At 45.2% G+C, this 144,179-nt stretch overlaps 1 protein-coding gene across 1 annotated transcript; it reads left to right on the forward strand.

Annotated features, from left to right (window-relative positions):
• Positions 1-15,647: 15,647 nt before the first annotated feature.
• On the forward strand, positions 15,648-102,530 carry IRF2 (interferon regulatory factor 2; the record flags this gene model as incomplete). The annotated part of the gene is made up of 11 exons (XM_079726537.1): positions 15,648-15,702; positions 27,369-27,456; positions 27,547-27,634; positions 62,234-62,329; positions 70,980-71,079; positions 72,349-72,525; positions 72,843-72,889; positions 82,296-82,413; positions 93,342-93,506; positions 100,872-100,918; positions 102,222-102,530. Exons 4-11 carry the CDS (start codon positions 62,243-62,245, stop codon positions 102,528-102,530), a joined length of 1,050 nt encoding a protein of 349 aa, XP_079582663.1. The 5' UTR covers positions 15,648-15,702; positions 27,369-27,456; positions 27,547-27,634; positions 62,234-62,242.
• Between the last annotated feature and the right edge of the window lie 41,649 nt (positions 102,531-144,179).

The following is a 144,179-nucleotide window of genomic DNA, read 5'->3' on the forward strand; positions in this document are numbered from 1 at the left end:
GCACGGTGCAAGTTGCTTTACATGCAGTATCTCTACTCCTCACAAGAGAGCACATTGGGGCTTCCCTGGTGGCGCAGTGGTTGAGAGTCCGCCTGCCGATGCAGGGGACACGGGTTCGTGCCCCGGTCCAGGAGGATCCCACATGCCGCGGAGCGGCTGGTCCCGTGAGCCATGGCCACTGAGCCTGCGCGTCCGGAGCCTGTGCTCCGCAACGGGAGAGGCCACAGCAGTGAGAGGCCCGTGTACCGCAAAAAAAAAAAAAAAAAAGAGCACGTTGTCCCAATTTTACAGAGAAAATGGGCTCCCAGAGAGCAGCTTCTCATGGCTAGAGCGTGTCAGAGCATCAGCTTGGGCCCCCGCCTCCCGACTCCAGGGCCAGGGCCCTCACACGAGCCTTCCCAGACATACTGGTTCATGTTAAAACAGCCCGTAGCACAGCGCTGTCCTCACTCTATGGAATGACTGCATTTCCCTCGAAAGCCCAGTTCAGAGTGAGCGCCCCTCCTCCCCCGGCCATAGCCTCTGTCACAATGCTCCCCCTGGAACTCAGTGCACTCAGTTCTGTGAAAACCATTCGTACCCCGAGCCCGGTTCGCTGAGTTGCTTTGGGAAATATACTGTTTCCGAATTAAAACTGCCACATAAATGTGAGGGGAGGTATTGGTGCATTTCTCTCCCCGGCTGGCTGCGATCTGTTATGTCTGTGCCTTTTCTTTTTCAGAATCTCCCTTTCTCATCGCTGCACCCAGCAACGCCCGCCCTCCATCTCACAGAATGGAGTTGCATTTTAAGCCGACATCCCTTAAAATCTTACACACATCTTTTCTGTTTATATTTTAAGAACAAAATAATACACTTAAGAACACACCAATTTAACCAAATAGGCTCAATTGTGGGGCTGTCACAGCGGTGTGTGTTTGGTAGAATTTCGTGTTCTCGTTTCACGGTATTAAGAGAGGGTGAGTGAGAGACTTTATATTCCTTTAAGTCATAATTTACAAGGCAGTTTTACAAATGTTTTCTCACTGGCCCCTTAAGAATCTCTCAGAGGCTTAGACAAGTTGGTATTTCACAGAAGAGGGAGAGTGACTGTCCGTGATCCTGCAGCTGATGTGGAGAGAAGGCCTTCTGGTCTAAGAGCTGTGCACTTTGACTCCACCTCACACTAAATTCAGGTCCTTTTTTCTTTTTTTTAATGAACATATATCCCCATATCTCCTCCCTCTTGCGTCTCCCTCCCACCCTCCCTATTCCACCCATCTAGGTGGTCACAAAGCACCGAGCTGATCTCCCTGTGCTATGCAGCTGCTTCCCATTAGCTATCTATTTTACATTTGGTAGTGTATATATGTCTATGCCACTCTCTCACTTCGTCCCAGCTGACCCTTCCCCCTCCCCGTGTTCTCAAGTCCATTCTCTACGTCTGCATCTTTATTCCTGTCCTGCCCCTAGTTTCCTTTTTATCCACAGGGCGACTGACTTCTCCTGTGGACCAGGGCGCTGTGATGAAAGAACACCTCACCCTCCTTCCCCTGTTCACACAGTATGCCAAGAGTTCTGGGCAGTGCGCACCGCTTCGCTGGCTATCGTCTGACAGGGCTGTGGCTGAAATGGCCCCCGGGGAGGGTCTCTGAAGGCTCCTCTGTTGCCTGGAGCCTGGGAGATGGAGCTCACCATCCCTTCCCACAGCTGCTTAGGCTCTGCTTTGCAGGTAAGGAGCAGGGATCACCAGGTCAGTGCACTTTGGAGCCTGGCCTCCAGAAAGCTTCTCCTTTCCTCGCTGCTGCCAGAAAGGAAGGAAGGAACCTTCAATCCAACCTCTCTAGCCGGGGATCCTCTTATAGGTAAGAGATGCAGTCTGATCATGGATGACCTTCCGCTGGTTTTGCCCATGTTAAGTGAGACCTCATGGAACAAAGCAGCCATGCAAAGAGCTGGAGAAGAACATTCTAGGAAGAGAGAACAGGAACTAGGAAGCCCTGAGGAGAGAATGAACAGGGTGAGTTTTAGAAACGGGAAGGAGACCAGTGTGACGAAAGCGGGGTTCGGCAAACTCTTCTTGCCAAGGGCCAACTAGTAAATATTTTAAGCTTTTAGGCCAGTCGGTCTTGGTTGCAAACTACTCTGCTATTGTAGCACAGGAGCTGCCCTGGACAATACATACACGGATGAGCATGGCTGTGTTCCAATAAAACCATATTTGTGGACACTGATAATTGAATTGCCTATGATTTTCACATGTCACAATATAGTGTTCTTCTTTTGATTTTTTTCCCAACCGTTTAAAAATGTAAAAACCATTCTCAGCTCAGGAGCTGTACAAAAACAGGCAGTCAGCTGGGTTTTGCCCGTGTGCTGTCATTTGCCGACCCCAGGGCTAAAGCATGGGGAGCGAGTGGGAGATACAGATGGAGTGAGAGAGAATGAGGTGGGCGCAGGCCAGACCCCATGCAGGGGTTTTGTAGGCCATGGAAGCAAGAGAGGATTTTATTCTAACTGCTATGGGGAATGCCTGAGGGGCTTTAGGCAGGAGTGTGACGTGATATATTTTAATAACACTCTGGTGCATCTGAGTCTAGAGTGGACAGACAGGAGACAGAAGTAGAAGCAGAGATACTGGTAAGGAGCCTTCTCCATCAGTCCAGGAAGAGATGACAAAATCCTGGACTGGGAACTAGATCCCCAACCTCACAGGGAGTGGCCTGTCAGGGGGATAGGTGTTTAAGCAGGGCACCTGCTACACAGCATGTTCTCAGTAAATGTACGTTCCCTACACTTTCCTTCCTTCTTTGGTGATAAAAAGGCTGGAATGTGGGTTTGGTCCAAATCTCTCACCACTCTCAGAAAAATGAGTCATTCTACTAAAAATAAGTCAGATAATATCATGAAAAGTGAGTGGACACACACTTAAGTTTTGTTAATGACTCTGTGATAGGTTATGTGTATGTGTGTGTGTGTGTGTGTGTGTGTGTATATTCATATTTTTGTTGAGCCACATGAAATAGCTAAAATTTTCTACTGATTAAGGTTTATCGAGATCACTGGCCTTATTGGTGCTCTGAAAATACATTTAGTTTTAATCTATTTAGTTGTCCTCATTAAAAGTATTAATATGTAAATCAAACCATCATGCTGTATGCCTTAAATTTATATAATGATGTATGTCAATTATTTCTCAATAAAACTAGAAAAAAGAATATATTGAAAAGGTTTTTAAAAATTATCCTTAAGTACCGAGAGAAAAAAACTAACTTGATCCTTTTGCCAGAATTAACAAAAACCAACCTTTATACACCATTCCATGTTCTCCCAATCTCTTAATCTCACCTGGCATTGAATCAGCATAAAAATGTAAGGAACACCAAAGTCACGAATTTGCCTGATATTGGCAAATTATCAACTTGGAAAAGGGGGATGAATCACCCTGGATCCCATATGGGACCACATAAGACCACGAGGTTGAGATGAGGTGTGATAAAAATCTAACCAACCCAGAATCTGGGCATGATGTACACAGTTGTAGGGTTAAAGATTTTAGACCTATTTGATTTTATGTACTTAGAAAGGTAGAGGTGGTTAATCAGTAGTTACTAATATTATATTTACAGCAAAGCATACATATGACCATAGTTCTTGGCCCAGGACGGCTCTGGGGAGAATCCTTCCTCGCCTCTTCCAGTTTCCCATGGTTCCGAGCATTCCTTGGCTCGCAGCTGTATCACTGTAGTCTCTGCCTTTGTCCTCACGTGGATTTGTCCTCTGTGGGTGTGTCTTCTTCTCTTCTTTTATAAGGACACTTGTCTTTGGATTGAGGGCCCACCAGGATGACCCAGAATGATCTCATTTCCAGATCCTTAACTGATGACAAGTCTGCTGTCATCTTTATTTTTGTTCCTTTTTATATAATACCTTTTTCTTCTCTGGCTGCTCTTAAGATTTTTCTCTTTATCATGTGTTTTCAGAAATTTGGTTATGATTTGCCTCACTGTGTTTTATTGTTTGTTTGGTTGATTGTCTTGCTTAAGGTTTGTTGAGCTTCTTGCGTCTATGGGATTCATCAAACTTGGAAAATTTTTGGTCATTATTTCCTCAAAGATTGTTTTCTGGCCTCCCCCCACTCCTCTCTTCTCTTTCTGGGATTTCAGCTAAATATATGTGTGTCAGATTGCTTCGCATTGCCCCAAAGGATCACTCAATCTTTGTTTATATTTTCATTTTCTTTCAGTCTTTTTTTTTTTTTATTTCTGTGCTTCATTGTGGATAGATTGTATTGCTATCACTTCATATTCCCTGACCTTTTGTGCCTAATCTGCTGCTATTCCTATCCAGTGAATTTTTTTGAAATAAACTTTTATTTGAGAAGAGTCTTAGATTTACAGAAAAACTGCAAAGATAGTACAGACAGAGTTCCTGTATACTCCTCACCCAGTGTCCCCTATTGCTAACATTTTACATTACTGTGACACATTTGTTACAGCTAAGGAACCAACGTTGGTATATTACTATTAACTAAAGTCCATACTTTATTCAGATTTCCTTAGTTTTTACCTAACGTCCTTTTTCACCTCTAGGATGCCACATTACATGTAGTTATCATGCCTCCTTAGGCTTCGCTAGGTTGTGACAGTTTCTCATACTTTTTTGTTTTGGATGCCTTTGAGAGTTTTGAGGAGGTATTTTGCAGAATGTCCCTCAGTTTGGGTTGGTCTGATGTTTTCCTCATGGTTAGACTGAGTGTATTAGTTTTTTTTTTTTTTTTTTTTTTTGCTGTGGTAATCAATTATTACAAACTTAGTGGCTTAAACAATACAACACAAATATATTACTTACAATTCTGTAGGTCAGAAGTCTGATGTGAGTCTCACTGGAAAGCTCAAGCTGGCATGAGAGCAACAGCCTTTATTCCCACAGTTTTACACTTTAGGAAACTCCTCCTTACCTTTCAGGTAGCAGATATACACAGAAAGGGCCACGATGGGCCTTTCTCATAGGGAGAGCAGGAGGATCTTATAGGGAAGTGAAATGCCAGCCTGCTTAAAAGTGTCTCCATCGTGGGTCTATTGGGTGGCTCTGGGTTAAAACACTCCTTTTTTTTTTTTTTTTTTTTTTTGCGGAATGCGGGCCTCTCACTGTTGTGGCCTCTACCGTTGCGGAGCACAGGCTCAGGACACGTAGGCCCAGCGGCCATGGCTCACGGGCCCAGCCGCTCCGCGGCATGTGGGATCTTCCCGGACTGGGGCACGAACCCGTGTCCCCTGCATCGGCAGGCGGACTCTCAACCACTGCGCCACCAGGGAAGCCCCCAAAGCACTCTTACCAGAAGGGCCCTAAAGTGACATAAACATAGTGGACACTCAAAAGTCTATTGATAATTATCAAGGGCAGTTTTTCTCTGTCTTTCTCTCCTTCTCTCTCTCTGACACACACATATAATACCAAGCAAAACAGAAATCAGAAATCAAAGTGATTTTAATCTTTCTCTTTAATCTGCTCTATTTCCAAATTTTCATTTTGTTTTAAAATTATCATCTTTTTCCTCAGTACAAAAATAAAGAAAGAAAAAAATTAGTAGCTCACCCGTCCTTAAGGTGACCAATATTAACAGCTTCATATCTACACCTTTATCCTTTTGAATTCAGATTTTTTGGGGGGTGTCCACTGTTGTCTTTGAAAAAAGGAGATCAAAATAGGAAACTTTCTTTGCATCTTCATCTTCATTCTTTATAATACATCCTGGGCCCCTGTCCAGAACAACAGATATTCTTAATTTGTTCTTTTTTATTGGTGCATAACATCCCACAGAATGGATCAACCCCAGTTGATTCAATCATTCAGTTATCAACATTCAAGTTCTTTCTGATTTTGTCACTACAGAGAAGTCTGTATTGCTCTAATATTCTTCTATAATCATGTATTATTTATATTAGAAAATATCATTTAGACTATAAAAATAGAGAGATAATTACTATAAAGTCAAGAAACAGATGCTGAATGAACAGATAAATGAATGTATTAAAATGTTACCTGGGAGTGGGGCCACATGCCATTTCTATCTTGAAATAATCATCTTTGCACTGTGGGCCCTGTCTCCCAACGTGGACTGCAAATGCGTCAAGATCAGGAAGCAGGCCTCCTTTTTCCTCGTCACCTCCAAACTGCTGAGCACGGTCCTGTGGAGGGTGGGCAGCCGCAGGCCCACACAACGCACTGAGCCCTCATAGTGTCTTTTGAAAACAGCTGTCTAGATTTCAGAATGCAAGTTTCCCACGTGTACAATGTTATAAAATGGTGTATTCCCGGGCCAGCCCACAAACTCTTATTTTAACCCATAATGAAGGAAAACTATATACTTTTACCATCATGGTTTCTTATTATTTCTGTGGGAAAAATGTTCTGAATTGAGTTTCTGCATGCAGAGAATCCTCCTCTACTGTGTGTGTGTGTGTGTGTGTGTGTGTGAGAGAGAGAGAGAGAGAGAGAGAGAGACACAGAGACAGAGACAGAGACATCCTACCCTTTACTGTGTTCAAATGAGTTGTTTTCTCTCCCTTCTGCTAATCCTGTTATATGTGGAAGTTGAGCAAGCAAAATAGGAAATATGATGACTAAATGTGAAAGTGCCAGAAAGAAGAAAGGCAAAAAAAAGAAAACATTTAACATAAAATTTTGATATTTTGCTTAGAGTCTTCATTCATGTTTGAGATCTAAGAATTTGAATTCGATTGCTAAGAATATAGTAATATTCTTGCATACAAATGAAATGAAACTTTATAAGTGGAAGAGATTCTTTAGTTGTTATAGATTTCTCCTAAGTCAAACTTTTTCAAACAGCATATTTAAAACATGATGTGAATCAAAGCAAAAGCTTATTTAAATATTAATAATGATTATGGAATGTATCACTTATTAATAGCCATTGATCTGGACACACGTTAGTTTGTTTTTATATGTTCCTTTGGAGAGTCCTGTTTGGAGAGTCATTAAAAATGAACATTTTGATAAAATTAAAGACTGGGAGAAACTATATAGCATCTGTAGGAAAAAATTATCTTCTACACAGAGATTTAAAAATTCTTACAAGAATGTACTGTAAAATATAAGATGTATTAGCCAGTGCTTTGTTTTTTGAAGTCCCATGGATAAAACTAGCTAAAACTTACAAGTCGGGGTTCCCTAGTGGTGCAGTAGTTAAGAATCTGCCTGCCAATGCAGGGGACACAGGTTCAAGCCCTGGTCCGGGAAGATCCCACGTGCCACGAGCAACTAAGCCCGTGTGCCACAACTACTGAGCCTGTGCTCTAGAACCCGCGAGCCACAACTACTGAAGCCCGCACGCCTAGGGGCTGTGCTCCGCAACAAAAGAAGCCACCGCGATGAGAAGCCCGTGCACTGCAACGAAGAGTAGCCCCCATTCGCCGCAGCTAGAGAAAAGCCCACGTGCAGCAAACGAAGACCCAACGCAGCCAAAAATTAAAAAAATTTTAAAAACCTTTACAAGTCCTTTACATAAAAATCATAAGCATATCAAGAAATAATTTTCTGAAATCACCTATAAAAATATATTAAAATGTTTACATTAATAAAAGGAAAATCTATTCTTAAAAATGTTAATTTTTCAAAAGAAGAAGAATCACCCATAGTTCCATCCCTCAAAGACAACCACTATTAATGTTTTGATGTAGCTCCTTTTCACCTTACTTATATGAACATCTTTAGCGTGACCTTACTGTACATATAAAACTTTGTTTTCCTTTTACCCTCAATGGAGCATAAATTTCCTACTATCTTACTTAAGTTCATCATAAGCAAAAATACCAGTAAGAGTGTATATGTGGTAAAATATTTGTAAGCATTGTGGAAGATGACAGGGCTAGGGTAGTGTTCCTCTAATTTCTCAATGAGGGAAAAGGCTTGGTCAAAAGTGTCATATAGGGCTTCCCTGGTGGCGCAGTGGTTGAGAGTCCGCCTGCCGATGCAGGGGACACGGGTTCGTGCCCCGGTCCGGGAGGATCCCACATGCCGCGGAGCGGCTGGGCCCGTGAGCCATGGCCGCTGAGCCTGTGCGTCCGGAGCCTGTGCTCCGCAACGGGAGAGGCCACAACAGTGAGAGGCCCGCATTCCGCAAAAAAAAAAAAGTGTCATATAAACAGGACATCAACCACATACATTGTGAAACGAGTCGTCATGAATCTGTTGGTTCTGCATCCCTGAAAAGATGAAAAGTACTCATCAAGGTAGGAAATAAAAACAAGGAAATATGGAGACAATCTGAGCAACTCAAGTGAGGGTGAACCTACAATGTTGGCCCCGCCCCCGAGGCTGGCTCCGCCCAGCCACCCAGCGTGAACTCACCCATCAACCCTCCCTCGGGCGTCTGTTCCTGGGTCTGCATTATTTCTTTCTCTCCTTCAGTCTTAAGGTTCTTCACTTATGGTTTGTCGTGTTTTCTTTATTATCTCCAGTTATAGGAAAATGAAGCAAAACTAACCGCCAGTAGTATTTGTGGCTTTGATCTTTTTTCCATTTTTTTTTTTAAAGCGACAGAACCTTTTCCCAAAATGAAATCTTACGCAGAACCTCAATATGTAAAACAGGAAAGAAAGTGATATTTTTTTTTGGTTGTCCGGAAAGAAGTGGTGCTAAAAACCCAGCATCCACAGCTGGACATTGAGAAAATATGTGGTGGGCTGTTTAAACCAACATTTGCTTTCAAATTACAAAACATCCAAGGCAAATCGTGAAGTTTTACTTACGCCGATTGTTCTGCCAACAAAAATTCAGTTTTGTGGAAACTATTTATTACACACAAGGGGTTTCTGATGGAAAAGAAATTTGAAAATTTTTAGAAATCAAAAAAAGAAATACATTTGAAACCATTAAATTTTGGAATGAATGTTGATTTTGTGGTGACACAATCTCTGAAAATTATCATCATTCACTCAAAACAGTCTGAGGAAAATAGCATGTGCCTGGAATCCACAGTTGAATATGTCTTCTTTTTTTTTTTTAAGGGAAGTTTTTATGGGGATAGGGTAAAAAGAATGAAGTAAAAATTTACTTCATTTATTTGTGGAGATGAAAATCAGAAAGAAAGTTAAAGAAATACCTTAGGAATACCAAAAAGAAATGAAAAAGAAGATTAAACTGTTTCAAAATATCCCCCATGCATTGTTTCCTCAACAAAGTCATCATGTGAACTGAGAGGTCAGTGCAAGAACACTTACAAATTCTTCTGAGAAATCCACAAATTAAGAAATCCTTGCATTTCATTGATGTTGAGGAGACAGTTGGGAAATTTATAGCGTGACCTTTTAAAACCACAGAACCCTTCAAAATCTTCCCATTGATCTTAGAATAAAATCCAAAGTTCTTGTTCTGGCCCCTGCCCACCTGCCTGTGTCCTTCTTACCCTCATTCAGAACTCTTAAGTCACATTCACCTTCTTTTGGTTTCCAGAATATGCCAGACCCTTTTGCTTTTCAGGGCCTTTGTCTTCAATCTTGCCCCTGGCTCTCGGGGCTTCATCACACAATTGATATCCATTACGTGTTGAAGTGTGTCCCCCTCAAAATTCATATATTGAAATCCTAATCCCCCAGTACCTCAGATTGTCTTTGCAGATGTAATGAATTAAGATGAGATCATATTGGAGTATGGTGGGCCCCTCATCCAATAAGACTAGTGTCCCTATAAAACGAGGAAATTTGGATACAGACACACATCCAGGGAGAACACCATGTGAAGATGAAGGCAGAGACGGAGTGATGCTGCTACAAGCCAAAGAATGCCCAGGATTGCTGGCCAACCACCAGAAACCAGGGGGCAAGGAACAGATCTTTCCCCCATAACCCTCAGAAGGAGTCAACCCTGTGGACACCTTGATCTTGGACTTCCAGCTTCCAGAACTGTGAGGCAATGCGTTGCTGTTACTTCCGCCACCTGGCTTGTGGTACTGTGTTATGGCAGCCCCAGGAAAGGAATACAGTCTCCTCTCCTCCAAGTTTTGGCTTAAATGTCATTTTCTCCTTGAGAAACCTTCCTTGACCACCTAGATCCCCCAGTATTTTCTATACAAAGTCGCGTTTGTTTCCCTCAGAACACGGATACAAATCTGTAACTATTTTCTTGGTTTGTCTGTCTGTTGACATCACCCCCACTAGAATGTAAGCTCCAGGAGAGCAGGGGTTGGTCTTGCCTTGTTCTTACCGGCTTGTCAGGAGCACGGCTAGGAAATGTCTTGGAGTTGCATCTCAGGAGAAGGAGGCAGCGCCGAGAGGTGTACGTGTGAATTGTCGTGCACCTTTTGGATGGAGTGGAGATGAAACTTTCTGAGGAAGTAGGAGTATTTAAAAATACTGTCAGTCCTTTGTTTTCTGACTCTTCTGTCTTTCTGATTGGCAAACTTCCAAACATTTTCTAATAGGATAAGGTGTGTTATTCAAAATGCTCAGAAGTTTGGGGACAAAGAGAACAGACTGAACATCATCAAGGTTCACATGCTGTGAATGAGGAACTTATAGGGAAATGGTGGAAGCTGTAACAAAAATTCTTCAAATATTCGGATTCAGTGAATTATGTGGTTTGCTGAATTTATGTTACAAACTGGAAATTTATTTAAAAATTTTTAAATTTTTTATTTATTTATTTTTGGCTGCTTTGGGTCTTCGTTGCTGTGCATGGACTTTCTCTAGTTGGGGCGAGCAGGGGCTACTCTTCATTGCGGTTCGCGGGCTTCTCATTGCAGTGGATTCCCTTGTTGTGGAGCACAGGCTCTAGGTGCACGGGCTTCAGTAGTTGTGGCATGCAGGCTCAGTAGTTGTGGCTCATGGGCTCTAGAGCGCAGGCTCAGTAGTTGTGGCGCACAGGCTTAGTTGCTCCGTGGCGTGTGGGATGTTCCTGGACCAGGGCTCGAATCTGTGTCCCCTGCATTGGCAGGCAGATTCTTAACCACTGCGCCACCAGCAAAGTCCCTAAAATATTTTTAATACTTGAAACTATTATAGTAATTTTTTCTAAAGAATCTCAAGGCAAGGCTATAGGCACTTTTTCCTTCTGACTTTAAAAGCACTACTTTATAGTTCATTACTTTAGAGAAATAATGAATATTTCAAATCCATTTGGGATGAGACAGAGAAATTATAGCAAAAAAAAAATTTTTGAAGTTTTCAAAGTTGAAAGCCTTCCTTTTGGACGAGAAAAATTCACTCATCTCTCTCTCCCTCTCTAACCCCATACACACACACACACATACACACACACACAAACATCCTGGCACTTTTAAAGAGTATTTCTTCCCTTACTTCATCAGAAGAACAGGACAAAATTAATATTTATTACTAAGGATTGGGCAATATATTACTCAATTTAAATTCATTATTTTCAGAGAATAATTGCAACAAAATGCACCTCATTTTAGAGTTTCTACTAAAATGGAAGAAACTGTTACATGAGGTAATAGATAAGAATTTCTCCAACTTGATGCCTATGGTCCCTGAACTTTGATTGATGGCTTTTTCAACATCTTTGCAGTTCTGTTTCAACTGCAATCTAATGTGGCTGTATATTTATTCAGTGTGGACTTCACAATGATATTCTTTGCTTTGTATTGGCCAACTGCTCTGGCAAGTGTGGAACACTCATTTTCCATGATTTTATAACCTCTGCTAAATTACAGCAGCATGGAAGAGAGCCTTGGTGGCCAGGACCGAAGTGGTACCATAGATACTGTGGGGAAAATTAGGGCATCAACTGACAGACTGATGAGGGGGGCACTGATTTAATCACAGCTATAAATACTTAACCCTTTAGTGAGCATGCCATCATATTCTACATTCATAACTTTAACGTACAGTTGTAAAGACTGCGATTATAGATGGAGGTGATGTCTGAGTCATTACTAGGATGATACAATGGAAATTAACATTCCAATTTACTAGACTGTAAGAAAACTTCTTGGAAGGCAGAGATTTTCATTTGTTTTGTTCACGAGAAAAGTTCTTGGGCATTCAATAAATGGTTATTACTTGACTCAATAAATGATTCAATAAATTATTATTACTTGACTCAATAAAGAATTATTGCTTGAATAATTATTTATCAAACTATTCTCATTTATTAGAAAAATAAATTAAAAACCCATTTGAGAGGGGCCAACCTTGAATGTATCTTTAAGTTTCAATCATGGAGAGGTCAATTGCTGCATGGCCAAGTAATCACTGTCCTTTCTCGACTCCCTTGAAAAGAAATGAGTTCTGATGCATCCAGGTAGATGGTCCTAGGATGTTCCATTTTGCAGGTGAAACATAAACATGCCTCACTCAGGAGCTCACTCTAGTTTCAATATACTACACTGCTCAAACAACATCTGTTGCTTTAGACCAGGTGTTTGGTCAGATTTCTTTGGTATGGCAAAGGCTATTTTTTCCAGAAACTTTCAAAAAGGTTATATTTTGCTATACTGACCCGTTTTCCACAGAGATTTATGACTGTATGCATCTCATCAAAGGGCTAAAATATTTCTTGATAATGTATATCAATACATAGTAGATTTTGGGGTCATATTTACATATCTTCAAGCACATAAGAACAGAATGAAATTCAGTCTATGTTTTATGAGTTTAGGGGCCTGGAAATTGGAAACGATACCCATGCCCAGGGAGCTCCAGGGGCTCAGGAAAGGTGGGAGTTGGTGATGCCTCCCAGTTTCCTGGCTGGTTAATGAAGTGACAAATACAAGGTGGTGGGGAAAGATGTTATGAGTTTAGTTTTTTGGACATAAATAATTTGTCGTACCCGAGGAACATCTAGAATAAATGCATCCAGAGCTTAGAAATTATAGATTATGGAGTTATCACCAAATAGTGATATCTGAAGCTTTGGATGTGGGTGACAGCACTCAAAGAGAAAGCTTGTAGAATGAGAAAATAGGAGGGGTGAGGACAGAGTATCTAGAAACACCATAATTTAGGAGGCTGGCAGCAGAAGAGGAGCCAGCCGAGAAATAAAACAGGAGAAGGATGTCACATAGGCATCAGGCAGTATGATGGGAATCATTAAGTGATACAGAGACGCTGAGCAGATCAGGACTGGAAATGGCCCTTTAGAAAAATTACTAGAGGGACTTCTCTGGTAGTCCAGTGGTTAAGACTCCGTGCTTCCACTGCATGGGGCACAGGTTCAATTCGTGGTCAGGGAACTAAGAGCCCTGCATACTGCGTGGTGGAGCCAAAAAAAAAAAAAAAAAAAACTACTAGAAGGAAATACATAAAAATACCACCAGGTCTATTCCTTACTGGTAAGATTGCAGGTGTCATATTTTCTTTTCAACTTTTCTGTACTTCCTGCATTCTTCACAATAAATATCGATTACATTTATATTAAAAATACTCTGATAAAGTCTAAAATATTTTTTGAGAACCCAGGGCAAGTAACTATTAATTAAAAGTAGTGGAGTGCCTCTGTGCTGGACACCATACTAAGGATAAAACAACGAACAAGAGGATGGCTCTGTTGTTTTACCAGAAGGAGTGGAAGCGGGGTTGACAAGGGAGGGGTGTAGAGCTTGTGAGGCAAAGTAGCAGGAGATGGGGCTGGAAAAGAAGTTTGGTGCCGGATTATAATGGGCTTTTTATGTCTTGTCAAATAACATGGACTTTATTCTGAAGGCTGTGGAGAGATTTTTGAGGGATGGAGTAAGGATTGGAATTGTGCTTCACCTGAAGTTGATTTTCTGCTTAACTTGGCTGTTAACCTGGATGAGCCCGAGTTAAGAAGCCCAGTTCTGAGGCCACTGCCATAGCTGAATAAAGGCGATGCAAAGGGGATGGAGGAGAGGCCAGGCCCAGAGAGATTCGGGATCCGCATCAACAGGTCAGTAGGATACTACTGACTGGATGTGTGTTGGGGGGAAGAAAAACACCGACTACTGGGTTTTTAACTTGGGCCCATGGGTGGTAAAGAGTGACAACTGTCCTACAGAGTTTGTATACAGTTACTGTAATCACCTATAATTGTCATTGCTTTATGAAATAAGAAAGTGGCTGGCTGGGTCAAATAGTATTCTATGAGGGGATAAGAAATAATGGTGCATGGGAAATCTATTTTTGAGACCACGGCCACAAAACAGAAGCCTAAACCCTCAGCTCTCCTCCCCAAAAGCACTGAGATACTTTTCTTTTTCCAGTCCATAGAACTCAATACTTCTGTGACAAAGAGGGTGTTGGAGCTATGTTTTTAGAAAAGTGTTTACATATATGTAGCCCTGGCCTCTCAGGAAGGGACTTTCTGTGTCGGGGAGAGAAGTTTGGGAGAAGGCCCATGAAACTGCATGTGGGGGAAGAAACAGGTATAACCCGGTGAGAATCTATACTTTAAAACAAGGGACCCCAAAAAGCGGCAGGTCCCAAGTGAACTGTATTAGTTTGAGCTAACACACCTTGAAGGTGACAGGTGCTGCCCCTGTATTCTTGCATTCTCTCACTCATCCCCATTTCAAGGCATTGAATACTGAGGCGTTAGGTTAATCAACTTGACTGGGGATGCCCAGCTAGTAAGTTAAAGAGGCCAGATTTGAACCTAGCTGCATGTACTACAGTATAAAACCCCTCTCCTGGAACAGCCACATTAAGACATCTTTCAGGAAAATTAGCTCTCACCCTTGCCCGTCTCATCCTGCAGGGAGGGAACTTCTGTTGCACACTCAAGTCTGGGAGGACGCTGCTGGTGACTTACTAGAGAAAGGCCTTCCTTTTCGCCCCCAGACGGAGCTCCAGGCGGTGTCCCCGATGACAGCTACCCTTCAAGTGGTTACACACTCAGCTACTGATGAGGGTTCAAATAAAGTTAAGGATGCGTTACTTGGCCCAGTTATTGCACTAATATCTGAGTAATGCTCTCTCGTCAGTTAATTGCTCCTTGTATTCCTTGGAAGTGGGCAGTGTTAGAAAGTGAATTTTTACTCCCTCAGAAAACAGGCTCTAAACACCGCTGACACCTGCCCCACCAACTGCATGGCAAGAGCTCTGCCTCCCCGACACGCCCTCCTCCTCCCTCCGTCCCTACCTTCAGGTGACCCTTAGGATGGAGAGTCAGGTAGGTACCTGCTGTCCCCTCCTACCGCCGCCAGCACACGGCCGGAACCCAAGCTCGCGCCCCGTACCCCACCCCCCGGACCCCCACTCGAGTGTGAGCGCCCGAGTGTGCGAGCAGCAGACTCACGCGCAGCCGCTTGTTGCTCCCGCTGCCGCGACGTGGGTAAGTGAAAATGAAATTGACTTTTCTGAGAAATGATGAAAGCGGCGCTGCCTGCCAATGAACAGCGGCGGCGAACTTCCGCACCTCCAGGCCGGGCAGCTCGCGCCCTCCCTCCGCCTCCACCTCCCAGTTGCACAAGCTTGAAACAAACACTGGGGAGGAAGGGCGGAGGGAGGAGGGCGGAGGGGGGAGCGAGCGAGGGACGGAGGGAGGGAGGGAGCGAGGCACCAGGAGGGCGGGGGGGTGGGGGGATTTCCAGCCTCAGCGCTTCGCAGTTTCCTCTCCTTGTTTTGCTTTCGATCTGGACTGTTCTCAGGCAAGCCGGGGAGTAACTTTTAGTTTTGTTCCTGCGATTATTCAACTGACGGGCTTTCATTTCCATTTCACACATCCTAGCAACACTTAAGCCTTGCGGAATTGTATTGATAGCGTGAAAAAGCACACTGAGAGGTAACATTTTTCAAATAATAGTTGCGACTGTGCGTGTGTGTTTTTCTCGAGGGCATGTTTATGAGGACTGGAGGGGATATGTGTGTGCGCGCGTCCTGATGGTTTGACACGATGTTTTGCAGACGGAAAATGCTGAGGTTCATAAATATTAATACTGATTTTTGGAGGAACAGTCGGCGCTGTTATGGATCATCTGATTTTAGGGGAAGCAGGTTCTGCTGCTGTTGCTGCTGCTACTGGGGCTGCTGAGGCTGCGAGGAGGAGGAGGAGGAGGAGGAGGAGGAGGAGGAGGAGGAGGAGGTTGGTGGAGGTTTAATTTCACTTTTGGATTTGCAGATGCGGAGAGGTGGCTCCATGGACACAGACCTACTCTGTGTGATTCTGCGCCCCAGGTGGTGTGTTGGGGGGTGCAGGTCCGCTGGAGTCGGGCCTCCTTTTCAAACAAAATTCTCGCGTGCATGTGTGTGCGTGTGTATGTTTACGGAGGCCGTCGCCACCAGGTCCGAAGGAGGGGAGCGGGTCCTTCTCCTTGCCCGGCGGCGGTGCCTCTCTCCAGGCAGCCTCTGGCGTAAATAGGCAGGAACCCGCAGTCCACCCTCAGCCTGCGCCCCGCGCCCGGGCCGGGAGAGGCGCCTCCCGCCGCGGCCAAAGGAAACTTGATGGGGCGCCCGGCGGCGGTCCCGGGGCTCGCCCGCCCGCCGGGCTCGGGGAAGAGTCGCGGGCGTCGGGTGCCAGCGGCCGGGGCCGGCGGGCGGGCTCGGAGCGGAGCTGCGCGCGGGGCCTGGCCGGCGCGCCCGGCTTCCTGGGGGCTGGGCCGCTGCCGCCACCGCCCGGGAGGCACGCCGCGTCCTCCTTCCCGCCGGCCAGCGCCCGGCCTTGCCCTGGGGCTTTGTCACTGCACTTGTCCCGGCGCGCGGGGGGCTCGGGCGGCGCGTCCCGGGAGGGCGCCGCGCCCAGGGGTCAGCGGCCCGGCCGCGGCCTAGCGCCGGGCGCCTCCGGGTCCCCGCGGGCGCCCCCGGGCCGTACTCGCGCGCTGGGCCTGACCCGCCTTGGCTACGGAGCGGGCGAGGTGGGGGCGGGGAGCCTCCGGGGACCGAGCGGCGCCCTGCTGGCAGGCCCGGGGCCGGCGTCCCCTGGGGGTCCCGGGGCGCCGGCGGCGGCGGGGTGGGGACGGGAGTGCCCGCCCCGCGCCCTCCGACCCCGCTCGGGGCGCCGAGTGGCATTCGCCCGCCGGCCGAACGTGGTTGGTGCAAAGCCGCGGCAGCCACTTCCTTTCCGCCTCGCGGGCCGGGCTCGCCCACCGAGCGATGCCAGTCGTGGCCGATCGTGGCGCCCGCCCGCTCGGGGTCCTACGGCCTGGAAGCCGGCCCCGAGAGGGCTCGGGCAGCCTTTCCAAGTTCAGAGGGTTTCAGGATGCAGCTCATCCCCCTCCTGGGACGCGCCGGCATCTCTGTTTGGGCCCCAGGTGTGGCTGCGTGGGCCGCCCTCACCCCCTTACCCCTTTAGAGGGGGAGAAGCGGAAAGGAGGCTGGCAGCCCGAGCCGGGCGCGGAAACAGCCTTCCGGGCACCAGGCGAGGCGCTGAGGTCAGTCGGTGTAAGCAGGACCGCTGGTCATCGCTGTGAATGTGACCCCTGGCACTAGCAGTCGAGGTTGCCACATGCGAGCGGCGTGCCTTTCAGTCGTTTTTGCCCCCAGAGTATAGTGTTTGGAACTTGGGGACATTTTACCTGCTCCCTCCCTCTTCAGCCTCCTCCCTGCAGTGTGGGCAACGGGTAGCGCGCCCTGTCCTTGGTTAAGAAAACGCAGAAGCTTCCTACTTGAGGAAAAGTGCTGGCATTTGCCTTCTGCCACTGGCCTCCCAGTTGCTGTGACTCGGTCTGCTCTTGATGAATGGCGAGGGAGGGTGAAGGATAGTTACATTTCCTGTTGTGGATTTTCAGGAATCACCAAGGTTGCTGTCAAGCCTGCATTCATTTATTAGTTTCAGACCGACTGCAGATAACATTGGGATTTAGCAGCCTACGCTTTTTGGTGCTTAGGGGCAGGTGCAGACAGGGGCCTGGTGACAGACTGAATGGGAAAGGTGGATGGTCTTGATGTTAGGCAGATGCACGCTCCTTGCCACGACCTGGAGGGGGACCCCTGTTTAACTTCATGCACACAGATTCAGGATTTTCTAGTTTTCTCACCCGCCCCCCCATTCATTCCTTCCTTGGAGAGGGAAAGGGTGAAATCCTGGAAAAGCTTGTGTTTTCTAAGGAAAGTTCAGCAGATGGAATATTTAGGACTTAACCTGGTAATTTTAAGGGGTAACCTTGAAAAATCTATTGATTGACGGGGCAGAGTCCAGAATTTCACTGTAATTAGTGAATGATTATAATTTATAACTTAGCCTGTTGTGTAAGAAGTTAGATTTTGGCCTCTTAGATCCGGGTTCTTGTCTGTTATGATTCGTAACTGATTCTTAATATTAAACATTTACATACTTTATTCTCAATGAGTCGGGTTTTTTCTTCTTTTGACCTTCAAAAGTTAGAGATAACTGCATATTTCAGACTTACCTACCTGTAAAAATGTCATCATAATCAAAAGTAAGCGTTTGTGGTTAAATTGGAAGGCAATTATGGCAAACAAAAGTCCTGACAGCTCAGTGAACCATGACCCAGCTTTTCTCTTCCTCTCCTTTCCTGCTTTATTAGGCAAATATTCCGTATACCAAAGCTAGTTAAACATGTTTAAACCTAGTAGTGGAAAATTTGAAACTTTGGATGTTTAACATTTGGATGTTTGACATGCATCGATTTTCTCATGTTTCCAAGGACACTGTACTTTTATTCTTAGTATTATGGCATATAAGCTTCCTTGTTTTTAGAGCATTTTTACACAGTTTCCTTTTGATAGAGAACAGACCACTGAACTCTAAATGGGGTATCTGGGACATGGTTCTATTATGTTCTTTATACCAAAAAAGGCTTAAAGCAGATAAGGGAGTTTATTCATTTAATAACTATTCCTAGAACATTCACTATGCCCCAGACACAGTGCTACGTTCTGTGGGTTCAACTGGGAACAGGAAGACAGTTTCTTTACCCTCTGGGGAGATTGCATTCTAGTTGGTGAGCTGACAATACCCAGCTAAAAAATAAAGACAGTAATTACCTTTAGGGGTGAGTGCTATGGAAGGTGATAATAATACTTAACTGTATATCTGATAGGGTTGCTTTGGGGAACAAATGAGATACTGTTATGAAAGAAGGTTGCGTAAGTTATAGCAATCTACAAATGTGTAAGGCATTCACTTTCAGAATTTTATCAGATTATTCTTAACTTTTGAAAAGCCAGGGAATCATGACTGTGGATTAAGCACTGACTTTCTCTTATAGAATTTTCAGCAAGAAGGGATTTTACTTGTTCTGAGAGAAAATAATAATGGTAAGGAATTAAACACAGCATAGCTGTTTTATGTAAAGCATTAAAGTATTTAACAGTGACATATGATATTGTCAGTGAGTTTTTTTTTCTGTCAGAAGAGAAGTTAGATGGTGTCCATGGAGACCAAATGATATGGAAATAAAAATGGTTGGACCAATGTATTTTCCCTCTTCATATCAAGAAAAAACCTTCCCAAGCTCACTTTGCTGTAGTCTGAATTTTCTTCATCATTGCTGAAGACTCTTCAATTCATTATCTGTTATTAATTGTATGCCCTTAACTGATTTTAGTTTTTGCTGTAACATCTTTAAAGGGACTCAGTGAACTTGCATTTATTGAATGCTTACTATGTACCTAACACTATATATGTGAAAATGATATGTGACAGCATATGTGAAAATAAATATAATAGATAGTATATATTTACCATAGATATAAAATACATAAAATGGTATATAAAAATAACATAAATTGCTGTGAAATAGTTATCGTTAACAATAAAATCAGTTCTTCTTTTGGTCTGTATGGGACACAGTGTTCCTTCTCACATAGGGGTAGGAAGTCAGGGCTTTCTGTCCCTGTTGGCCCCATTCGTGCCCTACTTTTGGCCTGAGTCTGATCAGTATTTGGTTGTAATGTCTGCCCAAGGCAGGGTCAAGCAGTGGCCCTCACGGTGGAGGGGTGCTGGTGGGCTTGGGAGTGACGAGATTTGATTAAGTGTTGATTTTTTTTCTGCAAAGAATGGTAAGTTATCTATAGGGTCCAGATTTAAACCTGAAGTCAGTATTTTATATAAAATACCAAGAGAAATACACAGGCAGGAAGTCACGTCTACAGGCACCTGAGGCTGGGCCCTGACCCGTCCAGAGAACCCACAGTCACCAGCATTTTGCCTTGAGAGAGCCTTTTAAAATGATTTCCCCTCTCCCTAGCTCCATCTTTTGACAAATGGTCTCTGAAACAGATTGTGTGTAGCTAGGAAGACTTCATATGCCCATTTTTATTACTCAGAAACACATTAGACTTGCAGTCAGAACTCCTGGTTGACTTGAGAGAACCAGCATCAGCAAATCTAGTTGATCTAATTCCAGCCCAAAGTAGAGAAACTCGATGTTGTAAGCAGCCTGGGCAGCCGTTTCTTAGATAAGCTGTTAGACCTATTGGGCCTTCTGAGGTCCTAAAACTAGTTACCACCTTCCCACTCCCATCAGTAACTTTGAGTTCTACTGGGGATCCAGGGACCCCATGATATGAACCATTGCAGTAACTCAGGCGATTATTTTGTCCAATGAACGCAAACACTGAGTCCTTATTTCATTTATTTATTAAATGTTTGTTGACAGACAGTTATGTACAAGGCTCTGGGTAGTGGGAGGTGCATGAACTCAAGAGTCCAGAGGCCCAGAGTTGACTCAGCTCTTTCATTAACTCTCCAATCACGTCTCCTTTCTGGACCTTAGTTTTCACATCTATAAAATGGGGCTGCATGGTTCTGGCATCTTCGAGGGACGGGACTCATGCGTGTATCGGCATCATGGAGAGGAGGGGGGGCTTTTAGAAACCACACAGAACCTTCAGACTTGAGACCGTCGGCAGCCCCTCTTCTCTTTGTCTCTCCCGACCTTAGAGCCCCTCCTCCGACTCCGTAGTAAGCCTCTCAGGTTCACCAGTGTGTCCTGGATCCCTGTCACTCAGGTATATGGGCCAGAGCAAAGGCAGAGAACCACTGAGGCAAGGATCTCTTCCCAGGGCCAGACCTTTTCATTGTTTCATTGAGGCCAGGCTATGCAGGAAAGCAAGCAGATGGAACTTGTTACCACCTTTTAGGCAGTGCTTTGAATAGGGAATCTGTGGTCCCTCCCTGTGCTCTGCCCATGTTGACCTTGCTTGTCGTACAAAAATGGGATTCGCGGTACAGTTGTGATACTCTGAATTTTCCATTCTGAACATGCAAGAAGGACTTTGTTTCACGAGTATGTCTCTCCCTAGGAAGGCCACAGAGTCACGTGTTTGTTTTTTGTTTGTTTCTGTTTTGGCTTATAGTCCCCTTTATCAATGTAGTATTCAGCTTCGATAAGCAAGAAACAACAAGAGGCAAAGCAAAAAATGTCGCCGTGTGTCCCGTGCCCTGTGTGCATGCCTTGTAGCCCCATGTTTTTGAGAAACAGAAGGCTGTGCTGTTCTTTCTGGTGATGGATTCTAAGCGTTTTTATATCAAGGGCAAGACCAATTTAGTTCAACAAAATATCTGACTTCAGGGTTTTGTGTGATAAAAGCCTATCCAGTTTTTTTTTTCACGTCTTTATTGGAGTATAATTGCTTTAAAACGTTGTGTTAGTTTTTGCTGTACAACAAAATGAATCAGCTATATGTATACATATATCCCCCTATCCCCTCCCTCTTGAGACTCCCTCCCACCCTCCCTATCCCATCCCTCTAGGTGGTCACAAAGCACCGAGCTGATCTCCCTGTGCTATGCAGCAGCTTCCCACTAGCCATCCATTTTACATTTGGTAGTGTATATATGTCCGTGCCACTCTCTCACTTTGTCCCAGCTTCCCCTTCGTCCCCTGTGTCCTCAAGTCCGTTCTCTACGTCTGTGTCTTAATTCCTGCCCAGCCACTAGGTTAATCGGTACCGTTTTTTTAGATTCCATATATATGCGTTAGCATATGGTATTGGTTTTTCTCTTTCTCACTTACTTCCCTCTGTATGACGGACTCTAGATCCATCCACCTCAGTACAGATAACTCAATTTCGTTTCTCTTTATGGCTGAGTAATATTCCATTGTATATATGTACCACATCTCCTTTATCCATTCATCTGTTGATGGACATTTAGGTTGCTTCCATGTCCTGGCTATTGTAAATAGAGCTGCAATGGACATTGGGGTGCATGGGTCTTTTTGAATTATGGTTTTCTCAGGGTATATGCCCAGTAGTGGGATTGCTGGGTCATATGGTAGTTCTCTTTTTAGTTTTTTAAGGAACCTCCATACTGTTCTCCATAGTGGCTGTATCAGTTTACATTCCCACCAACAGTGCAGGAGGGTTCCCTTTTCTCCACACCCTCTCCAGCATTTATTGTTTGTAGGTTTTTTGATGATGGCCATGCTGACTGGTGTGAGGTGATACCTCACTGTGGTTTTGATTTACATTTCTCTAATGATTAGTGATGTTGAGCATCTTTTCATGTGTTTGTTGGCAATCTGTATGTCTTCTTTGGAGAAATGTCTATTTAGGTCTTCTGCCCATTTGATTAAACATTTTTGAGAGTTAACTACTTGCTCTGTCATTTTCATAAATAGTTTCTTTTCCAGCGTCCTTAGCAATCTGTTACTATCTGTGTAAGAGCATTTGATACTCACACACCTAACGTGATCAAAGGAAAGATGAGCTTCCTATTTAATTTGTTCTTTTTGAGCTTATGGATGTCAGGTTTTTGTAGGAACCAAAGAAAAATACCTTCTAGATAGCTCCTAGCCCCGTAAGCTTAGAATCCAACTGATTTTCCCATCTCATGAGGTTGACATTTTGAATGAGAAGAAAGTGCATACAAATAACTTTGTTTCAAGTAATATCTAACGGGTTATTTTTGAAGAGAGCTTTTCCTGTTCTCCTTACCCTACAATTATTGAAGATGATGAGAACAGTTACAGTGGTGGACCAGAGTGTCCTGGCACGTGGTTAGGATGTTAGTGGGTGTGTGGGGTGGTGGAATGTGAGTGGGGAGGGTGTTGGAAGGTGACAGTTGGGAGAACGAGGTGATGAAAAAAGAGACTAAGGTGGAGAGTAGAATAATGCCTCCTGAATTCTTTTTTTTTTTTGCGGTATGCGGGCCTCTCACTGCTGTGGCCTCTCCCGTTGTGGAGCACAGGCTCCGGACGCGCAGGCTCAGCGGCCATGGCTCACGGGCCCAGCCGCTCCGCGGCATGTGGGATCTTCCCGGACCGGGGCACGAACCCGTGTCCCCTGCATCGGCAGGCGGACTCCCAACCACTGCGCCACCAGGGAAGCCCCTCCTGAATTCTTGAGTGGGAGACAGGAGGGAGTCAGGCAGGTAGACCCTGTGTCTGCCACAAATGTCATTGAAGGCGTCTTGAGGTAGAGGGGACAGGCTGGTAGTTAATTGATAGTGACTGCAGGACAAGTTGAAATGAAATGCCGGAGGACCCTCCATTTCTGACTTTGAAGTTTGGCCTTTTTATCTGGGGGGGCAAATTGCTAGGCATCGGCCAACTTTAGACAAGTAAACAGGAAGCTGTGAGTGGTCACCACTTGGACATGGTTGAAGCCACGTTAGAGCTGGAGAGGATGGAGGAATTGGTGCCCTGACCTGAGGCCTCAGGTTCAGTCTAAATTGCCTTTGGAGGCAACCGTGGTCCCCTCGAGGAAGATGCATGTTGATGAAATGGATCAGCAATACTGTCACAGCTCTTAGGCTGTCCTCCCTCCCCCATGCTGGTCTTCCTTGCTGCTATTTTTTATTTTTACCACGCTGCAGGAGGTAAATAGGGAGTCAGGAAAATAGAATCAGCCGATACTGTGTTCCCCTAAAGGATAGAAGGCACAGGTTAAGACTGAACCATGGATGGCATCTCTGGTAGTGCAGGCCACTGGTTTTGAAACTAAGCTCTTCATGCTGTAGTTGGGGCATTGTACTTGGAAATAAGCTGTCTGGAACTCAGTTTGGCAGTGTACACTTAATGTCTTAAAAATGTTGCACTCTCTGCTCCCGCTATTCCACTTCTAGGAACCTACATATGTGAGGTAACGAGAGGTGGAGTGAAGATTTATGTACAAGGATGTTTAACTGGTAGCTTCTGTAATAGTGAAAACTCGGAAACACCCTCAACACCCGACAATAGGAGCACGTTTAAATGAGTTATGGCACAGTCCACACCCTGAGTATAGATAGCCGATGAAATTCATGTTTTTGTATTTAATAACGATGGGAAGCTGTTTGTGGAATATGCTGAGTGGAGAAGAAGAGGATATTCAATTGTGACTCTAATTTTATTTTTAAAACGTGTGTGTGTATCTGTATACACATCATTAAGAAAAAACTGGGAGGAAGCATTTCGCTGGTGTGATTATGGATGTTTGGCTCTTTTTTTCCCCTTGAAACACTTGTATTTTCCAAATTTAATACAACAGCACAGTTACTTTTATAACCAGAAAAATATTCTCAAGACAGCTCTGCAGGGTTCCCTCTGACCTCACGTCTGGTAAACGCAGGCGGAGGACAAGTAAGTTGGATGTTGCTCAGGAGGCTGTTGCGCATGAACTTGGCCCCTCCTGGGCCCCTCGTGCCGTGATGTGCAGAGCCGGGCTCTAGAATCAGGGCCTTCCCAGCCAGTGCTGAGAGATGCCCTTGTCCCCATTCATCTGTTACTACTTGAAGACCCTGAGATTGATGGCTCTCTGGTGCGGTTGGGACACACTGTTTTCTGAAGAACTGTGGAGGGTCTGAGATGTTATCCCACTTCACAGATATGTCTTCTATGTATGTGAATACTGCAGAAGCCCCAGACACGGGGGCTGGAGGAAAGAGTTCTTTACTGAGCTTTACAACCAGGTCAGTGGCCAGAGAGATGTTGCAGTGTTGGTCCCCCATACCTAGTCCCTGAAGTGATAAGTGATGCCATGAAAGCTGATGGAATGTGGGTGTGGTACGGTCAGAGCAACCATCCCCCTCCTCTGCCAAAGGAGGGGGCACGGGGAGCGGGGGAGAGGGAGAGAGAGAGAGAGAGAGAGAGCGCGAGCGCGAGCGCGAGCGAGATTGCATGAGCAAGCAGGCGCCTTTGCTCCTTTGAGCCAGCATGGCAAGGATCCAGGGTTTTCATCCTAACCTTTTGGAAGGTCTGGGCTAAGGTCTGGGCTTCATCCCTTTGGAAATGTACATGCTTAGAGACATAGGTCTTCCTGGGACCCTGCAAACTTAACCCAGGGACCTAGTCAAGGCTGTAACCATTTGGCCCTCTTGAAGAGATAAGAGAAGTTTGATTATCCTTCTGGATCAGAGCAATTAATTTAGACAAATGGCTACAGATCCAGTTCTCATGGTAGGTGAAGAGTAAACTGTTTCTAGGGGAAGTGAATGCAAACATTCACTATCTTTTATTCACTATCTTTATGTTGTGTTCATTCCTGTGTCTCAGGTGGCTCAGCTGTTTTACAGGAGCACTGAGGAATCCAGGGAAGTTTTATTTTCCCCACACAGCAACCTTTACAAGTCCCCACGGGAGAGTGACTTTGTGTGACTCAATCAGAGTGTGATTTCTGAGTTTCCATAACTGAAAAGATTCCAAATCCTGAATTTGGGTCTGAAAAAAAATTTAGAATAGTTTTGATCCCTTTATAGATATGGGAGACGTTTTTTGCATTTGTTATGAAACTAGAGTTGGGCGTAACCGTAAGGACTTCAGAGGCAGAATGCCAAAGCGATGAGTATTGATTAGGACAGTACTGTCCGATACAAACAGAATGTGAGCCACGGGTATAATTTTTAATTTTCTAGTAGCCACGTTAGAAAAGTAAAAAGAAGTAGGTGAAGTTAATTTTAATACTATTTTATTTAGCCCAGTGTGTCCAAAATATTATCATTTCAACATAAAACGGATGTAAAAGTATTAATGAGATTATTTACGTTCTTTTTTTCATACTGAATCTGCAAAATCCAATGTATCTTTTACACCTTCAACACATGTTAATTCAGTCTGGTCACATTTCAAGTGTGCAGTAGTCATGTGGCTGGTAGCTACCATATTGGATGGTGCAGGGTTAGGAAATGAAGCAAGGTGTGAAGAGAAATACAGGGAAACATTATAATACGAGGCTAAACCTAAAAAAACCACAGGAAAGCAGAGGTAGGTCGTTTGGTTATAACTGCATCTCACTGTGCCTCCCCCCACAAACCTCACTCGATCTCATCAGCTTAAAATAATAAGATGCTCTGAATCTCTTCAGAAGCAACACACTGTGCGTGCCATTCCTTTGGCGATTAGTCACAAACATCTTGAATCTTTTCCACCCTTTGAACTGTTGTGAAGAAGGTCGATTCCTTGGATTTCCCCGTTTGCAACACCTCCATGGGCAGATTGTCTGAGAGCTGGGATTGTGTCGTATTTCCTTGCATTCTCCACTAGTGCTTGATACACAGTAAGCACTAGATAAATATTTGTTGATTTGATTTTCAGCCCTAAAGCAAAGGTTAGCTTCAAAGGCTGAATTCCAGCTTGGGATCTATGGCCTAGATCTCCTTTGTGTTAGAAACCTAATGGTATATGTATTGAGCACATAAACATTGGGATTTGTCACTTTGCAATAGGATTTGTCACTTTGTATTAGGCGTTCAACATCCAGAAGGTGAAAAAATTGTTCGGTTTTCTCCTTTTTACCGAGGGCTTAACAAAAGTCTTATCAGGCTATTCCTGTGACATTTATGTCCCAGTGCTGGTAGTAATACTTTCCTGTACATGTAAATAAGCTGTATTTGCTGATAAACCCGAGGTATACATTTGGGAGCTGCTACTTTCTTGGTGGGTTAGTTATTAACAATAACTTCATTATTAACAAACACTCAGCCCGTAACTTATGTGCAGGGAAGTTCTTTTGAAATCAAGCACCGGTATCCTACAGTTGCCTTCATTTGTTCTCTTTGACTCTAATTGTTGGGTAGAAGCAACAGACTTATCCACAGAGCCCAGGCAATTTATTTTTACTGAAGCCTACCTAAGAACTGCTTAGGTAGCTTTTCTCTGTGAGATTAAATACGACCTTCACTGAATCATGTTAGCAGGGCCAGCAGCTAGAAAAATAAAGACTAAACCAAACCTTCAGCAAAGAAATTCCCAGCTGCTCAGCAGGTCAGAGCTTTCGTGATTGCTTTCTTCCAATGAAAACACTAGATTAGTTTTAAGTGAATTCTAGTAGGTTTGGGGATTTGCAACTGACAGAAGAACAGGAACGTGTAATCTCACTTTCAAATCGTAATCCTGAAGGTAAATCTTTATTGACTCTTTGTGGGGATGTGGGGATTTTGTTTGTATGGGAAAACTTAACTCATGTGCACTGTTGAGCTGACCTGGAAAGTTAAGGTCCTCAGGGATGAGGGACAGAGAAGTGAGACAAGAAGCTGGTGCCCCCAGAGGATGCCCTGGGCACGTGGGGTGCTCTAGGTGGCTCCGAGCACCGACCCAGATGGTCCCCTTTCTTCTATCCGTTACAAAGGCGAAGTCCAAAGGCCCCAGGAGGGAATGTGGATGAACTGCTATTTCCACTTTTGGGTGTGTCTCTGCTGGTGATTCAGGAAGTCGGGGTGAGTTTAAAATATTATAGGATTGATTTATTTGCCTCTCTTACAGGTGCTTTGAATGCATCAAGACTTTTTTTTTTTTTTTTTTCAAAGTCAGGGTGCAATTTGGGCTGCAGTCTGGGCCCTGAAAGGAAACAGTGGACAACTCTGATCATTCATCCAGTCATCGCTTTCTTAACAGGTGTGTACTCATCTCCATGTGCAGGGAGTAGGTCTAGAAGGGTAGCGAAGTCCTCAGCTTGGAATTGAGTGAGCTCGGTAGATGACCTGTGCTCCCTGCAGTGAGGGGCCTTCGTCTGGGCAGCTGACACTTCACTTCCAGCCATGATTTTTGGTGTCTGAGCATCCCTTTTAGAGGTCTTCTTCCACCCATCAATGGGCCACACGGGGTTGTCTCAGATCGTAGGGGAGGTGACAGTGCTAACATGGCACGTTTTGGGGCCAACTGTGTACATTTTATTTTCTAAAGGACAGAGTCTTCGTAAATCATATAATAGGCATAAAACAGCATCTTGTTTTGTTGTTCTGGCTGTTTCTCTACCGTCTTCCCCCCCTCTCAGTTTGGCATGTCGAATTCAGCTGGCTGGCTGTTGTCTGGTGTCTTTTGTCACGAAGTGGCTGAGTCTCGATAGTTATCTCCACTTTCTACTTCCCTTTCCCTGAGGGGAGATGGTAACTGGCAGTGCTGCTGATAACAGACAGCTCTGAAGCCCTCCCTGGAGGTTTGTGCTGGGAGAACCTCTCCCTTCACATACCATCCAGGAGAGGCTTTTCCCTCACATGGCTTGAGATGGCATCGCCATGAAGGGGAAATTGGCCTTTATTTAATTTTGAAAATCCGTCCTCTCTCTCCCTCTGTCTCCCTCTCTCTCTGTGTATGTCTGGAGGGGAGGGGTCAGTAAGTTACCTTCAAGTTACCTGGAAGTAAAGAATGACTTGTCCACGGTAGGACTCAAAGAAACAGTGACAGCAAGTAGTGAATTCATAAATATGTGTTTGTCATTCTTTTTTTATTATTATGGTAAAAGTTACCTAACAGAAAATTTGCTTTTATAATCATCTTTAAGTATAAAGTCCAGTGGCAAAAAATTCATTTACAGTGTTTGCAGCTGTCACCACTATCCTTCTCTAGAACTTTTTTTTAATCATCTCAAACAGAAACTCTGTACCCATTAAACAAGAACCCCACCTCCAGGGCTTCTCTGGTGGCGCAGCGGTTGAGAGTCCACCTGCCGATGCAGGGGACACGGGTTCATGCCCCGGTCCGGGAAGATCCCACATGCTGCAGAGCGGCTGGGCCCGTGAGCCTGTGCTCCGCAACAAGAGAGGCCACAACAGTGAGAGGCCCGTGTACCGCAAAAAAAGAACCCCACCCCCCTCTGCCTGGGCAGGCACCATTCTACTCTCTGTCTCTATGAACTTGACTCCTTTAGGTGCTTCATCTAAGTGACACCAGACAATATTCGTCCTTTTGTGTCTGGCTTATTTCACTTAGCAGAATGTTTTCCAGGTTCATCCATGTTGGAGCATGTGTCAGAATGTCCTTCCTTTTAAAAACTGATTAATATTCTTACATTTTGTTTCTCCATTCATCTGTTGATGGGCACTTGGGTTGTCATTACCACTGGCTATTGTGAACCTTGCCGGTTTGAACACTGCTGTAAAAGTATCTGTTTTGAGTCCCTGCTTTCAGTTCTTTCAATCCAGTGGATCATACGGCAATTCTAGGTTTAACCTTCTGAGAAACCATTTTCCACAGCAGCTGCACCATTTTACATTCCCATCAATAATGCACAAAGGTTTCAATTTCTCCTTGCCAAAAATTCTTTAATTTTTTTTTTTTTTGATAATAGCCATCCTAATTGGTGTGTGGTGGTCTCTCATTGTGGTTTTGATTTGCATTTCCCTAACGGCTGGTGATGTGAGCATCTTTCCATGTGCTTCTTGGCCATTTGTATATCTCTTTGGAGAAATGTTTATTCCAGTTCTTTGCACATTTTTCTTTAACATCTTTATTGGAGTATAAGTGCTTTACATTGTTATGTTAGTTGCTGCTGTATAACAAAGTGAATCAGCTATTCGTATACATACATCCCCACATCCCCTCCCTCTTGCGGCTCCCTCCCACCCTCCCTATGCCCATTTTTGAATTGGTTATTTGTTTTTTGTTGTTGTTGAGTTGTAGGATTGAGTCATTCTTTTTGTGGGTTCCAAAGTGACATACAAGTATGGTCTGAAAACTCGAACGATTTTCCATCATTACCGTATGTGTAGCATGTGGCACAAAACCACTTTTCAAATTTTGAGATGTTATAGAGCTGATAAAGCACCTATTGAGGAATTAAATTATACTGAATTAAGTACATCAGAGTGGAGTGGAAAATGGGGAATCAGCTAAAAGTACTTAACCTTGTCATAGAGTACTAGAATTGGAAGTTTTCCTAGAGATTATAGTCTGTTCCTTCATTTTTACAGCTGGAGAAATCAAGCAACCTGCCCAGGGTCATGTGGCTGGATTAAGTACTTAGTACATTTTGTTGAACTCTGTAGTAAAGAGTTAATTTTTTTCTGTTGTATTTTTGAATGCTAAAATTTCTGGTGAGAGGAAAAACTTAGCAGTGCTTGAATATGGTAGTGAATTAATCGTAGCAGCCTCTCATATGATACCTTCAATACTTGGGGCTCATCAGAAAGCCCTAGTATTGTGGTATTTCGGGATAAAAGTGAGTAAAACAGCCTCCGGATAACATTTGGGGGCATGAGAATTTAAACATAATACATTCAGTAATGGTTCAATATGACTACTTGAGTGGATGAAAAAAAATATTGCTGTAATAACAGATCTCTTAGGAAAAATGAATAAAAGCATTTGTGTATTTATTGTGAATAATCAACAGAATGAGAAGCCATTTATTTGTCCTTATAAGAGCTATAGTAGATGAAAAAATGCAGTGAAATATCAGCTTTACAGTAGCAAGTTAATTGTTGGTTTACTTTTATGCTCTGCTCACATTTTTCACTTCACTCAGTTCTTTTTTTTTTTTTTTTTTTTTTTGTGGTACGCGGGCCTCTCACTGTTGTGGCCTCTCCCGTTGCGGAGCACAGGCTCCGGATGCGCAGGCTCAGCAGCCATGGCTCACGGGCCCAGCCGCTCCGCGGCATATGGGATCCTCCCAGACCGGGGCACGAACCCGTATCCCCTGCATCGGCAGGCGGACTCTCAACCACTGCGCCACCAGGGAGGCCCCACTCAGTTCTTTTGAGAAGTTGGTCTTTATTGCATAAGGTAGCCTGACAAGCTAACATACAGATTATAACTAGGAATCAGTTGTAAATGATTGGGAAGCAGATAGATAACTGCAAAAATTTGTATTAAATTTGTATTCCCTTCAGGCTTGGGGCCAAAGCTTTTATTTTATTTTTTAAAATAAATTTATTTATTTTTGGCTGTGTTGGGTCTTCATTGCTGCGCACGGGCTTTCTCCAGCTGCAGAGAGCTGGGGCTACTCTTTGTTGCGGTGCGCGGGCTTCTCATTGCGGTGGCTTCTCTTGTTGCGGAGCACGGGCTCTAGGCGCTTGGGCTTCAGTAGTTGTGGCGCAAAGGCTTAGTTGTTCCATGGCATGTGGGATCTTCCTGGACCACGGATCGAACCTGTGTCCCCTGCATTGGCAGGCGGATTCCTAACCACTGCGCCACCAGGGAAGTCCCCCAGGGCTTTTTAAAAGTCTGTAAAATTAGCCTCAAGTAATATGAAGAGAAATGTGATGATGAAGTTAAGTTGAAGACTCCTTTCTGCAAACAAGTATTTTAAATACAACTCTCAGAAGAGTTAATTCCTTCAAACAGATGTTTCTGGACTGCTGGTGTGACGCCCGGTGCGTGGAGATGCAAACTTCACAATTTCATGTTCTCACAGAGCTTATCATTTACGTAGAGAGACAGGCAGGGAAATACCCATCTATAAGAACAAAAAGAATGATATATGTGCTTAATAGAAGCACAGCAGCAGAAGGCTACGGGAGGGAAGAGGAAGGAGCTCTATCTTTGACCAGGGATGAGCTTCACCATGAACTCCCACCTGTGGTAGGAGGAGGGCAGGGTCAACTGGTGGCTCATGGGTGCTCAGGGCATCTTGGTCGAAAGAGCAGTAAGAGCGAAACCATGAAGGGTTGGAGATTCCTTACACTCTTGGAGGATGGAGAGTTCTCTGGTTTGATGGGAACGGGCAGGTCAAGGGAGTGTCAGGGACCGTTCCTGGTGGCCATGAAAAGTTCCTTCAGTGCATGTGTTCCCGTGTTTTCTAGCAAGGAAAGGCTTTATTCTGAGCATAGAGCAAGCTTTTGGGAGGAAGGGTTATTGAAGATTTGGAACATCTACCTCCCTTACATTTTAGAAGATGATACGTAATGACTCCTAGCAGTTGGATGTGGCAGAGCTGTGAGCCTGCCACACTTAAGAGAAGCTACGAGAAGGTATAAGAATGACGCATGCATTTCATTCATAGACGCATGGGCATTGCAGGAAGGACCAGACTGTGCTTTTGATAATAACCAGACCTGTTTTTGAGATGCTTTCATACGTTTGTAAGAGGAAGTGATACACAGGTACAAAAATATTTTTTGTACCCTCTTTTGTTTGTTTTGATTTAGTTTATAAAGAGAGGGAAGTTATTATGAATAGGTTTACAATACTTAAGTGGGGAGGAGATAGAGACGGCTGCCGTTAATACAGATGAGAAACTCAAGTTAGAGAACCAAGACGATGGCAAGGTGCCCCCAAATGACAGCTTCGCACAGCGGAAGTGTTTAGGACAAGGCATCCCCGTGGCTCCGAGAGTGGCTGGATCTGGCTGTCATCTCAGCAGTGAGACTGCCAGTTGCGGTAGGACATGTGGTGTGCTCGGCCATGTTCTCCGAGAGACACCGTGGAAGAGCCTGGAAGGGCTGGCTTATGGAACCTTAGAGTCAAGCCTCAACTACAGGGACTTAGGAAGCCTGGAGGGAGCCGGGAGTATTGGTGCACCAGGTGGGGCCTCTTCCCGTCTGCATCCCCCCAGCATGACCAGGTGACAGTGGCACCACCATCCGGTATGAAGGCCATAGTTTGGTTAATGGCTGCATTGATGGCATTTATTGGATATTTGCTGGGCTCTTCACTTAGGTTTGAAGATCTTATTCAAAGGCCCAAGATATTTCTGTGTTATATTTCAATATATCATGCTCTACATTTATTATCAACGACTGCCTTGTTGACCTGATTATAAATTTTGGAGTGCCGTTATGTGAGGGCTCCGCACAATGACTTGCATCTACCTGGTACTCAAGAAATGTTGGATGAATTAAATCGTAATGATTGATCTAGTTCTGCATTTGTAATTTCCTCTCCAGACAGACTCCTTGGTAGGACCTTAGAGCTAATGGGGCTCATGTGCTGGGTTTTCTAGTGAGAAAGGAGGACCAGACAGCAGGTGGGAGGCACCTTAGCCACGTGTGCATGTGCCCTGGGGTGTACCAGGGTGTTTCCCCTCATCATTCGGCAGGGACCCTTGTTAAGGTGCAAGGACAAATGTCTCTCTGTTAACTAGCCAGCCTTAGTGAGTCTTCCAGCTGTTTCTCTACCATATCCGCCCAGTTTTCCTGGGGCACAGCTTTTCCGTATTGCTAATGGTTCAAACCTGCTATCACGCTTCCTCCCTCTTGCCTTTGTTGTTATTCTTCCTTTTGTTTGGAATGTTTTTCCTTCCTTTCCGCCTGAGAATCCCCTACCTTTCCAGGCCCACTTCAGACGCCCCCTCTTCTTTGAAGCCTTCCAGTGTTCTCTCTTCCGGGCTTTGGCATAATATAGTAAAACTCCCCCGAAATGCCTTCCAAAAAACTCACCTATATAAAATGCAAGGTCCTTTGATTGGGAGGTTAATGAAATGACTGGGGTGAGTCCCATGCAGAGAATGAACCAAGAAACAGTTGTGTTGAAAGCCTGAGTTCAAGAATCGGGGTGTATTGTAGCATCAGCCACATCCTGGAAAGTTTTATCATCTGTGGTTTGTTTCTCTCGTATCACCTTCAGGACATGGTGCCTCGTTTTCGAGCTGGTTGTTTAGGTTCCAGCCTCCATCATTACCACGTAAACTTTTTGAGGACAGAGATCACGTCCCCATCATCTTTGTACCCACCACAGAGCTTTTCACAGGACTCAGCTCCATAAGGTTTTTTGAATGAAATGCTACATAAATGTAATTCAAAAGTTGTTAACATACTTAACTCGATTCACCTGGAAAATGTCATAAAAATAGTGAAATTCTTCTTCTTTGGGTTGCATGCTTTTTTGCAGTCATTTTTCCCCTGCTTGTTCATTACTTGTTCATATTAAGTTTTATCCATCACAACATATAGTTCATGTCATCTGCCTTTTCCTCCCCATTTCCTGTCCCCAGAGGGTTCTCCAGGAGGGATTCATCCACTTTCTTATCAATAAATAACTACTACATATCATTATATGCAATGAGCTGTACCTGATGTTTTGGGAGTTGTGAAGATGAGTAAGATGTGATTCCTGCTCACAAGGACTTTAGCCAGAGCTCTGCCTATTTTCAAGTACGTGAAGCTGTGAGCTTTGGTTGAGTTTTAGAAGGTGGAGGAATTGGTGGGATAAGAAGTCAGAAAGGTGGGACGGGGCTGAGTTATGGTGGCTGAGAGTCCAGATTTTATTCAGTGGGCGCTGTGGAGCCCCTGAAGGGTTTTGGGTCAGGTGATAAGATGTTTGCGAAGACTGATCTGGCCAACACTGTGCAGGGTGGAGATGATGCTAATATTCCAGAACATGGACCCTGGGTACCGTCCTGCTCCTTGTGAGAGATTCTGGCTGAGTCCACTCTGCTATGAGGTGAGGCACTGGCTCTGCTCTTTGGAATTTCTTTGGGGAAGTCTTAGCGGAGACCAAAGCAGTCATCCCATACTTTTCCTTTTACTAGAAGCTGCCTTGTTATCTATTTCTTCCTCACAGTAGCTCTGCCAAGTTGCTATTAAGGTCTCTGTTTATAGATGAAGAAACTAAGATTCGGAGAGGTTACAGGTTGTGAGCGGTGAGGTTCCAGTCAGGTGTGCTGGACACCAAACCTGAGCGCTCTGCAAGCACCGAGGGGGAAGGAAACCAGTGTGGTCCTGGGAGGGGTTGGCAGAGAGGGAGAAATGGTAACAATACAGTGGAGGCCAAATCCAATTTTCAGGTACCGTTTGGAACTTGTTTAGTGGCAGTTAGTATCTTTTAAAAATATTTGAAGAGGGCTTCCCTGGTGGTGCAGTGTTTGAGAGTCCACCTGCCGATGCAGGGGACACGGGTTCGTGCCCCGGTCCGGGAAGATCCGATATGCCGCGGAGCGGCTGGGTCCGTGAGCCATGGCCGCTGAGCCTGCGCGTCCGGAGCCTGTGCTCCGCAACGGGAGAGGCCACAACAGTGAGAGGCCCGTGTACTGCAAAAAAAAAAAAAAAAATTGAAGTCATTTATGCAGCTTGTAGAGAAGAGATGTGTTTTTTTTTTTTTTTTTTTTTGCGGTACGCGGGCCTCTCACTGTTGTGGCCACTCCCGTTGCAGAGCACAGGCTCCGGACGCGCAGGCTCAGCGGCCATGGCTCACGGGCCCAGCCGCTCCGCGGCATGTGGGATCTTCCCAGACCGGGGCACGAACCCGTATCCCCTGCATCGGCAGGCGGACTCTCAACCACTGCGCCACCAGGGAAACCCCAAGAGATGTGTTCTTGATTCAGAGGTCTTATTTATTGTATTTGGGGTGGCCAGCAATGCTGGCTCTCATTTCCAGTTGGAATTCATTGGTAATCAGGATGCCTTATTGTAGGAATAGAATCATTAGTGTATACGGTTATAGTTTGTGTGTTGGATCTCAACCTGATTTGAACAAAAAGAGCTGAATTGAATGGCTCTATAATATTATATAATAATAAATAGTAGAAGAAGAAAGAAGGAGAAGAAGAGGAGAAGGAGAAAAAGAAGAAGCAACAGTAGGAACCTTACTGAGAGTTTGCTGGCTGAGGGGACAACTCAGAGGAAATCCCCAGAGGAAAAATAGCAGCAAGAAGGAAGCTGTCAGGGACCCTGTGGGTGTGGAATGAGGGAGGGAGTCATTTATTCTTATCCAGGGGAAGAGGTAGACATTGCCCTTCAGTGCCAACCTTTTTCAGAGCAAATTATTTTCAGGCAACCATCTTAGGGGAAACATCGGTTTTCAACATCATCGGCCAGTAATGGATTTGAAGTCAGATGGTAGCAAATAATTTTGCCATTTTATGCAAATAGGTTTTCTCAGAAGTTTCCAGTATGCTGGCCTTTCTAAGAATCCCTGTTATTTGACTTTTCAAACTTAAGTAATGAAAGCATTACCATCTCCTTTTTCCTCTCGTCCCCTTGTCTTTCCTGTGGGACAAAATATACCCATTGTATATATATCTTAGAGTTTCATAATATAGTTGTATCTGGAAATTAATTTATCTGTGACTTCACAGCTTTCTCATCTTATTTTTTTTTACAAGAAAGAATATTACATTTGTATATGTAACATACATATAGATTTAGATCATTGTAGTGTTTTTTGTTTGTTTATATTTTATTTTATTTTATTTTTTTTGCGGCGAATATAAACAGCTCAGAGAATTTAGGTCCTGCCCACTTCCTGCCATGTTCCTCCTTCCCAAGCTACTTTGTGTGTCTCAGTGATACACTCTGTGGTCCATAGTTTTCTCACATGCACCACCGTATTTAACTTTTCCTGTACTTTCCCCGTGTACTTGAGGACCAAGATGTCTTTTCCAGGCTTTTGTATTGCTGGCTTAGCTGGATGGCTCCAGGAACACCCATCTATTCATGGAAGGAGGGACAGTCTGAAATGAAGTCCCCACTTAACTGCCAAAAGGAGAAGTCGTGCCTTTCAGACTTTGCTTTACTGCAAAGGCAGTGCTCAGAGAACATGCTGATTAAGGGAAAAATAGGGTCGCTTCTTTTCCCATTTTCCATATGGAAAGAAGGTTTGAACATGCAGTATGAGCCTGAGTCCATATGCTTTGAAATCTGTCCATGATTCTTGCTTTGCTGAATTGCAGAATCTGATGCCATCTAGGTACTTGGGTCTAGGGCCAAACACACCCAGTGGTCCCAGCATGATTTCAAATTTATGATTTTTTTTTTTTTTTTTTTTTTTTGCAGTACGCGGGCCTCTTACTGTTGTGGCCTCTCCCGTTGCGGAGCACAGGCTCCGGACGCACAGGCTCAGCGGCCATGGCTCACGGGCCCAGCTGCTCTGCGGCATGTGGGATCTTCCCGGACCGGAGCACGAACCCGTGTCCCCTGCATCGGCAGGCGGACTCTCAACCACTGCGCCACCAGGGAAGCCCCTATGCAATATTTTTTAAAAGTCAGTCTACCCTTTTAGGTCCTTACTGCCTTCCATGAGTTCTTCTAGAAAATACTCTTTTAAAAGGTGATGGATTTTTAAAAAATGCTCGTAGAGTTTCATAATTTAGTTGTATCTGGAAAGTAATTTATCTGTGTGACTTCACACAGCTTTCTCATCTTATTTTTTTTACAAGAAAGAATATTACATTTGTATATGTAACATACATATAGATTTAGATCATTGTAGTGGGTTTTTTTTTGTTTGTTTATATTTTTAGAAAACATGTTTCACACATGGTTAAATCGCCTAGGAAACATTTGACCCATGGCTGGGTCAAAAAGTATCCTTTAAAATTTTTGATACCTATGGCCAAGCTACTGTCTGGAAAATTTCTACCTATTTGTACTCCAACCCATAGTACATATGAGATGTAAAGCACTATTCTAGATGTGTTACAGGGTTCCTTATCTGATCCTTGCAAAGCCCTTTGGGAACAGATAGGGTTGATAAGCTGCCTAAGGTCACACACCTAATAAGTGCTAGAGCTGGGATTTAGAACCAGGCTGGAGTTCACACTGTTGCCTTTTCTGCTCTGTTACTGCCATGGCAGCCCTTGTGAGGAAATTAACGAAGGGATGCTGTGATGAGACTCTTTCTTCCTTCTGTGAGTCCCTGGGGGTAGGTAGAAGCTCTTCTTTAACCCTTATTCTGGATGCGTCAGATAAGAGAGGTGCAGAATGATTTTCCTGAGGCAAAAACTTTGGTCTTTACATTCATTCTTTCAGAAACTGTACGATTCAGACAGTGTTCTCAGATCTTTTGAAATCCAGCCCCTTTCCTCAGCTCTTCCTTGCCCCCTTGTTCTGCTGGCTGCAGGCTGAGACAGTCAGGAGACTGTTAAAATCTTACCCTTATGACCCTTTTTCCTGCCTCCTTCTCCCTCATGGAGGTGTTGGTAGGACCCATCATGGATGTCTGTTGGGAGGCTCAAGTGGTTGCCAGCATTCCCCGGGGGGCATGTCGTATAGAGGTGGGAAGGTTTTGCAGAGTTTTGCTTCAGCTTTTAAACCCTTGCTTCTCTTTGCTGCTGGATCTGGTGAGACGGATCACGCGCGCGTGTGCACACACACACACACACGCACGCACACACACACAGTATTTTCACCAGTGCAGCCCTGGAGTCATACAAGGTCAAAAGACTTCCTCTTTTAGGAAAAGCCCCAGACAGCTCCCTGTCTTCTTGTTCCACCCTTGTCTGTGGCTGATTTGTATTCTTCGTTGCTCCGCCCTCAGAACAGAGACCCAACAAAACAGAAAGTGTAGGGAAATGCCACCACGACTCGGCTCTGTGTTTTCTTTCTGGATCTGTAGCCCCGCAGGACTTAAACGCTCATGTTCCTGAAATGTTCCTGACGTGAGGAAGCACCTGTCAGAACTAGCATGGTGTCCAAGATAAGCTTGGGAAACACACCCGTTTTCTAGTGTGTATGTTTGAGAACCCAAAGGGCACGTGTAGATGAATCCTGTCCACTCAAGGTTGAAGCCTGTCTTGGAGGCTGGGGTCTCATGATAAAGGAGCTCAGCGATGGAGAATCAGCTTTGCCAGGGGTTAAGCCACAGCTTCCTCCTCTGAAAATGGAAATAATAATAATAATAATAATACCTACCTCATAGGGTTGTTGTGAGGGTTAAAGGAGATAATATAGAAAGAGCGTAGAGTTTAATACCAGGTACATATCCTAGCCGTTGCCGTCATCATGCCACCACCATCTTTACCTGCTGAGGGATCGGGAGAGCATTTCTTTGGAGGCATGTTCGACTCTTTCAATGCATATATTTGTAAGCAATTCAATTCAGTGCGTGTAAATGTAATCTCTGGCGTGAGTGCCTTGGCCCTTTTGGTAGGAGGTCTCTGGGGCTCCTTCACCTTTGACCATCGTTAGCCTTGCTATGTGTTCTTTCTTCACACTGCCTGAAGGAAGTGTGTGTGCAAGGATCTCTGAATTGAATCTCTACCCAAGTCCCGCAGAACCGAGACAGTTCAATGTACATGAGACGTCTCACGTGGCAATGATATACCTGTGCTTTCATTCCAAATTATTTTAATTGTAAGAGTTAAACTTTCCAGACAATTCCTTGAGTGAATTTACATTTGTGCCACTTGGAGTATTTAGTCTTCTTGTTTCACATGATGGTTTCCACAGAGCAGGAGGGCTTATAAGAAGTGGGAGGCGGGCTTCCCTGGTGGTGCAGTGGTTGAGAGTCCGCCTGCCGATGCAGGAGACACGGGTTCGTGCCCCGGTCCGGGAAGATCCCACATGCCGCGGAGCGACTGGGCCCGTGAGCCATGGCCGCTGAGCCTGAGCATCCGGAGCCTGTGCTCCGCAACGGGAGAGGCCACAGCAGTGAGAGGCCCGCGTACCGCAAAAAAAAAAAAAAAAAAGAAGTGGGAGGGTGGTGCACGTACCCGTCTCAACAGGTGACGCCGTTCTCACGCTGCATAAACTATAGTGAACAGCAACAAATAAACGTGATTTAACTTGATACCCGTGAAAGTATTCTTCGTAATAAATCTAATTTTCGAAATGAAATATTTAAAATGTAGGAAGAGGAATGATGTCATTACCAATGTTATTGTAAGGAAACCCTAGGAAGGATATTTTAAAGAAAACTTGAATCTTATTTAAAGCTTTTCTTATATTATAAATGTCTTTTTGTATTAGATTGGTAAAGAAAAATGTATATATATTGCTAGGTAGAACTACTGTAAAGGCAGTCATAATTTTTAAATGGCTACCTCAGATGTCAAATTAAAAAAAATATTCAGCAGAAGTACTTCCTCACTTTTTAATATGCAAAAGCAGTTTGCATCAAAGTTTTCCATTTCAGGACTAAAAATGTGCCATTATTCACTAACTCAAGCACAGTGCAGGCCAGATTAATTTATAATGTAAGTACAACTTAAGGAAGAAGATGCTGATTTTCTTGTATAACATGGGAACAATAATATATTCCAAGGATAGAAATAACTTGAAATTAATTACAGATCCCAAATCCCTTCTTTGCGATCCAAAAAGCTCTGAAAACTGAAAGTTTTTATCATGACTCACTTGTCAGTAGAGTCTGCCTCGAATTGGCATGAAGCTATTTATAGCTTTTACTAATCCCAATCTGTGTGAATGCTCACGTTTTACTGCAGAAATATTACTGTATTAGATTAAGGGGTTCTGCTCTGGATATTGCGGGGGGTGTTATGTTCTGTATGGTATAGGCACCATATTATCTCTCTAAAATCCCCAGGCTGCTGGATTCTGAAACATATCTGGTCCAAGGGTTTTGAATAAAAGAGCAGTTATGTCCCAGGACTTGAACATCCCCTCATCCTGGTTTTTCCAGGGACAGTTTCTCTTTACATCTGTTTAGAGGAAAGGTATAATTATTAATAAGGCCCCATTCACGCTCAAAAGTGTTCCATTTTGGACAATAAATGATTGGTCACCATACTGACCATCTATGCATTCTGGGTAACGGAATGCTAATGGGCATCAGTAAGTTTCTTGTGAATTTCCATATGTACAACTTTGAAATAAATAAGCTTCCAGATTATATCTTGAAAGCCTAAAATAATGTAAAGCAGTGTTTATAAGAAATAATTTGTAAAATGTAAAAATAACACTTCCACTGCTTTCTTAGACGAATTCTCCATAGTATTTAAATATACTTTTTTTTTTTTTTTTTTTTTGTGGTACGCGGGCCTCTCACTGTTGTGGCCTCTCCCGTTGCGGAGCACAGGCTCCGGATGCACAGGCTCAGCAGCCATGGCTCACGGGCCCAGCCGCTCCGCGGCATATGGGATCCTCCCAGACCGGGGCACGAACCCGTATCCCCTGCATCGGCAGGCGGACTCTCAACCACTGCGCCACCAGGGAGGCCCTACTTTTTTTTTTTTTAAGGGCAAATCATCATTTTCCTTTTCGTGATTGCTTGTGTACCAGCCTTTTTTTTTTTTTTTTTTTTTTTTTGCGGTACGCGGGCCTCTCCCGTTGCGGAGCACAGGCTCCGGACGCGCAGGCTCAGCGGCCATGGCTCACGGGCCTAGCCGCTCCGTGGCATGTGGGATCTTCCCAGACTGGGGCACGAACCCATGCCCCCTGCGTCGGCAGGCGGATTCTCAACCACTGCGCCACCAGGGAAGCCCCCCCAGCCTTCTTTTACTAGGCTGCAAGCCCCCTCTCTGTTGCCCTTCACATTGTCTTTGATGCCTGGCATCCACAGTCAGGTCATAGTTTATTAACTTAGCATCAGTCTTTGCCGTACTCTTAGGCCCTGGGAACAGAGTGGTGAGCAGACAGAATTGGTCTTGGGCCTTATGGAGATTCTTGTCTAGGAAGGCAGACAGATTTGAGGCCTGGCCTCGCCTGCCAATGACGTGCTTTTGAAGCTAAGACTTGAACAGTGTGAGTCAGCCAGTGAAAGGCGATGCCCTTGAGGACGGCAGGTACAGAGGCCTTGGGCTGCCCTGCTGGCTGGAGGGTCAGGGAGTAAGGCCAGCAGAGGGAGGGGAAGCTGGAGCCAGTGTGGGTGACAACAGTGGGCTTTAAGCAGATCATGTTTATGCTTTTACGAGAGCATTGTGGCTGCCTGGCAGATAGCAGACCGTGGTTGGGAGGTGGTGGGGAGCCGTCAGAATGGCTGCTTGGTGCCGGCTTTGCTGAAGGAAGGAATTGTTCTGGACCCGCTGGTTTCACTCTCTATTCTTACAGTGTTATAGTTACTCTCTTGGGAAACAGTAAATACGTGCTCTGCTTGTTACTTGGAGGCCGGAGTGGTTACTGAAATGATCAGCCAAGTGAGAGCAAGAAGAACTGCAGGTTATTCAGGCTTCCGTTTTCCCCAAGTTGAGGAAGAGTTGTAAATAAGAAACAAAAAGCAATAAAATAAAATTAAAAAATTTAAAAAAAAAAGAGGAATGTACCACAATGCTCACTGCAGCACTATTTACAATAGCCAGGACATGGAAGCAACCTAAATGTCCATCGACAGATGATTGGATAAAGATGTGGTGCATATATACAATGGAGTATTACTCAGCCATAAAAACGAAATTGAGTTATTTGTAGTGAGTTGGATGGACCTAGAGTCTGTCATACAGAGTGAAGTAAGTCAGAAAGAGAAAAACCAATACTGTATGCTAACGTGTATATATATAGAATCTAAAAAAAAATTAAAATGGTACTGATGAACCTAGTTGCAGGGCAGGAATAAAGATGTAGACATTGAGAGTGGACTTGAGGACATGGGGTGGGAGGGGGAAGCTGGGGCGAAGTGAGAGTAGCATCGACATATATACACTACCGAATGTAAAATAGCTAGTGGGAAGCAGCAGCGTAGCACAGGGAGATGAGCTCGCTGCTTTGCAATGACCTAGAGGGGTGGGATAGGGAGGGTGCGCGGGAGGGGATATGGGGACATAATACGCATATGGATGATTCACTTTGTTGTACAACAGAAATTAACACAGTATTGTGAAGCAATTATACTCCAATAAAGATCTGTTAAAAAAAGAAAGAAAGAAAGAAAAAAGAAACAAAAAGCAAAACCCTTACTCATGGTGGGCTTTTCTCGAGCCAAGTGTTGGAAAAGCTGTGGGATCCGGAACTATTGTCATGAAAGAAAATGAAACTATGCCAGGAATGCCAGCTTTGGGGGCTCTGGTGACAACTCAGACTGGCCTGAAATGCCCTACAGAGAATCCTGTGGCGTGGGGCCTCTGAAGACTGAATATCTAAACCCTGCGTCACTGGCAGCCCAGGGACCGGTGTTTATGACTTCTTTCTTCCACTGCTAACTTAACCTACGAGGTGAAGCAGTGTCACTTGGAAGCCAACCTCATGTTTTAGAATCTAAATAACTTCATGTAAATATTAGTTCAGAAGTTTAACTGGAGGTAAATCTTTGATGCTGAAATCTGAGAGCCTTCTCTAAAACATGCAGGCGGGGGACTTTACTGGTGGCACGGTGGTTAAGAATCCGCCTGCCAGTGCAGGGGCACACGGGTTCGAGCCCTGGTCCGGGAAGATCCCACATGCCGCGGAGCAACTAAGCCCGCGAGCCACAACTACTGAAGCTCGCGCGCCTAGAGCCGGTGCTCCTCAACAACAGAAGCCACCGAACGCACTGCAATGAAGAGTAGCCCCCACTCGCCGCAACTAGAGAAAGCCCATGCCCAGCAACAAAGACCAAATGCAGCCAAAAATAAATAAATTTATTTTAAAAAGTAAAATAAAATATGCAGGTGGGCTTTTGGGTCATCTCACTTTTTGTTTTCTACACACCCGACACTTTAAATGACTTGTGGACCATCTTCTCCAGGAAATGAAGCTTCGAGGTTCCTTGTTCAGATCATTGTCGCTTGATTGTGCGGCCCCTTATGGATGGACGGATAAAGTGATTGATGCGTGTACTTAATACAGTCGCCGTGCCTGGATTAAGAAAAAACTATCATCAGTTTAATTTAAGCACCACAGGGGGAATTTGCTAGAGTTTGTCGTATTTGCAGAAATGCTGTCGTTTGTCCCCCAGACGGTAAATCACTTGCATGCTTCACTATTGGCTTTCGTGCCAATTCTTTTTCTTTGCAACTAGTTTAAGACTTCTACGAAAGTTGCAAAAATATTTCTAAAGACTTTTTTTTTTCTGAACCTCTGGAGAGTAACTTGCCAACCTGAAGTCCCATCACTCCTGAATCCTTGAGCGTGTCTGTCCTGCAGACAAGGGCACACTCCACGTGACCGTCAGAATCAGGCAATTGACATGAGGACCATCTAACCCACAGACCCCATTCAGGTTTGCCAGCTGTCTCGATAAGGTCCCTCGTAGCAAAAAAAATCCCATCCAGGCTGAGGTGTCATGCCGTTGTCACCTTTCCTTAACGTCCATGAATTTGACATTTTTGATGATTATAAGCCAGTTATCTCATAGAATGTCTTTCAGTTTGAGTTTGTTGGTGGTTTCCTCATGGTTAGATTCAGATGATGCATTTTCTGCAAGGATATTTCAGACACGATGCTCTGTTCTTTTCGTTGCCTCCTCTCAGGTGGTGTATGTCATTGACTTGTTCCTTTATTGGTGATGTTCATTGGATTGTTTGAGTAGGAAGGTATCTGTCAGGCTTCTCCATTGTAAAGTTACTCTTTTCCCCTTTGTAATAAAAAACATTTTGTGGGAGGTGCTTTGAGTCTACGTAGGTGTCCTCTTCTCATCACCCTTTCACCCACTGGTTTTAACATCCGTGATGTTTCTTAACCGAGTAATTACTACTTGGATCGCTGCCAGAGGCGATCTTCTAGTTCCAGCGTCTTTCCGTGGCAGGCACCGCACCTTGTGGAAAAGCTTCCTCTTCTCCCTATTTAGTTTTTCCGTAGATCCCTATTTCGTTCAGTGGGCTATAACACAATTGTTTCATTATTTCGATGCTCAGATTGTCTCAGATTTGGCCAGTGGGAGCCCCTTCAGGTTGACTGCTATGTTCTTTTGATGTGTTCCCAGCATCCTTTGATCAGTTCCTTACTTTCTGGCCCCCAAGGTGGTTCAGGCTCATCTTTTGCTTTCCCTGCTCTAGCCCTGGAGTCAGCCATTTTCCCAAGAAGCCCTGATTCCTTTTAGTGGAGACTGGTATTTAGAAACTAAGACTTGGGCATTACATGTGCCCATCACCATTGGTGTACTGCTGTCCCCAGGCCCTCTTCGTGGACAGCGTTAGGGAATATTTGTACTGTTTAGATGTATACTTACACATACACTCACTATTTACATCTGTGTTTATTTCTGTATTTATGGAGGTACATGAAAAACCGTGAATTCAGTCCTATTCCATTGCAACACCCGGGGTTAGTCTCGTTTTCTTTCTGTATTTGAACTTCCTTCTCCCATAGTGCGAAACCTGGGTCCCATTATCCTTTATGTATTAGTTAATCTACTCAAGTGCCTGAATGTTTCTGACCTCATGTTCCCACGGCTGCCCCGTCTCACTTCCCTCTGTGGGTTCCTGTACTTGGGACTAGACTGCTGCCCTCCTGTACAGGAGCCCCTTCCTTCTGCGTGGACCCTGAACCCCGCTCTGGGCTGCGCCTCCCTCCTGCATCCATCCCCACTGCCACACGTGGGCTTCAGCGCTCCAGGCCTCCTCCCACCCACCGCGTTATGTCAATACTCCACGCGGGGCTGCTTCTGTCCTGCTTCCCTAATGTCTGCCATATTGAGTCTGTTAAGGCCGCCATAAGTACCAACAAACTGGGTGGCTTCAACAACAGGAGTTTATTGTCTCACAGTTCTGTAGGCCAGAAGTCCTAAGTCAAGGTGTCAGCAGGATTGGTTCTTTCTGGGGCTCTAAGCACAAATCTGCTCCATGGGGAGACGTTTCTCCTCGACTCTGATGGTTGCTGGCAATCCTTGACTTGTCGACGCATCACTCCAATCTTCAATCAGTCCAATCTCTGTCTCTGTCTTCATATCCCTTCTCCTCCGTCTGTGGGCCTTTGTCCAGATTCCCTCTTCTCGTAAGGACATCGGTCGTGTTGGATTTAGGGCCTGTCCTAAGGCAGAATGACCTCATTGTAGCTTGAGTACATCTACAGAGACCCTATTTCCACATGAGGTCACATTCACAGTTTCCAGGTGGACATAAATTGGGGGGAACACCGTTCCATGCATTGCCTCTGCTTTGCTCAGTTCCACCTGATGTGCTTTTGGACTAAATCGTTCATAAAGGGAGGGAGGGAGGAAAGAAGGGTAGAAGGAACTCTCAGTAGTTTTGCGAAGAATGTTCTCTGTTGCCATATTCTTATTTTCTGAGCTAAAATTAGGGCACTCTGCTGACATCAGGACTCTTGGAAAACGCAGGACTTGGAGAGAGCACAGGATGGCAGTCCCTGTCATGTCGTGGGACTTTACAAGTCCCCACGGGGACTGCACCCCTCAAGATACCTTTGCTGGAAAGCATTGCAGCCCGTTACTCTAACTGTTCAGGAAGCTTGATATGGTGCTGCCTGGGGTTGGGGTGCCCCCTCCCTGACCCCCCATCCCCTAGCTGCCCAGTTCCAAGCAACAGTGTCTTGGGGTCCCTTGTCAGTCCCGTACTAGGCGGTGCTGCCGGCTGTCTCTGAAGAATCGCTGGAGCACTTGGGAAGGGTGGACCCTGACTGTCACCAGCACTGTCCAAGAAGGGAGCACTGTCAGTGCTGGGACCCAGCAGCCTGGGGAAGCCACCACCGCCCAGCTTGCCCTAGAAGTTAACTGCCCCGATGCTTGAAAACCGACCCCACTCCCTGCTTCTTTTCACTTATTACCTTGTATTATATTCTGAGCTATATTAACTTATATATTACTTATATAAATATATATATAAATACATACATAGAATATATAATTATGTTTATTAACTATATCAACATATACTGAGCATTTTCCCATGCCAATGAAATAGTCTTCCATAGTTACAATATTCCGTTATTTGAGTCTACCACATTTTATTTAACCATCTTCCTACTGTCTGATATTTGGGTCACCTTAAAATTTTTGCTACTGTAAATAATGCCCCATCAAACATCCTTGACCTTAAATATGTGTCTGCAGAAACTATTATTAAATATCCACTATTTTTTTAAACATCTTTATTGGAGTATAATTGCTTTACAATGGTGTGTTCATTTCTGCTTTATAATAAAGTGAATCAGCTATACATATACATACATCCCCATATCTCCTCCCTCTTGAGTCTCCCTCCCACCCTCCCTATCCCACCCCTCTAGGTGGTCACAAAGCACCGAGCTGATCTCCCTGCTATGCGGCTGCTTCCCACTAGCTACCTGTTTTACATTTGGTAGTGTATATATGTCCATGCCACTCTCTCTCTTCGTCCCAGCTTACCCTTCCCCCTCCCAGTGTCCTCAAGTCCATTCTCTAGTAGGTCTGTGTCCTTATTCCTGTCCTGCCCCTAGGTTCTTCATAACCTTTTTTTTTTAGATTCCATATATATGTGTTAGCATACAGTATTTGTTTTTCTCTTTCTGACTTACTTCACTCTGTATGACAGACTCTAGGTCCATCCACCTCACTACAAATAACTCAGTTTCGTTTCCTTTTATGGCTGAGTAATATTCCATTGTATATATGTGCCACATCTTTTTATCCATTCATCTGTCAGTGGACACTTAGGTTGCTTCCATGTCCTGGCTATTGTAAATAGAGCTGCAATGAACATTGTGGTACATGACTCTTTTTGAATTATGGTTTCCTCAGGGTATATGCCCAGTAGTGGAATCGCTGGATCATATGGTAGTTCTATTTTTAGTTTTTAAAGGAACCTCCATACTGTTCTCCATAGTGGCTGTATCAATTTACATTCCCACCAACAGTGCAAGAGGGTTCCCTTTTCTCCACACCCTCTCCAGCATTTGTTGTTTGTAGATTTTCTGATGATGCCCATTCTAACTGGTGTGAGGTGATACCTCATTGTAGTTTTGATTTACATTTCTCTAATGATTAGTGATGTTGAGCATCCTTTCATGTGTTTGTTGGCAATCTGTATATCTTCTTTGGAGAAATGTCTATTTAGGTCTTCTGCCCATTTTTGGATTGGGTTGTTTGTTTTTTTGATATTGAGCTGCATGAGCTGCTTGTAAATTTTGGAGATTAGTCCTTTGTCAGTTGCTTCATTTGCAAATATTTTCTCCCGTTCTGAGGGCGAGATAGTAGACTGGGCACTTCGCATGTCTTATTTAAGCATTGCCACAAACCCTAAGGAAATTATCCCCATTTTATAGATGAGAAAACCAAGGCATAAGGATCTTGGGTTCTGCTACCCTCTGCATTTGGTTCCTGAAGCATTGCCCTGGGGAGTGGCCTTAGGTACCGATGGAGATACTCCCAGACCTGGACGGCTCCTACAGGAGTGGAGATAGTGGCAGAGACTAAGGAATTTCTGAAGTTTTAGGGGAATAGCACATCGATTTCTCATTTAAGGGCACAACTACCCAGTCCTTGTCTCACATAAGGTATGGTGATAAAGAAGTGGCAGTAGCCACAGACTCACTCCTTGCCCAGCTGTGGTGGACACAGGAGCTGCCGAGGCCATCCCTAGTCTCCACCTACCTGTGGATGGCCGTGCTGTCCCAGAGTCACAGTAGCAGTCAGACCTCCAATGATGTCCTGCATCTTGGCCACCAAGTTAAATAAGGACAGTGCTAGGCCCTGTGGAGATCTAATCACTTATTCAGAAGTTCCAGGTCAAATTAATTAGCTGAGTCAGACAAGATCGATTATCATTAATATCTAGATATTTCTTGGGGCTGTCATATCAGTGTGAACAAAATTATCCTTGTGGTAATAGTTGAATCTGCATTGGTCAGGGAAAGCTTTTTTGGAAGGGTAGATTTAAAACTGGCCCCTGAATTCCAAGAGAGAAGTGAGCTGGTGTAGAGCGTGTAGGACACAGTGGCGCTGAGAGATTGAAGCTGGTTGGAGTGGAATTTGTGGACTGGGGGTTTGGCACTTTTCAGAGGTCCTGAAACTAAAAATGAGGGAGAAGAACAAAGGCCTCATAGGCAAGCAATTGCTCTTCATACACACGGAAGGGTGTGGAAATTGACAAATACCCATAATGCCTAGCACTTTATTGGTTTTCAGTACCTTACAAAAGTGTTCCTGTGAAATTAACTCTGAGATGGTGGACCATGGCTTCCATGGGGTTTATTTGTGTTCCTGAAATAGTTCTCCAGGTGAATCAGTAATAGGCAGAGCCGGGCAGGGTGCACTTTCCTCCTTGCCTGGTTTCCTAAGACCCCTCTAGGACCCAGGTGGCCAATGCTGGGGCCAGGTGACCCTGTTTTATGGCAGAGGCAGAGACTAAAATGAAACAACTGGAGAATACACCCAGCGACTCAAGTTAAAAAAAAAACCTCTTAATTCTTTCCTGTTGCTTCCTAAAGAGGGGATGGAGGTAAAGGGGTAGAGAGTGGAAAAATATTTTTATTTTGGAGTATGGGAATAGAGAAATACTGTTTTCCTAGTACCAATTACAAAAATAAAGCTCCAGCTGGACAGGATATGCAGTGCGTCTTGCTGATTTCCACCAGCCAGGAAGGTACTAAAAGGGGCAGGAAGTGTGCATTGAAGGGGGTGGAATGGGTAACCGGGTTGGGACGCTGCTTTCTATTCATTAGGCCCGGCGAGTGCAGCCTGAGCAGTGCTCCCGCCGGCAGGGCTCCTGGGTCGGGTGCCGGGAGAGACTGGGAGGGCTTTCAATGCCTGTTTATGTGGTCCCCAGTTTGGCCTCATAGTCCACAGGCTAAGTAAGGGCCTAAGACTCCTGTTTAAATCTGAGCTCTACCACCTTCTGTGAGCTTGGACAAGTTACTTTACGTTATGTGCCTCAGTTTCTTCATCTATCAAATGGGGATTTTAGTAGTACCTACCTTACAAGGTTGCTGTGAATCAAGTGAAGTAATACCCCTGGCCAGCTTAGAACTTGCCTAACACTTCAACCTTGTTATCTAGTGTTAGTGTCACGGTGGTGTGGCATGGGATACTCTGGGCAATCCCTGTTTTCCAGGGCTCGCAGGTCTAGGCGGGGATAAGGATGGCTCACACAGAAGCTCCCCCACTTAACATCAGGCTGGCTTCCCAAAGTTAATTCAGCTTGCCGAGGGTGAGTCAGGCCTTATTCAAACTGGCCTGACTAAAAAAACTCAGAATAGCGCAGTTTCAGGTGGGTTACTTGCCTTTTCAGGAACCCCACAGGGGTGTCTTCGGAAAATACTTTGTTTTTACCTGACACTGGACAACTCACTGTGATTTGGAAAGACTAGGACCGGCCTTGAAACTGTGTGGCTATCTTTGGGAACAAATGGTTCCCCATTCACACCAGCCACATCTCGGGTGTTTGGTAGCAGTGTGTGGCCAGTGGCTACCTTGCTGAGCTGTGTGCATATAGAACATGGCCAGTATCGCTGGATGGGGCTGGTCTGCATTTATTGGCTACCTGCTGGGTGCAAAGTGCAAGGCTAGCTAGTTCTACATGTTAACATATGTAGCAGTATTAACAGAGGTTTGTTTCAGTGGAGAAAGGCACGTAAAATTGCAGCAAAGAATGTAAGGCAGCATAGGATGCATGTTAGAGGCAGTGTGTTTCATGGATTCAAGGGCAGTTGTGAATTGGCCAGGGTGGGCTTTGTGGAAGAGATGGCATTTGAACAGTCAATAAAGGGGTGCCTCACTATTGCCAGGCAAGACCTTTCTCCTGAGCTCGGGCCTCAGATACCTAATTGCCCATCCAACATCTCTTGGGCTATCCCAAAGATATCTCAAATTCAGAAGACCTGAAACCAATCTCAGTATTTCTCCTCTCTTTTTTTTGAAAATTGAAGTATAGTTGGTTTACAATATCATGTTAGTTTCAGGTGTACAGCAAAGTGATTCAGCTTACATATATATACTTTAAAAAAAATTCTTTTCCATTGTAGGTTATTATAAGATATTGAATGTAGTTCCTTGTGCTATACAGGAAATCCTTGTTGTTTATCTGTTTTATATACAGTGGTGTGTATATGTTTATCCCAAACTCCCAATTTATCTCCCCTCACCCCACTATCCCTTTGGTAACCATAAGTTTCTTTTCTGTGTCTGTGAGTCTATTTCTGATTTGTAAATACGTTCACTTGTATCATTTTTTTAGATCGCATATAAGTGATATCATATGATATTTGTCCTTCTCTGTCTGACTTACGTCTCTCAGTATGAGCATCTCTAGGCCACTTGCAGCAACATGGATGGACCCAAAGATGATCATACAAAGTATTTCTCCTCTTCAACCTTCCACATTCCCTGTTGCACAGTGTTCTGAAGAAGGACAAAAGGAGGTCACCGATAAGTCTGAAGAAGGAAGGGAGTCAGACATTCAGAAAGAAGAGTGGTGGCCTCTGTTTTTTTCTCTGGAGCTGGAGACAAGATCATTTGCTGGGATTAATGAGTGTGGAAGTGAGGTTGGAAAAATCTGAAAGTGCTCCCATGGGGAACAGGAAGCACTGATGAGGGAGAAGCAAAAAAAAAAAAAAAAAAAAAAGACCTGCAGAGACGTTTTGAAAGCTCCGGAGAGGTGATAAACCATAAATCTGTGATGGTATTATTATTATTTTGACTGGGTACTGTTCAGCCCAGTCCTGAATTTTTGCCACCGGAGCAAACAAGAGGGAGAGACCCGTATGTAGTAAAGTGGTTGGGCAGCTGTGTTTAGGAAGAGTGGGACCAGAGAGTGGACATACTAGGGAGAGGAAGCGGGGACGTGGAGCCTGAAGGGCAGGGTTGGATCTTCTCTTGGAAAAGTGCACAGATGCACAGAGGCACCGTGTGCCATGTATTTCTAAGGCTTACTCCCTGGGTGGAGAACTTCTGTTCTCTTTAGGCTGCGTTGAGAACTGTTTTCTAGAATGACCGTTGGTTCACCTGCAGTACTGAAAGCTAGAGATATTTTGATGTCTTTCGAGCACACGTGTGGAGGCCATAAGTCAATTTCTGTGTCAGCTTATGGTTGTGATTCGGAGGCTAAATCATACTGTTTCAGGTACCAGGGTAGATTTTGTGGTCAGAGACAGGGAAATTTTTGTAAAGGAGCTATGGTAATGTCTTCTAAAAGGGTATAGAAAACATGCCTAATAAGAAAATTGTGGGTAGAATGGCAAATATGCAAAAACTATAGTTTGGATGATTCTCAGTATGGGAAACTGTTTCTGTGGTATTTAGAAGTATTTAGACTTTTAATTTCATATGCATTTATATGCCATTCATGATGAAATCTATTCCCCATTGGCCTTCCTGTTTTCCCATGACTCAACTGGAGATATTCATGAAACATACGAGAACTGGAAGGCCACTGGCTAATGGTACTAAATGGAAGTGATACCTACACTTAGCTGCATAACAGTTATCCTAGGATAATAAAAAATAACTGATTCTTAAACCCTGGAGATTCTTATTCAGTAGTTCTAGGATGGGGCCCAGGAACTTTTTTTTTTTTTTTTTTTTTATTCCCCAGGTAATAACGCTGCACAGGCAGTTTTGGGATGCTGGTATAGGTGAAAAGAAAGTATAGCAAAGTATGCTTATGATATACTGAGCCATGCTGGGTTATGATATATTGAGCTATTTATAGCAATCCTGCCACATCATTCAAGGTTGGGTTCCTGAAAAATCCATATAATAAGGGAATTCATGGTTGAATTGCTTAAAACCTGAGAAACACTGGGCTAGAGACTAAAATACTTAAATGAACCTATGACATGTGTCTTTTTAACGTTCAGTAAATGCATGAAATTATATCCGTGATACAATGGATAGCATACAATTGATTTCCATTACTTACTAACTCTCCTGAAGTTTAACAAAACTTTAAAATTGGTTTTGCATTGGTGTGGATAATATTATGCTGAGAGGCAAGCTTTTTTCTGTGTCGAGCGCTCCATCCAAATGTTGAATGTCTTTCTGATTTCCTGACTGCTAATTGTTGACTTGGCCCTATGGTCCCACCAGAGTATGTAGAGTGATTTGAATATTGTAGGCAGAGAAGTATTAAGTATAGCCAAAAGGGTAAGTCTCAAACCCCCTCCATAATGCACAGAGTCCTTTCATCTTAGCTCTGAACATGGTATTTTCATGCCAAGCACATGCTGTTGAACTTCTCTTGTACATTTCACTTCTGTCTCCTGGGAGTCAGTTAGCGCTGTAAGGGTTTGCCGCTTCTTCTCTTCTATATCCTTCTCTTCCGTTTTCTACTTTCCACCATGACCTCTGCCTCCCCCACCATCCACATGCTCACACACATCTGTACACACAGCTGGGAACCAGTCTAGCACAGTACGATGCTTTTTATACTTTTTTGGCCACAGTACCAATATAATAATATAAAATTGAAACAAAAGTTTAATGAAACAATGCTTACTCTTATTTGGGGAACTCTCATAGTTTCTATTCTGTAGTCTCATACATTAAAACTAAAGTGCTGCTCTTCATCCTGTAATTCAGATCTTAATCCAATAAATTGATTTCCTGACCCTCTAATGGGTTGCTACTGGATGTTTGGGAAAAAAAACTGTTTCAGAGGTTTCTGGCATATTCTTCCAGTAAGGAAGATCTGGATTTGAATCTTAGCTTTACCACTTGACAGCTCTGCATCTTGGGAAGTAGCTTCATTTCCTCATCTGTAGAGATGGAGATAAGATACTATACCTCGTATAGATTGTTTGAAGATGGAATGAAATAATGCATGAAAAGCATTGGTATCACATTCTTAGTAAGGTTCTGAGCCAATGTGACAGGGATAAAGAGAATCATGATGATGATAATGGTGGTGGTGGTGATATTCAATCTTCAACTACAGCTTCCTCTCAATTCACATAATTTTGAACTGAAATTCTTATTTTTTCAAAAAGGTACACAAAAGTCAGTGTGGGGAGTGTAGGATGTTATGTAAGAGGAACTTATATTTTGGGAAGGATTACTGCATATTCAGGACAAATCACCACTAAAAAATGCTATTATATTCCTACAGATGTATTGCCACTTGTGCGTGTGTTTTTCTTTTCCTGTGTGTTCCCATAGCCACCATCCTGGACAGAGCTGTAGCTCTGGCTACTGGTTTCCTTGCCTCCATGCGTTCCTGCACAGAGTGCTGCTTGGTTCATGATGAAACGAGGCCATTCGGAACTTTTTAGTAGCCCCTGTAAACAAGCTGAGTATCTAGCTGGGCATTGGAGACCCTCCAGAAAGACCTGGGCTCCAATCTTGGTTCCCCATCGGGGGGCTTGTGTGACTTGGACACTTTTTTCTTTTTTTGAAGTTACCTTTTCAAGCTATACTTTTCCTCATCTCTAGAATGAGGATGATAATATTTAACTGAGTAGGGCTGTTGTGAGGCTTAGTGATGATATTTGTGAACTATCTAGTCTGTGCTTCTCACACGCTGGCTGGCTCTTATGAAGCTTCCCCCATGTTGGTACATGCATCAGTTGCTCTGCCCACATCAGCAAAGACATCTTCCTCAGTTCTGCTTTGGCCATAAATACCAGCCTTTACCTTGCCTGACTTGACTTGCAGCCTTTTCTCTGCCTACGTGATTCCTCCCTACCTTATAAGCTCTTCCTTTACCATAAAGCTTTCGCTTACGAACCCATCTAATAATGATTTATGAACGAGTTAACCTAGTTGGCAATTAATCATATACTGCCTTCGGATCTCTATTGCAGTCTTTTATTATTATAATTATAGTATATTAGTTAGCTTTATATGATTTATGTCTCATGCCCCCAGATAATTTATTAATTCCTTGAGGGTAGGAATCCTGTCTTACACGTCTTTGAATCCTCCACAGCACTTAGCACAGTTCCTTGTAATAACATGTATTTAATAAATATTTGTTGGTACACCGGATGACTGGATACTGCAGACAGCACATCCGCAGGAGGATAGGGTCCAGTGCTTAGAGTTGTGAGAGAAGGTTTAAGGGATGAAAATAGACTTGAGCTGGCTTTTGTTGGGAGGGTAACATTTATGTAGGTTGATACGAGGGGTGGCGCATGGCTGTGTGGGGAGAACTATTAGGTGACAGGAGCCTGCACAGGCATGTTTAAAACAAATGATGCAGCTGCAGAAGACATGGCATGGAGCACTGCTGTGATTGGCTTCTGTGACACAGCCTCAAAGTTAGGCCCTGTGCTTAGCAACTTAGCTCTCATCCCTTTGCTTTCCCTCTTGCTCAGTTGTGGCTTATCTCCTGTGATGCTGTAACTGGGAACTGATGTGCTGTAGGGCTTCTGGTAGAAATTCTCTACGTTTTCCTCTGAGTGAAGATGCCTTTATTTCCTCTTCGTTCCTGAAGGAAATTTTCACTGTATATAACATTTTAAAATAGCAATTATTTTCTTTGGGTGCTTTAAAGGCATCGTTCCATTGTCTTCTGTTTTCCATTGTTTCTGTTGAGTAGTCACTGTAAGCCTTCTGGGTTTTGAGTTTTTTGGTTTTTGAAGGTCATGAGCCTGTTTTTCCTCTGGCTGTTTTTAAGATTTTTCTCTATATTTTTGGTTTTCATCAAGTGTACTACAGTATGCCTAGGTGTGGTTTTATTTATAGTTGCCAGTTTGGGGTCTGTGGTGAGTATTAAACCTGTGGTTAGATGGTCATTGATCACTGTCTCTTCAAATTTTGCTCGTGCCTCATTCTTTCTCTTATCTTTGTGGAACTTCCAACTACCCATATGTAGACCTTTTTAGGTCTAAAATACAGTCTATGGATTTTATGGATTTTAGGTCTGTTTTTACACATTCCACTTTTTTGTCTCAGTGCTTCATTCTGTCTGTTTCATTCTGACCTCTCTTCTGGTTCACTATTTTTTCCCCTAGTGATGTCTAATCTATTGGTAAACCCATCCATCGAATTCTTAATTTTAATTATTTATACTTTAGTTGTAGAATTTCTATTGTTTTATAGTTTCCAGTTCTCTGAAAAAATTTTCCATCTTGACTTTTATTTCCTTGAATGTATTAGGCATAGCTGTTTTAAAGATTACATGTGGAAACATTTGGTAAGTGTATATTCATTATATCTGTATAAAATCTGTGTATGTATCTCTATTGGTCCATTTCTATTGTTCAATACTTCCCTTGGTTTTCTATTTTGTTGTCTTTTAGCCTTGTATTCCTAGCTGTATTGATTGAATGCTGGCCATTGTATCTGAAAAACAGCAGAGAGAATATGAATCTTAGGATAATGTTATCTTTCCTCAAGATATGATTTAAATTAACTTCTGGTAGTTCCAGATCATTTTAACTTGGTCAAGGATTGAGATTAATCAAAGCTGGGCTTTAGTCTTTGAGGTTAGTCTATTTCCATTTTGTTTTATCCCTTACAAAGCTTGCATGTTTGGAAAGGGGGAGGTTTCCAGGACTCCCTTTTCTTTAGCTTCAGTTCTTATCCCCCTAGTCACTGAATGTGTCAACAGCTCTGCTCAGCTTTGATGCCCTAAAGCCTCCTCTCCTGGATTCAGCAGATGCCCCTAGGCTAGAAGAAGAGCTGCCCCAAACATCAGGCTTACCATCCTGGGTTTCTTTCTTCTCCCAGATCTTGCCCTTCTAATTCTTTACTACCATCTTAGTTCTCTGATGTTTCTAAACATATTTTTAAAAACACACTTTGTGGGACTTCCCTGGTGGCGCAGTGGTTAAGAATCTGCCTGCCAATGCAGGGGACACGGGTTCGATCCCTGGTCTGGGAAGATCCCACATGTCGCGGAGCAGCTAAGCCCATGTGCCACAACTATTGAGCCTGTGCTCTAGAGTCCACGAGCCGCAATTACTGAGCCCATGTGCCACAACTACTGTGGCCCGCATGCCTAGAGCCCGTGCTCCGCAACAAGAGAAGCCACTGCGATGAGAAGCCCGCACACCACAGTGAAGAGTAGCCCCCGCTCGCCTCAACTAGACAAAGCCCATGCACAGCAACAAAGACCCAATGCAGCTAAACAAAACAAAACAAAACAAAAAACACACACTTTGTTTAGGTTTCTTAGTTATTCACCAGGAGAGTTAGGTCTGAATTACCTACCATGCCATTACCAGAAGCAGCACCCTGTCAGCCAAGGATTTTATTATCTAAAATCTAGCAGAGATGTTTAGAAGTCTGTAATACAGAACACTAACATGATTTAAGTGGTATTTTAGGATGATTGATATGTCAGTGGTATGCAAAGCAGAGAGGGGTTGGGAATATCTCCATAAGTAGAACAGTTAAAAGACCATCATAACTGAATACTTTCTGAAGTGAGGGGAAGGCAGGCATTATGGTTTCTGAGTCTGGGGATTGCAGACAGACCTGAATGAGAGTCTGGGCTCCCCTACTGACCAGCAGGTTGCCTTTGGGCAGTTCCCCAACCTATCCCCTCATCTGAAATATGGATTAATAAAGTCCCTACCTCCTAGAGTTAAAAGAGAAGTGAGAAACTCACAGAAAACCCTGGTTTTCATGCCTGGCATATAGGAAGTGCTCAGTAAGTAGTAGCCATTGCTGTTACTATTCCAAGACCCAAACCTCAATTATTTAAGTTAGAATTCAAGATCACTGTTAATGACACTAATCAGGACCATAGTCAGCATTGTCAGCTTCATGGGGGATGCGATTTATGTCCTGTGTATCACAGTGAACAGCTCATGTGCCTTTATGCAGCAGCCCTGGTGCCAGTAATATTTGAAATACTTGCCATGTACTGAATTGATTTGTAGCCAATGCCATGGTTTTGAAGATGATCCCAACCCGAAATCTCAAAGATGTAAGGATAGCTGATTTTCCAAAGTCAGGCTTGAGGGTAGAATATTTTAGGTTTATAGAACCATAAATTTAAGCATTTCACTTTTAAAAACAGCACAGTGGACAAGAAATGAAGCTTACAAAAAAGATAAATCAGATCATGAGCCTTCATGTTACAAACGGATTCCTAGAATCACAGATAACCTCAGAAATTATCTCTGTGAAACCTCTCCTTTTTCTAGATGATCAAAGTATCCACCAGAGAGATTGAGTGACTGGCCCAAGGACACACAGCGGTAATGACAAAGCCAGGACTGGAACACGAGCGTCCCAATTTCTGATGTATTTTGGTCCTCTTGGCAAAAATAGCACCTCTTTTTCTTCTCTACCGAGTTCCATGCCCTCTTCAGCTCTGTTCAAGCAACACTGGCCTGGGTGTTGCTGCCCATGGGAAACTTGCCTTAAAGAAGGAAGACCAATCTATCATCTTGAATTTCACTGATAGAAGCTAGAAAACACATGCCACGTAGGCATGAGTTTCTGGTGCTAGCTGCATGTAGAATTCTACCCTTCCTTTCTTTCACCAGAGGATGCATACTTGACCTCTGATAGTCATGAGAAATCTATGTCAAATGGCAACCTTTTCATTCTGGGTTGTGTAGCAAGACCACTGGTAATTCATTACCTGTTCACTGTGTTTGTGGCAGGGGACGGGGGAGCAGGCTATAAAATCAAGTAAGACAGAGGAAGTGCCTCCAGGTAAAAGGTTACCTTTCATTGTGTATCATCGGGGATGTCCTAGCTGTTAAAAACAGAAACACCATAGAGCCTGAAATAAGTGAAGCCCTTGATAATAGAGTTTTCCCTACTCGGATTAGATATTTGGTATATTTGCTTTTCCTAAAAATCTGCTTGTAATTAATGACAGCCCTGATGACTGACTTAGAACAGTTTTTACACGTGTGATTTCCAGTGTTTTGGCTAGGTGAGCGATAAATGTTGAGGTTTGGCTGAGCTGCATCCTTGTTAGAAACACACAGGATAGAAATAGGGGCTGGGCCAACGGGTAGATGATGCAGCAGCACCTGCCACACTGAGACTAGTAGAGGAGGCCTGTCTGCCAGGATGACCAGACTTTGTAGCGAGTCGCAGAGGAGCCAGGTGAGTCTGGAGCCTTGTTCCGCAGAGTGTGGTCCAAGGACCTAGGAGCTTGTTAGAAATAGAGAATCCCGGGGCTCACCAAAACCTGCTGAATCGAGATTTGTATGTGCGTTAATGTTGGTGAAGCACTGGTCTCGGTTTTGTAATCAGCTCTTTTCTTTGCTGTTAACAACACTGATCATACAACACTGTTCATTGGTGTAAATCTCCAGTTTTCTCTTTAGTCTTGGGTTGATGACCAAAATCCTAGACATGGTTTCCCAGGCCTGCAGGGTCAGCCTGTCTCTGGCATCATCCCTATTGCTGGTTGCCTTCTGCAGCTGGTCCTCCTGCCCGAGGACCTTTGCACTGCCTACCCTCCTCACCTTCCTTTACCTGTAGATGGGGTAGGAGCCCTATTTTCTGACTCAATATCTTACCTTCTATACTGGTTTCCTAGGGTGGTCATAGCAAAGTACTGAAAACTGTGTGACTTCAAACAACAGAAATGTATTTTCTAACAGTTCTGGAAGCTGGAAGCACCAAATTGAAGTGTAGGGCTGTTCTCCCTCTCAGATCTCTAGGGGAGGATCATTCCTTGCCTATTCCAGCTTCTGGTGGTTTCAGGCAGTCCTTGGCTTGTGGCTGCATCACTCTGGTCTCTGCTTCTGTCTTCACATGGCCCATCTGCCCTGTGTCTTTGTCTGCACATGATGTTCTCTCTGTGTGTGTCTGTATCCAAATGTCCCTCTTCTTCTAAAGACATTAGGCTCCTGTGAGCCTTTGGTCACAACATTTTCATCAACCCATTGATACATAATCTTGTTTTATGTGTGTCTCTGTTTAAAGGCTCCATATTTAATACGTATTGTAGATTCAGTAACGTTGAACTCAAAGCCAACAAACCGTGACTCATGGCTGAAGGAAGTTTATCTTACAGACATATTTTCTCCATAAGGCACATCACAGCTTGGAATGCTAGATCGCATTTCAGACGGACCACTCTCTGGGCCATTTTAAACGGCAAAATCACCAACAAACAGCAGGAAAACGTGAAAAATGTTGCACTAGATAGACTGTGAAAAGGATGCATATTTATAGTGTGAGAGCTGAAATAAGAAGGCAGAATGTCACCTGTTTGACCTTAGCTGGGAGCGTGTGCATTGAATGACTCAAGTTTTAAAAACCTCTCTGTGCATGTCTGTGAGGGGCCAGGAAAACACCCTGAGGATTGATTTGGGTGTTATAAATATATTTAGTGAGGAAGTACGTTTGCAAAGATGGAATCCTCGCATAATGAAAATTGACTGTATCTCCCCACATAGGCTTTAGTTGTAAAGACAGAAAGCTTTTTGAACTATTTCAGGTGACCGTTTTTTCCAAATGGGTTGTCTGTGAAAAAAAAATAGGGGAGGAATATGTTATTATAATGACGGACTGGAAGCAGGGCCGTGTTTCTGTGCTGCCGAGCTTAGGCAGGGCCGCAGAGTCCTGAGCCACAGCAGTCCCGCTTGTCATCTTGTCCCCTCGGAAGCGCGTGTCGCTACGTAGCTACTCTTCCTACTGCCCTGACTTAGCTACGCCCTTTCTGGGTCTTAAGATCTTCTCAAGAAGGAGGATCTGACCGGGTGGCCTGGGCAGAGCCCTTGCAGTGCTCACTCACCCAGTGCATCTAACGTGGACGGCTTTTCCTGACGCTCCGAGAACTCTCCATAACTCCTCTTACCATCCTGGACACGGGATGCTCCGTGGGCTGTGGGAATTATCTTCTCCCCTGTCTCCCGCTAGACTGGGAGTCCCTGGATGGCAGGGACTGTCTTCTTTCTTCCTATTCCTGGAACATCACTCTTGACGTATGATCTTTGAGTGGGTGGGTGAAAGAGTGAGTGAGTGGAAGAAGCTGAGACCCACTCAGGGCAGCTGTGTTGGGGGCTCCCTGTGGCCGTTCCATGTCCTTTTGGGCTGTCCCTGCAGTTCCTGTCACTCCTGAAGCCACCAGATGAGTGGACGGGGCCGGCCTGTAATGGTGACCGCACCTTGGCTGATCTTCAGAACTGGCCTGGTCCTTGTATTGCACATCTCCGGGGGGTGGGGGGGACGGGATGGCCGCATTTAGGCTTTGTAGGATTAGCCAAAGACCTACAAGAGGTAGAGTTCCTACTCCCAGCGAACTTACACTTTGGTTAGGAAGAGGGGCTGAGCACCGCTGAGAAGTTTACATTTAAGATAAGAGTTAGAGGGCTTCCCTGGTGGCGCAGTGGTTGAGAGTCCGCCTGCCGATGCAGGGGACGCGGGTTCGTGCCCCGGTCCAGGAGGATCCCACATGCCGCGGAGTGGCTGGGTCTGTGAGCCATGGCCGCTGAGCCTGCGCGTCCGGAGCTCCGCAACGGGAGAGGCCACAACAGTGAGAGGCCCGCGTAAAACACACACACGTTAGATAAGAAGAAAGGCAACATTGATAGCTGCCCTGAAGCAATGTTTGATTTTCAAATGAGCAGTACAGGATCCCTGAGTATCGTGGAGCACGGAGGAGGCCGGATGCCTTCCGCTGGAGCGTCCGGGGAGGCCTCGTGGCGGAGGAGGGCGGAGGCTGCGTCTTGTCTTGGAAGACGGCTGGGGGTTGGCAAGGCCGGGAAGGAGGAACAGAGAGGCAGAGGCAGGCGGCGTCTGAGACAGCGAGTAGGTCAGAAGCGCGGCCGAGGGCCAAGGGAAAGGCAGGCGCTGGAGTTTAGTTCTAGAATGGAATGAGGCTCTGCAGGCAGAGGGCGGGGCCCCAGGGGGCGGCTAGCGGCGCGCTTGCCCTGTGGTGTGAGGCGGGAAGGCCTTTGTGAGCTGGACGAGGAGGTTACTGAGACTTTGACCGTCTCAGCCTGAAGTCATCTGAATAGAATATTCAGAGCTCGTTTTTGGAGGAGAAAACGAATAAAGGAAAGATGAGGCAGCCAAGGGTTGAAAAGAGGACCGTGTCCCACGGTGCGCGAAGTCCTATGGAATGGATGCCCGGTCGCCATTGTCTCTGCTTTTGACTCCTGCATCGAATTTAAACTTCCGTGTGAACAGGCTGAAGACGAGTGATAGACGGCGCTGTGTCAGTGATCCCGCTCTGGGTGTATTTAGGTGGACAAGGGAAAGACTGTCTAGAAATGCGTCTGCAAGGAGGGGAGAGAGGTGCTGTGTGGGCTGGTGGAGGACAGGTGACCCCAGGTCAGAGGAGGCGGACGGCAGTGAGGAAAGACCCCTGAGGGAACACTCCAGAGAAGAGATGCTTTCACGCCAGAGCGATGCTGAAGCCAGAGCTAGAGGCTGGTCCGCTCTGCAGGGAGACAGACCACATCAGGAGGGGTGGCTAGTGGGTGAAAGGCCTTGGAGCCGCGTGAATTGATTCCGTAAGCGCTTGGAAGTGCCCGTGCCGGGGCTTTGACGCGTGTCTGTAACCCAGATACCATCTCAAGGAATGACTCGGTTACTCTGTCCACCCTTGACTCTTGGAAGGATAATACCCAAAGGTATTCGTCAGACCCTGGTCCCCTGAGCACCCGATACACTGAAGGTACCTGCCGTAAACACAGCCTAGCGTTAGGTGTCCGGGCCCTGTGACTGGCTGAGTTTCTGCGTCAAGGGACCCTCTCAGCTGAGAGCAGGGGTGGCCTGCACCACCGCCCCACCGAGACGGCCCCTGGGGAATGAGCAGCGCGCTCAAGCAGGGGCAGGGGACTCTAGGGCAAAGCCCCTGGTAAGCTCTCAGAGCCCCCCAGCCCCCATGTACACATAAGCTGTGCGGTTTTGAGGAAGAGGAAGATAGAAGAGGGTCAGGCAGGGGTGTCAGACTTCACAGTGCAGACATGACAGTGGGTAGCAGAAATGCCTGATGGTGTTGCTTCTCTTCTGCAGGAGGGCACCATGCCGGTGGAGAGGATGCGCATGCGCCCATGGCTGGAAGAACAGATCAACTCAAACACGATACCAGGGCTAAAGTGGCTTAACAAGGTAAGTGCGTGTGCGCGACTGCTTGTATGCGCATGGGTGTGTGTATCTGTGTGAGAGAGACCCTTACTAAGCCGGTGCCCGTGGATCACCGCAAGTGAAACTGTTCTTCGTGTTCAAAATATTATGCTTGTTATTTACAAAAAACAACCAAGCAAAAAGGATCGTGAAAGTATGAAATTATCATACAAGGAAGACTTATCATCCTCTCAGACTGTAGCCTCGACCCCGAGGTAGGGCTCTGGTCTCGTGGAGGACTGTTGATGGGAAGCTTCTTGCTGTATTTCTGTTCAGTAATTCTTACCCTTTTCCTTCTCTAAATTCCTTTCTTCTGGTTTTCGAGGATTAGAGGACATGGCAACTGTAGCGCTTTCTGTTGGGAATGGAGCATATTGATTTTCTTTTCAGTATTCTTTTTTTTTTTTTTTTTTTTGCGGTATGCGGGCCTCCCACTGTTGTGGCCTCTCCCGTTGTGGAGCACAGGCTCCGGACGCGCAGGCTCAGTGGCCATGGCTCACGGGCCCAGCCGCTCCGTGGCATGTGGGATCTTCCCGGACTGGGGCACGAACCCGTGTCCCCCGCACCGGCAGGCGGACTCTCAACCACTGCGCCACCAGGGAAGCCCCTCTTTTCAGTATTCTTTATGTAAAGAAAACTTTTGTTTTTGTCTTAAAAAAATGGTTTTATTTTTATCATGAAACCCTGTTTGTGTGCCTACCTGTCCTAAAAAAGCAGTATTCCATCATTTACACCCCCTGTCTATACATAAATACTTCCTTACTTTTATCAACCTGAAAACTCTCAGTTTAGTTGCTCCTACCTCTCATGGGGGGATCAGGAAGACATTGGATGTAAAAATAAAGACCACCGGGCTTCCCTGGTGGCGCAGTGGTTGGGGGTCCGCCTGCCCATGCAGGGGACACGGGTTCGTGCCCCGGTCTGGGAAGATCCCACATGCCGCAGAGCGGCTGGCCCGTGAGCCATGGCCGCTGAGCCTGTGCTCCGCAACGGGGGAGGCCACAACAGTGAAAGGCCCGTGTACCACACAAAAAAAATTTTTTTTAATAAATAAATAAAGACCATCTGAAAACATTTAGTTATAATCTAGAAAAGCAACGAATACATCGTGCTTTCTTTAAGATGGCCCAAGACAGAGATTGCTCTCCCACTACCAGGAATATTGCAGTTCTTCTGAGCAAATGTCTTTTTCCTCTTCTGCCTCCCCCCTGCGTTTTTAATCTTAAGGACACGATGAATAATTTAGCAGGTCAGCCTTTACCTTTGTATCACGTGCTCCAGAGCTTAGAGCCAGATTGTGGCCGCTCCTAACAAGTGTACAAAATATTGCAGCATAATTTTTTTATTAATATTACTCCTTGCTTCATTTTATTTTTTCAGATATCTCTCAAATCTTATTTCTTTTTGTTCTTTTCCCCTCATTTACCTATATTTTCACTTATTTTAAGTGTAACAGTGTATGTATTTGAATGTATCTGAGTCCCTTCTGAAACAAGATGGAGTAGAAATAAACAGAATTACTTCTAAATAAAGCATATGCTCACTTCACCTGATCTGTCATATATTTTAAGGTCTAATGGCAAACAATATATTTTTCTAGGCTTGCAACGTCTGTAGTGTTTTAGGTTTATATCCTGGAGGGGCTTTGTAATTAGCCTGTTGCAAAGAAACAAACGAGAAATCAGGTTGCCCCTTGTCCTGCTGGGTTAGCAGGGGCGCATGCAGAGGTGTCAGTAGAGGGGAGATGACAGTCAAAGGAGAGTTGAAGAGACATAGCGTCCTCAAGAACAAGAATAGGGGCTTCCCTGGTGGCGCAGTGGTTGAGAGTCCGCCTGCCGATGCAGCGGACACGGGTTCGTGTCCCGGTCCGGGAAGATCCCATATGCCGCGGAGCGGCTGGGCCCGTGAGCCATGGCCGCTGAGCCTGCGCGTCCGGAGCCTGTGCTCTGCAACGGGAGAGGCCACAACAGTGAGAGGCCCGCTTACGGCAAAAAAAAAAAAAAAAAAAAAAGAACAAGAATAATGATAGTGATGATGATCATAATAAAAGTAATTTATGAAGTACAGGCTCTCCTCTATGCAAGATTGTGCATTCACTCCCATAATCCCCACTATGGGGTAGATGCTGTTATTTTTTCCATTTTGCAGACAAGGAAACCAAGGCTTGTAGGTTTAGTAGGATTCTATTTTGAAGAACAAAGTAACATTGCCTATTGTTGACTTAGGGTGTGAAATTAAAGCAGATGTTGCTGATTTCCGAAGAGAAGTAAGTTTGGTCTTGCTTTTTCTTTTTTTAAAACCCACCCACCCGTTTTGGCTGGCTTGATGCAGTGGCGCACTTACAGTGTCACTGCGTCTCCTGCACCAGGTGGGTGCTTGATGTGCTACAGTTTGTTGTTCTCTGTAGTAGGTTGAATGGCGGCCCCCTCAAAAGATAGGTCCACATCCCGACCCCCAGAACTTGTGGATGGGAACTTATTTGGAAAAAAGAGTCTTGGCAGGTGTCATTAACGTAAGGATTTGCAGATGAGATCATCCTGGATTATCCCGCTGGGCCAATCCAATGACAAGGGTCCTTACAAGACACAGAAGAGGAGAAACACATCCACGGAAGAGGAGGCGGAGACTGGAGTGATGCAGCCACAAGCCAAGAACACTTAGAACCACCGGAAGCCGGAAGAGGCAAGGGAGGATTCTCCTCAGAGCCTTTGAAGGGAGTGCAGCCCTGCTGCCTTCTTGGTTTTGGATTGCTGGCCTCCAGAACTGTGATAGAATCCGTTTCTGTGGTGGTAAGCCACCCAGTGGGTGGCAGTTTGTTACGGCTGTAGGAAACTTACACATCCTCGCAGGGTAGCTTCCTCACCAGTACTCTCCCCTGAGACACCTTTTCCTCCAGCCACTGTGCCCGTGTTTTTCGGATAGAGGACCAGAAAGTGAATGGATGCCTCTTGGCACAAGTGAGCACGTGACCCCTCTCTGGCTCCTGGCTCGTGAGTTCCCTTCCCTGGTACAGAGGGACAGGAGGCCGTCCCTTTGTCCTCTGCTGGGCTGGGTGTGGGCCAGGCTGAAGGAAGGAGGGTGTGCTGTGGCTACAGCACACGGCACCTCTCAGGGCGGCGCTGTCCCAGGAGCTTGTGGGCTGCCTGAGCGCCCAATGCGGACAGAGCCGTGCCTGTCCCTGTAGACCTCAGGTGGCCTCAGGGCATTTCCTCTCCATACCCACACCTCCCCAGGGCATCTATTTATAGGTTTCTGCCAACTTAGGCTGGCTGGCATTCGTCTGTCCACATAAATGTTTCACTCAGACCCTACTGTTATTTCCTGCCCATTCATAAGCCTAAGAATCCCTGTTCGTGTGTTGAGTGGTTTGAGGCCATTCCAAATTCTCTTCTCCCACTGGAGCCTGTTGTGACTCCTGGAAAACCTGTGCTGTCTGCGGCGCTTTGTCATTCACTTGCGCCTTAGCTGCGTTCCGAGTGTCGGTCCTCACGGTGAGGCACTCCAGACTGGTCGTGCCAGAGGGCGGGCACCAGGGCTGCCTTGATGGTTGCTGCGAGCTCAGTGCCAGGCCTCGTGCCTGACACCCAGGAGGTAGCATCGTGCTGAGAATGAATGGATGAATCATGGGCACTTGAAGGGGAGAAACATCAGTGACTCTGTTTTTGTTGTTAAGATAATTAGACTTAAGAACACTGGGTTGGCAGCTGTCACGTGTCTCTCAGATGGGGACACCGTCAAACCCAGTGCATTCTTAGTAAGAAACAAATAGGTGGTTAATTAATGCCTTAAATTTGTTTCCACCTGCTCCTTTCAATACATGAGGGGTGGAGGGTGATGGAACGGGTCCTCTGGGTTCCTCTGGAGGAACGGGTCCTCTGGGTTCCTCTGGAGGAACGGGTCCTCTGGGTTCCTCTGGAGGAACGGGTCCTCTGGGTTCCTCTGGAGGAACGGTGAGGAAGTTTGGCAAAGCAATATTATAACTAGTTCTTGAAAGAGGTGGTCATGGCTTGGGCCAGTTACTTTTTATTATGAATATTTGCAAACAGACATAGTGTGCTTGAATGATCTAATGACTCGGAAGAACAGTGCAGTAAATTCCCGTCTAGATTTAAAACTCACATCGAGATTGAACAGTCATTAACATTTAAAACGGATCTGTGGCGTGTGTGGTAAAGCAGCTCCCTGACCCTGTACATCTATAAGATCCAAGAACGTTTCTTTTCTTTTTTTTTTTTTTTACATCTTTATTGGAGTATAATTGCTTAACAATGGTGTTTTAGTTTCTGCTTTATAACAAAGTGAATCAGCTATACATATACATATGTTCCCATATCCCCTCCCTCTTGCGTCTCCCTTCCACCCTCCCTATCCCACCCCCCCAGGCGATCACAAAGCACCAAGCTGATCTCCCTGTGCTATGGGGCTGCTTCCCACTAGCTATCTATTTTACGTTTGGTAGTGTGTATATGTCCATGCCTCTCTTTAGCTTTGTCACAGCTTACCCTTCCCCCTCCCCATATCCTCAACTCCATTCTCTAGTAGGTCTGTGTCTTTATTCCTGTCTTAGCCCTAGGTTCCAAGAACGTTTCTTATAGAGCCACAATACCACTATCAATTAGGTAATTGTAAATTAATCGTAGGTAATCATCACTTAAAATGTCATTACTGCCCTGTTCATATTCAGAATGCCTTGAGTATTCCCCAGATATTTTTTCACAATTGATTTGTTCAATCAGCATCCGAAGAATGCGCGCAGGTTGTGTTTGGTTCCTGACTATGAGCTGTGCGCTCTCCCTTTTTTCCGTCTCTCCATTGGCTTGTTGAAGAGACCAGCTTGGTTCTGGATTTGTCCTCATGCTTGCTTGTGGTTTCCCTGGGCTGTTTCTTGAGGAAGAAAGGAGGCGGCTGCATTCAGGTTCACCGTTTTTCTTGTCGCTCCGATTGATTCCCACCCTGGTTTGTTTGGTTTTGTTTTGTTTAATTAATTTATTTATTTGTGGCTGTGTTGGGTCATCGTTGCTGCACGTGGGCTTTCTCTAGTTGCGGCGAGCAGGGGCTACTCTTCATTGTGGTGCACGGGCTGCTCACTGCGGTGGCTTCTCTTGTTGTGGAGCACAGGCTCTAGGTGCGCGGGCTTCAGTAGTTGTGGCTCGTGGGCTCAGTAGTTGCGGCTCACAGGCTTAGTTGCTCCGCAGCATGTGGGATCTTCCCGGACCAGGGCTGCATGTCCCCTGCATTGGCAGGTGGATTCTTAACCACTGCGCCACCAGGGAAGTCCCCCAACCCTGGTTATTGACGTTCTTATTTCTCACCGGAGATCTGCCTGGACCAGGACCAAGGCCCCTCCCCAAGCCTGGGAGATCATCAGGTAGCTCTCGACCTTTTCCTGCTCTGCCCTTTGAGAGCAGGCTTGTGCTTGTGTAAATATCAGGCCATCTCGGAACAAAGTAAGAAGTCCAAATAAAAATAGCAAACAACATTGGAACATCTTCTAAATATTGGGGGAGTGAAGAGGCACACGGAGATGAGAGGACTAGTTTCCTTTTGGGGCCAAGCTATATTTGCTCTGCTTTGCTCAAGATATCTCGTCTTCTCAACTCGAGCCTGGCTTCTCTCTCCTGCCTGCATGTGGGCAGAGGTCTCTATGTATCTAAACATGAGTAGCTCAGGTGGGCAGAGGTCTCTATGTATCTAAACATGAGTAGCTCCGCTACTGCATTTAGTCCTTCCGTGCACGCTCTGTGTAGACACCACGGGTGGGGACCCGGCGCTTGGGATTCTGATGGCACAGCCTGAGGTCACATAGTCTACACAGAGCAACGCCCTCCCTGTCCCATAGAACCAGAATGTTTACTGGTCAGAATCTCTTTCAGGTTTAAAATGAGTTTTGCCATCTTTATCTTTCAACATAATTTTGCAATTTGAAAAACTAGTTAAAAGTTACATGTAGTTTTTTAAAAAAACTTACCATTTTAAAATGTGCAATTCAGTGGCATTCCGTACATTCACAATATTATGTAGCCGTCACCACCAGAACTTTTTCATCACCTCAGAGGGAAGCACTGTAGCATGAAGTAGTCACTCCCCATTCGCCTTTCCCTGGTTTGTGGCAACCACTGATCTGCTGTCTGTCTCTTTGGATTTGCCCTTTCTGGATATTTCATATAAATGGACTCATTCAACATGTGGCCTTTGGTGGAAGGCGTCTTTCCCTTAGCACAGTGCTTTAAAGGTTCATCCCTATTGTAGCACGTATCAGACTGCGTTCCTTTTTGTGGCTGAATAATATTCCATTTTATGCATGTATAACACGTTCTTTATCTGTTCCATCAGTGGGTGGACACTTGGGTTGTTTCAGTCTTTTGACTATTGTGAGTAGTGCTGCTGTGAACATTCATGTATAAATGTTTGCATGGACAGCTGTTTGTAATTCTTTGAGTGAAATTACTGGATCATGTTGTACTTTGTGTTTAATTTTTTGAGGAACAGCCAAGCTGATTTCCAGAATGGCTGCGCCATTTTACATCCCCACCAGCAGTGTGTGAGGGTTCCAGTTTCTCCACATCCTCACCAGCACTTACTATTTTCTGTTTATTTTTTTAAAAAATTCTAGCCATCCTAGAGGATATGAAATGGTATCTTATTGCTGTTTTGATTTGCATTTGCCTGATGATTAGTGATGTTGAGCATCTTTTCATGTGCTCATTGGCCATTTATCTTCTTTGGAAAAAGGTCTGTTCATGTCCTTTGCCCATTTAAAGAGGATCCATGATGGATAATTGCTAGGTTCAGTCATTACTTTTGTGGTTTCATGGTTTGAGCATGGCTTCTGGAAAACTAGTTTTGGGAGGGGTGTGTGTGTGTGTGTGTGTGTGTGTATGCCTGCAAACACGCAAATGCTTGAAAAGATCTACTTATAAAATCAACTTTGTGTCTTAGGAGATAAGATTTCAGATTGTGTCACCCCAGATCTCCTTTGTCCTAGAAGAAAGTACAACAGCAGATTCTTTAAGGATCCATATCTTTAAGCATAAACCTTTAGATTCTGGTTGTGTAGTTCAGGAAAAGTTCTTTCACTGAGATAAATTCATTTGCATGTTTCTCGCTTTCATGTGAACGTCAGAAGCTGCATTAAATGATTTTGCCCTCTTATTTTCATCTACAGTAAGAAATAAAGTTTCACTGAGCCCTCTTCTGATCACTGCCCTTTTGAATCTGGCCAACCTGAAACCCTGCCCTCTCTCGGTGGATGATACAGCATGAACAAGGAGGGATTTATGAAAAATCTCTCGCTTTCAGTTCTTCTTTACTGACCAAGTTTTAAATACATAGAATTTTCCCTTTTAACAGTTCTGGGGAGATCTCAAATGTTCTAACATATTTTTAGTTCAGGCCTTGCAATATGTTCTGTGGGGAGGGCCAAGTCCCTTTTGGGTCGGTGGGGACCGTTTGTATCTTTCATTGTGTGAGACCAAAGTGGTGGAAAATCCCTACTGACATTTTCTTTCCTGCTCCAGTGTAGAGATCTGCATACCTAGAAATTATCAGACCTACCTTAAGAGCTTAAAAAAACATGGTTTTCCTGGGTTTTAATCTCCATGGAGTCCAAGTCAACAGATCTGTTGTAGGACCGGAAATCTTCTAAATCTAAACCCTGGGAGACAATGGGTGATATGAATAAGTGACTGAATATGGGATTACACGGCCTCAGTTTCGAATTTAGATACTTACTACTACAAGTTCCTTGGCTAGAAAATTTAATTCTGTTTCTCAGTTTCCTCAACTGTAAAGCGGAAAAAATAACATACACGCAGCTTGTTAGGGTGTTGCAAAAACCAAAACTGAGACCATGTGAACATGCCAAATGAACCAAGTTTCACATAAGTAGTTTTACTACAAGTGTGACTTTGTTTCCAAAGCACTGGTTTCTAATCATATGTTTGCCAGGATTGATTTAAGTAATTTTGAGTTACGTCTTGGGATATAAGAGAGATGGAGAGGGTCTGCTATAAGAACTGTACTCGAGGGACTTTTCTCCAGAAAAGGAGTATCATCTTCGTATAATTGGTACATCTTTGTTTGTATTTATTGCTATTTCATGCAGGGTAGTAGACACATAGGGATTAGAACAAAATCTTTTATTTCTGTTGGCTGCGTGAGCAAATTGAGATAATTAGTCTCTGTGACAATGGCCTCAGACACCCCCAACTTCCCTTTAGCAGCAAAACGAGTGTTCATTTGGAGAGTTGCCTAATTTTTAATTTACCTAAGGCAGAAGGAGTTCCTCTTTACCAAGTGATGAGAGTAGATCATAAGACTAAGCATTAGAAATTTCAGTAAGTGACCGGTTACCTGTGTTCCTATAAAGGAAAGGAGGCACATTGGCATTTCCCAAATCATCACCGTTGACCTTGGAATTTATTTTTATCCTACCAGACTCCAGTCTCTCAGTCTCACCTGGTAGACTGTCAAGGTTTGGGGCCTAGTGGGGAAGTGGGTTTGGTTTACAGTAGATACTCGGCAAACCCAGTGATACTTAACAGGCAATCTTACTAGCTAGAACTAGGTATAATCCTCTGCAATGGTGGCCTGAAACCCAGGGCTGCAGTGCTTATTTACTTTTTTTTTTTTCCAGGAAAAGAAGATTTTTCAGATCCCCTGGATGCATGCAGCTAGACACGGGTGGGATGTGGAAAAAGATGCACCACTCTTTAGAAACTGGGCCATCCATACAGGTATTAACCCCTCATTGTTTATAGAGCCCGGCACTGTTGCTTTTTTGTGGTGGTTTTCATGCCTTTAGGTATAAGTGACAAATTAAATTGCAAAATATTTAAAGTGTACATTGTTTTTTGGTGACAATGTTTAAGTTCTACTCTCTTGGCAAATTTCGGTTACACTGTAGACTGTTAGCTATGGTTTATTTTTACTACATATATAAAATCTCCTGGCTTATGACTCCATGAAAATAGCTCTGATAAACCTGGGACTTGTTCCCAGGCACATCTAGGACACGTGGGGTACAGCCTGAATCACTCAGAAGTGATGCTCGGGCTTCCCTGGTGGCGCAGTGGTTAAGAATCCGCCTGCTAATGCAGGGAACGCGGGTTCGAGCCCTGACCCGGGAAGATCCCACATGCTGTGGAGCAGCTAAGCCCGTGCGCCACAACTACTGAGCCTGCGCTCTAGAGCCCGCGAGCCACAACTACTGAAGCCTGCACGCCTAGAGCCCGTGCTCTGCAACAAGAGAAGACAGCGCAATGAGAAGCCTGCGCACCACAACCAAGAGTAGCCCCTGCTCGCCACAACTAGAGAAAGCCTGTGTGCAGCAACAAAGACCCAATGCAGCCACAAACAAACAAACAAACAAATAAATAAATAAATTTATTTTTTAAAAAAAGAAGTGATGCTCAACCCATTCCGTAGAAAACTTAGTCCTTAAATTTCCTGTAAATGTGGTTTTCTGATGAAGTTCCCCAGGTGTGTACCAGGAGAATATAGAACTTATTTGTTTGCGTCGTATAAACTTTGATCAAATTTATCTCCCCCAAAGGTAGTCAAGATTATATTTATTTATAACAAAATTTAACTAGTGAGCTCTTTGCAGGAACGGACTTTTACTTAATGTTTGAGAGTCAGATGAAAAAGAGACCTTCCAGTTGCCTGTGCTTGTCGGTCTACTGGCCTCCTAGCTTTGTCTTTCCCTTACCTTGGTTCTCCGTTCTTCTACCATTCTAATTTTCTCTCAAGCTATTTCGTAGAGCCAGGGTGACCAGTTTGTCCCAGTTTGCCTGGAACTGTCGGGTTTTAAAACAAAAATTCCTGCATCCCGAGAACCTTCTCAGCCCCAAATAAACCAGGAGGTTTGCTCACTGTAGGTGTGGCCTAGAATTAAAAGGGTTCTCTCTACTACCTGCCAGCAATCCTGTTTCCAGAAATTTTTACTCTAGAAATAATTTTTCCCCTCTTTTTCTTAACCTTAATTCTTTCAACTATTTTGTTAGGAAAACATCAACCCGGAGTAGATAAACCTGATCCAAAAACATGGAAGGCGAATTTCCGATGTGCCATGAACTCTTTGCCTGACATTGAAGAAGTCAAGGATAAAAGCATAAAGAAAGGAAACAATGCCTTCAGAGTCTACCGAATGTTGCCTTTATCTGAACGACCTTCTAAGAAAGGTAGATAAAGATATTTACTGACTAAAACAATGATCGCTTAATATACCTTATAGTGCCTTTGTGATTTCTTTATTTCCACATCTGTAGTCACAGCAAGGGTACAACCCTTGTTCCCGTTGTGGATGATAATTCTGCTCTTACCCGGCCGGGGAAAATGACTCTCAGGGCCCCCAAAAGCAGTAAAAGAAACATTTGGGATCTTGGCCATGTACAGATTAAAGCACTAAGTTCACTGAGAGTTTCAGAAAGAATTTGACTTAGGGAAAATGCCTCTCTGTTCTTCATGAATTAATCCAGAACTATTTTTGTTGCCACAGGAAAGAAACCAAAGACAGAGAAAGAAGACAGAGTGAAGCACATCAAGGTAATCTTTGTTTAGAGAGGAGGCCAAAGTTGTGATCTTACTAATGATTCATCTTCTGTCTCATAAAAATAAGTGATGTGATCTCTGTGAAGTATTTAATCTTGCTTCTTTTGCTGTTGTGTTTCATGTGCTTTACACGTCTCCTCTTTGGCATGTACCCACTTGTAGACTCAAGTACACACATCCCCTGCTTCATCCAACTTCCCTGAGCAATTTGTGAATGAACTCACAAATCCATGCTGAGCTTGACAGTCTCAAGCCTCCATCTGGTCCCTGCAACTGTTGCCAGCATGTCACTTAGTTCCAGCTAAGCTCCAGCAACCAGCTGCTATCTGATAATATTAAGTATATTTTCAGGCCATTAAATATTTTTAAAAGTATATTAAATAATATATACTTACATTAGAATGTATTACCTATATTTATATATATGTATTGTGTTGGCCAACTTTTTGGCCAACCCAGTATGTATGCATGTATGCACGTATGTATGTATGCACATATGTATGTATGTATGTATGCATATATTCCATGACAAGCCATTAGTTTGGGAACACAGAGGTCTGTTCAAGTCCTCTATTCGTGTGGATCTCAATAGTTTTTTTCCTGCTCCACTATAGAACCAGCTTTCATAACTTCCAGAAGTTTTCCATAGGGATGCGTTTGTGTGTGAGAGCTTTTCAGTGGGCTGTGTAGTCTGAAATCCACTGCAGTGTGAGGGTCTTTGTGTGTAGATTAGGTGGCCCTTGTTCAATAGCCAGAGAACTGCCAAATATCCCATGCAAAATCGAGGGTGAGCTCAAGTTGCTAAGCAAAGAGCAGACACTACAGTCCAGACTGATAGACCATCAGAGAGAAGATTGTCTGTTTCACCGTGCCCTGTTTGCAGATGAAGAAACAGAGGCTCAAGAGAGTTGAGTGACATGGACCCAAGGGCAGTGGAACATGTGGCCAAGTTCACATGGTTATTTAGAACTGAACTTAAATGCCAAGCATTCTGGTTTCTACTCCTAGAATAACTCTTTTTTTTTTTTTTTTTTTTTGCGGTACGCGGGCCTCTCACTGTTGTGGCCTCTCCCGTTGCGGAGCACAGGCTCCGGACGCGCAGGCTCAGCGGCCATGGCTCACGGGCCCAGCCGCTCCGCGGCATGTGGGATCTTCCCGGACCGGGGCACGAACCCGTGTCCCCTGCATCGGCAGGCGGACTCTCAACCACTGCGCCACCAGGGAAGCCCTAGAATAACTCTTGAAGGAAAAACCAAATTGCCCAGACAGCACAATGTTTAAAAGCAAGCCACTTAGTCAAAATAATCGGAAAAAATACCCAAAAAATGTACTTCAGTTTGACTTGTGAAGGTAGAGGGAAAACTTAGGTAAATTGTTAAAGTTTCAGACACATTTACTCCTGCAATGGAAAATAAATTTTTTAGCTAGAGTGTTTTAGCAGTGAGACCTCCAGTTTCCACTTCCAGTATTTTTAGTTGGTGACTTATTTTAAATATAGCATAGTATAGGCCTCATTTTGTTATAACTTTTTATTCTGGAAAAACTTCATACACAGGAAGGAGGCAAGTGGGTCAAATGTACTTCATAGACCGTCACCCCGATTTCAGCATTAATCAGCTCGTGGCCGTTTTATTTCATTAGTACCTCCCTCCACTTCATACATCCAGTATGAAACTGCAGATGTTCAACCATTTTTGACTTACAAAAACAATTTCATATGGTTCAGCCCAATATTTTAAAGCAGATTCCAAACATCTTATTTCTTTCATGACTACGTCAGTATATATCTTTAAAAAATAGACACTCTTTAGAAATAACACAGTATCATTATTGCATCTGAAAAAATTAACAGTAGTTCCTCAAAAACATCAAATATCCAGTCAGTGTTCAAATTTCCAATTTGTCTCATAAGTGTCATAATTTTGATACAGTCTGTTTACTTGAATCAAGATCTGTGTAAGGTCCACATGTTGTGATTTTTGGATATGTCTCTTAAGTTTTTTTAACCTATAGGTTTCTCCTAGATTACTTTAAAAAAATTTATTTTTTTCTTAGAATGAAAAAAACCCTGTTATTTGTTGTATCAAGTTCCCCACAGTTTGGATTTTTTTAGGGCCTACATTCTGATTATTGTTGTTTAGTCAGAAAAGTGTAACTCCCACAAATATGTGATTTTGAAGAATCTGCTATAAAATCTCAAGTACAACTATATCATATTTGCTACTAGTTTCACAGCATCTAGCTCAGTGCCTGGTACAGAACAGATAATTAATACATATATAATCACTGAATAGATGAATGAGTATTTGTTGACGAAATAGATGCATAAATAAATGTAACATATGGGGAGGAGGGAGTGGGGGGTTTAGATGCAGATTGAATTTCACAATCTCAGTTAATGGAGAAGTGAAAATGGAGTAACAGACGTTCACTTTTCAACCAGCTTTGCTCAAACATAGCCACCAGACTTCACTGAGTATCAGATGCCGACGATTGGAAGATGCACCATTATTTTATGTGTCTGTAAGCAAGAAAAAACTGCTTGCAGTGAAATCATGACATAGAATTGATTATAGAAGGCACGTCCCATTTCAGGGGTGTGGAAATGTGAGGAATGTGCACCTTAGAATTGATGACACATGGTGTTCTTGTAAGTAAAGGACATCTGCAGTCACATCACCGATGGCAGTGTCTTCCACGTGGCCAGGCCCCGCACTGACCCAGGGAAGCAAGTGAGAGATTTCCTCTTAGGTGCAGCCACGTGGGTCCCAAGAGAGTACAGTGAGAAATCCTCCTGTGATGTAGACATGGTCAGTATCCAAAACATGGCCCTCATAGAGACGTTGTTCCTTCAGCAGAAGGCAGGTGATTCATCAGAAATAAGAGCAGCCTAACTTTTGAATTTAAATCTACTCGCATCTGTCCTGTGACGAAGCCTCGGGACGTGGATAAGGCGAGCGGGCTCCCCCAGTTCTGTGGTTCATGACTGCATAGTGTTAATGTTTCTGTAGAGCGGTTCAAAGTTAATTCTCTAGGTTGTCTGGAATTATATATACAAAGGACCTTATCCTTACTGAGCTATTAATACATGACTTTTTATTGTTTGTCAAACACCTAAGCTCTGAGTTTTCTGTTCTGTGTGTGTATATATATATATATATATATATATATATATATATATATATATATGCAACTGGATAGACTAGGTTGGTTTCTTCCGCAGAGAAAATTTGCCTTGTATGTAGTAACTAGGTATGAAAATTTGCTGTTAAAACAAGCTCTTCCCAATCTTCCTTTAATTCGAGTTGAATTTTTTTAAGATACCTGAAGAAATCCTAGTCTTTTTTTAATTATTATTTTTTTATTGGAGTAGAATTGATCAAGTTGAAGTTTTAACTAGCAAAGGACGTTTAGAGCGTGCAGGCCCACTGTCAGAATATTTCTTGGGCTATTCAGGCAATTTATCTCCGTGCTCTTTGTCTCCTCCCTAAATAGCTTCCCTGAAACTGGGAGACCCAAGGCTCATTGACCATGTAATATGTGCAGAAATGCTGCCCCTGTATCCCCTGATGTTCTCTTTAGGAGTATATGCTGTGCACTCAGTGAGCCATCTTTTACTTGAACTAAGCCCTGCCTGCGTGGAGGGAACTGGCTGTCTAAGGAAATAAGAGTAAGAAACACAGTCGTGAGCAGTGCGAGACGGGACATCATCAGAGCATATTGGTGTTTCAGAAAATGTCACAAGGCCAAGATCAGTAAGGATAGAGGTGGATAAAACAGCGAGGTGATAGCTGACATTTTGGAGCCCCTACCCGGTCCTCAGCTCTGATCATTATCTCATTTAGTTCTTCCTGTGATGGGCAGGTTTTCTCTCTTTCGCATCTGTGGGAATGGAGGCCCAAAGATGTTGAGTAATTTTCCCAGAGTTGCTCCACTTTATGGAATTGGGATTTGATTCCAGGTTAGTCCAACCTCAGAACCTGTGCTCTTTCACTGCCCTCAGTGCCTCTCAGCCTCTCAGAAGCTGTGGGCTCTGATCCAGGCCTTGGGGGACTCTCCAGTATATTGGTGGACATTCCCCAGCACCAGATCATACGTGAAGCCCTGGAGATCAGAGCTGCTGTTTGGTCTTCGCTGGATGAGTCAGGACACCAGCTTCATTAGAGCCAGAGCCTGAGTGAGGGTACAAGGGGAAACAAAGGCACGTAGGTAGGGAGGATTCGGAATTAATACTTCCTGCCTCAGAGCATTGTTTGCAGAGGACGTGTGTGCTTCGAAACTGTGAAGTGCTTCCAGATTAAAACATCGGTGTGATGATGGAAAACATAATCAGGGACTGTCTCTAATGTCACTTGGTAAAGACTAGGACTGGTCTGTATTAGTTCTGAGTGCAGGCCTCTGGGTGGAAGTTACAGAAAAGCAGCTATTGGCTGAGCAGAACTTTCTAATAGAGCTCTCACCGCCACCAGTGACTTGAGCTGGAATACGAAACAATATGCCCCCTGTCACTGTCCAAAGACAGGCTGAATGACCGACCACCTGTCAGGGCTGATACCGGAGTGATCTTTCCATGGGTTGCAAGGGGTCTTCAGTTTTTAAGCCTCATGCCGGCAACCCACCTGAACTTTCAAGAGATGAAATCAGAGCTGCCCTGAAGGGAGCAAGTGAGGGGCCTGCCCTGCCCGTTCTGGTGCCTCCCTTTCCTCCTGGTGGCTCTTGAGAGGGCTACTCAGAGCACAGTCTGCAAACTGGTTGGCTGAGTAACCTCCGTGGATGCTTTTGTTAGATGAGGCACAGCTGAACTCCTTGGGGAGGCTCTGGAGCATGGAGGAGTTGGGTTTTTTTTGTTTTGGGGGGGTTTTTTTTTGCGGTACGCGGGCCTCTCACTGCTGTGGCCTCTCCCGCCACGAAGCACAGGCTCCGGACGCGCAGGCTCAGCGGCCATGGCTCGTGGGCCCAGCCGCTCCGCGGCATGTAGGATCCTCCCGGACCGGGGCACGAACCCGCGTCCCCTTGCATCGGCAGGTGGACTCTCAACCACTGCGCCACCAGGGAAGCCCAAGAGTTGATATTTAAGGGAGGTTTTTTGCACCGTGATGGGGAGCAGAAGATGGGGGGAGGGACTGCAGTAGAGAGTTTAGATGAAGATGGTGGCAGTTGGAATGTAGAGGAGGAGACATTTCTCTGGAAGGGGAGGTGGAGGAGGAAGCCAGGTGTGGATCTAAGAGGTGGCCCTGACTTCTCAAGCTTCCTGGAGGGGCTGTTGGGAGCGGAGCATGTTTTGTGAAGAGGATGAGTTTAACTGTGGACGTGACGGGCTAGAGAGGGCGGAGGGCCCTCTAAGGCAGACACCAGGTGGACAGTTGGATCTGACAGGCACCGAGCTCGGGTGAGTGTTGGACGCCAGGTGTGTGGTCATTTGCCCAAGAGCGATGTTGGAGGCCGTGGGAACAGATGCCTTCTCCAAGAGGGAAGCTGCATGAAATGAACACGGAGACCCAAGGAGAAGACGAGGAGAAAAGCCAGCGAAAGAAAGAAGTCTAAGGGGACGTTGCAGTGGGAGCAGCGAGGAGGAGAACGAAGACGGCCTAGTTCCAAGGGAGGAAGGTGTTCCTGGGGCTACGCAGGACGCCGCAGCCTGTTTCAGTTGCACTCCTGTTCTTAGTAGCCTCCGGGCCTCCGAGGTATAGAGTGTGCAGTTCCCCGGGCCGACTTTGACTTTCATGAAGCCCAGCTGTCAGCCTGAGATTTTTGTTGGTAGAGACACCTAGAGATGCCCTTAAATTTGGCTTGAAGGAGACTGGCTTTGCACAGATGACTTAGGGCCTTTCTGGAGGTTGGGGATGGGAAATGGTCTTATGGCCATTATACTTGGCCTCAAAGGAGGGGACATCTAGACAAGGGCTGTGACACAAGATGAGACAGAATGAGTGGCCTTGGTTGTCCTCTGTTCGGCCCACCCCCAAGCCCCTCCAGCAAGCATGGCTTTGAGACCAACCAAAGGAATATTATTTTAGAGGTCTAAGGAAGGCTGCCCCTGCCCTTGCACGCTCTCTTGTGCTGGTTTGCTTTTGCCTAAAATCCCTTAAACTGTAGAACAAACCTTGGATTCTATAATGAGAAGAAAGGTTCTTGGGCATAAATATTTGGCAGAGTTAATAGATCATGGAGCGGTCTGAACCCAAGTACAATCTGTTTTTTGGTTTTCTTTGGGGCAAGGTGATTTACAGGAGAGCCTATATCTAAAGTAAGAAAGGGAACAGAAAGAGGAGGCTAGTTCAGGATTCACCAGGCCAGGCCATGGTACAGCCAGGCGGGGGACAGGGCAGGAGTGGGCATCACAGAGAAGCATGAGACGCTGTGGGCAAAGGCCGTTCGTGACCTGCAGGATCTCTGTACATGTTCCGTAGAGAAATGTTCACCCATTTTCTTAATTTGGGTTCCTTGCTTTAAAAAAAAAAAAACGCCACAGTTTAGGTTTTGATCTTCCTATTCTAGTCATTTCAAAAATGTCAACTGAGAGGCTTCCCTGGTGGCACAGTGGTTGAGAGTCCGCCTGCCAATGCAGGGGACACAGGTTCGTGCCCCGGTCTGGGAAGATCCCACATGCCGTGGAGCGGCTGGGCCCGTGAGCCATGGCCGCTGAGCCTGCGCGTCCGGAGCCTGTGCTCCGCAACGGGAGAGGCCACAGCAGTGAGAGGCCCGTGTACAGCAAAAAAAAAAAAAAAAAAAGTCAACTGAGTGTAGTGAAGATCCCTGTTTTTCTGCACCCTGGATAGAGACCTTTCAGGGAGGTGCTGGCTACATTTCACTATACAATCTGCTATCTTGTCCTTCTAAAACCAGTGAGGTTTGCACTGAAGACGTGGAGGTTGGCAGGTTATTTTGGAAGTGGGGATGGGAGGAGGCAAAACAATGTCCAGAGTAGTTCCAACTCGGTCTCCATTGGTAGAAGATTCTGTTTCGTTACAGAAGGAGTGCGAGAGGCAAGGTGGGGATCTGGGGAGTAGAACAATGTTGAACATAGTTCAGTCTCAATCTCCATTGGAATGAGTACAGGATCCAAGGGCTTATTAAGACAGAAGCTACTGGAATTGGACCACGTTGCCTGACCAAAGATGTGAGTTCAGTTCCTATATCTCCTCAGAGTAAAATCAGTGTGATCTTGGAAAACTCATTTCGTCTATGAGTCATAGTTTTCTCGAGTGTAGTGTGATAGAAGGATCACTTGCCACTAATTACACTGTAGATCACGTGAATCTCTTTTGAAGTCTCCAACTGAGAAATCAGAATAATGTAGGTTTTTAAATATATGCAAGTCTGACTGCCTCATTACCTTTATAAGAAGCCTAGAAGCAGAATGAGTGAATAATAACTTGGCAACAAAAGAAACCCATGAAAACGAGCAGTGCTTTCCGTAATTCCTTAAAGTGTTCTTAGGTCCTTTTGGGGAATTGAAGAGGTGGACGGGAAAGAAGATGACACGTGGGGCATGATGGGGGTGGGTGGGAAGGGGGCCGTTGAGGAAGCCAGGGAGAAGGATGCCATCAGAAAGGAGGAGAAACAGATAGATTTTGTTGCCAAGGAGGGAGAGTACAGGCCTTCCTGTTGGAGGTCAGAGTGTGGGGTTGAGGGAAAGAGACTTGCGCAAAGGTCACTGGATTGGGGATAGTAGAGTTTTATTGGTGACCTTAGATAATAGTGAGTGCTTATTTAATAATAGGTGCCAGGTGCATATTTATCTCGTTTAATCTTCCCATTATCCCTATGACGTGGGTCCTATTACTGTCCCCAGTTTACAGCTGTCTGCAGCATCCTAAGAGACCACTAAAGAGGCTAAAGTCCTATAACTAGAGGAAGACTTGGACCCCAGGCTCATGTGACTCTAAAGCCAGGCTGTCTCACCACCCCTACCCCAGGAGCTGGGAGTTTGATTCCACAAGTGGAGTGTTAGGAGTTGGCCTCTAAAGGAAGAGAAAAGTGGTGACTCAAGTCACAGGCAAGGGAGTTTCTTCCCAGAAAGGATAAACTCTTCGGAATTTGTAAAAGAGATGCTGCAGGAGAAAGAGATAAACATTCTGCCCAGTGGGGCTGCCCTGGGCCCTTCCAGGATTCAACCTTTGGTACCTCTGGTCAACCCTGCCATGTGTGATTTTTGTTTGTTTGTTTATTTTTTTGAGAACTGAGCTATACAGTGAGGTGATGTCTTTGAAGCCGTGGTTATCATGGCGGGAATTTGCCAGGTGGGATTGAGAGGGAGGGGGTAATTTCCCCCTCCTTCCCTAAGATTTGGGGGGCGGTCATCATTGGTTCCAAGCAGCACATAAATTGATAAGAACACCCTGCATGCCTTGGAGCATCCACTCTAAACTTTTCAAAGCACAGTCATATCCACCTCGCATCATCTTCTGCTCCTGTCTTCTATTCTTTCCACCCCTCCACCCTCCTCTCCAGTTTGGTCTCCCCAGGAGTTGTCACGTGTGGCTTTTTTTGTCTGATTCTGTTGCTGTCATAGACGCCAGTGTAACCTCCCCTTGAGGAGAAGCTCTCTCATCAAAATGCTGAAAGTCAGTCTGTACTCCAGCGCTGGCTCTCCCAGAGCTGTTGGCACGTTCAGAGGTTGGAGGGCTCTGGTGCACTTGAATAAAGCAGAATTGAGAGCCAAGCTTAGGAAGAGGAGTTTGTTCTCCTAGTTTCATTAATATGAATGTGTAGCCTCTTGGGCTGCATGGGCATTCGGAAGGCATGCCTGTGGAGCCCATGGGTGTGGGCTGTTTCACTGGACTCCACGGGGTGGCGGAGGCTTTGGCAATGAGTCTGGCCCGTGTGACCAGCCACCTGCCCCCCGACCCTGGGGCAGGATGCTCAAGTGGCCAAAATCCAGAGCAAACCCTATCCAAGAAGAATTCATCCACCACGTCCTCTGGATTTCGCCCTTGGGCTGATAGTTTTTAGAGGCAGACCTTTTCCTCCGAAGTTATGAAAGAGGTGGCAAGTTTCCTCCCTTAGAGAGAAAGCCAGGAGCTGAGTCTTACACGCAGCCCTCCCTCAGAGAAGGATGAGTTAGGATCTCAGCAGCAAGGTGCTTTACCGAGGCAGTGCCACAGCTCCGCTTAACCCCAGGGCTACCTTGCGCAGGGGTAAGCATTTCAGGAGGGCAAGCCAGGTGCACGGATACCGTCTCCTCCAAGGAAAAGGAAAGAAAGGGACCCCTGGGCGAGACACTCTACGCAGAAATGTGCTTCTTAAGCTCCAGGCTGATTTAAAACACGTAGGGAATGCGTTTGGGAGACGAACATGACCTTGGCCTTAAAGAAAGTGGACAGAGGGTAGAATTTAAGCTAAGCACAGGGAGGGAAAAGGAAGTGTTCTCAATTCTTTTTTCTTTTCTTCTTCCTAGCAAGAACCAGTTGAGTCATCTTTGGGGCTTAGTAATGGAGTAAGTGATCTTTCTCCTGAGTATGCGGCCCTGACTTCAGCTATAAAAAATGAAGTGGATAGTACGGTGAACATCATAGGTAAACTGTTTTGACATCTCATTTTTTTATACACACGAGCAGCTCTCTGGGGTCGAGAATTTGTAAAACGTGATTTGAAATAACGTAGTCAGCGGGAGGAGGTCTTGGAACCATCTCAAAATGCAAGTTCAGGCCCCCAGATTTCAGGGCTGAAGAATAAAGGCCTTTGAGGATCAGATAAAGGAACTGAGGCAGATCCGCGTCAAAAAAATAGGTAGATGAGATGGGGATGTTCCCCCCAGCAGCTAAGGATTAGCGGTTCTCAATCTTTCAATAATTGGTCACGTGGACAAAAGTGTTATTTATTTAACTTGGGAACAAGGAGGGGGGAGACTGTCCCCATGAGTCCTCTCAGCATCTGCTCCATGGTGGACCTGCCACAGAGGTGGTGCTCATCTCACAGATGGGGAAACAGAGGCACGTGGCCAGAGGGCACCCTGTGATCCCACAAAGAGTGTTGAGTGCCTTCTGTATACCAGACGTAGCGCTGTGAGCCAGAAATAGGTTGGGGAGCAAGGCGGGCCCAATCCCTAGTTTCATAGAAGAAGACACATAACAAACAAATAAAAACTACACGTAACAACAGCATTACCGTCTGTGATAAATGTGCCAGAAGAAAAGAGTGGAGAGGTGAGATGACGCCAGTGGGTGAGGATCTGCAGCGCGGGTCCCGACGCAGGAACACGCTTGGAGGACTAGAGGGAAGGCCAGCGCTCCTGGGGAGGGCGCGTGAGGTCCCTCAGAAGGGAGGCGGGGCGGGCTTATGGGGACCTTTGAAGACCCTGGGAAGGAGGTTAGGTTTTATCCCCAGCCTGCTGGAGGGTGTGGGTTTTGTTGTTTTCTTTTTTTTTAATTTTTAAAAAATTGAAGTATAGCAGATAGTAAAGTGCCCAAATGTTTTACATACACACACCATGGAAACACCACCCCTGGAGGCTTTTAGGCAGGTGGGTGACAAGTGTGAATTATATCTCAATAAAGTCCCGCTGGGATGCTGCCAAGCACGGAGGGTAGGGACTCTTTGCAAGAGTGGAGGAGGCCCAGGCTTGACCCTGTATTCTGACTCCAGCCCTGGAATCCAGAACCTCGGTTTCTTTGCCCTCAATACCTTTTGGCTCATTACATTTTGTTCCATTTTGTAAACAATTAGGGATTCTGATGCCGGTAAGAACAGGAAAAATCCTGTTCCAAGAGCAGGCCTCACATCTGAGGGCCTTCCTTTGTGGGTTCTCAGCTGAGTAGGTACAGGAGGCCGCAGCCGCTGCTCCTTCCCCTGGGCTTTGGAGTTTGGAAGTGGAATCGCATGTGCAGGGTCTCCCTTGCACGTTGAGGTCTCCAGCAGTGTGCAGCGTGAAGAAAGAACGAAGCCTGGGTTGAGACTCGGCACGTGCTGTATCTCATGTCAGGACGGCCATGCCTTCCTCGCAGGGCTCACTGTCTGAACGGGGCACTTTTGCGTAGAGACAGATGGCCCTACAGTCATTTTGAGCTGAGCAAACTCTCAGAGAGTGAGCATCTTTCTCACTTCCCCTCTGGAGTGAGGCCACTTGCCTGACCGGAAGCCCAGCTCTCCTCCCTCCTGGGCCCTTTTTTCCACGGCTGAGAGCTGCTTCCCCAGCACCTGGGTTTTTATCATCCCTTTCTCAGCAGGCTGTCCTCAGAAAGCCTCTGCCCACTGAGCCCTTTTTAAAAAGGAAGATATTTGCCAATCTCCCAGGCACGGTCTCTTAAGATTCAGCTTATTTCGAGGCAGCTGGTTGGCTTTTGGAGCTCCTCTTCGTTAAGGAGGTGAATTCAGCCTCAGATAAAATGCCAAACAAAAGCCAGAATTGGACCAGTTTTCTTTACCTTTTTTTTTTTTTTTTTTTACATTTTGGTTGAGCCTTCAGTATGTAAATTCTCTGCCAGGTCGATTGTTCATTGCCCTTATGGTATCATTGGTGCTACATGGTGCTGGTACTAATTTAATGAGTCATCCTGGGGCAAAGACAAAGGCCAGGTTTGGTTAGAGAATCACCTACTGGATTGAATGATTCTCTTCCTAACAATAAAGTCATAATGGATGGCAGTAAAATGAGTTTGAATATCTCTTTCTAATTAGTCAGTGACCCTTGTGAAGGTATGTAATGATAGATGAAGTGGATCCATGCAGGTATTTTAAAGAAGTGGGTAATTTGTGATTATCGCTAACAGTAGCACTAGCTCAGATTTTAAACCCTTTGTAGAGCTTTGTCTGCACTCTCCCAAGTGACCAGTAATTAGCCATCCCAGCCTCTGCGATGTGTGGACCGAGATGAGAAGCACAGGGGTTCTGATCCCAAGGCCACTGTGGCATTGGAGAGATTCTCTTTCAGGCTCTCTTTACTTTTTAAAAAATGCTTTCTTTAAAAACGAAACCATTTCTTGCTCTCCATTCATTTGTCTCTAAACCCAGAGTTCCGGCCAGTTTTGTATCCAGGCACCAAGGTGAAAAACCTCAAGATGTTTTCATTCTACTCTTATAAGCCCATGTTTATAAGGTTAAAAATGGGAGCTGAACCGAGTCCTTACTACGAGAGCATTTTTCTCGTTGTCAGTAGGCTCTGTCACTAGGGAAATAGATTGAAAATCGATATCTTAATCCCTTGGAGGCCAGCCACCCAGTACATTTGTATTCTAGAGGAGGGGTGCTGTTCGGTAAGTGAATCCAGTAAGGGTGTAAAGCACAAAATGTACTGTTACCTGACAGATGAACTCCTGCTGGATTGCTGCTGTGTTTTACTTTTATTTCTGCGGCAAATTGTGGCAGGAAAACACACACACACACACGCACGAGTGTGCACACGCTCATGGTCGATGGGCAGTGTCCTGGTCTTGCCTTCTTGTCCAGAACAGCTGAACGTACGTCCAGATTTAGCAGGCTGTGCACTCCAAGCAGGAGGGCAGCATCTCACCACTTAAACCAGGTCTTTTCACGTTTCATCTCCTGTTTAAACGCACAGGTCAGCACCTCCAAAGATCTTCCCTGCTATCCCTTTAAGGGGAGGGAGAAAAAGACTCATTTTTATTTTTACTTTTCTTTCACATTGAATTATTTTGCGTGTGCGGCAACTTCTGTTTTTAGGAAGCGGAAGAAGCCAGCAACATGTTGGATTGTTCTGATAATACCCCGCTGGCCTCTTGCCCAGGTCAGCAGGGCCTCTGCTGAGCAGCATTGAAATCACCTCCAGGCCAGTGTGAGAAGTTAGCAGGTGTGGACATTCTTTCTCCCTGGCCTAGGCGGGGCTTCATAACCCCATTGTGTTTCTTGATAAAAGGTAACCCCACCCTTCAAGAAAGCAAAGATTGCTGTGAAATGAGGGAGGCGATTCATGACCCTGAAGTAAATCAAGCTGGCCTTAGGTGACTAGACACAGACAGTTAGGAAGTAATGTAATTTGAATTCTGTCGATTTTAGTGGCCCAAAATGCACCTTCCAGGATGTACCTTTTTTTGGTAGTTGCTTCCAAATTTGACCAACTTTATCTAAAGTAAACCTTGAGTAGCTTTTTTTCAGCCAAGCTTAGAAACTTGAATATCAACAGGAGCAGAACAACAACAAAAAAGTTAAAAAAAAAAAAAAAAAAAAACAGGAGCAAAACAGATTCACAACTAAGAGACCAAACTTAGGGTGCCCCCAGGGCCTCACGGTTATAACTCAAGCCTGGCAGCCTCTGGTACCAGAATTCATAATGACTTGAGGATGGCCAAAGGTGATGCCAGGCTGTAGAACTGTCTTCAACTTTTCCAGATCCTTTGTTCCCTGTTTTGTTTGTTTGCTTTTGTTTTTTGCCATTTTCTCTGGTGTTTAAGATATGAAAACTTCCATCGACAAGATAAAAAGTAGATTTGGGGCGGTTGTTTAGATGGAAGGCACCCCTCTTGAGAAGGAGCGAGTGAAGGCTTTCCATGCTGGTTCATCCCTCAGGAGTGGGGGCCAGCGACAAGGCATCCGGTTTTATCAGGACCCCTAGAAAACTCTTAGCAATAGAAAGTCCGTGTGAGGTGTGAACCCAGATCTCACAGTAAACCCAGACACAACCGATAATACATCTTGTTTTTCTTCGGTGAACTGGACCTTGGAAAAGCCAAGGTCACAGAGGTGAGGCCGCATGGGATGTGCCCTCGGTCACCACGTGCACTGGCAGCCCTGGGCAGTGGACGTGGAGGTTTTTTCAACCTTTAAGGGGTTTTTATTTACCCAAGAAAGCTGCCAACTTTTTACGAGGCTGTATATATTTTTCCGCCTTGACACCTCCACCTTATTTATAATTAACTATCGAATCCTGTCTTCCCCCGTCCTATTCCACACATCCGTCCCCTTCTTTCTATTTCAGATGCGACTCCCAGTCACCTTCCTGCTTGCCTCAGCTCTGCTTCCATGCTGCCCCTTCCTCAGACACAGTCATTTGTTAAAAAATGCCAGTCTTACCATGTCACCATTGCCCCCAACCCCCCAGGACAAAGACCCGCATGTCCCCAGTGTCCTGGTGACCTGGCCCCTGTCCACCTCTTTTATACTTGTTTTTGAAGTCGAATGACTCTGAACAGTTGGACCTCCATGTGCCTATCCAGCGAGAAAGAGGGGTTTGGGTTGTGGGTTTTGTTACTGTGGGGTGGATGCTATACCTTTGTCAACCCAGCAGAGTAAGGAAGGGTCGTTAGGCGGGTCCATCGGGAAGGGTATGCTGCCAACCCATGAGGTCTTAGCCAGGTTTCTGCTGCCAGGCCATTGACCCTTGAAACACGGTGATGAACTCAACTGAGTTTTTACTAGAGCATATTATTTGCCCCCCTTTATAGCAGAGCAGCATGTGATGCTGTTTCCTCGTGGAAATGCAGAGTGTGTACCACACCCTGCACCCACGTCGACCTGTCACTGTTAAGGCAGTCTGGCCCCTCCTCTGAAAGTACTAATCCCGTAGAGACTTGTGTCTCCCACCATCGCCCTTGGATGCCTAAACCGAATCGTGGCCAGAGTTTATTGAAAAAAAGAAAACAGAAAGAGCACCAGATTAGAAGTTAAAAGACTGGGGTTCTAGACCTAGTTCTGCAGGTTTTTATTGATCACGTGATCCTAGGCAAACTCCCTCACCTCTCTGAGACTCAGTTTCCTCGTTATCTAAAGTGGAAACGAGGGGACTTCCCTGGCGGTCCAGTGGTTGAGACTTCGCCTTCCAATGCAGGGGGTGCAGTTTCAGTCCCCGGTCAGGGAGCTAGGATCCCGCACGCCTCGCGGCCAAGGGACCAAGGCATAGAGCAGAAGCAGTGTGGTCACAAATTCATTAAAGACTTTGCAAATGGTCCACATCAAAACAAAATCTTTTAAAAAAAAATTAAATACAGTGGAAATGATAAAACTGTGATCCCACCTACCTCACAGGATTGTTGTGAGGACCAAATGGGTGTAACAGAAAACTCACTGTGTGGTTAGAAGGTGGTCAAATTAATATTAGGATTGTGGTATTACCAAATCATATTAAAATATATGTGATTAAGAGACATTGCCTCCATCTGTGCTGCGTCCTCAGGGCTGGTACTCACAGTTTAAATTCTCGAAGTTTCCGATCAGGGCAAGAAGAAATTTCTCTCCATGGCAGCATGCAGATGGCCGGCTTTTATATACGCTTTTATCTTGACCCTGCAGCTGCCTGAGTGACCTTGGCAATTTACCCAACCTCCCTGGGTTTCAGCTTTTTTCAGCTGCAAAGTGATAGGACCAGCCCACCTTCACAGAACCTTCCCGTTCCTAATAGTCTACTTTTAAGAGCTTTCTCTGAGGCACGGGGGCAACTGCTTTCACAGGTGGAGCCCTGCGTTGTCAACAATTGTTAATAAGGTAAGAATGACCTTTTAAGGAATTAAACCGGTTCATCAGTTAACCAGCCATGAATAATATTGTTGTAAGTCTCAGCACCGAGGTCCAGATAAAATTACATGCCTGCGGGGGACTCTTTTCCTGATGCTCTGACCTTCATAATCTGGAGAAGCTTAGTGGATTTCTAGTTCCCTAACCATTCAGGAATTTCCTTGGCACCCAATATAGAACTGTTGAAAAGCAATTTCACTATTGGTTATGAGCCCAGAGTCTTATTAAGGTGAGATTTGAAAGGTTTTATCCTAAGAGGGGCTTAGAAAGCCCAGGGAAACTCAGTTTGAACTTCCTTAACTCTTTCCGGGAGACGGTGCTGTTGAGACGGAAAGCTGAATTTGCCTCCTGAGGCTGCCACTTTCCGGCTGTCTGACCTTGAATTAGTCATTGAACTCTTCGTTAGTTATTTAACTCTCCACGATGCTTCTCCTCCTGTCTCAAATGGGCTGATAACTGTGTCTTCCCCGTGGAGTTGTGAGGTCTGGCAGGTGATAGGTCAAGGTGGGAAAGACAAAGTTCAGGGCCCAGGAAATGCTAGGTTTTGTTATTATCGGTTATCAGTCATGATACTCGAGCACCTAGAGGGCTCCCACTTCTGACCTTATGTGCTGTAGCAGTTTGCTAAGCTTGCTATTCTTGTGACTTTTCATTTGTTAGGAGTCAGTGGCACTGTCTGTGTTGTCCCTTAGGGCAGAGTTTGGTGGTTCAGGAGAAATCAGCTCGCATCTATCTCCATAGATGGATAAAGAGAGAGATACGGATTAGGGCTGGTGCATAAAGCCCTTCCAGAGAGCATCTCACATGTTGGGATTTCCCAGCTTCTCTCTCGGGCTTGCGACTGACGAGTTCAGACGTTTCTAAAGTGCCCTCAGTCGTGCTCAGATGGAGAGCAGTGGTTGTCCCTGTCCCAGGCACAAAGCCACGTACTCCTAGGGCAATGTCTGGCCTTAGAGATCATGTAATCTTATTAACCGCGTATCCAGATGTAGCCCAGAAAACTAAAACTTATTTTTCTATCCTGGTCACCAGCATTTGGGATACACTTAAAATTTGAATAGAGATGCTTATCTACTTTTTGTCCTAAGGCATGTATGTTAAGTGAAATAACCATAAAACGAACCCCTTTTAGGTGTGCAGGTCTATGATTTTTTTTTTTTTTTTTTTTTTTTGTGGTTCGCGAGCCTCTCACTGTTGTGGCCTCTCCCGTTGCGGAGCACAAGCTCCGGACACGCAGGCTCAGCAGCCATGGCTCACGGGCCCAGCCGATCCGCGGCATGTGGGATCTTCCCGGACCGGGGCACGAACCTGTGTCCCCTGCATCGGCAGGCGGACTCTCAACCACTGCGCCACCAGGGAAGCCCTGCAGGTCTATGATTTTTGACAGACATCCTCAGTTGTGTGACTACCACTACATTTAAGACATAGGACATTTTCCTCACCCCCAAATGTTTCCTCTCCCTCCTTCCAGCCCTTGGCAGCTATGTCCTACTATGTCTTTATCCCTTCACCTAGGTTTTAAAAAGCCCGCTTGCCAGGAGTCTTGAAATTTTCTAGAAAACGTTCGTCGTTCCATTTGATATTCACAAGTGGTCCTGAACTATTGCAGGCCTCTGGCTGCAGTCTGGGAGCCTTGCTCTGTTTATTCATCTCTTTACTCAGCAAAGATTCACTGAGCTGCTCTCAGGTACAAGCCGTGAACGGGTGCTGCGACTTGAGACAAAAAGTTCTAATGCAGGGTCTCAACTCTCTCAGGAGCCACGGTGTGGCTGGGAGACAACACGTACAAATAGAGTTAAATAAAGGGACACTGCATTAACTGGGCACGCGAGGCCGAAAGTGAAGGCACATCACAAGGTCGTGTCAGGCTGTCGTTTTGGCCAAGCCATGGGGACAGCAAGCGAGGGGTCCCGCAGGAAAGAGAGGGCAGTCTGTTCTGGGGGGTCAGGAAAAGGCCCCCCGAAAGCAGAGGCATCTGACTCCTGCCTGCCACTCACCCTCCCCTTCCGCCCACCGCGCTGCCGCCTCACCGAAGCCTTTGATTTCCTGGAACTGGAAGAAAAAAATATCCCACTTCCTGAACTTTCATCACGGGCCCTCCGCCCTCCCCGCTTTTCCTTTTCACTACTGTCCTCAGTTTATTCTCTAGATCATTGTGTGCTGGCCTCCAGCCCTACTGGACTTCTTACAAACCAGATCCTGGACTAGATTACACTTCCTCTACCCTTGCTACCTGACCACAGTGCCTTGTACAAAGAGGATGCTCAAGAAATCTCTGTTAGTTGAATGACTGAGTTGGGACTTATGGGGAAAAACACTGAGGGAGAGAATTCCTGGTCAGAACAAAGGGCCGTAATTAGGAAGATGCTTGAATGGCTGCCATAGTTGATACTCCCAGGAATGACAGTGCAAGGGAGAAATGAATTTTGGAGGATTGGAAGTTAAAGGGGCCTTGATTTAAATCAAATCTATATAAGATCTTAATTTTCTTAGTATGTAAGGTATCAGTTTTATCCACCCCCTCATCAAACACAGACACACACACACACACACACACACACACACGCGTCCTGTTTGGTTTCTATCTCCACCTACCAATTTGGGAAAGGACAGGACCCATCTTGTTTTCCTGCCGTCTTATTTTACTTGGGAGAGGAGGCGGAAGAAACTTGAGAGAGGTCAGTGTCAGCGCTCAGTCTGTGTCTGGTGAGCTGCATAATTGATGCTCTCAGGCTCAAGGAGTATAGTCCAAAGGATAAAATAAGAATTTGGGAGTCTGCCTGCCATATTTAGCCTGCCTTCCTTTTCTTTAATTTTATCCCCTCCAGGAAAACCCACACGGCATCCAGTTTCCCTTCCATTCTGTATGCTGTGGCTTTGTGGAGTCTTTTATCACATCCCCAAATCTCCTTTCCCAGCCTCTTCGGTGCTTTTCTTTTCTTTGCTAGAAAATCCATGAATTCTCACTGCCTTCTAAAACCTTACCTGAGTAGAAATCAGGTAATATTCTCCCTACCTTAATTCTAGTCACTTCATCACTCCCCTTCAAGCAATTAAAACAGAAACCCACGTATAAACAGAAATACTTGAGTAATCAAAATATTAGACTTCGAGCAGTGAAAATAGGAACTGGCCCATGATGCTAACTTCTCAAGGAGACTGGAATGTGGCCACCTTCCCGCCTAATCTGAACATTTTACAGGTGGCCGAGGACGTACAGCACTGCCCATAATCCACGCTGTGTGACTTTGGACGAGCTACTGTACTTCTCTGTGCCTGATACTCTGCATTTATAACAGGATAATGATGCTTTCCCTGTCATTCTCATGTGTTGAAATGTGAAAATAACATATACAGGCATGAGTAAAACATTGATTATGAGGGCAAAGTGCTTTGAGAGAGGCCCTTGGGAAAACGTTGATCCCATTTGTTTATGGGTGCCAGTTTTCAGGGATATTCCATCCAATCAATTGTCAGCAGAAGTATAAGGTCAGCTCTGTTTGAAAGTAAGACAGGGCATTAGGGGCATTCAAATTAAAACCACAATGAGGTATCACCACACATCTATCAGAATGACTAAAGTCAAAAAGTAGTGACAACATCAAAAACTGGCTAAAATGTGCATAAATTAGCTTGTCCATACATTGCCGGTTGGAAAGTAATATGGTATAGCCACTCTGGACACTAGTTTAGCAGTTTCTTGTAAAACTAAACATATAATTACCATGTGATCCAGCAATTGCACTCTTGGGCATTTGTCCCAGAGAAATGGAAACTTATGTTCAGATAAAACCTGTGCATGAATGTTCATAGCAGCCTTATTCGTAATAGCCAAAGAATGGAAAGGAACCTACAATTCCTTCAGTGGGTGGATTGAATTGGGTTCCTCCAATTGAAGGAACCTACAGTTCCTACTGATACACACAAAAACTTGGATGAATCTCCAGGGAATTCTGCTGAGTGAAAACAGCCCATCTCAAAAGGTTACTGTGTTGAGTCCCTTTATGAAGCATCCTTGAAATGACAAAAATTATAGAAATGGGAAACAGATGAGTGGTTGTCAGGGGTTAGAGACAAGGGGAGGAGGCTGAAGGAAGGTGGATACAGTTACAGAAGATGCTTGTGATGATGAGACTGGTTTTGACTGCGGAGGTGGGTACGTGAAACTGCGTACATGGTGAAATTGCACAGAACTAAGTACACACACACGAAGGAGTACAAGTGAAACAGAGGAAATCTGAACAAGGTGCGTCGATTGTCAAATGTCAGTATCCTGATCCTGTATGATAGTTTTGCACATGGGTAAAGGGCACGTGGGATCTGTGTATTATTTCTACAACTGCACATGATCTCAGGCTGAAAAGTTTAATTAAAGAAAAGTTGAGTCAGGATTTCAGAGGCAGGGTGGTCAGAATTCATATCATCAGTGTTGTGAGAAGTTGATGCTCCGAAGGTGTGTTAGAATTGGGAAAGCATTCTTTTCCGTTGTTTTGATATGACAGCTATTGTCTGCAGAGGAGGAGGAGGAGGGCTGGGAGTATGAACGGAGCATCCCACAGCTAGAAATGACACAATAGGGTGGATTTTGGTGGTCCTCCCTCATTATTAAGGTTTGATGATGTCTCTCTGGACCCCAGGACCCAGAAACTAGCACAGCAGCTTCCTTTAGAGCAAGAGCAGAGAACAGAAATGGGTCAGGTTCAAAGCACTGTTTCTCTCTCTGGCCCTGGGGCTAGGTCTGGATGCAGCTCTCGTCCTGCAGCCTTGGCTGTGGCCAGGTTGAGTCTGGGACGTTGCCACGTGTAAACACCGTTGGCAGGGACACTGGAAATAGCCCTGGCGAGCCAGGTTATTGGCAGGTTGCTTCTCCAGGGACATTAAACCAAAGCTAAGGCTTGTTCCTGTTTCATGGCAGATGACATTTGGTGACCAGGAATCTGACTCTTGGCCTCTCTGGGGGGACGTTTCCTTTCTCGAGAGTGCATGCTAGGATTGTGAAGGCAGGTGACGTTGGTGCATGATGGCTGTCTTTTCTTTGAAGTCGTAGGACAGTCACATCTGGACAGCAGCATTGAGGATCAAGAGATTGTCACTAATCCACCAGACATCTGCCAAGTTGTGGAAGTGACCACTGAGAGTGACGAGCAGCCGGTCAGCATGAGCGAGCTCTACCCCCTGCAGATCTCCCCCGTGTCTTCCTACGCAGGTAAGGCGAGGTGGGGGGGTCGGGAACGCTGGAACTGAGCAAGGAACCAGGGAGGGCGGTCCTTTAGTCTAGGGTCACTCACTGGTTTCACCAACATAGCAGAGAACCTCTCCTGTGTCCTAAGGATTATTCTGTCTGGAACTAGTCTTGCTTTAATGTTCTCAACCAACATCTTCTTGGATATTTTTGTTCTCAATTCGAAGACTCAGTCACAGCATTTTACTTTATCACCCATAACATGTTCATGCATGACTAACGCATAAGAAGATTTCTTTGGGGAAGTAGTTCATCTGAGTCTTTTATTTGCGCAAGTTATCAGAAATTCGGAAGGATGTCTTTAATGGAATCTGAGTTTGACCCAGCTGGATAGGGCCATAGGGATAACCTCTTCCGGTTCCTTCGTTGGAATAGAAGGGATTCCTCCAGGCCACACGGCCAGTAAGTGTTTGGGTCAGGACTCGAACTAAATCAGACCCCAAGCTCCATTCTGTCGTTCACCAAGTTGACTTGTCACTTCCACGTATTTTCCTCTTCTTTTTCAATTTCATACAGCTTCTAGCTGGGCCAGGGACTGAGCCCACTGCAAATTCCCCAGGGAATGGCCCCAGAATGGCCGGAATTGGCCCCAACAGTCACAAGGCTAGCACCGGGTTCAGTGGGTTCTTCCATCCTTACAGGATAAAGTGGCAGCTCCTTTTTCCCACCAGCATTACGTCACCTTATACACTCCTTCTGATGGACTCCACTTAACTTTTGGTGACTCAATTATAATTCTGAAATATAAGTTCTGAGTCAGGGTTATTGCTTGCAGATATTACAAATAAAAAGCAGAGGCCCTATCACGGGTAACCAGAGTCGCTCTAATAAATAGTTCAGGAATTCTTCCCAGTGTCCTTTATGTGTTGCCAAATCACGTGTCCTTCAGTCAGGACGCCACCCTAGTGAGCGGCACAGAGTCAGCGTTAGAATTAGGTTGATTCAGATGACAAGTTGTTTGTGAATTTTCTGCCCCTAAATTAACCTCATATTTCCTGAACCCCAACTTTCTTTCATTTTAACTTACATTTTTCAGTTGCGGTAAGATATCCACAGCGTAACATTTACCACTTTTAGCCATTTTTTGGTGCACGTTGCAGCAGCACTCAGTGACTTAACATCGTTGTGCAACTGGCACCACCCTCCGTCTCCAGAACTTTCTCATCTCGCACAACTGAAACTCTGTGCCCATTATACAATAACTCCCCTCCCCCTCCCCCCAGCCCCTTGGCCAGCCCCCTTTTACTTTCTGTCTCTCTGAATTTGGCTACTCTAGGTACCTCGTATAAGCGGAATCCTACAGTAGTAGTTCGTTTGTGACTGGCTTATTTCACTTCGCAGAATGTCCTCAAAGTCCTGACTTTCTTTCGTGCTGGGAACATAAAAATAAAGTGCGAACGAACCTTGGCTACAAGAAGCCTATAATCTGTCAGACAGGATAAGCTTGTCATTAGTTATTTATTCATGAAACATATTTTGAACTCCTGCGTGTGCCAGTCCCTCTTGCATATCTGCCAGTCCTCATAATAATTACTATTTGTTGCATGTTTGTGGTACCCAGGGTGCTGTGCTTAGTGCTTGAGATCGATTGGCTTATTTAATTATCATGAGAATAACCCCGTCAGCCTGGGTACTGTCATTATTCTCTCTTTAAAGGTTAGGTATTAGGCTTCTCTGGTGGCGCAGTGGTTAAGAATCCGCCTGCCCATGCAGGGGACATGGGTTCGAGCCCTGGTCCGGGAAGATCCCACATGCCGCAGAGCAACTAAGCCCGTGCACCACAACTACTGAGCCTGAGCTCTAGAGCCCGCGAGCCACAACTACTGAAGCCCGTGTGCCACAACTACTGAAGCCTGCGTGCCTAGAGCCTGTGCTCTGCAACAAGAGAAGCCACCGCAATGAGAAGCCTGTGCCCCGCAACAAAGAGTAGCCCCTGCTCACTGCAACTAGAGAAAGCCTGCGTGCAGCAGCGAAGACCCAATGCAGCCAAAAATTAAATAAATGAATAAATAAATAAATTTATTTTAAAAAAAAAAAGTTAGGTATCTGAGGTCAGTGGGGTGAAGCAGCGTGTCCAGAAACGGACAACCTGTAGCACAGTCAGACCCATACGTGGTTGATGCCAAAGGCCTGCTCTTAGCCCTTTGACTGCACTGCTGCCCTGCAGGACAGTGTGGGGCTCTGCCATTCAGAACAGTCCACCTCCCAGAATCTCAAGGACCAGCCAAAGGAGCCAGAGCAGAATGTTTATGCCCTAATTTTACAGCTGAGATAACTGAAACTTGAAACACTAAGCCACTGTGCTTACATTTCCCTGACGATGGCTGAAAATGTGCGACTTCCCTCTATATGATGCTGCTGCAGGCATTATTACACCCCAAGTGTTTTTTTTTTTTTTCTTCTTCTTAAGGGCTTAGAGCTTTAGAATAGACGTTTCTATTTATCTATTGAGTTAGACTTTTCTGAAGTCTTCTTGGGGATTCTGGAAAGACCTCTTCTTGCTGTTCTGCCAGCACTGGCATTTTGCTTTAGCAGAAGAATCCCAAGAACAGCTGATTCATGCAGAGAGAAATGAAAATTTCATTACCCTTTTCAGGACATTTGCAAGATTTGAAAAGACGATTCTAGTGCCAGGCTGGCAGGCAGTACGGGTTTGGTTGGAGCCTGGTGTTTCAGCCTGGCCTTTAGTTCTTTCGATTGTTTTCACTGTCTGAATTTTCTAGAACCCTGTGGAGGGAAGCTTCCTGGATGGAGTCAAGACAAGTCATCGTTGCTACTTTTCTAGAGCCTATGACACATAAGAAACGTATCTGTTACTGACCGTGGGTAGCTAAATCTTTCAGTCAGGGATTCCATAGTTTGCTACTAGGAAAGGCAGCCCTTTGGTGGTATTCACTTTCTAACTTCACGTTCCCCACGAGAATAGGCTGTTTGCCTGTTTTTCATGACAGGGTCCCTTTGTGTGGACGACTGAACTGAATTTCAGCCTCCTCAAACCACTTCATTCACTTAGAAACTGGTATTTGGAAGCGGTTGTTGGCTATTTTCCCCCCCTACTGATCATTGAAATATAATCCCAGTAGTATTACAAAAACCACATTCATTTTTGCAAGTCTGTCTTCTCCACAGTCTAAATATTACGGTGAGCAAGAAAAGGGACAGTTCCTTTGAGTGGACGTACTTGCATTAGATTGTTTCAAGACAACATGAAATTCTAGTTGGATTCATAAAACTATGTCCTGGGGAGGGATGTCCCAAAGCCCAACCTTGGGAAACTCTAGAGACAAGTCATTTTTATTTTTAAAGATCTACCGCAAAGTGGCCTCTTGCCTGCTGTGTGGCACCAGGATTTTATTAGGTTGTGGGTGGTTTAGTGAAAGAAAGCCACGGTAGTGTTTTGGGGAAGGCTGGACGAGAGTATGGAGAAGAAAGTATAAGACGAAGGATTGGTTGGTGATAACTGAGAGAAGGGAGATTTCCTTCTGACCAGTGACCAGCGGGAAAGACTTTGGGTCCTTCTGGAAACCGTAGCAGGCTTGCATTTTGTTGGGTGCGGCAAAGATAGAAGTGCTGTAAGAGGACTCTGATTTGAACCTCTTCATTGAGCCTTCTAGGGAAAGTAATTAAGGAGATGATTGAGGGAAAGGAATCCTTGTCAATCTTATTAATAAAACTTGTTGAACAAGAGCCTTCCAGAAAATGTACCAAGATGTCGTAGTGCAAAAAGGCTGTGACAGAAGACGTCTCCCTCCATCATGTTCCTGAGATGGTCTGACGATAAAAAACTGAGCTAAGTGGAGTGTGAGCCCGAGACTAGCATCATTGTAAAACTGCAGCTCTGGAAGAAGCATCTTTGGGGTCATCTAATCCAAACCTCTTCCTTCCCTCTCACCCCAGTCGCTTTCCGGGAAACGGAGACCAGAAAGATGAAACAAACTGCTTAGGTACTTGTTATTACTCTGTAAACACTTGCAACTTACTCAGACCGTGCTCGGGAAGCAACTCCAAAAAATTTTTTTTTAATTCCATTCTACTCAAAGCAAATACGAAACCAAATCCAAAGTAATCACAAGGAAAAATGAAACAACTCATGTTGCTATGTCGGTGGTAACATTGATCTGGAAACAGGAGCTGCCATGAATTAATTTGTTCTATAAGAACCGATCTTGAAAATGGCAATGGTGGAGTAAAACCAAGAAAACGAGGAAAATGGGCATGAGTGCCCCCAACAAAGCACTCTGAGCCAGTGACCCAGGGGTGGCCGGGAGCACCACTGTTATTCTAGAGGGAAGGGTTTGGGGTCCTCACGCTAGAGCTTCCAGCGTCGCCTGCTCCTAAGCTGAAGGCGCTCAAGGTCATTCTTTTAAACAATGAAAATGAGAACTTCCAGTTTGCTTACATGGAGAGTTTTCAAAACTACTTCAGAGGCAGTTGATCTTCCTTTAGAAACGGTGCTCTTCAGCTGACGTTTGTGTCAGCTGAAAACAGAAGTTCAGAGCATGTGAACTTGTCTCCGACTATCTCCCTGAAGTTGAAAACTGGGTGCTTACAGGCGATTAACTCTCTGATTCTGTTCATGGCTCGTGCCAGGCCTTACCAAGGAGTCTTCCCCAGGGTCTGCCTTCCCTCCCCTCCCGCAACTGTGACTCATGCTGTGGAATCCCAGAACCTTGGTCTAACCTGCTCATTTTTGCCTGTGTCCAGCGCCCAGAGCAAGCCTGGTGGCATCTTGGTTTTATGTGAAGGGGAGAGGAACAGAAGATGATGGTGTTTATGGAGGGTGATTAGGAGTGGAAGGGCCTAGACCTACAGGACGGGAAGAGAAACCTTGGCTTCGGAGCACTGAGAAAGCTAACCATAGAAACGGAAAGGGGACCTTGAAGTTTCACCAGAGGCTGGAGCAGCCGGAGAGCTTCAGCGCCCGGGGCCCTGGAATCAGAAGCTTGCTTTGTTTTCCCTCCTCTGTGCTGACTCAGTCCATGATGACTTTGACTGGTTTCTCAACATCTCTGTTCCGCATTTTTCTTGGGAGTGGCAGCACTGATTGCTGCCTCCTCAGGGTCCCGGGCTAGCCTGAAGGTTGAGTGAGGGGAGGCATTTTCCCTTGCTGTTGTGTATAATTTGTTTTTGTGGGGAAACCTCTCTTGTGCCCGGCGTTGCCAGTTTGTCCTGACAACTAGGGTTGGGCCTTCTCCGGGCTTCTGCTGCCCCCGCTGGGGATGCTTCGGGAAGTCGGCTCAGTCTGAGGAGTGGACGGGCCTGTCTTCTAGTTGCTGGGGGTCAGCGCTCGGCAATCGCTTGTGCCCAGGTGAAGTCACTGGAGGAGAACAGTGGCCGAGAAACGTGCACAGAGGCCCCAGGGTGGGCCCCGTGTAGTAACTTCCGGTTTCTTTGTTCGAGGAATGAATCTGTGCCTCAGTTTGTCCGTTTGTTCCTTAGCCTTTAATTCATGGAGGGCCTGGTCTGGGCCTGGTGCCCTGGGTCGTCAGAAGGACTCTTATCTGGGCTGGGAGCCACCTGGTCACAGCTGTGCCACCAGCAAGACGTGAGGCTGGAGGCCAGTCCCTCTGTAGGTTTAGGATGGAAGGGGGTGGAAGGCACAAGAACACATAAGGTCCTTCTGCACGATCAGGAGGTGACAGGACCTGCTCCCTGACTTAGGGTCCTTGAGAGACTGAACAAGACCTGCGTGCAGAGCACGGGCCCCCAAAACGTTCACTAATACAGCTTCCCTTCAGGCCGTGTCTGCGAAGTGAATGACCCAGACTCAGGGCTCTCTAAGGGTCCGTGTATTTTGGAAGTTCTACCCGCTGTGCTTTCATTTTCTCAGTGCTGTGAACCCTGAAAAACCGCACACCATCAATTTTGTACTTAAAACAATTAACATTTTTCTGCTTTAAAAAAAAATAAGTTTGCTTTAAAAAAAATCAAATTTTTTTTTTTTACTTAAAAGAATCTTGTATTCTATGTACAGGTGATGTGTAATCGCTAGCTATTGACTGTGACCCTGTCACCCTAGCGTGTGGTGCAGATCCCCTGTTGAATGAGGCTCAGGACAAAGGCGCACCAACATCTACTGGGTCTGGGCTGTGTTCCAGGCCCCGTACTAGGCCTTTCCCTCACTCATCACGTAATCCTCTTCGGAAGGTGTTTATACTCCCATTTTACAGATGGGGAAACTGTGCCTCAGTGAAGTTAAGTAACTTGCTCTGTGTCTCACAGGCGGCAGGATGAACCAGGATGGTAAGTGAGTTAGTTATCTGTTGCTGTGTGACCCTATAACCACAAATTTAGTGCCTTAAAACAACACACATTTATCATCCCCCAGTTTCTGAGGGTCGGGAGAGCAGCCATGGCTTGGTTGCGTCCTCTGCTCAGGGCATTCTCTGCACAGACCAGCAGTTGAGGTCTGGTCCAGGGCTGCTGTCTCATTTGAGGATGGGGTCGGGGAGGATCTGCTCCCAGGCTCACAAGGTTTGGGGCAGAATGTACTTCCTGGCAGGTTGTCAGACCGAGGGCCTCAGTTTCTTGCTGGCTGTTGGCTGGAAGCGGTCCTTAGTTGTCCGTCCTGTGAGCCTCCCCGCCATGGCTGCTGGCTTCCTCAAAGCCAGCAAGGGAGCTGGTCTCCTCATGAGACAGGTTGCAGGCTCACATAACGTAATCACGTGCATCCCATCGCCTCCACTGTGTTCTGTTGGTTCAGAGCAAGTCACAGGCCCCGCCTGCCCTCCAGAGGAGGGAACCCCACAAGAAGGTAAACACCAGGAGCTGAGGCTCACGGGAGCCACCCTAGAATCTGTGCACCCACAGTAACCCAGGGGGAAGATGCCACTTTATTAACCCAGGATATAAGTACTGAAGGGCCATGAGGGAAAGGAGGGATCTGAGGAGAATGGGGCTCATCTGGGGAGGCTGGGCTGGGACTTAAATGAACCAACGGCCATGAATGGGAAAAGATGGCTTGTGATGGAGCAGCTGTGAGGAAAGGGCCTGACGTGGAGCCAGCAGAGGGCCGGGGTGGGGCGGGCAGGGGCGGGCAGAACGCAGATGGGCAGCCCGGGGCCCAGCACCCCATCCTGGGAAGAGAGGCCATGAATAAACATAGCCTGGCCCTGGGAAAATGAGCCCCCCTTCAACTCTAAATTCCGCCCTAGCATCTCCCAGGCACACGCGTTTGACCTGACGCAAGGGGACGGAGGTTATGAGTTTAGTGATGCATTTCTCTTATGAAGAAAGACGTGCTGATGTATTTTTTTAAAACACTGCCTGAGCCTCGAAACAGTTTGAGTGGCAGGAATGATGTGCCTGTGTTTTTCTCTCTGTGAACAGAAAGCGAAACTACCGACAGTGTGCCCAGTGATGAAGAGAGCTCGGAGGTAAGCATGGTGGCACCGGGGCAAAGCCTTCCCAACTGGCACGTTGGTTTCCCTGCTGCTAGTGACGTTTCTTTTCTTTTGAGCGTGAGTTTTCACTCATTTTTGGATTTTTTTTTTTTTTTTTTTTGGTGATGGTGAAATAAATATACGTCACATAAAATGTACAGTGCTTTTGGATTTTGACTTACAAAATGAAGCTTTGGGAAGTAAATGGGAGGGAAGGGAGTAAGGTGTTACAGTGAGAAAGGAGGCTATGACGGCAGGAAAAGGCTGAGAAACGCTGATATGCTTTTACCACCATAAACATCCTAAATCACAGGCAGAAACAGGAGGTCCAAGTGGCCCAAAGCAATGAGGAGAAGTCAGTATCAGAAAGTGCTAAGCAAAAGTAGCTCCCCAGACACCGGGAGTGTCCCCAACCCCCCAGCCCGCCCTGTGCCCTGTGATCCCTGCCCACGGGCCAGGTATGTGTTCAGTCCGGATTCCAAGTGGCTTAGCTTCTGATCTCTCCTCTTGGCTAGGCTCAGACAATGGCAGGAAATGGCTGGAACTGTGAGGGGAAGCATTCCTGCGAAGCCTGCTTTGTGTCTGTGTTTGAGTGAGTGAGTTAGTGAGAGACAGACGGACAGAGCCTGGCTGACTAGCGGTTGTCTGAATTAGTAATTTCCCAATGTACTAAATATATAGTCCAGGAATTCTGAAAAGACAGTAGGTGTAGGTGTGCACATACATTCGGAACCTGTTTCTTCAAGGTCAGAATTCTGGCTCCTTCTCTGAATGACGCCACCCTTGAAGCCAGCTATTTGCTGGAGCTCTAAGCTGTACCCGTTTGAAAGCAATCCAGGGGCGTTCCCTGTCTTTTATTGCGTTCCTCGCTTCCCGCACTCTGAAAATGCAGCTTGACTCAAAGATCAGATCGGGCCATCTGTGAGGACTTAGTCGCTGTGACACACCAGCCATCCTGGCCCAAAGCTACCTGACCATGAGGCCGGGCAGCCGGAGTAGAGACCTTGACTACGAAACCAAGTTGCTGCCTTGTTTTCCTGCCTTCATAGAACAGTCTTGGCTAGATTTCTGGGAGGTAGCCAATGGGCATGGATAAAAAGGGAAGAGAAACTGTGCTTGGGGCATGCGTGGCTGGGGATGGATTTCAGTTCAGGGGCGTGGAGTCGCTAAGGTTCTCGTTTAGTCCGTGCCTCTTAAGAAATTCAGACACCAACACATGGGAAGAGTGGCGTACTTTTTAAAAAGCCACTCAAGAGAAGGCAAAGGAAATGTATATCATAATTATTTTCTTTGAAAGGGCCGACCACACTGGCGGAAGAGGAACATTGAAGGCAAGCAGTACCTCAGCAACATGGGGACACGGAGCACGTACCTGCTACCCAGCATGGCGACCTTCGTCACTTCCAACAAGCCCGACCTCCAGGTCACCATCAAAGAGGAGAGCTGTCCCGTGCCGTACAACAGCTCCTGGCCCCCGTTCCCAGACCTCCCCGTCACCCCCTCCGTGACCCCAGCGCCCAGCAGCAGCCGGCCAGACCGGGAGACCCGGGCCAGCGTCATCAAGAAGACCTCTGACATCACCCAGGCCCGCGTCAAGAGCTGTTAAGCCTTCGACTTCCCCTGGTGGTTGCTGGGATTCCTTGGCTTTGTTTTATTGTTTGTATTATATTTTTCTTTCTGACACCCTTTTAGACGAATCTTAAGGGAAAAAGCCTTGACAATAGAACTTTGATTGCTGTGTCCAACTCCAGTACTGGAGCTTCTTTTTAACTCAGGACTCCGGCCCCTTGGTAGACGCATATCTCTAGAGCCTGCTGGATCTCCCAGGGCTGCTCCCTCAAGTTCAAGGACGTCATAGGACCAACACCCACACGGGCAGTGAGGTGCTGCATTGCCTGCGGTCAAGGCCAGCATGGTGGAACGGATGCCTCTGAATGGAGGAGAAAATGTGAACTAGCTGGAATTTTTTATTCTTGTGAATATGTACATAGGGCAGTACTAGCGACGTTGCAGTCTGCTTCTGCACCTTATCTTAAAGCACTTACAGATAGACCCTCTCGTGATCCTGCTCTGTTTCATAGCACAGTCAGCACCCCTCTTCCCTCCTCCCCTCCCTTCCCCTCCCCCGTCCCCTTCCCCTCCCCTGTCCCATCTCCTCCTCTCCCTTTGCATCCCCTCCCCTCCCAGCCCCTCTCCTCCCCTGCCCTCCTATCCCCTTCATTTTCTTTCCTCCTTTTCCTCCCCTCGAAGGCTGTGTTCCACATCCCTGAGGAGGAGAAGAAAATGAACTTCTCCACAGATGTCCCGTTTTAAAAGACTGCTTTAAAAAACAAAAACAAAAAAAAAGAAAAGAAAAAAAATCTTTCTAATCTGCTATGCTTGAATGCCACGCGGTACAAAGGAAAACTATCATGGAGAGATTATGCAAATTCCCAGATTTGAAGAGAAAAATACTCTAATTCTAACCAGAGCAAGCTTTTTTATTTTTTATACCGGGGAATATTTTATTCAAGGTAAAATTCTAAAGAAAATATAATTGTTTTTTATCTTTTCTACAGCAAATTTATAATTTTAAGATTCCTTTTCTTGTTTATCGGCAGTTGTTATTACATCCTTGTGGCACATTTTTTTTTTTAATTTTGTAAAGGTGAAAAAGCTTTTATGAGCTCATGTAGCAATCAAATTATCCTGTGGATTGATAATAAATGAATATGATATATAGTTAAATTTTTAATGGGCATCACGCCTGGCTTTGTGTATGTGTCCCTTAGAGCACAGTCATGGGATTGGACTGGTGCGATATCGTTTCTTCTGGTGGACCAGAACTTTCCCCCTTTCGACCCTGGAGCTTTCTGTTGTGAGATGGCTTCCTCTGTTAGGCGCTCGCCCGGAGCTGGACGTTGTACTGCGTGTCTTACACGATGATTTCACTTGTTCACTCATCCAGATTGTGCACAGGATAGAGATTTATCTCCGTTTCACAGGGAGGAGATGGAGACTTAAAAGGAAAATGCCTTTAGTCAAGGTCACATAGGTAGTCAGAATCCAAGGCTGGTGTGACTCTGGAGGAGTCTCTTTTCCCCTTTCCACTACTCTCTGCTGTCAGCAAATTCCACCCACATCTGTGTTTTTCTTGTTCTTAAACATAGGACTGAAATTCTGTGTGTATGTCACATACCGGCCTCACAGATAAGACATTTTTGAGAACAGGAAACATTTGTTGGGTTCCTCGTCAAAGTCAGTCAGCTTTCTAAGACCTGGGGCCTCAGACCTAGGCCCTGCCCTCAGGACTTAAGGCATGTATTTTCTAGTGACAAATGTGAATTCCACACCCCAGACTCCCCCACCACCCAGTCTCTGACCTTGGGCAAGAAGGCCGCGGCGCTCACCCCTCATGCTTCCACGACGTCCAGAAAAATCAGCCTACCAAGACTTAGCCGCCTCCCTACCACCTCTGGGGGCTTATGGAGGAGATTGCGAGGTTAATATTTGAAAAGGTTGCTTCAGTGAAAGGACAAAGGGCTAATTTTAATGCCTCTCTCTGTGGGTGGCTGCAGATATAATTAGCGGCCATAAAATTATCCAGCCCTGAACAAAAATTAACTGAAGCATTTTACTAGTTGCTGGGCTGTGGTTGAAATGCCAGGGTTGATGGCTGGCTGCTTCCCCGAGGAGCACCCTGGTGACTCTGGGTTTACCTGCGCTTCACGGGAAGCCTCGCTTTCTGTGCTCTTCACTGAAGACCTACCCTTCTCCCAGGTCCTGAATACACAGGTCCAGTTCTTTGCGACTTGTATCTAAATCCTTCTAAGTCATCCTGTTTTAGAATAAATTAGAAACCAATAACGGAAGGCAGCTCTCCATCACATGGCCTGGAGATCAAAGGGTTAAGGCCACTCCTGATTCCCGCCCCCCTTCCCTCTTCCAAACACAGAGGGAACCCCCAGCTCACTTCCTGAGCCCTGTCAGCAGCTCCGCAGGGCCCAGACGCCGCCGCCTCACGTGCTTCCTCCTACACGGTTATGACCGGAAGTACAGCATCTTACCAGGTGAGAGAAGGTGGGGGATCTGGAAATGCACCACTGAGGGACTGAAGGTGACCATCCATTGCCAAGCAGGCCACGGAAAACAGAATCATGTTTAAATTATTTCTGAGAAAGGCTGTCGTGTTTCTCAGTGTTACTTGCCAGGAGTGTAGGAAAAGAAGCTAGTCAGCCCATGCCTAGGGTTGGCCTGAGGAAGAAAAACAAATGAGATGGGCCGACTCGGGGACTGCAGCCTCAGACCTCATTGTCCGTTACAGGAAGTGCTGGGGACACGTGCTGCTTTCGTCTGGCGTCTGTGTGAGCTGATATGCTTTTATGATGGGCGTGTGTGTGTGTGTGTGTGTGTGTGTGTGTGTGTGTGTGTGTGTGTAACTAGCAGGTTCAGCGTCTTGTTCTCTGCAGCCAGCACCTAGGTCACCCCTTGGTAAGAAGGAGCTGGTACAGATGTGAACTCTGAATCCAGTGACAGGAACTTCTGCCCACTCAGAAGATTGAGAGAACCCAGCACATCCTGAACCACAAAGGGCTTCCAGAACGCCGTTTGCAAGTCTCTAAATAAATCCATGCTCAACCATAACATTTTTTCCATGTTTTGATGAAGTAACTGCCAAAGGAGGTGTTTAGTCTATTTAAATGTATTTATAGAGAACAAGAAACACACATGGAAAAGAAATGCACACAAATCCATTGGCCATCAGAACCCCAAAATAGTATCCTTTTTTTTCCCCTCCCAAATCTAAAGTGTACTAAACTATCAGGTAACCACTACTGAGATCAAAATTTTAGGAATGAGGAAGGTATGTGATTGGGTTTCAGGGTTCTGAGTTTTCAAATTTGAGCTTTTGGAAGTATTTTGCATGTGAATGAAAACGATGTTAAGCCCCAAATGGCCTCGTGCCCTAATGGAACATTAGACATTCCATTTGCTTGAGGCCATTCTTTGAACATTGAACTCATTAGGTTTTAAAAGCCCCCCTGTTATTCTAGCTATGGACAAACAGACCCAGATAAAAGGTAAGAATAAGAAGCCCCTATTTTGCGGAATCTCTACTGAGGCAAGACAAAAAAAGCACACTAGGAAGAAGTTTGCAAGCCGGTAGCCAAAATGGGTCCTGGCATGCAGTGTCAGGTGCCCTGTGTCTCAGTAGCAGTTTTGGTTTACAAAGAGAAAGGAGGCAGAAACTGGTTTTTACCTGATGGTGTTCAGCCACCTCATCTTGAAATGCCACACCCTGGCGCCTCCAGGGCCAGGATGGTCAGAGCCAGTGGGACCTGAACCTGACCAGCCAAGGGGGCTGGGAGCCAGCTCTCCATCTTGTTCCCAGGCTGCAGTAGACCCCTCCCTGAGGGGATCCCAGTCCGTGGGACTGGAAGCTTCTTGAGGTTGTGTGTCAGTCACATTTGCATCCCACATGTGGAAATTAGGCAGTCACCCCCAGGATCTCCTCCCCTTCCCCTGGGATCCACATACCAGTGTCAAAAGAACAGGGCCAGGCCCCTGGGCTGTCCCCCTTTGGAGCATGGCCAGCCATAGACCTGGAGAGGAGCGTCCCAGGTTGTGCAAAACTTTGGGTCAGGGGACACAAGAAGATGGTGGGTGAGATGTTTCCTCCTGAGGCTGCCTGGCCTCTGGGCCCCTGCCGGCCCTCTGGACCCTGGCACCATCCCCTGCCTTGGCTTGGGCAGTGCTGGCCATGCTGGGTGGACAGACAAGGGTTTTTGAGGTTTCCTTCTGTGGCCACACTGACAACAGGTGCAGGGGCTCTGCTACCGAAAATAGTGCCTGGAAGGAAGGAAGTGGCCAGCCTAATAGCCGGTGTGAGCAAAAATGTGAAGTCTGTCCAAGAACTTGAGTCATACCATGAAGGATTGGAAGGATCGAGAAGTAGGACATGTCAGAGTTCACACAGTCAGAAAAGAGCATTTTCTGGAGTCCTGCAGGCGATTTCTTAAGAAGAAAAGCAGCGTGAGTGCTTCTGCTCCTCTAAGCGCAATGTCCTTGGGAGACTTGGTCAGTTTCTCTGTATCTGCTTTGTAAACACGTTCAGACAGAGCTTGCTGGCTCTGAGGAATGCATTGTGCTGGATTGTGCAACTCTGCCTCCGTTAACCCCTCACACACACATGGCCAGAGAAACGCCACCGTCACGTGCAACAGTCGATTTTAGTAACACAACTGTTTTTGCATGTGCAAAACAAACTCCAGGGTGATTGCATCACTAAGTTTTGGTTTTGGTTGAGAAGAATATTTTAAAATCTAAACATCCAAACATTCAACACCGTGAATCATCAGGGAAAAAGAATCTCCAAGATGATCCATCTACCGGAAGCTTGGGTCGTAGATCTGAAAAGGCTCATATTCTCCAGTTCTCTCTAATGCACCAGATCAAAGACATTGTTTTCAATCCACAAATTATACTTGAATGCGCTGTCTGAAGTTTCAGGATAATGTTAGCGCTAGAGAGTGTGAGTTCTTTCTGGTTCGTGATAGCTAAGCCTTTATTCATCCCTAGAATTAACGAGATTATAAACAGATTTCTCTTGCCTTCCCTGAAGGATCTAGTGCTATAGCTTTTCTCTGGGACGCTCCTGTATCATGTTTTTCAATTTAATTATGAAATATGCTATTAATTATATTTCACATGTTGAGCTGTAGCATATTCAACATATAGCCAAACAGGAGTATTAGTAAAAGTGTAGAATGCAGGCCAAGGCCATTGCTCAGATTTCACCCTGAGGGTTTCAGGGATCATTTGCAAGACAGCTGTGACATGGGAAGGAAACCACAGGCTGGTTTAAAAGATTTGTGTTTGCAAACTTCTATTTGCAAGATTGATTTAAAATAATGTAATTCCAAATGCCTTTCTCTAGCATCTCATGAAGTTAACTAGGGAAACTAATTGTCTTCGTCTGCCCGGGACTGATGGGGTTCCCAGGATGTGGGATTTTAGTGCTAAAACTGGGAAAGTGTCCGGCAAACCAGAAGGAGTTGGTCACCCTAAATTTAATGCTGAGATCCAGAGAACGCATATCATTTTGTGTTCGTTGGGGATTTTCTGAACCCAGGTGAAAGCTTCATGAGGAGGCGTTATTGAGGGTATACTGTTGACGACTCTATTACTAACATTAATTTGGTAGTAGTGTTCTGTTAAGAAAAGTAGACTCATTCATTCAACACTATTTATTTATTCCCACTGTTTGTTAATAATGTTCTAAGTGTTAGAGGGCTGTACAGAAGTGAATAAAACAAAGTCTTTGTTTGAATAGAGATTAAATTCTAGTAGGGGTGGGCATCCAACCAATAAATAATCTTTCAGAGACAATAAATAGTCTGGAGAAAAATAAAGCTGGGTAAGGGAGACAGGGAGTGATGGAGATATTCAAAGCTCTTATTTTAGAGCTTAAAGGATCCATTGAAGGGCTGACAGTTGCAAAGGCCCGTTAGTGGGAAAGATGGGGAACAGTGTGTATCCGCAGGGTTCAGTTGCAGGAAACAGAACCCACTCTGGCTCTTTTCAGCAGAGAGGCATTGACCAGGGAGAAGCAGGTTTCTGCATGGTTGGAAAGGCTGGAGGGGCCGACCGCAGGGCTGCCTCCCCCTCTGCCAACCGTGAAGGTCGGAAATTGGGAGGTTGGCACTGGAGACATTGATCGTGAGGACGTGCTGCCTTAGCTGAGATCCGAGAGCCCGGAAGTCCCTGTCAGCCCCACCCTAACTATCTCTCAACACCCGTTAAATTAGTGACTGAGCCTTGAGGATGCAGCTTTAGAAAGTCCCAGTGTCGCACAGTGACTTTGGCCATTGGTTACAGGTGAATCTGCGGGAAGGTGGCTTCTGCTTCCATCCTGACTCCTAGTCTCACGCAAGTGCAGATAACTAGGGGAACCTAATTCACAGTTAGAAGCCCTGGGCAAGAACAGGAAATATGGCTCTCGATTTCCAGCTTTGGCCTTAGAGGAAGCCAGACGAGAAAAAGATGGGCGTGGGGACTGCTGAGTGCCTATTTGGGACATGCATGCATCTCAAGGAATCCACTCTGCCAATAACAACAAAGGAAGTAAAAACTCCAAAGTAAGAACATCCAGAGAACAGAATCTTCATCCTATACTCCCTAGTGTATATGGGAAGGCAACATGGTAGAGTGGAAAGAGATAAGGTTTTTGAAATCAGATGAACCTGGGTTCAGTTCTCACTTGCTGATGACTTTTGGGAAATCTCTTAATATCTATAAGAAGCAGGGTTTTTGTATATAAAATAGGGTATTAACATCTTATTTGCAAGAATGCTGTAAGAAATAAGATCATGCTATTAGAGTCTGGGCTGTGTTGTATGCACTCAGTCTTATCAAGCATGTAATCTGGATATAAAATAGCTAGGATCCATATTACGGAGCGCTGCTTCCAAATTACCCAGCCGCTCCCAGACTTACATTAATTCAAGAATTTATCACTGAGGATCTCAGAGCTCAGACATGTGACCCCAATTTCTTTCTTTTTTTTAATGAGGTTTTTTTTTTTTTGCAGTACGCGGGCCTCTCACTGTTGTGGCCTCTCCCGCTGTGGAGCACAGGCTCCGGACGCGCAGGCTCAGCGCCATGGCTCACGGCCCCAGCCGCTCCGCAGCATGTGGGATCTTCCCGGACCGGGGCACGAACCCGTGTCCCCTGCATCGGCAGGCGGACTCTCAACCACTGCGCCACCAGGGAAGCCCAATGAGGTTTTTTTTTTAATAAATTTATTTTATTTAGTTATTTTTGGCTGTGTTGGGTCTTCGTTGCTGCATGCGGGCTTTCTCTAGTTGCGGCGAGCGGGGGCTACTCTTCATTGCGATGCACGGGCTTCTCATTGCGGTGGCTTCTCTTGTTGCGGAGCACGGGCTCTAGGCGTGCAGGCTTCAGTAGTTGTGGCTCACGGGCTCAGTAGTTGTGGCTCGTAGGCTCAGTAGTTGTGGCTCGCGGGCTCTAGAGTGCAGGCTCAGTAGTTGTGGCACACGGGCTTAGTTGCTCTGTGGCATGTGGGATCTTCCCGGAACAGGGCTCGAGCCCGTGTCCCCTGCATTGGCAGGCAGATTCTTAACCACTGTGCCACCAGGGAAGGCCGACCCCAATTTCTATGTAGCTAAAATTAGTGGGTCTTTTTTTCACCCCTAGATCCTGGGCCATTCTTTATTGGGCAAAGCTAACTTTATTATTGAGTGGGCTTAGAAGGAGCTAAGAAAATATTCCTTCCTGTAGAAGTTGAAGGGCATCAGAATCTGCTGGTAGTGACTTTTATTTTTAACAACATGGACTCAAACACATTTTTAAAATGCCTTCTAAAACCACCAGGTGGAATTTAATTAACTTTTGATTATTGAGGTGATCCTAATTTGCTTCGTTCTGGGTCAGCAATATAATTTTCATCATAGGCCAGTTGGCACGGTAATTCCCACCAGATTCATGGGATGCATGACATTTTGACTCAGCAATTTTGAAATTAGGTGCATTTCAACATACTTATAAGTCAGACAAACAAACTATTAGGCTTTTGTGTTTCTTGTTATACTCCTGTCCTATCCTAGAATGTTATTTTAGGTCATGCACAGGATGAGGGAGCTTGTGTGGCAGATGCTTTGATAGAGGCTAGACATAGACCAGATGTGAGGGCAGGAGAACTCCCTTCCAGGGCATCTGTTTGCCGCAGTTGATTAACACTGGAGCTGAGAAGCCTCCTGGGAAAAGAGCAAGAAGAGTGTGTCAGACACTAGATGCAGGGAAGACAATCTAGCCTGAGGATGTGATCAGTAAGGTGCTGAAGATGGTGGGTGCTGTTCTCAGTAGTGTTCTGACTGCTGCTTGAGCCCATCACCCTTGGAGTGTAAAGACACTCCATCACCCTTGAGGGGTGGGTAGCCTGAGGAGAGAATGGCTGAGGGTATGTAAGCTGTCATCCCAGGACCCACACCCCTTTCTACGCGGAGGTTTATTTCCTACTTCCCTAGCTCTTTCTTAGTGGTTGGATGAGCAGTGGCCTGAGCCTGGGGAGCAGATCCAGTAGAATGATGGCAGCTACCCTGGAGAAGGCAGAAGCAGGTCATCTGAAAAAATAAAGATATAAGAAATAGCACAGGGCTTCCCTGGTGGCGCAGTGGTTTAGAGTCCGCCTGCCGATGCGGGGGACACGGGTTCGTGCCCCGGTCCGGGAAGATCCCGCATGCCGCGGAGCGGCTGGGCCCGTGAACCATGGCTGCTGAGCCTGCGCGTCCGGGGCCTGTGCTCCGCAACGGGAGAGGCCACAACAGTGAGAGGCCCGCGTACAGCAAAAAAGAAAAGAAAAGAAAAGAAAAAGAAATAGCACACCCTGCTGTATTTAAAATGGATAACCAAGAAGGACCTTCTGTATAGCACAGGGAAACTCTGCTCAATATTATGTAACAACCTAAATGGGAAAATAATTTGAAAAAAAATAGATACATAGAACTGAATCACTTTGCTGTACACCTGAAATTAACACAGCTTTGTTAATCAACTATACTCCAATATAAAATAAAAAGTTAAAAAAATTTTTTGAAAGAAATAGCAAGAAAATGTGCCAAATAAAGAAGGAAATACAGTAAACATAACATGCAGTGATTATAACATAAAATAATACGACAGCCTTGAGACTAAACATGAGTCATATCAATAAATGGAACAGGCTTTACTAGTTTCTTCTCTTTTCTTGTTGTAGTGACAAATGAGCCAATTATCAAATTAGCTTACAAGGCAACGTTATATTTAAGAGGCACACCTCGATCACAGTGATTCAAAAGACCAAAAATAAAGAAACAGGCAAAGTTATACCAGAAAAATAAAAACAGTAAAAAAGAAGGGTGATGATTCTTATACTAGACAAAGTGAATTCAGGCCAAAAAGCTTTAAATGAGAGAAAAAAGGATGCTACTCATATATAAGCCTGAAAATCACAGTTCACAATGAAGATTTATATCTATGCATCAAATAATACAGCAACCATCAATATAAAGCAGAAATTACATAAAATGAGAACAGCAATAGATGAAAACACATTAGTAAAAGGAGACTTCAACACACCACACTCAGCGTGGCAGTTCTAGTGGAAAGAAAATAAAGATATAAGTGTTTTAAACAATTTAATAAATAATAAGGTAGATCTTATGCATGTATATTCAACACTATGCCCTAATATAAAGATTATCTTCTTTTCAAATGCAATGAACATGGATCATTTTGAAAAATTGATCATATATTGCTTTTGTGGTCTCAGTAAATTAACCCTCTGTATGAGGGGGGCACCGAGCCCTCACAAGGTGATCCTTTCTCCCAGAGCTTTGTGTAAATTCCTTCCAGGCACCTGCATCTTGGCCTGGTTTGACTCTGTCCTCCTGCATGTTCTTGTCACCTATTTCCAGATTGGGGGACTTATTCTTTCTTTTAAAGCTAAGAAGTTTTGGGCTTCCCTGGTGGCGCAGTGGTTGAGAGTCCGCCTGCCGATGCAGGGGACACGGGTTCGTGCCCCGGTCCGGGAAGATCCCACATGCCGCGGAGCAGCTAGATCCGTGAGCCATGGCCGCTGGGCCTGTGCATCCAGAGCCTGTGCTCCGCAACAGGAGAGACCACAACAGTGAGAGGCCCACGTACAGCAAAAAAATAAAAAATAAAAAAATTTTTAAAAAGCTAAGAAGTTTTTCAGAGGCAGTAAAGCAAAGCCCTTAATTGCTAAGCAGGAAGGGAGGGGCTTTGCTGTGTGAGCGCTTGTAACCACCATGAAAAGTTTGTTTGCTTTATAACTTTATTAAAAAAGAAAGAATCAAAGAACACCCAAAGCAAAAATAACCACACACATGGACACGCAAAACTGCAAAATACTTTTATAGGAATTATTCTTCATTTCTATATCAGATAGGAGTTGGTCTTTCACAACAGCCATGTGTTCATACTCATTCAAATGATGCTCCAGGCGCTGGGAAAAGGAGGCTTCATGTCTTAGCACAGCCATGAAAAGACACATTTGCTCATGAGCCCTCAGGAAATGAAGTCTGATATAGAAGAAATTAGCCTAATGGTAGTTCAGGCAGGAAGCTTAAAATAAGCATAACCATTGTCTTCTTCCTTTTTAGATTGGTTTTCCCTCCACGCTGTGATTTGAACTCTGTGATCTCCAGGGTTGAAGCTGGAGGGGGAGTTGGGATGACAGAAAGGGTAGAGGTAGACACAACTTTTGAGCTGGTGGACATAGCTCCAGCTCTGCAGAATTCTCAAGGCCTTGTAATTTTTGGACACTGCCCTATTTTCTCTAGTTTAACACTCACTTTATTTTCCCATATGTTAACATTTATGAACTTGGGAATTGTAATGCATGCCCTGTCAGAATGGTTTGCCTGCTGCTGGGCAGAGAGTGAGGTGCCAGTATGGTTGGCACTGCCTGTGGCCACAAGCTTTGCCAGTGTAGAAGTATCTCTCCCTCCACTCTGCCACTTCTGTTTCATTATTTGCATTGGTGGCACCACACACTGTTAACTTTGATTTGTGTCCCTAATAGTCACAGAAAAATGTCTTCACAAAGCTTACACTGCTTTACCGTATTGAAACAAAAGCATTACAAATTGCCCCATCACACAGGGTAAATTATGAAAATTTTCAAAACCAGGGAAAATTGGTGTGACCACTTCATGCATCATGAAAAAACTATTATTTAGGCTTCAAAATCTTTCAAAAGTTTCTAGTGACTTTCAATAGAAGCTGCATAACATTCAACTTTCAAAAAGGAAAAACAGAATTATGTTTAATCAAAGAGGAAATGCCAACAAACCCCTAGGGTTCTCTGTGATGCCTTCAAATTACATTGTCAACCTTAAGTGTGCCAAGCTCTTTAGCATGACTCAGGGCAGCATCTCCTAAGGCTATGAATAACTGTAGGTGTCCAAAATGACTTGGAAAAATATTTAGTCTCTGATTATGAAATAAACTACAGCTAAACTCTGGTAATAAAATCAGCATATAATTGTGAAGGGTGGACGGTGTGTATCTAGAATCTTTTTTTTTTTTTTTTTTTGCATGTGGATGTTCAGTTGTCCCAGTACCATTTGTTGAAAAGACTATCATTTCTCCATTGTGTTTCCTTTGCTCCTTTGTCAAAGATCAGTTTGCTATATTTATTGGGGTGTGTTTCTGCATTCTCTATTCTGTTCCATTGATCCATTTGTCTATTTTTTTGCCAATACCACACTGTTTTGATTATCATATCTTTGTAGTTAGTCTTGAAACTAGGTAGTGTCAGTCCTCCAACTGTTTTCTTCTTTTTCAATATTGTGTTGGCTATTCTGGATCGTTTGCCAGTCCATATAAACTTCAGAATAAGTTTATCAATATCCACAAAATAGCATGCTGGAATTTTTATTGGGATTGCACTGAATCTACAGATCAAGTTAGGAAGAACTGACATCTTGACAATATTGAGTCTTCCTATCCATGTATTGTACATGGAATAATCTCTCCATTTATTTAGTTCTTCTCTAACATCTTTCATTGGAGTTTTGTAGTTTTCTTTGTATAAATCTTCACATACTTTGTTAGACTTACACCTAAGTAGTTCATTCTGGGGGATGCTAAGGTAAACAATATTGTGTTTTTAATTCCAAATTCCACTGTTCATTGCTGGTGTATAGGAAAGCAAAGGCAGTATATAATTGCCTAGGTAAATGAATACTAAAGTTATTTAAGACTATGCATAGTAAATTCAGCCACTCTCTCTCTTTTCCCCCTCCTTCTTTCTTTCTAACTTCTCTTATTTCTTTCTCCCACTGAAAAGCTTCTATTCATTGATAGAGCAACTTAAAATCAGTGGCATCTTAGAATTGGGGAAATGTGATGTTTTTTAGGCTGTTCAAGTGAACCATTAAGGGATGAAGGGCTAGGGATGATTTCAAACAAATGAGATTACTGGGTGTTCTTAGAGAAGACGCTGAAAAAATGGAATCACCATAGAGAGTCAAGGGCAGGTAAATATAAGCAAAGACTGGGTTCTTCCAACGTATTTGGAGTGGAAAGAGTGGGTCTGTGAGCATGGCACGTCAGTCAGATGGGAAGATCAGCCAGTTGCAGTCTCAAAAGAAGGGAAGTCAGTGAAGTTTGACATTTAGAATCCAAGACTTGAGTGGAAGAGATCTTGGTCCCATCCTTGATGGATGCTTTCATTTAACAGATAAGGAAAATGGGCTCATGTGGCAGAAAAAGTCTGCAGAGCTGAGACTAGCTCTTAGAGGACCAAGACCCTGTTCCAGGGATTTTCTGTGGGATGAATAAATAAATGATGGATTCTGGTGTGATTGTCTGAATGCTTCCTCTATGATTTCAAACCCTAACACAAACTATGCTCCAAGTAAAAACAGTTCCATGGGATGTGAATAGGCATTTATTTATTACTTGTTTGGCATTCATTTTGTGCCATATTTTTTCTCTTGTCCTCACTTAAAAAAATGGTTGCAATATAACTTATATGCAGTAGATGTATTCAGTTCTGTGAGTCTGACAAGTGCACAGCCACATAGCCATCACTACAATTAAAATATTTCCTTCATTCCAAAAACTTCGCTCTTGCCCTTTTGTAGTCATTGCTTCTCCTACTCCTAGACTTTGGCAGCCACCTATCAGCTTTCTATTCTAGAAGTTTTACCTATTTCAGGATGTCATATGAATGATATGATACAACACGTAGCCTTCTGAGTCTGGCTTCTTTCCTTCTACGTGTATTTGCTATTCAACCATGTCCTTGCATGTTTCCGTAGTTCATTCTTCTTTGTTACAGAGTAGTATTCCATTGTACACATCACAGTGTGTTCATCTATTTAAGATGTAGGGGAGGAAAAACTTTTTCCCCTACCCTCTTAGGTTCATTGAGTGGAGCACTGAAAATTAAACAAACGAAAAAGATTAACAGGAAAAAAGAAAAGGGAGGGGAGGAAGTTGTATCCCTTCATCTCAACCCAGGGTCTTTATTTCCTGCCCCAGAAATGATCTCTTGCCAGAATGATTGGCAGCTGGAATGTTACAACCTTCGGGAGAACCGCACCTCCACCTGCAAGAGGATGGTCCGGCTACAACGAGATAATCATATAAAAAGTGATATCGATCTATTTTCCCAAGTTTGGTTTCAAAAAGGCTAAGGATACAGGTTCACTCATGGGGCTTTTGATGGCAAATACTTAACAGAGATTTTAGTGAAACTGCTTTAAATTATTCATGTGCCATCATTGTTGTCTCTCTTGACAGAACCATGTGGACTGGGCTAGAGGAAGGCAACATGACTATATGAGTCCTTAGACCTTACAGAAGCCTGTTAAAACAAGTTATCTTGGGTGTTGGAACAAGGGAGGTACCACTTCCTTCCTGTTTTAAAACCATTCCATGCATCCATGCCATGGGCAGCATTTCAAGTCATGCTTGGAGGATGGCCCTGCCTCTTTTAGCTGGGTCTCCACAGGACTGTGCAGAGTAGAGCTTTGCCTTTCCTTGCCAGTGTCAATTGGACACTACATGAGTGAGAAATAAATTTCATAAATACAATTTTATATTTCATATAAATAAATAATAGTATTTTGCCACTGAGGTTTGGGGGTTTATGTGTGATAGCAACGAGCACGATCTTAACTAATACAAGATGCTTCATGATTGACTTTCCCTAGAATGTCAGCCCAGGTTTGCTGGAGGTTTGGCTATGCGGTGACCAGGTGCTTGAGGGTGTCTGGTAGGTGATTACCGTAAGACCAATGTACCTTAAACCAATATTCAGTGCATGTGTACACCTTTCTGAACAAGAAGGAAGGCTGATATTTAAAATATAAGTCTGGATCCTTGAATGTTGAGTAGATTTCCAATACACAGTAAGTACCAGCTTATATAGAAGGAAACATCCATTTACTGCAGACTTTTAAAAGTTCTTTCTTGGATTTCTATATCCAAATGAACAGTTTTAGAATTACCTTCTCAGTAATTATTTATTGATGAATTAATTTAATTGGAGAAGAAAATACAAGAACTTTATATGCCCATCCTGGTTTGCGCAAAATTGTTCAGATATCTTAAACAAACAAATAATCCAAATAATAATCACTTGAGTTCTTAAATGTCTTAACAATATCTATATAGAGGGGTGGGATAGGGAGGGTGGGAGGGAGGGAGACGCAAGAGGGAAGAGGTATGGGAACATATGTATATGTATAACTGATTCACTTTGTTATAAAGCAGAAACTAACACACCATTGTAAAGCAATTATACTCCAATAAAGATGTAAAAAAAAAACAAACACAATATCTATAGACGACTGCTTAACCACCAAGATAATATTAAAAAATCTACTGTGTTTTGTTTTTCATTTCAAGCCTTCCCCCTATAAGGAAGGATCCCATGTTAGGACAGCTCATTTTCACTCCAGTAACTTTGGTGGGGCTTAGTCTCCTTCCTTTATCAGTCTGTCACAGGGGCTTCTCGGACTGGGAAGTTTGCCAAGTTCCTCACATTTCAGCCACAGAAAGCAAAACTCACTGGAAGAATACACTTCCCTTCTCTTCCCAGCAATAACTGCTTTATCCAATCACCAGGAAGTCCTGTCCCCTGTCAGCAGTACAGTGTGTTTATGTGTGTGTGTGTGTATGTGTGTCTTACCCACAATGTGGCATTAAAAAGACATAAATACTGGGACTTCCCTGGTGGTGCAGTGGTTAAGAGTCTGCCTGCCAATGCAGGGGACACGGGTTCAAGCTCCCACATGCCGCAGAGCAACTAAGCCCGTGTACCACAACTACTGAGCCTGCGCTCTAGAACCCGCGAGCCACAACTCTGAGCCCACGTGCCACAACTACTGAAGCCTATGTGCCTGGAACCTGTGCTCCGCAACAAGAGAAGCCGCCGCAATGAGAAGCTCGTGCACCGCAGTGAAGAGTAGCCGCCGCTTGCCTCAACTAGAGAAAGCCCGCGTGCAGCAACGAAGACCCAACACAGCCAAAAATAAAATTAAAAAATAAAAAGATACAATATGTAAAAAAAGACATAAGTATTAAGACGCAACAGAAAAGGGCTTTTCCCATGACTCCCTGGAAATCCCTAATCTGTCTGATAAGCTTCGTTTGCTGCTTTCCTCCTGCAGGGACCACTCCTGCCTACGTTGGATGGTGATCTTTTTTATACCTGCCGGGAAGTTCACCCTGGGGGATCCTGGGCAGGGGCGGGCAGTTGTGCCTATTTGCTTTGGTCTCTAGGCACCCAACTTGTGCTCACTTTTCTCTTCTAGAAAAGTGATTTACTCCCCCCCAAATATTTATTTTTTCTGATAACATATGGCTATAATGATAACTCTGATTCAGGAACATTCCTGGACAGTAAATTTAGTGAAAGTATGTATACTGCTCATACCTGGTGCCCCAGTTACTGTTGCTGCATAAGAAATTATGCCTAAAATTCAGCAGCTTCAAACAACCAGCTCATGGATTCTATGGCTTTGGAATTTAGACAGCAGGGATGGCTTGCCTCTGTTCCATGGTATCTGGGGCTTAGACAGCTGGGGGTGTCACAGCCTTTGGAGGATAAAATCATCTGAAGACTCCTTCATTTGCACGTTTGGTGCCTGGCCTGGGAGCATTTGAAGATGAGCACTGTGGACTGGAGAACCTATCCAGGGCCTCTCCACGTGAATGCTTCCTCAGAGCATGGTGGCCCCAGGGTAGCTGCACTTCTGGTGTGGAAGCTCAGGGCTCCAAGTGCAAGTGCCTCAGCAAGCAAGACAGAAGCTCCATGGCCTCTTATGACCTGGAAGTCATAGAGCATTATTTCCACGGGCTTCTACTGGTTACAGTCGAGCCACAGCCTTCCCAGATTCAAAGGAATGGGAATCCGACCCTACATCTGGATGGTTAGTGGTAAGGTTCTAGAAGAGCCTGGATACCCTTGTAATCTTTCCATCTTTGGAAAATACGATCAGCCGCACCAGAGTCTGCTTTTAGAGGTTGCAAGGGGATTTGTGTTGCAGCATTTGAAACCACACATGGTCGGTGCTTATGCTTTGCAAACAGAGCGCTCTGGGGGTCCAGGAGGGGCAAAATCTTTCCTCACTGAGATGAATCTGGTTGCATTTGAGCTAAACCTGGCAAGGTGGGGGAGGCAAGAGGGAACACTAGGCAGGAGGAGACTGCACTTCTAAATACAGGGAGGTAGGGAAGTATGGGGTAATGTGACTACATCATTGTACCTACAGAGTTGGAGGGGGTGGGCCGGGGTGGAGGGAGAGAAGCTTGAAATGTACATGGAGCCCGAATTTGTGTGAGCATTTGACTGACAAAGCAAAAGCCCAGGAAGGCTGTTTATATCTGTCCCTCCTGCCTTCTCCCTCCCCCGCCCCGTTAGTCTATATACATTTAAAATATTTTATCGTGTCACTTGAAATAAGGTGAGCACTCCTCTGTTCTTCTGATACGTTTAGGCATAAACGTATTTTGCTGCCTTCTGGGCTCTCATTTTTATACTGTTACTTCTTTGCACACCATCTTGGCCCCTCATGACCACTTTGATTTTCTGAGACCTTATTCAAAATGTAGAGAAAATGGACCCACTCGGGCTTGCTTTTCCCTGGCTGTCTCCTCCATTCCTTCCAGCTCTCTCCTTGCTCTGTCAAACTGCCCCTGATTCGGTCTCACACTTACTTTTATCTTTAGTTGTATGTGTTATTCATGCCTGAAAGAGCCCGCCCCCTGGATGCTGGCCAGTCATCCTGAACATTTTGTAAGGCAAATTTATGGGAAGTTGGGTCCATATTTAATCATCACTGTATCCCCAATGCCTAGCAAGAAGGTAAGGTACCGTGGTTGGCTCAGCACAGCCCATACCTGGATGTTATTCAAAGTAGAATCAGGAAGGAAAGTTAATTTAAAAATAACCTCTGAGGATCAATTAGGAGTTTGGGATTAGCATATACGAACAACTATATATAAAATAGATAAACAAGGTCCTACTGTATAGCACAGGGAACTATATTCAATATCTTATAATAACCTATGATGAAAAAGAACACATGTATAACCGAATCACTTTGCTGTACACCTGAAACTAACACAACATTGTAACTCAACTATACTTCAGGTTTTAAAAAGTTGTAAAAATATTCGCTGAGAATTTGAATCGGGCAATTGCTGTGGGGAATAAAAAGACAAAGAATCAACCCCTCCCTTCAATGAGTTTCCAATCTATTGGGGGTGCCAAAGCCTGAACACATGGAAAGGTAAATGACAGGGTGGTGGTGGAATAATGGGCCCCCTAAACCATCCACGTCCTCATCCTTGAAAACTGTGAATATGTTACTTTACGTGACAGAAAGAACTTTGCAGATGTGATTAAGTCAGAGCTCTGAGACGGGGAGATGATTCTGGATTATCTAGCTCAGCCCAATGTAATCACGCGCGTCCTTGTAAGTGAAAGACAGAGGCAAGTCAGAGTTATACAACATGGGAATGACTTGACTGGCCATTATTGGCTATGAGCCAAGACATGAAAACAGACTCTAGAGGCTGGAAAAGACAGAAAGGAACACAACCCTGCCTACGATCACCTTGATTTGAGTCCACTAAGAGCCATTTTTTAATTCTGATCTGCAGACGGTAAGATAACAAACTGGTGTCGTGTTAAGCCATTATGCTCATGGTGATTTATTACAGCAGCCAAAGGAAACTAATAACAGCAAAATTACATGAGACAAAAAATCCAGAAAATAGTGTCATAGGTCAATAAACCAGAAATTGCCACATACTGGGGTTTCTACTGAACGTCATATATGCATCATCCTTCCCCGCCCCCCAAAAACCTGACTTCTAAACATTCAAGCCTGAAAAATAATCGGGCTTATGGGAAAAGTAGGGTTGGTGCAGATCATTTAAACGTATGGAACCTACAACCAGAGCACTGATCAAAGTAATAACAGTGCTAATAAAAATATTAGTACAGTTCATCTCAGCTGGCATTGCATCTACCTCAGTGAGTCCATCCTTTGCAGCTTTATACCCTGGGCTTGTTGCTTTCTCCTTGAGAATGGAATGTTCAGAAGGACACTGGGTTCTGAGAGTGACTTGCTTCCTTCATTAAAATTAAAAATATTGTCCTGAGATAGTCTTCTTGATCAATTACTTCTTTTTAAACACAGGGAGAAATGTCTTTGCAAATCCTTCACTTACACTTACAACTTCCCCAGATGTACCGGAAAGTCCCGTTACTTGAAGTGATGAAACCAGCTCCTATTTGCATTCATGGAAGAGGCTTCTGCAAGAGATTCAGATCTTTTTTCTAAGTTTTCATAGAGCGCTAGAACTTTCTCTTGAATTCTGAAAACGCTTGCTGCTCATATCTGCAAAATGTTGATTGGCTTGGAAAGATTGGGGAAGAACAGACTGTAATTAGTAGAAGCAGTGAGTGCTGTGAGTTCAAACAGTGGCAGTGGGTGGGAAAGGCCTCCTGCTGGCGGTGGTCTGGAGCTGAGCCCTGGGAACGACTAAGGCTGTGGAGGGTACACACTACCTTCCCGGCGGAGGGAGAACCACGGCAGCACCATCAACCCTGGCGTGTCCCTGGTGGGCTGCTTGGCTCGGGTACCACTGGCTGGCTCAGTGGCCAGAGGTAGGCGTCCTCCCGTGCACGTGGCTGCTTCTCATGGTATTGGACGGTGGGCATTTAGAAGCTTCTCTCAAAGAGGCAGTGCCAGCCCTATGCTCATACCTTAGGCTACGGTTTCCTCACATGTCCTTCAAGCTGCCTCACCTCTGTAATTTCCCCTTCAAAACAACGTCCTGTGATTTTGTGGCATTGGCACTCTTGGAGGAAATAAAAATATAGAAGAGAAATTTCTAGACGTGCATACTTCCCCAACATTTCCAGCCAACGTCCTTCAAATGATTGTAATGCCTCTGCCTATCACAGAACGCTTAGAGAAAAGGCCTCACCAACGAAGCAACTATAGGATAGGTGGGCCTTCAAAAGCATATGCTGCCTCATGGATGTCAGCAGCGCCTGTGTATTGATGTGTACTGTTAACTTACACCCATTTCTCGGCCGAGGAGCCGCTCTTTTTTTTTTTTTTTTTTTTTTGCGGTACGCAGGCCTCTCACTGCTGTGGCCTCTCCCGTTGCGGAGCACAGGCTCCGGACGCTCAGGCTCAGCGGCCATGGCTCACGGGCCCAGCCGCTCCGCGGCATGTGGGATCCTCCCGGACCGGGGCACGAACCCGTGTCCCCTCCATCGGCAGGCGGACTCTCAACCACTGCGCCACCAGGGAAGCCCGAGGAGCGGCTCTCAACCCGCACCTATTCCTCCTTCTCCAAGGCCCGTGCGTCTATTATTCTCCCTCCCCTCCCCCTGCTTCTCTCTCCGCGTCTCTATTGTAAATCAACTATACTCCAGTGAAAAAAATAATAATGAAAAATGAGTTACACACAATGGATTAGTAAATGCCTTTAAGGCACAGATTGGATACCTAAGTGAAGTGGACTTAAATTACACAATAAGGAGCTCTATCCGGGGCAATTATGAACCCTGCGCTGGAAGGATTTAAAAAGAGGATCCATTAAACTTGGTTTAAACTGGGACTTACTAAAGCCAAGAGGAGGAAAGAGGGAGGTAACTTTCACTGTGCAGCCCCTGCCCAGGAAGCTGCACCTGCAAGTGTAAATATTTGTTTACCAGTTGGTTCAGCAAATCACTGTGCTGCCACACCCATAGGCTCCCAAGTTCTCTGATTTGAAGCTGGTACAGTGAAAAGGTGAGAGTCATGTTGGCCTTTGTGTTCTAAAGCAGGGACACGAAGTACTGTGGACCTTGACCTTCTGTTAACACCGCAGAGAAATGATCTCCATAATCCCCTGAATTCCCATCATCCCACTGCATTAGCAAAGATATCAGGTGGTATTTTTCCATGGACCATATTCCAGTGCAATGCCCTGGAGAAAAGCTTGGGAAGTTGGCACTAGTACAATGTAGTACAGGATGGTGGGGATGGGAGGTGGAGAGGAAAGAAAAGGACTTATATGTTTTTGAAAATTGCTGCCAAAAGATAAGGTTGTTTCTGCAACCTCCGACACGGATGGGGGCAGGGAGGACTCTGTGAAACCAGGACAGAAAGAACTTTAGTCAGCAAATAAATACACGATTCACACTAGCCAGTGGGTGGGGAAAAGGGCTGGGAAAGGACTGAGTCCGTAAATAGTCAGAGACTAATAATTTTTGAAGGCATATCTAGGGCTAGGTGTCTGATTTAATTTCACTGGTATGGAGTGATGATTTGGAGTTAGCATTCAGAAAAACAATTTATCTCATGGAGCACCAGACTACAAATAGAGGTCTCTTAATGGACCCTGATCGCTGGATTCAAATCATGATGTCCCATGTCCTGGGGGCCAGATGGCTCTGCCACTGGCCTCACACTGACCTCTGGGTAACAGAGCCTTGCCATGAGGGAAGAGGTGTTGGGCAGGCGCTGGGAGATTATGAAAGGAGTCAGTCACCTATATGAGTCACCTATATGAGTCCAGGAAGTGATCTAAAAAAAACAAAAGAAAATAAAAGAAATATGCATATCAGAAGTTGGCACTGATCTTTTACTGAAAGGCTGTTTGGAGAAGTGCATTCACTTCAAGGTATTAAAACCCACGTTCTCTCTGGGTGGAAACACTGAAAGCTTCTCCTGGCTGCTTTGGGCTCTGAGTGTGACCAGATTGTGCCTGGGGACCTCTTTCAGGTGGGGCAGCCTCCAGGGGAGGAATAAAAGTAGAGGCTTTGATGAAAGTTTCTCAGTGACAAGCTCTTTCATCCATCATTTGTGTCCAGGAGGCAAGTTCCAAAATCCTCCTTAAGCAAAACTTGAAGAGATCCAAGGATGCTGTCTTAAAGCCTGGGGAATTCATCACAAGGCAGACGGACACGGCAGCAGCCTAGGGGGCGTGGGTGTGGGACTCAAATCCAGCCACAGGCTGGGTTTTCTCAGCAGAAGGGGAAAAAACTGATTCTGCTGGGGTACCTCTCCCAGGAAGATCCCGGCCCAGAGGAGACAGTCTGAGGTGTCTGAATATCCATGTGACCGTGACATTGGGTAAGGCTCAGGGCGGGACACCATGAGACCTCAGATTAAGATTGAAATGTCGGCTGAATGCTTATGTGTGAATTTTATTTTTAAGTTGTGACTTCCTTCCTGTATCTGGTGGCCAATGCACGAGCGGGAGGAGGGAGAGTTGTTATCGCCCTGCAAGAGATGTTTCCCCAATTTTCTGGGTGGATTCTTGAGTCAATAGAAACCTGACACTGCTGAGAAGTAATGCAGCCCCCTTATCACAGGCTTGTGGGCCCAGAGACAGAATATCATGCATGTCCTTCCATCCATTTCTATTTGGAGACCCCAGAAGGGTGGGAGAAGGTAATTTCTGCAGCAGCCTTTGCTGTTCCACAGCTGAAAGAGGAACTAAAATTGAAGGCAGGAAAGCGACATTTTGAAAATGCCTATGGAATTCACTGAGCATTATAAAGCAATCTGTCTTTAAAACGTCCTAAGAAATCACCACTGGGGATATACTTTTTTCAGACCCTTGGGATGATCTGTCTTGTAGTTGTTGTAAAATTGAAGAATTACTGTTATTGCTTTTCTGACCGCCTGCTGAAAATATGGTGGACGTGAAATTCCAAAAGCAACACCAAATTATTCACGGAGAGGAAACCCCTTGTTTGTTGCTTCCCAGTAATGGGTTTTCATAAAATGGTGTTTAAAACCATTTTTCTATAGATGATATTCACCTAGAATGGAAAATTAAGCTAAAATATTTTATGACCTCAGAACATCTCATTTTCTCTCTCTCTCCCCTCTCTGAGTTCTGTTTGGTTTAAATGTATAAACCTTTGGACCATGGAGATATTTCACAGAACTAGGTTAGGAGGACAAAGTGTTGAGATAGAAGGAATTTTTAGCCAGCAATTTCCCAGTAGCACACAATCACCTTTTTTTTTTTTCCTTGCTTCTTGTTCTTCTCCAGAGGAGAGCAGGGTGTGTGGGGTGAGGACCCGACTACAAGGCTGCCCAGGCAGGAAATACTGTCTTGTATCATCAGATTTTAAAAGGAAGAGAGTTTAGAAAATGGTATACATTTATGGTTTACTTCTTTCATTTTGTTCAACGCCACGGACTTCTTCATGCTTTGTAGTAGCTCAAAACGTTGCAAATCCCAAAGTGAGCCCATGAAATTAAGTTTAGTGACCACTCTTTTCCTAAAATGCTGGGGAATTTTTTTTTCAAAAAAAGCTTAGTGTGTTTTTTCAGTTGGTCAGAAGATATTTATAGACCTCCCCTGGGTACAGAGTGATGTAATGGGTCCGTAGGGATAGCAATTAAAGAGCAGGCTTGGGCCCTGCCCAGCTGTATTTACAACCTTTTGAAAGAGGAGGCCTTGTGTGTAATGTAAGAAGCTTGCCCCGTGGAGCCCAGCAGGTTGGGGTGCAGACAGAGGGAGGGGCACCCCGGGGGCCCACCATGGCGGAGAGGAGCAGAAACATTTGGCTGGGACCCCCAATTCAAACTTATACTGGGTTCTGGAAAAAAAACAAAAGCAAGTGGCCCAGGCCTCTCTCAACCTCTGAGAGACACTGGCAGGGAAAAGGGGACACAAGGAGAAAGACAACTGTGACAAGTGGTGGCCGTCCCAGCCCCTCCACTGTCTCTACTCACTTCTGTCTGAACCAGTCATCCGGCTCTTGCCCTTTTCTGCCCAGCCCTTCTCCTGCTCTTTCAATGCTTACATCTTAACTCCCAAAGTAGATTGGGAGGCTGCTGGTGTCATGGAAATAATATGATTCTGGGGTAAGTTGGACCTGGGTTCAAATCCTCTATCTGTACACATTTATAATGTGAGACTTTACGTTCCCAATCTGAAAAATGGGAGCGCCAATACCTAGCAGTCGGGCTACTTAGGAAGACTAAGGTAGATAACGTGTGCAAGCACACAGCGTGGTGCCTGGCACAGGACAGAGGTTCAGTGAAGGTTACTCGTCCTCGGCCCCCTTAGGGGGAGCCAGTCATCAGGATTCGCCCATATTGATGCGTGAGTGGACTAGATAGGGCATGGAAACTGGTTGTGTTGCCGACCTGATGTGAGGTCCCCCAGTTCCCCTGTTTGTAAAGAGGCTGGAGTGATTCTACTGGTGTTTTACAAAGTGGAGTGTGACATGCAAGTTTTCACCAGCATGTACATAGTCCCTGCTCGCCCTAAGGAAGAAAGGAATAAATGGCCAGGAGGAAGAGCGGTTTGATCATCAGATGGTTAAATGTGGTGAGATAATGTTCTATTAGAGATTTTGAAACATTCAGCGTATGTTCTCTTTGCTTCCAATCGACCTGAGTAGAAAACATCTGGAGATACACACACATCTGTGTGAAGTATCTGCGTATAAGTCGAGCCTGGGGCTGGTTCTTTGTCTGTAGCCTCTCAGCTCCATTCCCACTCTCCCTGCCCTTCTCCATGGAGGGCTGGAAGCCGGCAAACTACATTTCCCAGACTCCTCTGCCAGCTGGCTTCCAACTGGGCTCTACCAATGGGAAACACGGCTGGGAGACTGGAAGTAAATGGAAAGGAGAAGCCAATTTTTAAAAAATTCTGCTGAAGTCTTTGGCAGCGGCAGCAGCAGTGGGTGATGTGGGTTTGTGCTCAGGTGGTGGAATTTCAGCAGGAGAGGAAGAGATGCCCCTGGAGCCTCCACAGCACAGGATTCCTGCACACTGGCTCTGGCAGCAGCAGGATGAGTGGTAGGCACCTGTGGGTGGGAGTTCAGCCTCCTGGGTTCCTGAAAGATGTTCCAGAAATAGCAGTGGAGTAGTGGACGTCCTAGCAACCTCAGCAGCAAAGCAATCGTGGATTCTGGATAACACCTTTTTTTTTTTTTCCTCAACACTATTTTTTCCTCTGTTTGGTCAGCCCTAGGATGGTAGCAGCTTTCTGCAGTTACTAATCTCTGAGTGATCTCAGCTTCTCTCTCTCTTTTATTTTCCTCCAGCCCTTCAACATATTTGTAGCTGATTTCCCATGTTAACGCTCCTCCATTTGAAAGTCCTACAGTGGTTTCTGTTTTGCTGACTGGACACTGACCCATACGCACACATATAAACTAAACACAAAAACTGAAGGCAAATCAAATTAAAATTTCAATGTGCTTCATCTACTTCCCTTGCATTTTGGAGCTTACAATAAGGAAGGGGTAAGCAAGACTTCATCCCCCAAATTTGACAACAAAACTCAGTTCCTTGTCATTGTCCTGCAGGGTCTACCAAGAAAAAGAGACAAGTTAACAAGACAAGTGTTTTAGAACAGGAGACTTTCCTTTGAGATATGCCTGTCTATAACCTTAGTCCATAACGACCTTAATAATAGATGCCTTTTCAGCAGGTGTTTTTTAATATGTTAGGCCTTTCAAAGATGTTATTTCACTTAATTACCATAATAACCCTAGAAATTAGGTATCGTTCTTATTTCACATATGAGGAAAATAAAATATTTTTAACGGCATGGTTGATTGTTTAATGGCTACATATCCCTCCTTTGCTAGAATGCATACTTTTTGCAACGTGGCCCAGCCACACCTCTTATTCCAGCGGCACAGTCTGTTTCTTCACTCCCTAGAACTTGAGAAGACTCAGTGACTTATTCTGGCCTGTAGAATGTGCCAGAAGGGACCTGCGAGTCCCAGAGCCCAGGCTCAAGAGGTCTGGCACTTCTGCCTTCCTTCGCTTGGAGCATTGCCCTGTAATGTCCCTGAAGGCCGCAGGCTTTGCCTATCGGAGGATGAGAGACCCTGTGGAGAAGAAACATCAGAGCATTTAGAGTTATAGAAAGAAAACGTTAGGGACTTCCCTGGTGGTCCAGTGGTAAAGAATCCGCCTTACAATGGGGACTCAGGTTCGATCCCTGGTCAGGGAACTAAGATCCCACATGCATGCCGCAACTAAGCCTGTGCGCCACAGCTAGGGAAGAGAAAACCTGCACGCCACAACTAGAGAGAAGCCCGCGTGCCGCAACTAAGACCTGACGCAGCCAAAAAAAAAAGTTAGAGTTCAAACTGGTTACTTGAGGCCAGAACATCATTTCCTCAGGCTAATTCCACTGGTGACCCTGGGAAGGAATTGAGCTCTCACCTGGTTACCTCCACCTGGTAAATAGGGTTGGTCCAAGGCACAGGCAAGAGAAAAGAGGCATCACTATTGAATACAGGCAGATTCTGACCAAGACTCCAGGCCAGGGGAAAGAAAAGAGAGATGTTCTCTTAAGCCCAGAGCCCAGTTGAAGGCCTGGGTCTCTTGTCTGTGTTCCAACTAGAAACAATAAAATGTCATAATAAAAGTGCTGTACAGTCTTCAATGGACATAGGCAGTGTGATATCTGTCTCTATTTAACTGACACCTCAGGAGCAGGTAGTTAATATTGAAGGACCCTCCTCAGGAATGAATACGCCCTCCCGGGAGGTTTGTGGGAGGATTACTAGGAAGGTCCTACTCTAGGGACAGCTATAAACACTTCACCTACCTTCACTCCCAATAAACACCAGTGGCTTGCATATTTAACACAATGGATCTTGGCAGTAATTTTCACTGGTGAAATAAGAGATGTTTCAAATACGTGAGTTGGTTGAAAGTACTGTATCAGACCTTCCTGCCCTTGCTTAAAAAGGGTATTGTGATCTAGAAAGCCTAACTGATAGTTTATGCCGTTCCCAATGCAGTCTGCCTCTGGCTTAGGATTTGAAACAGGACCTGTATCCACAGCTTGTAGGAACATGGTCGCCCCGGACTGTGACTAGATGTGTAGCTAAATGTGGTGTTAGAATATTGTCACATCTGCCTTCAGTGAATCTGTTATACAAGGAATCTGTCAGAGCGCCTGGAGGATGGAGAACTGATTCCTCACTGAGTTTGCAGAACTGGTTATGCAACTTTTTCGTGACTGCTGGCTTCCAAATGTTTATTTTATGGCAGAATTCAGTCTGAGTCTCGCTTTCATTGTAATGTACCACCTGGTAATGAAGTTGAGGACAGGAGACCATAGACCTCCCCTCCTGCTATCGCAGGCACACAGGCCCACCTGGTGCCCACATAGGAAGGTTTATGTCCCTTAGTTTGAGAAAGTTCTCAGAAGCTGGAAGCCTGGAATAAAGCATGAATCCCTTGTTAAGGACCTTGGTTGCAGCAGCAGAAGCGTTCTTTATTTCTAGGACCCCTTATATTTCTACATATTGGCTTTTCCACCATTAAACCCTTTAGAGTAAGCCACCTCAGTTCTTTTATTAGAAAGACTTATAAGATGAACGAAAGGGTATTGAGCTAGGAGAATATTAAAGAGAGCACCCTGCTGCTCTAGGAACCATTTTTAAAAATGTGTGTGTTTGTGTTTATAGGGTCAAACGTTTCAGCTTTTGAGAGATACTTCAGGCAGGGCTGACATCCCTGTAGCCAACAAACCCCCCTAAGGCTACAATTTCTACCCCCTGGCTTGAGCCAAGTGCTCTTCGTCATTTCAAAGCCTCAGGAAACCTGCCCCACTCCAACTTATTTTTGCACTGAGCCGGTTACTTTGTTTGTTCTTTTAGTATCTTTCAGTACCACCACCCGGAGGTGGTGTACTTCTTTTTTCTGTGCCCGATCACTCATCTCTGTACCAGGAATACACCACTGAGTGACTCTTTACTTCTGTGTCAGCTGACTTTGGTTTTGGTAAGTGAGAAAATGCTTACTTTTTGCTACCTATGCTGTGAAATTCCTTTTGGGAGCCCCACGAATAAAATAAATAAGACCATCAGGAGTCCTCAGACTCGCTAAAATTCCAGACTCTATAAAAACAATATTTCCTGTCTAATCTTAATGTTAAGAAAATGATGATTTGGGAGCCAAAGCATGGTTGTGGGATGAGCTATTTTGGACATGAACTGCCTGATGTTTAGAGTAGCCAAGTCACTGTCCACGTTAACTTGCCAACGTGAAACATTCATTCCTCTGATATGCATTTATAAATACCTCATCCTTGTGTGTGATGTGTAAGTGTGCACCCCAAATCAGTAGAGAAAGCAGATAGTTTCATCACTACCATAAACATTCATGTTGAAAATCTATCATCGATTTAACTTTTTTTTCACTCTTGGCCTTGAACTAAGCTTTGTGACCACTCTGTGAAAACAAAAGCCTCGTAAATGCAAAATCGTCATGGGTTAAATGAGTCCACAGAGGTGAGACTGGACAGCAAGCAACATTTTCGGAAAGGACCTTTGCTCTTTGTTAGTGGCAAAAAAAATATGTTTCCTTAGGAGGCCAGTTACCTCTTCTTTAAAGGCCAGAGGATGGGAACAGGGGAGAGCGGGATGACTGTCTGACTGGAATTGATGCCAGTGGAATGCAGGCGAGTTGTACTTATAAGGCCTTATGCTCACCCAGCTGGGCGCAGTCCTATTCAGAAAAGCCATGAGATTTTTTTTGGATGCATCAAACTACAATGATCATTCTTTCATAAAAGCTTGGGCTATTTATCATTAGGTTTGATGCAGTAGAATGGTTCCTGGGTGTTTAACCAGAATGGTTAAGGAACTAGGCAGGAGGCTTCTCAGCTCTTTTCCAGAATCCACCTCCTTTCTCCATTTACCCTGTCATCCCATGAAAACAGTTCTCTGTCAACCCTGGACCCTGGGTTTAGCAAACAAGTTTTGATTCAATGACTGTCAACCCCTCACCTATCCACATATTCAATGACTCCAGCATTTGCTGTGTTCCTACTGTGTGCTACTGACTGAATTTTATAGGTGAGCGAATCGAAGCTCAGAGAATATATAACTTCCCCAAGGGCAATAGCTGCTAAGAAGCAGAGCTGGGATTTGAAACCATTTTTAAAATTCCTTGGACTTTAAGTCCTATGCTTTTTACTCATCTAATTTCAACATCTAGCAAAAATTTAAAAACTAGTGATAATTCACCTGTAGTTATGGATCATTTCACTCTTAAATGGACTTTTCCAGCTATTCTACCCAACTGGTTCTGGGTATCTTTAGTGTTACCTTCCTAAATATCTTTGGCTTTATCTTCTCTAGGTCAATATACAATCAATTCAGGAGGAGAAAAATAGGCTTGAGGTTGGTGATTGGGAATATTGGTTCAGAGTGGGCGCAACCTTAATTGCAGGATCTTATATTTTTCATAACACTGTGGGGTAGGAAAACCTTTTCCTCTCCCTTCCTACAGTCAGTAGCTGAGGGTGCTGTGAATTATACTGACAAAAGACAGAGCAACAAGAGAAAAAAACAGATTTAATTGATTCATTTTTGCCATATTTATTCACAATTCTCTAAAAGGCCTCCCACCAGATAGTGCTGATTGGCCAACTGGGCTGATTCTCTTGGCATCCTAAGAAATCAACCTTTTAATCCTGGAAACGTTGATTGGCCTTGATAGCCATGCTGCAGAGGTACGGAATGAGTGTCTCAGGAGGATGTATATGCCCAGTTCACGTGGAAGAAATCACTGTTAAGTCATCTCACAGAAACTCCCGGGCATCCTCTGTGCTAGTTAATAACTGACTTTACATGGTAATTTATAATAGGGTTTTTCACCGCCATTGTGTCATTTGATCCTCACGTGGGCTAAGTAGAGCAGACAGGCAAGGGAAGTGAGCTGGAAGGAATTTCAGTTGCAGAGAAGGAGCTGAAACTCACATCTTCACCCATAAGCCCTGCCTCTTTTCCTTCTTCTCTGATGAGTCCTGTTTTTTTTTTTTTGGTTTTTTTTGTTTGTTTGTTTTTTTGCGGTACGCAGGCCTCTCACTGTCGTGGCCTCTCCCGTTGCGGAGCACAGGCTCCGGACGCGCAGGCTCAGCGGCCATGGCTCACGGACCCAGCCGCTCCGCGACATGTGGGATCTTCCCGGACCGGGGCACGAACCCGTGTCCCCTGCATTGGCAGGCGGACTCTCAACCACTGCGCCACCAGGGAAGCCCGATGAGTCCTGTTTATCTTACACTGGGGAGTATGGCTTGAGGAGGAGGAGGACACAGGGCTTTGAATGCTTAGCTGAATTAGCTGATGAAAGGTCTTCAGAGGTAAGAAGCCAGTAGCTGATGCTGCCCTCCACTGATGTGAAAGCTTGGATACCCACCCAGTGTGGGCAGAATTGACTCTTCTAAGGGAACAGCAAGGGTCAGCTATCAGGCACATGCATCTCTAGGTCAAATGGCCAGGCACTCTCACTGGTAATGACCTTGCTGTGGGCTGGATATTAATGTTGGGGTCCACCTGGGCACGCTTGGTCTTCTTTGACATGCGTGGACTTTCCCACTGTGAATTATTGAGAAGTGGCAGGTCCTCAGACAGGAAACCAGAACTCAGAAGGTGGGTCTTCGTCAGGGAAGAGAAGGAGCCCTGAGATTTCTCTGAGTCTCACTTCTTGGGTCTGAAATGGAAGGAACTGAGAAATGCTTTAAAGGATTCTAAGCGTTAGGAGTTAAGTCTGACCCCAGGGTCTGGAAGACAGTTTGGGAATCCTACACCGAAGACCAGAATGCTGTATTTTCTAAGTCAGGATATTCAGCATTCTCTGTGTGCTCATAGAGAGTGGCTACCCCTTACCTGTAGAAACATTTCAGTTACATGGCGCAATGTCGTAGTAACTGTGTAGCGTGCAGAGGTAGGTTGGGTGAGCCAGTAGGAAGGGAGGATATTAGAGGAAGGGTCATACGCCCACCCTCGGGCCCTATGGGTAAATAAGGGAGAGGTGCTTCTCTCTACAGCCCACTCTGAATGTCACTAGACCTCTGGGAGCAGGACCTATGACAGAGGCCACCTGCCCTTTTCAGTCAGAGTTGGAGGGGACCTGGGATTTCCCAAAGCTGGTATCTTTTTGTGGTTCCTTTAATATTTCCAAGTCAAGCAAGAGAGATACACTGTGCATCTATGCAAAGAGAAGTTAAATCGTTGCTTCTTCTTTCATGGTCTCTTCCACGCTCCGAGTTCACCAGATGTTCCAGGGCTTTGGGGACCATTCTCTGCCCTGCCATCTTTAACTGTCTGGGTTTGAAGTTTTAGTGTTTAGCTGTTATCATCCTCCACCTTGCCGTCTGTCCAAACACCAGAATAGATGATGTGATGTTAATAGGTGCCCAAATCTTAAGTTTAAAAAAAAAAAAAATTTTATGGAAAACATTCTGGAAAACTGACCACTTAAATATCTCAAGCAGGTGTTTCCTGAAAGAGATTAAACTTCAGTTTGCCTTGGGGGCAGACTTTTCCCACTTGGCTGGGTCCTCACTGTTATCCAGATGTAATTGTTTGTACTTGGCTAAGGCTATGTCTTCGTCACTATTTTGGTGGCACTGAGGGAAGGTGGCACAAAGGGGGCAGAAATGCTTCCTGGCTTCATATGGACTTAGAATGAGTTGTACCAAAGCCTGCTGTCCAGCCTGGACTGAACCCGGCGGGTTCTTCTCATTGTGAGGTTATGTCCTCTGAACGGTTGTTTGTACAGGCTGGAAAGTTAAGGGCAGCCTTCTGCAGAAGGACAAGCAGATGGCTCCGCAGCCTGTACCAGCGGAATGGACATCACCAGGATGGGCTTTGGCCCAGCTCTCCCCAGATCTGACCTCGGGGTCCACCGAGTGAGCACGATTCCACCAACTCAAGTGCCCGCAGTGGCCAGGCAAGTAAGATAAACGACAAAAAGAGACTGGGTGGGAATTCAGGCAAATTGGAGGATAAGACCCCATTTAGAGAGAAGAGCTGCTTCTGAGCTTGAGCTGCTTGCTAGCAGGCAGATATATGGGTGAAGGTTGCTATGTCTTCCTATTGCTCAAGAGAAGATGGAAATCTTGATTTTTTACAAATGTGGATATCTCAATTGGAATATTGATTAATAATTCATAGCTTTTTTTTTAACCTGCATTGCAAGCGTATTGCACAGAATTTGAAAGTCTTTTGTCTCAACACGCTGTTCTCTTACACTGTCTACAAATTCGTCCTTGACAACAGCAATAAAATTGACCTGTACAGCCCTGATTCTCTTTCTCCCTTCCTTTTACATCTCTCAGGGCTTAGAATACATGACTTTTGAATACATGACTTAGAATGAATTCTTTCAAATGTCCTGATAGGTGGGCGGGGTGAGACTTCAGCAGTTTCTACAGCAGAGAAGACTGCCAGGGCCCAGTGGGCTGCTTCTCTTTGCTCCTACTCTGCACCCCTCTGGGGGCGGGGTAAACACCTTCCGTTGCTGAAATGCAACCCCTACTAGACTGAAGCAGGACACTGGGTTTCTCTTGCATCAGTAATAACGCTGTTTAAAAGTCTAAGAGAGGAAGTAAGAGAAAAGCCCATTAACCCCCGTCCAGACCAGCAGGGAAATTCCATGTCGTAGGTTCTGCCTATACAGGTGGCAGCCCTGCTCGATGGTGACCCCCCGGCTCCGTGTCCCGCAGTGCCTCTGAAGCGCTGACAGAAGGATGGACCATCGAGGTAGGCGCTGGGCTGGCTGCACGTGCTGATGCAAATGTCAACACCAGCCCCATCATAATGTCATAGTCTGAAGGTCAGCAGATGGGTCCCCTGGCATTTGGGGTCTGCAGGGGCAAATAGGCACCGTAACTCCCACAGTGCCCAGACCATGTCCATCCTATTGGCTTCCATGGGGCCTGGGGCCAGGCTGGGCCCTGGAGGCAGTTGGGGGACAGTGTTTGAGGACGCAGAAGCCCCACGGTTGGGTGCGGTGGCGGCCGGGCCTTCAGCGAGGTCTACCTGGGTACTTTCCTCCCGTCCCCCAGAATGAGTTCTGTTCCCCCAGAATGAGTTCTCTGAGCCTGCTTTCCTTCTGATCTTGAGCACAGCGTTCAGGGCAACTATACGTCCTCTGAGAGGTGGTAAAAATAAGACCACGGCTTCCCTGGTGGCGCAGTGGTTGAGAGTCCGCCTGCCGATGCAGGGGACACGGGTTCCTGCCCCGGTCCGGGAAGATCCCACATGCCGCGGAGCGGCTGGGCCCGTGAGCCACGGGCGCTGAGCCTGCGCGTCCGGAGCCTGTGCTCCGCAACGGGAGAGGCCACAACAGTGAGAGGCCCGCGTACCGCAAAAAAAAAAAAAAAAAGACCAGATGACAGGACCAAGATAGGTGTTTTGACTTTGAACAGAGCCCCTGTGGGTGTCCTGCAGCAGGGGGCCGCCTCGGATCTGGGAGCCCGTCTTCTGCTCCTGTTTCCTTTGGGGAAGGTGTGTCTGGGGCAGCCTCCCTCCTTCAGGATCCTGTCTGCCCTCTGCTTCTCCCTGTGGTCTTTATAGCTTTGCACGATTTTGCTTTCCTCTACCCGAGAAATATGAATGGAAACAGAAACATCACACAGATGTCCACAGTGTCACAGAACAACGCGCTCAGAGCCAGCGGTTTTGAGGAATGATGAAAAACATGTGGTTTTACCCCAACTTCCAAGAATTAGAGGCAGATTCTAGGAGAGTGGGGATTGTCTGGACTTAAAAATAGTAGGACAACACATCCTGTGAGGAGCTATTGCCGCCCATTAAAAGGACAAAATAGGAGTTGGTCTGGGGGGCAGGGCATGTACCTTACAGGCTGTCCCCAGCCAGGCCCAGCCCTAGGGAGGCTGCCTGCCCTCGAGGTGGAGGGGTGATAAAAATTCCCTCACACATTTCTAATGTCCACAAAGAGCACTGAGCATCCTGGTGGTGAGTCACACTCCCCTGTAATCGACCCCCACTTTGCCAGAGAGAAATTTCTAGAACTCAAGCCTGCCCAGGCATGTCACTCCCCTATTTATATTGACTTCCTTTGGTTCCCAGACTCTGCAGGTTATACAAAACCCCCTCATGATCAGGCTCCAGCTTATCTTTATACAAAATTACTCACAGGTAATAGTCCATGTTCTCACTTGCTGTTGGGTTTTGTTTCTCCGTTTGTTCCAGTTCTCTTTCTCTGCTTGACTAACTCATACTTCAACATTCAGGCATCAGGACATTTCCGGGGTGGCTGCCCAGCTCTGCCTACCCCATCCACGTCTCTGACCTGGCCTTAGGCATACACTTCAAATTGTCTTTTTCCTTCTCTGTGTTTTCCATCACATTATCAGATCTTTAAGGGCAGGAACCACACCTCCCCTTTGTTCTCGGGAGTACAAATGTTTCCTTCAGTAAATATGCATTGAGCTCTTACGCTAAGCTCTGTAAACACAATGGCAAAAAATACAAAAATAAAGCCATGATCGTTGCCTGTATTAGTTTGCTAGGGCTGCCCTAACAAAGCACCACAAATTGGGCAGCTTAAACAACAGAAGTTTATTGTCTCACAGATATTGGCAACATTGATTCCTTCTGAGGGCTTTGGGGAAGAATCTGTTCCAGGCCTTTCCCCTGCCTTCTCCTGGTTTGCTGGCCATCTTTGGTGTTCCTTGGTTTGTAGAAGCATCACCCCAATCTCTGCCTTCACATGGCCTTCTCCCTGACTGTGTGTGTATGTGTCTCCAAATTTCCCTTCTTCTCTTTTTTTTTAACTTAAAAAAATATATATTTTTGGGCTTCCCTGGTGGCGCAGTGGTTGAGAGTCCGCCTGCCGATGCAGGGGATGCGGGTTCGGGCCCCGGTCTGGGAAGATCCCACATGCCGCGGAGCGGCTGGGCCGGTGACCCATGGCCGCTGAGCCTGCGCGTCCGGAGCCTGTGCTCCGCAACGGGAGAGGCCGCAACAGTGAGAGGCCCGCGTACCGCAAAAAAATAATAAAAAAAAAAAAACAAAAAAAAAATATTTTTATTGGAGTATAGTTGATTTACAATGTTGTGTTCGTTTCAGAAGTACAGCAAAGTGAATCAATTATACATATATGTACATCCACTCTTTTTTGGATTCTTTTCCCACATAGGCCATTACAGAGTATTGCGTCGTTCCCTGTGCTACAGCAGGTCCTTATTAGTTACCTATTTTATATGCAGTCGTGTGTGTGTCAATCCCAACCTTCCAGTTTGCCCCTCCCCCCACCCCCGGTAACCATGTTTCGTTTCTACATCTGTAACTCTGTTTCTATTTTGTAGATAAGTTCATTTGTACCCTTTTTTTTAGATTCCATAGATAAGCAATATCATGTGATATTTGTCTTTCTCTGTCTGACTTACTTCACTCAGTATGACAATCTCTAGATCCATCCATGTTGCTTCAGATGGCATTATTCCATTCTTTCTTATGACTGAGTAATATTGCATTATATATATGTACCACATCTTCTTTATCCATTCCTCTGTTCATGGGCATTTAGGTTGCTTCCATGTCCTGGCTATTGTAAATAATGCTGCAGTGAACACTGGGGTGCAAGTGTCTTTTTGAATTATGGTTTTCTCTGGATATATGCCCAGGAATGGGATTGCTGGATCATATGGTAGCTCTATTTTTAGTTTTTGAAGGAAACTCCCAAATTTCCCCTTTTCATAAGGACATAGTTATGTTAGATTAGAGTCTACCTTAATGACCTCATTTCAACTTGGTTAGCTCTGTAAAGACTCTGTCTCCAAATGAGGTCACATTTTGAGGTAACGGAGGGTAGGTCTGCCACATATGAGTTTGGGGAGGGACACAATTTGATGCGTACAACCACCCTCATGAAGGCTGTGACTTCACTGGGGCTGGAAGCAATGTGGTATGACCAGGACAGGCCCACACGTGGCATGTGCTCATCCAGGAAGCCAGCCTAATTTTGACATGGTCCCTGGGAACAGGGACTGGCTCTGGAGGCCTGAGGGACCGTCGGAATTCATCAAATGAGGGGAAGAAGAAGAGGGGTTAGAATAGCTGTTGGCAGCAGAGGGAACATCATGGGGGAAAGTTCTGAGGCAACAGGGAATATGGCTCTTTGCAGAATGCAAAGAGCATGGAGCCAGAGGAGGGACTGGGAAGGTGAGGCCGAAACAGGAGTAAGGCCAAGTTTCCATTCTAAGGAAACCGGGCCTTTGTCCCAAGGGCAGGCAGGGTCCTGGAGGGGTGTTAAGCCGTGGGGTGAGGTGACTAGGTCAGCCCTCCAGAACCCCACGGCCTCGTGGGAGAAACAGACCTGCTAAGCAATCACTCCCACACCGGTAATAACGGCCACACTAGAAACACGTGGGTGCAGAGGAAGCAGCAAAGCCAGAGGAATTCCTGCCCTAGGCAGAGGGCTCAGGAAAGAGGGGCACGGGTGGCCGGGGGGCCCGTCAGGAAAGGCTGTGGAGTGGATTTGGTTAAAGAACTTCTGCCCCAGCAGAGAGGCCCCAGGAAGCTGCCCCTGAAGGTCTTTGCACGAAGGAGGTGGGGGCTGTGTCTGCACCTGCCCTGGGCGCGCTCTTCGGCAGGTTTTGGTTGAAACAGAGTCCATGGTGGAGTTGTTGTTGTCATGGGGGTGTGGACGGGGACTGAGCAAAGGTGTGTAATATCATAATCATACAAGCCAGCCAGTGTTCTCTCTCGCGGGGTCCAGGAGCGTCACCCCGGGAGGGAGGGGTGTGACCAGGTGAGGCCAGAGAGGTGCCGAGGACATAGCATCCTTGAATTGATTGCACAGCCCTGAGAGGGAGGGCTCCCTCCCTGCCGGGGGATGGGCACGTTTGCTTTTCCCATCACCAGGTTGGGCTCGGGCGCCAGCTAGAGAAGGGAAGGATTCACCCCTGTGTGGTTAGGAACACCATTCAAAGCTCACTTTCTTACTTCATTTAATCTTCACAACTACTGTATGAGTATCTGAGGAAGGTGCCTCTATTTGCCCTTTTTAAAAAATTTATTTATTTATTTATTTATGGCTGCATTGGGTCTTCGTTGCTGTGTGCGGGTTCTCATTGCGGCGGCTTCTGTTGTTGCGGAGCACAGGCTCTAGGCACGCGTGCTTCAGTAGCTGTGGCTCGAAGGCTCTAGGACACAGGCTCAGTAGTTGTGGCACACGGGCTTAGTTGTTCCACGGCATGTGGGATCCTCCTGGACCAGGGCTCGAACCCATGTCTCCTGCATTGGCAGGTGGATTCCCAACCACTGCGCCACCGGGGAAGCCCTATTTGCCCATTTTTACAGACAGAAAAGTGAAGCTTACGTTAAGTAGCTTACTCAAGGTCACACAGTGGTGAAGGGATTTGAGCCCAAGTATTTCAATTCAAAAGTATTCTTTTTTCTAATCCCATGTTTAGCAAACTTCTTCAATGAAGAGCCAGATGGTAAATATTTTAGGTTTCATGAGCCACACAGTCTCTCTTTTTTTAAAATTGACATTAGTTGACGTACATATGATGTTAGTTTCTGGCATGTTACATAGTGACGTGACATTTGCATACAGTACAAAATAATCACCACGACAAGTCTAGTAACCATCTGTCTCCATGCAAAGGTATTACAGTATTATTGACCATATTCCTTATGCTGTACATTACACCCTTGTGGCTTATTTATTTGATAACTGGAGGGTGTACCGCCATCTCTGTCCAGACTACCCAGCCCTGCCCTTGTACTGTGAAAACAGCCATAGACGGTAGGTACACAAACAGGGGTGACTCTGCACCAGGTTAACTGTACTCCCTTTCTCCAGCCTTGTGTGGTTTCCTATAGGCAGGCTCTCATCAGTGTTCAGCCAAAGTCTCAAGAGCGAGCCTCTGCAGATCTCTGGTGCTTTGCCCTGCAGACGCTGACTGCCTGGTCCCAGGATCCCATCCCTGTCTGTGCCACGCACGGTGACCACCGGGCTCAGCCAGGGCTCTCCTCCGTGGGCTGTGCCTCAGGAACTCTCTCCGGGCAGTGAGCTGCGTCAATCACATCACTCCCTTCCCTCAGGTAGCACTAGCCTGTGATGCTTGATGGTCAATGCTCAAAACCGTTGTATAAATTGTGTGCAGTTTTTTAGTTGTTTCAGGCAGAAGGGCAAATCTGATTCCTGTTACTTCATCCTGTTCACAAGAGGCTATCTTGGTACATTGATTTTTCAGTCATTTTCCAGTTCCATCTCTAAGCTCCATATCTACGTGCTGTAGTCTCTGAGGGCTTGCATATCTGCAAATCTCTCTCTTTCACTGTAACAGGGAATGATACCTTGGCTGCATCATTTCTTGGGTTGCAGTTCTTTTCTTTTGGCATTCTGTGATGTTTCCCAGTATCCCTTCTGATCCCTAGTGTTGCAGAAAAGAAGTCAAATGTCAGCTCATTTTTCCTTTTGTATGTAACTTGTTCTAAATGTCAAGAACTTTGTAATATATTTCTTTTTTGTCCTTGCAACTCAGAATTTTTTAAAACTAGGATATCCCTCTTTTGATCAGTCCAGCCTGGAACATATTAAACTCTAACTATAGACTCAGCCTTTCTTCAAGCCAGGGACAATTTTTCTCTACTTCTGTAGTCATTACCTTTCCTTCATGTACACCCTTTTCCTGCTATTGGAAATCTTAATATAGAGTCACAATCCCTTATCTAAAGTTTTAAATTTTTGTTTATTTGTTTTCTAAAAAAATAAATTTCCAGCAAACACCTTTGGTGGAAAAACATAACCTAAACTAATGTGAGGCTATTTTGGGTCATTAAAAAATATTAGTATGAATATTCATATGTTTTGCCGCTGAAAATGTTTGATTTCAGAGTACTTCCCATATCTCCCTGGAGATATTATCAATATATAGTATATACTATAAATATGCAGATATAAATAATGTAAAAATATGATATACATAAAATGAATGCATACATAAATATATAATGCATACATCTATACATATATATATATTATACAGTATTATCTCTAAAAGCTGAAACAATCTAAAGTTCAGAGTTCTTCTGGCTTCAGTGGTTTCAGATAAGAGATTGTAGACGTGTAATCACATCTTGCTCTCCTGGATCTATCTTCAGTGCTAACCTTTTCCTCATCCTTTGAGTTTTTCTCTAACTTTTCATCTCCTTCACCACTTGACCTTCCGAGCCACTCATCAGGCCTCCATACTTACCACCATCGACTTAAATTACGTTAAGACAAGCACAGATAAATTAATCTGTGCTTGTCTTAACGACTGAACATCATGACTTATTTATGGTACAATTAAATCTCTTTTATGCTTTCTCTCTCCCTGTTTTTGATAAAGATGCATGCTTTCTCCAGGAGTTCTATTTTACTAGGAAGCTGTAATAGGAACAGTCCTGTAAAACAAGTTTTGGAATAAGCACTGTAGGAGTTGGGTTTGGTTTGACTGCAGGTGACAGCTTCCTCCCCCTCCCAAATAAATAAAAACAGCTACTCAAACAAGATAGATGTTGATTTTCATATGTTGACTCCACAGTTATCAAGGAAACAAGTCTTTCTATTTTGTTGCTTCACCATCCTTAACACTTGGCTTCTGTCTTGTGGTTGGAAGTGGCCATCACATCTGTAATCCAGCCAATAGAATTGAGGTACAAAAAGGAGCCAGGCAGAGAGCTTCCCGCTAAGGACATTTCCTTGGGGTTGTATATGTCAATTCTGTTTCCGTTCCATCGGCCAGAACTTAGTCAATGACCACACCTACCTGCCAGGCTGTCTGAGAAATGTAGTCCATATTTGGGTGGTCATGCGTCCAGGTAAAAACCTTTAGAGAAAACGGGGAGAATGGACATTTGGGAGACTCCTGGCGGTCTCTGCCTCTGTCTACTTGAGTCCGTTATTGGCTTTTCCCTACTCATTAACTCCATTCACCTTTTGTGTTCAGATCAAGTTGTTGGCACAAGTTATATGACACTGTACTTGACTGTCTCTTAAGACATACCTCTTCTTGGAAAATGGTAAAAAGAATGGAAGTGTAGTTTTGCCATCCATGGATACAATAATAGGAAAATATGTAAATACAAAGTTTAGGGACTTCCCTGGTGGTGCAGTGGTTAAGACTCTGCGCTCACAATGCAGGGGGCCCGGGTTCGATCCTTGGTTGGGGAACTAGATCCCACAGGCATACCACAACTAAGAGTTCGCATGCCATAACTAAGGAGACTGCCTGCCACAAGTAAGACCCAAAGCAACCAACCAAATAAATAAATATTTTTTTTAAATACAAAAAACCCCCCCAAAGTTCAGAAGCAACAGACTTGATTTAAATGAAAGCAGACTAAAATAGGAACACTGATGATAATGATCATCACTTGGCAGTTTACAATTTTCATACATTTTTCCACGTTTTTAAAAAAATATTTATTTATTTGGCTGTGCTGGGTCTTAGTTGCAACACATGGGATCTTTAGTTGTAGCACGTGGACTCTTAGTTGTGGCATGCATGAGAGATCTAGTTCCCTGACCAGGGATCAAACCTGGGCCCCCTGCACTGGGAGTGCAGAGTCTTAGCCACTGGACCACCAGGGAAGTCCCAAACCTTTTTCCACATTTTGAATAAACGCCATTGTGCTTGATAATGAAAATGACCACCATTTTTAGAAATCTTAGTTTCCTATTGCTGCTGTGACAAATTGCCGCAAACTTAGTAGCTTAAAACACACAAATTTATTAACTTACAGTTCTGGAGGTCAAAGCCAGAAATAAGTCTCATGGGACTAAAATCAAGGTGTTGGCAGGGTTGGTTCCTTCTGGAGACTCCAGGGGAGAATCCATTCCTTGCCTCTTTCAGCATCTAGAGGACACATCACTTCAATCTTTGCTTCTGTGGTCACATTGCCTCTACTACTTGTTCTGATGTCCTACCTCTCTCATATAAGTGTCCTTGTAATTACACCAGGCCCACTTGGATAATCTCCTCATTTTAAGATTCTTGATGTGATTACACCTGCAGCTCCCTTTTGCCATACAAGGTAACATTCACAGGTTCCAGAGATGAAGATGTGGATATTTTGAGTGGTCATTATTCAGCCTGCCACAAAAGGCAACTGTTTTCCATATACCATGCTCATTGTTTTCCATATACCACCTCAAATCCTCACAAGATCCTGTTAAGTGTGATATTCAATATAGGTGCTGTATTCAGTTTGCCGATGAGAAATTTGAAGCTCACAGATCCTAAATAACTAATAGGAGTCACACAATCTCTAAGGGCTAGAGACAGAATTCAAAGCCAAAACAGCCCAACTAAAGCTCGCTCTCCCTTAATAACTATCAATAGTCCCATTTCACAGATCATGACCATCTATCATTGAAAACAGCCTTAAATAGGTCAGGGAGCATCAGTGACTTCATGAATCCTTCCCCCCACCAACCCATTTCCAAAATTCTTGAAATTAATCCAGAAATCTGGGCCAGTATGAATCATCCACGTTCACTTCGTGAGTAAAAGTGTCCCTCAAATGCTAAAAACGTAAACACGATGATAGAACATAGTGAAACTATGGCAGGGAATCAGCTACAATGTTGAAGACGGGACCTTTGGGCATATTTCTCTGTGTGGGGAGATATTGATGGAGCTGGGGATGGCTCCTCTCAGGGAGCGGAGATGCATCTTGTGATTTCCTTGGAAAGGGCAGGGCTGTGTTTTTCTGCACGTTCTGCAGTCATTCCTGTTTTATAGTCTCAAGGACAAAGCACAGTCATTGGTTAACTACTGGAGCTACTGACTCCCTTTTCTTTAGTAAACACTGCTGGGAGGTTCCTTCTGCTTCCTCCTCGCAACCATGGTAACCGTTGTTGGGTAATCCGTGGTTGCCAGACTCCTCAACTGAAGTGAGGGTTTTTTAAAAACCTAATGTCATATCCAGGACAAACAAGAAAAGTCCTTTTACTCATATGAGACTCTTTTTATAGCTACGGTGTTTCCGAAGAATTTATCCGTCCCCGTGTGCCCCTTTCTACTACTTTGGAAAATGTAGTTTGCATACAGAGATCTGTCTCTATTCTGAGAATAGATGGAGAAACTGTGATTAGAGATATTGCACAACAAATTCTCATAGAGCCAGAATCCATAGGTGAACTAATTCAGTTGATCCTCACAACTGCCTTTAAAGCAGGCACTCATATGATTCCTATTTCACAGATGAGAAAGTTGAGCCCTGTGTCAAAGCTGTGTGTCAGTCAGGGTGGAGCTGAGCTTTGAACCTGCTATGAATGAATCCAGGCTAGAGTTTGTGTCGTAAAACAATCTTGTTAGTCTGCCTTCAGTTTAGTTTACATACTATCCGTTATGCATGTTTATTTCATTACCAACTAGCTTTCTAGTTCTAGAACCTGTTCTTCTCCATCGT

Source organism: Hyperoodon ampullatus (genome assembly GCF_949752795.1).
Source record: "Hyperoodon ampullatus genome assembly, chromosome: 20".
NCBI lineage: Eukaryota > Metazoa > Chordata > Mammalia > Artiodactyla > Ziphiidae > Hyperoodon > Hyperoodon ampullatus.